The sequence below is a fragment of the Strongylocentrotus purpuratus genome, unplaced genomic scaffold, assembly GCF_000002235.5.
Source record: "Strongylocentrotus purpuratus isolate Spur 01 unplaced genomic scaffold, Spur_5.0 spur5_scaffold_8, whole genome shotgun sequence".
In the NCBI taxonomy this organism is placed as follows: domain Eukaryota; kingdom Metazoa; phylum Echinodermata; class Echinoidea; order Camarodonta; family Strongylocentrotidae; genus Strongylocentrotus; species Strongylocentrotus purpuratus.
In genome coordinates, this window is record NW_022145614.1 from 32,752,732 (window position 1) to 32,896,910 (window position 144,179).

A 144,179-nucleotide genomic window follows, 5' to 3' on the forward strand; every position below is an offset into this window, starting at 1 on the left:
TTCATCTAGATCGATGGCGAACTTCTCCCAGTCAGCTTTACGAAAATTGAAACGGCGTCGTAGGGGAACTCTCTGAGGTACCACAGCAGCAGTAATGTCAACGATTATTGGTCTGTGTTGTGAATGTGGTATTGGCTCCAGGACTCTCTTCTTGGTTTGGCATGATATTCGTTCACTTGTAAAGGATAGGTCTGGATTATAACCTTTCTTCCATCGACAGCTATTGAAGGAATGGGGGAGCTTAGCATCATGGATTAGGTCAAGATGATGTGCCTCTGCCCAGGCCTCAGCAAGGTCACCGTCCTCATTTGTTTCTTCGTATCCCCACGAGGTGCTATGGCTGTTAAAATCTCCAATAATAACATTAACAAGGTCATAGTCGAAAGATTGAGGTTCAGTAAAGGCAAATGTAGATCCCGGAGGTTTATAAACAGAAGTGACTGATAGTTTCCCCATGTTGACAGCAAGGACTTCTATGTTATCCTCTTCAGTCAGTGAGGTCTGATCGATGATCACATCTTTCCTAACAAAGATCGCACTTCCATATTTCTCATGTGGCCTCTCTATAGCCAACTTCATTCCAGGAATCCTCGGTCGAATGTGTTGGTGGCCTCTGTGGGTCTCTTGTAGACATAATGCTACACAGTCGTTCTCTTTGCAGAGCTTTCCAATGAGTTGTTGTTTCGCTGTTGAAAACCCCTCAGTGTTGATGGACATCACTGTTACCTTCCGTCCTGAAGAGGATGCATGCTTCCGGCGACAATCAGTGGGAGCCATTATTAGATAATATTTACTTGCTGGTAAGAGTAGATGAGATGGATGGATGATGGTGGTGGTAGAATTAGCTCAGGACGATGTCCAGTTTCCAGCCCCGCGACGTGGACGCTTAGATAAGTAGACACTCAGCAGAGTCTTCTATTGTGACGTCACACTCAGCTCAGCAGTGGTGAAAGATAAGTAGACAGTCCATGCACAGAGTCTCTTATTATGTCTCTTGGGACATCGATATCAAATGTCCCACAGAAGGAACTACGACAGGAGGAACTACGACAGAAGGAACTTCGGCAAGAGGAACTACGACAGGAGGAAACGCGACAGAAGAAACATCGGCAAAGGGAACAACGACTGGAGGAACTACGGCAGAAGGAACTTCGGCAACAGGAATGACCACAGTAGGTAAAACGACAGTAGGTACATCGGCAAAGGGAGGAACTACGCCAGGAGGAACTACGACAGAAGTGACCACGACAGACGGAACCATTACAGAGGGAAATATGACAAGATCACTGGCAGGGATTTTAAAGGTATACTTACGGATGACTGATAAAGTCGGCAAACACGTCCAATTCACTCTATTTATTGTTCTTATTCAACGGTTACCATAGTTACGGCTCGGTTTTAGATGGTTCTTTATTCAGTTTGCAGAAGGTTCATTGACCCTAAGTTTGTTGATTCAGAAGGTTTATCATCTGAAGGCGATACTCCGAAGGACTTTAATTTCGAATCTGGGTCAGGGTTGGTAATTTCGAAGATGAAACAGTATTGATTTGAGCAGACTAGTTATGCCCCTTTTATCTGTGTAAGATATGAACATTCTAAATAATACCTCAAAAAGCTTGGGAAACGAAGCTGATTTTCTAAACCCCTCACAAAAAGGTTAGGAAAGTCAAGTTTGATTGATTACATCTCTCTTGTTATGGCATAATCATCGCTGTGTTTGGATTCAATTTACTCCTTTTTACAATGATACTCATGTGTTATGATTTTTCTGTCATGGAATGTGCATTGCATTTAGATAATGGGCAAGGTCACAAGTGAAAAGCTACGAATTCTACTGCTTTGGTTCTGCTATGCATTCTTCCTTCTTTGAAGAGTGTAGAGCTGCTGTGTAGTGTACTGCATATTCAACACCAGTGCTTACCAATGTATTTTGCAACTTTTCACCGTTGACCCCGCCCTTTATTATGATGTACTGCTTATTCCATGGCTGCAAAGTCATAACAATATTGTAACATTTTAAAGAACAATAAACAGACTTTGCAGTGATACTAAACAAAGCGATATTTATTCAATGACAGGAGAGAAATAATCGATCAAACTTGAGTTCCTAATATTTTTTTTGAGGGATTGATATTTTCTGAGTAGGTACTCTCGCTCAAAAGAAATTCGTACATGTGTTCGGATTTATGAACGTTTGAATTCATGAAACAACAGAATAACGAACGTTAGAAATAACAATTATGCCTTCATTCAACAACTTTATGTGGACAAAATTATTGGATTTGGGAATAGCGAAAGAAAAAAAACTGGCTGTCAGGTGTTTCAAACAATCCAAAAATCGTAACAATTTTTTTTCTTAGATCGTAGAGCATCACCGACTAGGTTCAAGAGAACGGTGGACAGTCAAGATTTAGTGTAGAATGCATTCCATCAGTGAATATAGAGCTTTTCATTTTGTTTGATTAGAAAATAATGCTTATCGAAATGTGCATGATCATTATCTTTCCAACCAATCTATCTGCATTATGTCCCATAGCTGGAATGCCGTTGGGGCTACAATCATGACAATGAAATGGACGTCGATCCATAACATTCTGTCTTCAGCTATTCTAGTTAGCTGCTCAAATTATATTCCCGTCCAATGCTTGATGTTGTCAATTCATGCCTAGTTGGTCTGCTCCTCATCCCATACCATCATTAAATGTGGACAAATTATTTATAAAAAAAATCGAATCTTGTTAATTTAAAGAAAAGTGTCTTTTGATAAATTTAAAAAATGTAATATTGTTAAGTTTTAAAGCCTATGCAGATTCGTCTTTTTACTTTGTTTCTTTCATAGACTGGAATATCTGGCGATAATCTGAGTAACATTTCCAGAGCAGTGTTTCTTATCACAGAAGAGACTGAATACATCACGGTCACAGATATGGGTTTACTCGTCGATATCCTGCAGCAGATATCTTACCTCAATTCCACCGATGCTAATGTGAGTTTTACAGGTTAACTAGTGGTAGATTATTTACTAGGGTCTCAATCCAAGGGTTGAGGGTTCGAATTCCAGCTCGGCACTTACCTCCTTTGGCAAGACATAAATCCACATTTGCCACTCTCCACCCAGGTGGAAATGGACACCTGACAACTGCTTTGGTAATAATAATGGCAGGGTTCTCAGGAAGAACAGCAATAATGCGGGTATGGCTTCTCTTGGTTAAACAAACAAAAAATCATTATTATTACCTTGTCAATGCAAGCCGATCTTCAACGAAATCAGAAACATGACAACAATAAAATGAAGGGGAAAACAAATCCGAACTTGCTCTATACATTCAATGTATACACAACTTAAGAAATCACAGCGTCTATAAAATGTATCGAAATCAAACCACAACGGAACAAAATACTAGCTGAATAATAGATTTGATTTGAGTTAGTTATCCTTTCGTATCAGCTGGTAGAATTACATAAACTGGTATTAATCAAATTATGATCAAATATTTTGACGGTAAAATATATGCAAAATATTTATAAGGTTATAATAGTCTATTTTGAATTGGACGGTAAAGTATTTTTGAGTATATAACCAAATGTCAAACGTATATGATTTACATAGATTTGCATGTTTGTCATGTTTGTCCATGATGAATTCACAATGTCACCAAGGTTAACATGGTGTATGACTGTATAGCACAGTGAAGGCTCTTGACTCTCATACGGGAGGTCACGGGTTCGATCCTTACTTAGTGCTTACATCCTTAATTGGACAAGATATTTTCCCCGAATTCGTCCTGCTAGGCCCAGATGTTTTTATTTAAGTCAGTACCTGACAATGCTGCAGGGGTTATAGTAATGGTATGGCCCGGAGGAAGGGCAATTTCTATGCTAATACGGCGAATCCGGGTAAGTAAGACCAAATTACCATAATTTGTCAATTATTTTAATTCACGGGAACATTTTTTTCTTTTATTGTATAATAGGTTGTAATTTAGTATCTTATTTCAAACATCGAGACAAGTATCAAATTGTGAAAATGTGTGTTTGATCATTTGGCAGGTTACCGATGATATAGTTGGGATAGTGAATAACTTAATGAATGCCGAGAAAGAGATTCTAACTTCCGCTCAAAGGAAAGGAAACTTCACCACTGCGATTGTCCAAATCATGGAATCACAACTGAACACTGTTGACGTACATACTGGCTCATTCGATACATCTTATACAAATATTGCAGCGAAGGTAACTTTTGTTTGTAGAAGTACAAATCGGGCCCAGACTGACTCCAAAACGACTTAATTTTTGCCAGAAGGGTAATGCACTCTTTAGGGGTTGGTCTAGTGTCGGTCTTGTATGTGAGACTCACATTTCATGTTAGACAATCCATAGTCAAATTCTATGCATACTTGTTAAACAAAATAATGTTGATCTTGACAACAATGAAAGCTTCTTCGAGGATTACCCGACAGAGTACAAGTATGGAGACTGAGTTCCAAGTATTGTTGTTCATTGACTAATACCAGTTTAATGGAATAACTCGTCACTATACAATCATGTATGTCCTCCATAACATCTAATTAGTTTGAAAACATTAGTAAACCGATCTACTGTTGAGATATCTCTGAAGGTTTGCAATGTCTTGTTGATTTTGTGGATAATTATCCTATTGGGATTTAAGATTACCGCATAGCATAACACTTAGTGAATGGAATGATCTTCTTCTCCTTCGGCTACTTATGTCTTGAAGGAATTTTTCATGTAATTATGACATTTAGGCCTACTTCGCTTCAAGTCATTTACTGTGTCTTGAATGAGATCGCACATTCAGACTTGCCAATGTTAGTTATATATCAATGTTAATCTAGTGTGTCTTATAATGCAATTATTATGCACTGTGCTTGTTGTTTTCATACTTTCTTTTGTTATCGGGTGGGTACAGGTACTTGATTTACCTTCAGAGAGTGTTCTCGATGGCCTAGTTGTAACCATGTTTACTGAAAACAAGGAAGACCTGAGCAGCAGCAATGTCAAGGTGGGAACGCACCAGGATACCCCAACCGAAACGATCGCTGAAGACACTTTTGCCAGGGTTGTTGTTCCCATCGAAGCTACCCAGATTGTCACCGTGCCAAAGGCGACTATAGAATCAGAGAGTTTAGCTACCCAACTCCCTGGAAGTAACCCAGGATCAACGACCCGGTCAGGATTGTCAGGGGATCCAGGGAGTGTGATCAGTGACTATCTACGAATTGTCTTCCTCGTATACGTCGATGATGTCATGTTCCCATCACCAACTCTCGCCCAACTCAACCAGGAGTCGGAAGACTTCAACCGTACTGTCAACACACCGGTTGTCTCCTTAGTAATCGGAGGGCGGAAGATTGAACACTTGATGGAACCCATTAATATCACCTTCTCTAGACTGATGGTAAAATAAGTGTTCTGGTGATACCATACGAAATATAATATAATATTGACTGATTTCTTGAAATAATTATCAAGGATTTATGTTATCTTATCATGACTGACAAAAAAGAATGAATGGATTAAACATTCATGTGTCCTTAGTTAAGGCTTTAAATCCTCTCCGATCAATCTTTCAAATGGAGTTTCTGAAATTGTCAAATTAAGCTACATAATTACGTTATTATCACTTACCCCTCTCTCTCTCTCTCTCTCTCTAGTCTTTCTCTCTAGCTATCTCCCCTTTTCAAATTTAATTATATTTGATTCCTCTTGTATCATGATCAGGCTGGCTCCCGTAATCCGACTTGTAACTTCTGGGAGTATAGTCTTGGCAAATGGTCTAGGACTGGATGTGAACTGTTACCTGATGATTCGATGAGAAATTCAATGGAAGTCGACGGCATTGAAGATGAATACTACACATGCTCCTGTGATCACTTGACAAACTTTGCTGTTCTGGTGGTAAGAACATCTTCATACATAGATTTTGGGCTCCTAAAAAGTGCGCATTTCTAGATTTTTCTTAGAAGGATTTTTTTCTTCATCCTTAGGCATAAGGGCCGATTCTGCATAACTATACGCACTTATAATTTAATAATCAAGGTGTCGGTCCATCTCCGGGGAATGGGGGGGGGGGGGGGGGGGGGGGAGGCAAATCTATAAAGAGGAAGCATGCAAGAATTCGGTGAAAATTGAAGAAACAAATAGAAAGGTTGCAAGTAAGCTGAGGTTTTAGGTTAACTATAATCATGATGTATTTCCCATCTGCCACTCTTTAATGTCCAAAGTCTGCAGTAGTGTTCACTTTCCGCCCCTCCGTTCCCACCTCTGCTCAATTTCACGTTATTGTTTTGACCCTAGGACATCTACGCGATGGAGGTACCTCCCAACCCATTACTGCGTGTATCCAGTATCGCTGGTTGCACCATTTCATGTGTGTGTTTGCTCATCACACTGATCTCCTATCTCAGCATCAAGTAAGTGGACTTTCTATGGTGGCATTTTACAGCTGTCTTTGCAGAATATAGTCACTGAAATTGTACCATTCTTTTCGCGATTTTTCTTCTTCTCGCTTACGAATTATTTCGGCCACCAGATAGCACCACTAAAATTTAATTTTCAATTCACCGGTGGCACCTTACAGACAGTTAAAGTATAACTAATGGGCATGTGTAAAATAATATACAGTTGGCTGGTGGAAATAGAGGGATGGACACAGAAGGGATATATTTTATTCAAAATTTCGCGAAATTTTGCCAATAGGCCTGTTTAGCGAAAATGGTTGTCAAATGCCACAACTTATGATTTACTTTTGAACAAAGACAAAATATAATACGAAGGTATTATTGATAAATAAAAACAGTCGTCAATATGCCACCTTGTTGTTTCATCGAAATTTAGATTCTCATTATATAAATGACAAATCTGATTTTGTTTCTTATTAATTAACATAATTTCGTTCATCATGTGGTAAAAAAGTCGATCACGATCAATTACCGATAAATTCTTTTGAATTCTAAATTCTAAAAACTTTCATGAAAAGTTCGTTGCAGCGAAAATCGCCCCCTTCCCCCGAAACCCGCCCCACTCCCTGTGTTAAACCACTGCCTTTCGATATTAACACACATTTCATTCTTTGATGTTAACAGAAGAGTTCGGAGCTCTCAAACACACCGGATCTTTATCTGTCTGTGCGTCACTCTCCTTTGTTTATACTCCACCTTCCTGGTCATCGTGGCTCTCGACACGGAGTTCCAGCATGCTGAGGTCGTGGGGATACCATGTATCGTCCTGGCGGCACTCGTCCACTACTTCGTGCTCTCTTCGATTACGTGGATGGGCATCGAGGGGTTTCATACTTACCTGGTCATCATCAGAGTCTTTGATACTTACATACCGAAGTTTATGATCAAAGCTGCTGTGGTCGGATGGGGTAAAGTTGATCATTTATTTCAATTCAATAAGACTTATCTGCATCATTGATGTACTTTACCAATCGACAAATGCTCCAACTTTTCAATAGACCCAAATATTTAATTGACATTATTGCATCGGTAATGCACTGATTTATAAAAGTTTATCTTCTTTTCCATTTTACCATCTGTGCTTCTGAGTGTTTCCACAAGCATACTATTATTATGACGCAGTAAACCGCTACAAAAAAGGCGGCCGCGGTTTTTTACGCCATGATCGAGGGCACAGTTCTGATTGCGCATATTCACTGAGCTTTATAGACACAGAAAACGTGAAGCGTATTACACTTTACGTCATCATTAGATAACCGATGCGGTTCTGCCGCGTCAAATCTGAACGACCAGACAGGACTTTTTCCGGCAAATTTAACAAAAAATCTTTTGGGCTCACAGGCCGTTGTTTCATAACAAACTGCCAAGAAAAAAAGTAGAAAAAAAAGGGAGAGGTCTTGTTGAGGTGTAGAAAGTGACTTGGAAAATTCCCCACTTGATATGTACAAAAAAGGTTCGACTACACATTGCTCATTCACTTGTCCGAAAATGACGGGATTTATGTCTTTTAATCGGATGTCTTCTTATTAATTGCTGTTAATAAAAGTTGAGAAATAACACAGAAATGGGAGATATTGACATAAAATACGATGGGGAAAAGAGGTGAGAGAAATAGAAAGGTGGACATAGAAATAGAGAGACGAGAGAAATGGTAGAGAAAGCTAGAGGGAAAAATGATAGAATGAGAGAGAGAGAGAGAAAGAGAGATAGAAGGGGGGGGGGGCGTGGGTATGGTATGGAATGAAATTTAGCCTAAATTAATCTCTCTTATTTTCTTTTTTATTAACTGATAGGCATTCCGGCAGTTATTGTTGGTTTGACTGGAGGAATCGCTCGGAACTCGTATGCCGTTGAAGATTAGTAAGTATTAAATGTTGGTTCTGACGGCGTTTCCGTATGTAGGCCCTTCATCTATAATACTATACTATTTCACCATATTGTAAATGTAGCAACGAAATTCAATAAGCATAAAACAGAAATACAAATCATTTTTGTTGTAATGTGGAGCTAAAACAATCAATTATCACACCAAAACATCATTACAAAAAGACTAAAAAAAAAACAACAACAAATATCCCCCGGAAATGTATGATTATGATGATGAGGATGTTTTTTAATGTATATTATTTCCCCTTGTGCAGTTGCTTCATCCATAAGTGGTCGTTGATCGATGGTCTTCTTGTACCAATGGCCATCATCCTCCTTGTCGACACCGTCATCTTCATATTGGCCATACGTCACTTGAAGCAATCTGCCAGAAAGGAAGGTCGTGTGAAGAAGGACTACAGAGACCAACGACAAGAGACCCTAGAACGAATCCAGAATGGTATCGCCATGTTGATCCTGCTTGGCTTCACCTGGATCACTGGATACCTGACCCTGATCAATGTAGACATCGCCAACACCCTCTTCATCATCTCCAACTCCTTACTAGGCTTCTTCATCTTCGCCCTGTATTGTCTTCGTAAGGCAACCATCAGAGAGCGATGGCGTCGAATTCTTTCTTGTGGAGTCTTTAGAGAAGACCAGAACACAAAGCGGAGTTCAGGACCGACACCAATGAATACAAACGGGACTACAGAAACTTGTTCTTCGTCTGAGGACTCGTCTTCTGTGCATTATAGTAACCCATCTTATGCATATTGACGTAGTATGCTAGTAGCTTATACAACCATTAAATAGATTTTTATAAATCTATTAGAAAAGTTCTAGTCTTACAACATGATATTTTTTCACAAAAGAAGCCCATAATTCGCATATTGTCTGTCCTAATATAATGTACATGTGATTTTAAAACATTACGTAGATACAAATAGATCGTCTGTTTCGATGGGCAATTATAGTATGATATATTGGACATTTGTTATAGTAAAGCAAACATGATGCTCGTATGTTAAAAAGTGACATTTAATTTGTGAATATAACAAGAATAAAAATCATATTTTGAAGAGCAAACCAAATTTATAGTGAGGAGTACATTTTTAAATAAAAAGCAATGTAAATAATAGATCAAGTGACCAATGCACGGTTACAAATCTTATAGAAGTCTGGGGTTCCTGTGATCATGACGAAAATAAAAATGATGAGCACTTCAGTTCAATAAAAAAATTCGATTAACTTTATAATGAATATTTAATCACTCGTACCTTTTACGATATTAAAAAATGTATGAAAGTATTTTGAAGATAATAAAGCAAATTTGTTAATTTTAATTTGTCAACATTGTACACAAATAATAAATTTACGCTGCAAGATTTAAAAAAATGATCTTATTATGCTATATGATTAATATAACATATAGACTTATACAGAAAGATAATAACATCATCCATTACACTCGTACAAGGTTTCCTAGGTGGATAACCAACACTGGATCACCCCAGGGATGTGTACTTTCCCAGACTCTTTTCATTCTCTATACCAATGACTGCCTATCTCATTTAAAAAATGTTCACTCTTTCAAGTATTCAGACTAAATTGCCATCGTATAGGGCTGATTAAAGATGATGAAAAGAGATTGTGTACATTATAGTGGGGACCCCACTGAAAATAAGCTCTCAAGCTTTCGTGGGTTATCCTATTAAAGCTGCCTTAATTTTGATCTGTTAATCTGTTGTTATTGTTTATTGTTATATGTTGGAAGCTTGTCGAATAAAAATCAATCAATCAATCAATCATTTCAACTCATTGTGTGTGGAAAATTATCTGGAGCTGAATGTTCAGAAAACCAAAGAGATCCTGTTTGATTTCAGGATCAAAGTAGAAAGCAAACCAGGTTGACCACCCTGTAAGCATTAAAGGGCAAGATATTGAAATTGTTACTTCATACAAATGTTTGGGCACACACATTGACAATGAACTGGTCTGGAATGGGCATACAAAAGCCCTCGCAACAAAAGGGAGCCAGCGGATGCAGTTTCTGAGAAAATTTGCATTCATACCACGCTGATAGGACCATACTGTCACTTTTTTTGTATCGGTCCATAGTTGAAAGTATAATGACATAAATTATAATTGTGTAGTGTGGTACAATAGTGCCAGAAAGAAATACCAAGAAAAATTCAAAACCATCAACAAACAAGCAGCCAAAATAATAGATAAAACAATGTGTACAGCTGTCAAGGTTTCAAGAGATTCAAGTCACCCCCTGAATTAAAATTATGTCAGGCTGAGAAGTGGTATATAAAGGTTGCAGTCGAAGAAAACCCGCACTTCGAGTTACCAGATTTCATTTGCTCCGTACTCTATCCGTTTGTTGAATGAAATATAAAAAGTAAAATGTATGATTTGCATGATATTATTTGCTTGTAGGAAATGATAACAAACTTAATCGTATTTATTATAGGAAAATTATATTAGTTTTCTTATAAAAGCCATCTTTTCCTCAAATGAAATGAAAAAGTCTCCTCTGTATTTCTACTTACATGCCATAACGTAGTAATTAATATACTGCATTCATATTAAGGTTTCATTGATAGGGACAAGAATTGTTGTGGATTTATAAGAATGGGATATTGCATTACCCCAGAAGATAGGAACATTCTTTGTAACTTACTAGAATATATACATGGTTATTTTTCCACCATATAGAAAATTATAATGATAAACTCTACTGATTGTTAAAATGTTTGTGGTTTATTGTTTACCTAACAACAATATTTCATTACAATGATATACTGAGTCAAACTAATAATAATAACAATTACACAAAAAATAATATTGATAATAATGACAATAACAATGTAATATTGCGTTGGTAATTACTCTGAATATTTGAACAAACATTGAATGCATTGTAAAATTAGAGAAAATATCTATATAATGTGAATGTTAAAATATGTTTATTCTCTTTATAATCGTTTTAACGTTGTATGTGTCATGTCACATCTACATCTTATATATTTTTTTCTGTGAATAATGCATGTAAACGCAACAAATTTCCTTTTGGACCAATAAATTTGAATTGAATTGAATTGAATAGCGTATTCTATATACCTCTCTTTAGAAATCTAGCCATCTGATTAGTCGAAATTGGAGTCTTGATTTTAGCCACTCCCGTAGAGAAACGAACAATGCCAGTACCGGTAAATAGTTAAATAGTGAGATTCCCGCAAGATTCCGGGTACCGGGAAATAGTAAAATTGTGCTGGGATCCCCATGGGTTAACGTGTTAAAACTTAGTTTGTGCGAGCGTGTATAAGTGCTTTTTCTCAGCGATTCCCAAATGATTGTAACATTCAGTCATCTGTTCAGCGAAGATTAACAGACAGTGTCCCATGATTTCCGTGATGTTTTAACCAATTACTAAGAGAAGGGAAAACTAAGAATTCTTGTTAGATTTTTGTGTCAATTTGGTATATAAAAGACATATTGATTGCTTTAATATTTGAGGCATGGCTCTCGGGGCGTATCAATCCGAACACGTACCCCTGGACATCCACCCCGGATAACCACCCCAGTCACCTACCCCCTAGGACAACTTCCCCCTAGGGCAACAACCCTCTATAGGACGACTACCCCCCGGGACAACTACCCATCGGACAACTACCCCCAGACAACTACCCCCTAGGACAACTACCCCCAGACACCTAACCCCCGGACAACTACCCCCTAGGATACTTGACCGGAGTTGTCCTAGAGGATGGTTGTCGAAGGGGGTAGTTGTTCGGGGGGTAGTTATCCGGGCGTAGTTGTCTTTTAGGGGGTAGTTGTCCTATAGGGGGTAGTTTACTGGGGGGTAGTTGTCTGGGCGTTAGTTGTCCCAGGGGGTAGTCGACCTAGAGGGTGGTTGCCCTAGGGTGTAGTCGACTGGGGGTGGTTATCCACAGGCACGTAGCCACGGGAGGTTGAACTTTTTTAGACCCCTCCCCAGGACGTCGATCGCTAACAATATAATTTATGTCCCCCCCCCAAAAAAAAAAACATCAAACTCTGGTTACGTCCCTGGTTATTAGTGGTAGGTGTCCTAGAATTCTCTCAGGGATGTTGCATGTCCTCCCCAGGCGCGCCGCCCACCCAGGCGCACATTGGGGTCATGGGAGGATATGCAACGTCCCTTCGAGCTTATGAAACAGCCAGGCCTCTCATAACAGTCAATAATATTATAGAAGCCGCCAAACTCATTTGAAATTTTATGCTCAATGTGCGCAAGTGCAAAAGATGTTAAAAATATACACAAAAGCACCATTTGAGTGACATCCCCCAAACACACCGAGCGTTTTCAAACAGGCATCGCACAGGGCTCAAATTTTTACGGGCTTTTAACATTATACTCTCCATTTTCCGAAACCATATCTCGCCAAATGTCTCTTTCCGTAGCAAAATAGGCCTATCTGTTTCTAGTGAAAATGGACGTATTAGATTTGCTATAGATGCCAAATTTGTCCACTTTGGAGGAATTTCTAATATAATGCAAATTAGATGACATATGGCACTGTCTAATGCAATTTATAGCTATAACACAACGAACATTCTGATATGGACATGACTGGTTTTGGCACATTTTCAGCGGAGTACAAGTCTATTCAGACATAGTTGGTCGAATACAATGATAAAATGCTTTTATATTAATACTGATCTAAAAAAAAGAGGGGAAAAACAGAAATTATAGGAATACAAAGTCTATGAAATAATCCTTCAACAAACATGATAAAACCAAACTTACAGATTCTTCTTGTATGAAGTAAATGTGTCATTTTGTTGGTAGATGATACTCAATGCAGTCAGAAGCTCTTTATGATAATCAATATTTACGGCGGACTGTTCAACATTTTCTATAATCATTTAGTGCTCTCAATATTATTCATCTATGCAATGCATTGACTCTCTGACTTAGCCCTACTTCCAAGCGTCTTTCTAGTATCTTGTTGTTCATAAAGATTAATAAAAAAAAGTTTAACAGCTATCTGTGTGAGGTGTACACTATACAGGTAGGGTTGTTTAATAGACTAAGCATTTGGATCCGACACCGACGGTTAAATGCGAGGGGACAGTGTCTAGTTTTGACACCGCTAAAGCTTTCCAAAGCCAATTATATTTCATGTAGACCTACATAATGTTTTACTCTTTTAAAGCACACAGTTTGCTTGATTTGAACTGAAATTAATTATTCCAACCATTCTCAGGCAAAGCGGATTATAAAGCCTAGAAAAGCGGGCAGCACGCTTCACGGTTCCCGCTCTCATTTTTTTCTTCACCTAACCAGAATCCTGACCCGATTATTGCACAATGCAGGCGAAACCGCCTCGAGACTTTTTGTTCTTGCTTGTCAGAAATGTTATGCCTTGTGCCCCCCCCCCCCCCCCCCCCCCCCCCCTCTCGGCCGCCTCTCCACTACCTCCGCACCTGGAGAATTTGCCTCTGTAACTAATTCTGGCATAGCCTCAAGGCCCAGCTGGCTCATAACGCCTTATGGATCTATCTCTATGATCGATAGATCGATCCGCGATATATTGATCAACTATTTAGATATCGATCACTGATTTCGGTCTTTATGCATGGCCGACGACGCAGCGCAGAGATCTAAAATTGAAAGCGAAAATGACCAAATGCACAGCTGGAATCAATTTTAGTGGTGCAAGGGTATGGGAGAGGCTTCATTTCGTGTATCCAGTTTTGTTTAAGGTCGTCTTGATGGTCCTCTTCTGGCTTGTTTACTTTGCTATCATTATCAACACCGGTGGGGTCGGAGCAGTTCCACTGTGTGAGTGAACTAAAGACAAGTTGACAGTAAGACAGTCAGTAGGCAATCAACAACCAATCAACAATGACAGTCAATGATAATTCAATTGGTAATTTATTATTATAGGTTTAGATATAGGCCTAACAGTTAGTGCGTAACAGGAAACTTGGTTTCGAATAGTACTAGTAATTTAAAGAAGTTTACATGAATAAGACCCTTGTGTTGTGACCATGATTTATATGACCGGAAGTTTCAACAGGATCACCTCACACTTCCGTCTAGGCCTAACAAGTTAGGCCTGATGACGACTGTGATCCATGTATAGTGGCAGCTACGCTACTCCCACTTGATCCTGTTCTGCCCTAGGCCTATTCTAGAACTACTGTCTATTACTAGATCTAGTACTTTACTCTATGTTTATAAAATGCACTTATCGCGATTGACGGCTATCATCAGTATCAGTCCATTGCCTTGATGTTAGCTTTACGCCTTTAGTAGGGTGTCTGATCGCGCACCCGATGTTGTGTGCTAAAATTCTTCCCATAGAGATTACACGCATCCCTATGCAGCCTACGTGCATTGCGCGACCATGCAAAAAAAGTCAATTTTTTTTTTTCAAATCGAGATTCAAACCTTTATCAGTTGTGATCCTGAAGGTGATAATCAATGAATGAGGTGTCATATGAAAGAGCAGGTGAATTCCAATATTTCCAAAGGGGCGTAGCCCCCGAAATTCTAAAAATATCTTGGTCAAAACAGCAATTTAAACATTGTGTCCTGGCTAACTCTGAGGTTTGTCACTTTTGAGATATGACGCCCCGATCGATAAGAAGTCCCAGTCCTAAGGAACAATTCTATGTGATTATATTTTCGCTAGCCCCCAGGGATCACAACTGATAACAGTTTAAAAATACCCTTCTCGCTATTTGGTGGATCAGCTAATTAGGAGGCGTGCGCTCCGCTCAGTCCAAACCATGGTTACATCGCGTAACATCTCCGCGCACGAACGAAACCCCAAATTCAATTACACATTATAGTGACTGAAATTATGGTTGGCAATTCCCTCGATAAACCCGGAAGTGAATACACGTTATAGTCAATGGCAATATCGCGGAGACAACGTGCGTTGTCTCCGCGATATTGCCATTGACTATAACGTGCATTCACTTCCGGGTTTATTGTGCGACGAACGCCAACCATACTAGTCAATCGCACATGTCGCGGAGACAGCGTAGCTCAAGCTGCAAGTCGCGGATTGGCTTAGCAGCATGCGTACGATATGCATACGCTTGCATATCGCGCGATACAGCTGTTTGGCTAAATTTAGCAAAACAGCATCACTCTGCGTGGACGTCTTTTTCGTCGATTTTGACCAAAATGATATGAATATACCAGCGTGTTGGAGGGGCTGTAACTTTTGATAGAAACATCGGTGAGACTTGAAATTTGAAATGTATTATTCTGATAACATTTTTTATTCAAATATCAAACAAAAATGGTGAAAAACGATCCCAAATTGAAAATTGAAAAATCGTTCAGACACCCTACCTTTAGACCTACTCTTGAACAAGAGTCTTGTGCTACTGTGTCCAGTTTAGTTAGACTCTACAGTGCGTCCCAGAAAAAACGAAACCGGGAACTTTCTATCGATGTTTTATCATAACATCACAATGATAATTGATAAATGACACATGTTTGTAAAGCTTAGATTCCCCTCGTTCATTTATATGAATATGAATATGAATATGATGCATATTTTACGCATGAGTGATTAAAATTCATTTGAAGAGAGGAAACCATAAAGTCATTTGGCGGACGGTATCTGAATTTCAAAGGGAAAATCACATTTCTAGAAACTTCAGTTTCTGCCCTTTCATATGACACCTCAACCAGGAAAAATGAGCAAGGAATAACAAAGTTCTGTTTATTTAAAGTAGTGCTTGCATTTCCATAATTGGACTAGGCCTAACCGAATTCGTTTTCACTGGCTGCCTGCCGTAGCAATAAACGGAATCGACAAAAGACCTAACTCCTTTTCGTTGAAGATCAGCCATAGTCAAAGAATTCATGCACGGCTGGTTGAGGTGTCATATGAAAGGGCATCATGTGAGTTGCATCAAATGAAAGAAGAGGATTTAAGCTTTCAAAATATGTGTAATTTATCAATATTATGACTAGGTCTAAGTTATGATAAAACCCGGGGATAAAACATCGAGAATTCTCGGTTTCGTTTTTTCTGGGACGCACTGTATAATAGAGTCGCCCTTAGGATCGCTGATTTCCGAAACAATGGAGGGAGAGTAAGATGATGATGATGATGATGGTAAATTAAAAATATTTCGGAACGGACGCAAATGACTGAAAAAATGTGGCGATCTTTTGTTAATATTTTCATAATTTCACACCCAATTCCAGAGAAAATCTCGTTTTTGTGTTGATTTATGTTCCTCTTTCGATTGGAGATGTCAGATTTCCGAAATCTCACCATTTTTTTGAGATAACGAACTTTAATAGGAGTTATTGTCACACTACCATTGTTTATTTGTAGTAGTAGGCCTAGGATCTAGTACATGGTACTGCCTAGTCCGACTCCGAGTCCTAGTAAAGTAGTTGATTCTAGTAGTACTATAGTACTATAGTAGATAGGCTAGATCTATCGTCTATATCTAGCCTCTAGGCCTATATTTGTATAGATCTAAGCTAACTGATACATCTAGATTATAATCCTTCCTCATCCACCATTTAAGTGCCATTTATAAAAAATGGATGTAAAATAATGCAAAGTCAAAGTCAAAGATTAGATCAAGGTTTAGGATAAAACCTGGGGAGTGTCTTACAATTAATATTAAAGTATGAATGATGTCTAACTGAAGGCCTACTGAGGATACTCTCACTTGTCTAACTGTTACTTTTAATGTTCGTGCTAGGTCTAGGGTAGGGTTTAATCTATGATCTAGTCTTTATATTCTGCTACAGGCTTGTACTACTACTACTAGTCTTTCTGCTTGGAGGAGTTTAAGAAAAACTTCGACCGGGACGTAGACCCCTGATCTAGACTATTCTAATTTCTAAATATATTTAGTATGTTGACGCTCTATACTCCAAAGAGGGGAATTCTGTGAAGCCAGACGTAGTCTCAACGGAACATATCCCCGTTCGAAATAGTCTGATTTTTTCGGTTTTAACCTTTTTAGGTCTTATCAGAAATTAGCTTATAACTGCATGTACATGTACTTTTACTCTAACTAAAAGTTACACCTAAACCTATCTAACCTTGATCTAGATGTAGACTTTTTGTCTACACTATCATTAAAATATATATCAAGATCTAACGTCAAGAAATTTACAAAATGTTTTGTAAAGTGTTTTTTTTATAATTATTTGTGTAGACTATCATATCATAATTCAAAGTCCTTTAACACAACCACTTTATCCATTTAATGCTAGATAACGATGGTGATGTTCGACTTGAAGGCGGGACAACCTCTTTGGAAGGCCGGGTAGAGGTCTACTATCAAGGATCATGGGGAACAGTTTGTGATGATTACTGGGACGATCAAAATGCAATGGTTGTCTGTAATCAAGTGATGCCAGGTTATCACGGAGTCCATTTTGGGAGGGTGAGTTGACTTCATTATTTTGGACTGACTTTATTCATCATGTATTTGATGAAGGTTTATGCTCGAATAATCATTTCACATTTGTATTACCCAAAGGATGTATGTCGAGAACGAATTTCCAGACCATTATGTTGTTTTGTATAGGTAGAAGTTCGATTTGATGGCTTACAAATACAAACACAAACATACCAATGCCAAAATTGATAATCATTTAATAAACTTACAAATAGAAACCGGAAAACATAGATCTCTCATCCTCGAATTTTTTGTCATGATTTTGATACGGGAAAAGTTGGAGATGAATTTCGCCATTACAATGACCGACTAAAAGAAACGGTGCTGAAAAGAATGCATTTCTAATACTAGAATGGTTGAGATATTCGACTCTGTAAATTAATGTAATAATGTCTCGTAGAATAACACCATTAATTTGAGTATATCTAATTTGTCTTGCTATTATGTTATATGATTGCTATTTTTGTATCTGTATATATTTGTATGGATTTCTTACCGATGTCTGTGTGAAGTATATTGCATTCTTGTTCAATAATGATCAAAATACGAAGTGTTAGTAGTACTACAACGACTTCAATGAACTGGGTGTTACTTTCAATTTATTAGGCTTACTTTGGTGAGGGACTTAATATCGACATCCTTCTCGACGACGTACGATGTTTAGGAACAGAGTCAAGCTTACTAAACTGCTCTCATGTCGGGATGTACAGTCATAATTGCATACACATGGAAGACGCTGGCGTGAGATGTTATCCACCATCAAGTGGTGAGGAGAATACATACATATATAGATTCATTCATTTATTTATTTAAAGCATTGTAAAATCCCCATCTAACTTCTACTTTTAGACTAGTTTACCAAGAGGCCGTGTAACAAAACCAACAAAAAACAAGTATATCTAAACAATACTAAGCTTTACAAAAAATGCACCGACGGCGAGTATAACCGAAAGTGCACGCTCAATAACGTAGTCGTTTAATCGATTATTTATTGAATATCATGTGCCCCCCAAAACTCCAATCAAATGACAAGGATCTACTTAGCTGTTCTATAATAAAATATATTTTAAACAATGATAAACAAAAGAGAGAAAAAAAATTGTATGTTCTGTGAGGTATTATGCCATTGAAATCTCCTACACAACCACCCAATTTTCTTCTTTCTTTCTCATAGAAAAGACGATGAAATTGAGAGTACATTTTGTTGTTCAGCAATTTACAGCGAATCTTTCCTTTACAAGTGAAATGTTTTAAATACCCAACTCGAATGCAAATGTTCCATTATCCAAACCTATACAAACTTGAGTGTGATTTTAGTTCAAAGGATATAAACCCGTAAATTGAAAATAGATTTCTCAATCAGCATAGAGTAAATACTGAGGCTAATAGGTTTCCACAGAGAAAAAAGTTAAATGAAAAGAAGTCATACAAAAGTTATACACATTTTCTGGTATGACTTGTTTTGTGAGAGGTAGATGCGTGTTATAATTATTATAGTCATCATTATTATTATTATTATCAACCATAGTGTGAAACAAATTATGACGCAGGCTATGTCTGTTTTAAGCTTTTGTCCTAATCGGACTTTTTTCCCACAAATTTGATCTGCTCAGATCATCCATGGCAGTTATTAAGTTTTTAAATTAATGACAGTCGTTCTGTACAAACCATTATGTACATGTAGATGGAGCTCTACGGCTGGTAGGTGGTGGAGGAATGTCGTACATGGGACGGGTTGAAATCTTCCATGACAGACAATGGGGAACGGTTTGCGATGATTCCTGGGATCTAAACGATGCCACCGTGGTATGCCGACAGCTCGGGTATACAGGAGCTAGAGATGCACCGCATAGGGTAAGTGTTTAAAGGGTTGAGCAGTTGATGGGATTGTCACCAAGGCGGCGCTGCCTGGAATGTTCACTCCAGTGCTAAGTATGTCGCAGTCCTCTTCTTTTCCTCTCTTCTTTTCTCTGTCTCCAAGCTCTCTATCCTTCTCTCCTCTTTGCCTATCCCTTTCTTCCTTTCTTCTATTTATGATGCATATGTATTTGTGTGTATTCGGTCATACCCATTACAAGCTCTGCTTATCGGGTTTCGCGCCTTCTTCCTTGTAATACAAGTTCGTTAAATATATTTATGTTCCTACGTATAAATTGTATTGTTTGAACAGATGTAAAATATAGTATGTTGTCAAATTGAATGGAAGAAAATAAATGTTCATTTGAATTGAATTGAATTAGTGATAATCATGATGGATATTTCATGGCGCACTTATCCACCACGCAAGGTACTCAAGGCGCAAGGCACTCTTATATTAACCCGTCTCTAGTGAGGCTACCGTTTTTGGTACTCACAGCATTGTAAGAATTTCTCCTTACCGCGGCCGGTTAACCCCTAGTTGGAGACAAATGTAAAATGGCAAATTTAGATTAATGTTTTGCCAACGGACGCTATTGACGCGCCGGGGCTCGAACCCACAACCTTCAAATATCCAGTCAAGTATTTAAACTACTCGACTACGACACCTTTATCTTCATAATAATATATTGCGAGTAGTAAATTGTCCAAGCCTTTTGGACGGTCATGTGGGTATATATGGATTGTGATATAAATGTTGATCAGTCCAAGGGCGATTCATTGTTTTAAATTTAGAAAATCTATGTGAAATCCAGATTGATCATCCTTGTATGACCGGGGTTTTCCCGTCTGATATTACCTGTGCGGATTAACAAGTAAATATTTATGCTCTATTAATATGTAAAAAAAATGGCAAGTGTTAAGTACTCAAACCGAGGTCGAATTATGAATACTTTTATTTCGTTTTTGTTTATTAATACATTTTAAACTAAGATCTCCTTTGTCAATTTACATGTTATTGCGATAAAGTATTTTTAAAAAGGGTAAGTTTAATATATGACAGTGTTTATTGTTGGTAACTGCATGTTTCCCTTTTAATTTCTTTACCGCTTTTCTCCTAACCAGGCCTATTTCGGTGCAGGAACTGGTGCTATCTTTCTAGACGACCTGTATTGTAGAGGCGATGAGTCGAGGCTGATCGACTGTCATGGAGCTCATTTTTATCAACATAACTGCGTTCATTATGAGGACGCTAGTGTCATTTGTATTCCGCCGATGGGTACGTTAATAGCTTGAACATGGCAACCTAACATCTATAATAAATTCACATGGAATCACTCATTTCAAAGTGTCCTACTTGATCAAAAACTCCATAACTTTGATTTCAATGAAATATTAACGTTTATGAGTGGTAGTTTCAGTTCAGTTTAGTTCATTTTCAAATTTCAAACGTCATTTTCCAATTTTCAAAATAATAACAATATTGCATAGACGTATTGGTAAACATAAATACATATAATATATCAAATCATTTTGGTTTGCTTGAAGTTACTTGTAATTGGAATTATAGAGAATACAAAGGAGCCTAAGGTAAAAGAAGGCTTCCAGTGATAAAAGCATAGACGGCATCACGGAGACGGGGTAAAGATCGGGAGAGGAGGTGGGAAAAGGAAACGTTGGGCAGATTTCAAATGCAGGTTACACACAAGATGTTATTTCAATTATGTAATTACCTGCGATAATCAAGCCTATGAAGGTTGTTAAAAGCATTATTAGCACTTTTCATTTGCATTCACTTTTTTATGATGTCACACTCAAATGACGCGTCTCGATGAATTCCATTTTGATTTTTAAAGGCCGCACTGTTCACTTACACCAAGACCAATAACGCCTTGATATATTTATGTTACACCATTTGAAACGTATTGAACTGGTATTTTATAAAAATCTACCCACCTGACCTGAATTTGATGCAGTTCTTTAGACACATTTATGTAGTAATAATAAAACAATAACAACATTTCATTTATAAAGTGCCTTTGCATTAAATACAATGCGAATACAACATAAATACTTCCAAACAAAAGTAGAACATTATCGTACGAAGTTTACATTAATTAGAATCAAAGATAAGTAGCAAGAGAAATTTAAAAAGATGTTTCTTTAGACACTTCTTGAAAGCTGCGAGAGTATGGCAATGTTTTAAAACACGGTGATAAGTAGTTATGAGTAAGAATGTATTATGTTGACACCAAATAATTAGAAACGATAAATTCGGAATGAATATATTGTCGATTACTAGTATATCATATTGTGAAGAGTTGCAACCAAACGACCCATATACATTATTTTCAAATAGACTGTGGTCTATGACTTGTAAATTTTTTGTAATTTAAACATCCAATCATAATCCTATTGCCCGATCTAGACGGTGATGTACGACTTGTAAATGGGACATTGCGTGAAGGTGACGTAGAGATCTACAATGACGGAGTATGGTGGTCCCTATGTGCTTCTGATTGGGATTCTGAGGATGCTACCGTTGCTTGCAGACAACTAGGCTTCTCCCATTTTCAATGGCATGGTGCAGTGAGTTATATCAAAACAGGATTTCACACAAAGTTAATTTGGAGAAAAAAATAAATGTCTTCTTCTCGTTCTTCTTCTTTTTGCTTCGCCTCCTTCTACTCCTTTTTTTTTTTAGGAGTTGGATTTGTTGGCGGTAGTCATGAATTACCTTGTACTTGATGCTCAGTGTGCCTCGTTTTGCTTGAAGAGAGCACATATTGCATTGTACAAACGGGACAATTTAACGAAGAGCAAGGAAATTATTTTATAAACAATAGCATTGTGTATCAGTAAAGCTCCTTTTTGTACAGCTACATGTACGTTTATTTGTAATGAAGGATCTTACAAAAGCAAGGATGACAAATTATGACAATGATTAACATGTAGTGAACATTTATAGAACGAAAGGAGGAATAATATTTACTTAGACATGGAAGCTGTAGATCGACCCCATTTCAATAAAGTAAACCTTCCCTAAATATAATAAACATGCATTTACATTTCCCTTTAGTACATGTATGTTTGCTCTATTATATATTTATATGATACCAGAGCAATCATGGAAGTGGTGGAGGTCAAATGATCAGTACCTACTTTGACTGTGAAGGTGACGAGACTTCGTTAACTCAATGTGAAGTGGTGCATGATCACAGCGTATGTGATACTGGACAAGCTACACTTTCTTGCCATGCGCCGGATGGTAAGAAGTTGAAGGAATTATCGATGAAATACATGTATCTTTGTATCTTGAGCAGGGATACCAATTTTCAGGCCTTTCAGTATGTTCAGGCTTAAGTTTCAGGCATTTCGACTTTTTTCAGGAAGTATTGGTATAGTGGTTTATTCACTTGACTTACAATCCGAAGGTTCGAATCCCAGACCGGACTATATAAATTAAAACATCAGTTTACATTTGCCACTCTCCACTTTCCAGCACGTTGTAAAAGGTTACTAAAAAATGGCAATTACTGGGTAATGATGATTGCAGGACCCGCAGGAAAAGCAGTATTAATACTGTTGAGGCTACCCTAGGTATATAACACCAAATATTTATCATTATACTATTGCATGGTACAGAAGATATGGAATCAAACTTGTGTGAGTTCCTTTCCAGTCTCATTGGATGAGACCAACTGGTGTCCTTCCTAAATGCCTAAACAAAATTACTCTAGGGACAAGCAAAGAATAAAATATGAGTTACAGACCCCCCCCCCAAAAAAAACAAAAAAAACAAAACAAAACAAACAAAACAAAAAAACAAACAAAACAAACAAAAAAAAAACAAAAAAAAAGACACATAATGATACAAAAGGAAATTTATTTAGGAAACCCATCTACATTTTTGCCAATAAGCCAGTTTTTAAATAGCTTCGGTACGCATGACCCCAACAAATCAACAGATTTTTTATACGATGGATACGTCCCTCTTGTGCATTTTAGAATAATCACCGCCGAAGTGATGGAGGTTCTTCATGAATACCTTTTGTTTGCTTCTTAAGAAGAATACTTCCACCTGTATATCAGATAAATGTATACTGGCTACATAACTTTCATGAGCACAATACCAGTATTCGTCTCGAAGAGTTTTACAATTTTGGAACAAATGACTTTTATCTGCCTATGCGCAGATAGTATTTACGAAATTGCTTATTGGGGATTAGTTGAACAATGATTGTTCTCCTTTTGTATTTTAAGATGGTGATATAAGACTACAAGGTGGTGCTGTGTTTAATGAAGGGCGAGTTGAAGTTTATTATCGGGGGCAGTGGGGAACAGTTTGTGATGATAGTTGGGATCAACAAGATGCCATTGTAGCTTGCACACAACTAGGATTCCCTGGAGCTGTCCAAGCCTTGAGAATGGTGAGTGCTTTTAAATGAAGGGTATTCTACAGACACCTTTTCAGATAAATACATGTATACTGCCATCTGCACCTCACAATGTCCCGATGTGTCGACAGCCACGTCCAACACTGCCTCAATTACTGGTAACGCGCGCGTGATGATGCTTTGGTACAGGAACTGGGAATCGCTCTATTTACGCCTTCATCAAAAGATGGCGCAATTGAAAATACATAACAGCAGTGGAAGCAAAGTCGGTATTAAAATACCCTGCCTTTAACATCTATCATGAGGAATTAAGCGGTAATTACAAGTATTGGTGCTTTTTTGTATATCAGTGAAGATCGTTTGCAGATCATATACGACCTCAAATGTTGGGAGATACAGGAATATCTATGTATATCCTATTCTCGTATACCGCGTACACTTCGTATCCGGACACCTACTCCCAGGACAACCATCCCCGGATAACCACCCCTAGGATAAGGGTAGTTGTCCTATGGGGTAGTTGTCCTAGAGGGTGGTTATCTTAGGGGTGGTTATCCAGAGGGTGGTTAACCAGGGGGTAGGCGTCCTATAACCCATACACTTATCGCACAGTACAATTATGAACTCTCTCTCTAATCGCACTAATTTTTCACGACGTAATGAGGCCGATAAAGGGAATGTATGAGGGCCTAGTACAATTTAATCTCTGAGTAGTTGAAAGGAGTTTGAATAATCGTTTTTGTCTCATATCAGAATGCCTTTGTTGAATGAGATTTGAGATTTGGCAAGTAACATGTTCTTCCCTAGGTAGGGATTACTTGCTTTTCCACAGATAGATAATACCAAAATTCAAATCTGGTTTATAGTTTCAAAAAATGAAATAGTTTCCTCTCTCAATCTCATTTTGATTACATTGAGCAGGCTTTCTTTGGCCAGGGAGGAGGCAGTATTCATCTGAATGAGTTACAATGTAGTGGATCAGAGACTCGTTTAGCTGATTGTCCACACCAACCATGGACTCGAAATTATTGCTCGCATTATCAAGACGCTAGCGTCATATGCCAAAATCATGACGGTAAGTTTCAATCTTTCCATCCCTATCATACAATCTTGAGTTTAACACCCAGGTACCTTTCCTGCATTCATGGCATACATATTACAGGAAGGATATACTATTTTACTCTGTTTATTCCCTCATATGGTTAAATGGGGCATATATTCTTTTCTATATTGATGAAAAAAGAGAACCGTTTCAAACAAAATAATCATCGTTTAGTATACTTGTATAAAAATATATTGTATAGAGTGATTAGATTATCAATATGCGTTCGCCATAATTATGGATGTTGAAGACAAGACATAAGATTTCATGAAAAGTTGACTCCTATCACAGCCAAAAATCCTTAAAGTTCCGTTGGTAGTTACCCCGGGTAGTTACTCATTATTAATATTTTTTTTTGGTGGGGGGGGGGAACATATCTTTTATTATCTTATATCTTGCTGACATGACATTTTGAACTGATGTGCTGCCATGTTATTTCAAATGTTGCATGGTATTTCATGATTGTTCCAAACTATAAGAGACGAGCGAATTTACTCACTTTGGGCAGTGGAAAACTGAGGTATTTAAAAAAAAATAATAATAATGACGCAAAGTGTAATACGCTTTAAATTGTAAATTGTAATAATAAATGAGCCTCGGAATAGAATTTCTAGATAGATGGCGCTATAGAAATGCCTATTATTATTATTATTGTTATTACATGGAGCTAAGTGAATACCCGTATGACTTGAGTCGTACACAGTTACCATTCGTTATTGTTATTATTATATATTTTTTTCCGGCAGTGTATTGGATCATATCTGACTCTAATTGCATTAACAAATCCCTTTGAAACGCGATTAATTGGTTGCAGATAATTCTCTTTTCTTTCACAGTTGGTAACATTCGATTGGTAGATGGAGGCAATGCCCAAGAAGGCCGTGTAGAGATCTGGATAGATGATGGTCGAGGTTGGATGACATTCTGTGATCAGGGATGGGATGATAACGAAGGTGAAGTGGTGTGCAGACAGATGGGTTATGAAGGACTCGTCCAAGTTACGCATAATGTATGTTTATGTCTTTCTCAATTCACATCTATTTGTCTCTCTTCTGTTCCATTTAAAAAATTTCCAAGATCGGTTGAATTTTTTTAGACCCCTTTTTTTTACTCGATCGATTACATGTATGTGCCCCCCCCCCCCAAACATCAAACTCTGGCTATGTGCCTGACGATGACATCTCACAAATTGATGAAGTGGTCGTGGTAGTGCAATTTAAAATAGCTATTCAGTAATCAAACGCAATTAATGGCCGTAATTATTTGCATAATGTTTCGATTGTTGAGAAAGAAAACGATTTGTAACTTTTCATCTTTATCTTTAGCTTAGTCGTACATGTATTCCTTCTGCATCTCATTGGATTGAGTGCGTCTATCAAGTAGCCCCTCCCCAAATAATGAATACTAAATATAGGCTTATACCTCTGAGAAGCTAAGATAAATAAAATTTAAATGGGAGTTCTTCACTTTTTAGTCCACATGCATTCGATGAGTCTAAAGTATATTCATATGTGCTATGTTCTTTGAAATCATCTTATTTTTTTAGAGATATAACGAAAATTTACTTCAAACAAACTCACTCACAGAATCTTTTCCGGATGCATTTGCTGCATCCCCAGACATCTTAGTGTTTTTTTTTTTTTTTTACTGAATGTCTGAATAAATACAAATACAAATACATCATGATGTTTCCCATACAGAGTTCCTATGGTGGAGGAACAGGTGATGTGTTTGCAAGCAATGTAGGATGTACTGGTCTAGAAGATGCGCTCCTTAGCTGTTCTTATGATGAACATTCGATCTGCACACACTCGGATGATGCAGGGGCTATATGTGCTCCGCCAGGTCGGTATATCACAAAAGACATCGGTGTTATATGAATTATTTTAATAAAATAATCATCACAGGATAATGCAGACAAGAAGATAATAGGAAGAGTGTAAGTGATGGGGAAGACGAAGGTCAGAAAGGAGAAGAAGAAAGATGAGAAGAATGTGATGGTGATGAAGAAGAAGAAGACTGACACTCTTTTCACACTTGTTTTGCTTAAGATGTAGAGAGAGATTTCTAACAAACGGGGAAGGGGATAATAACATAATCACTGTGGTATATAAAAGACAGCGAAAGGGAGGTGGATTAGATATAGAATAAAAAAAAGGAAGTTCGGTTAATAATACTCTCTTGCTTAACTGCAATTTGGCCACGTATTGATAATATATCAAGAAACAAGAATTACGAACTGCTGAGATTTCCCATAGTGTTCAAAATTAAAAAATTAAAGAAAATGCTTTAGATATCACTAAGAATATGATAAAATGAATTTAACATCACAATCGATATCAGCGAGCTACTTTCCCTTTTATAACTATTATATTAAAATCTAAGTTCTATATTTCCTTATTCTTCTCTTACATCGTTCTTTCCTGTGTCTTCATACCCGCTCTCCCAATTTTTCCTTCTCCCTCATCTATTCAAAATTCGTTTCTTTGATATTCATTCTGATTGTATCCTATGTGTTTAGATGGTGAGGTTAGATTAGTAGATGGTGATGATGCATATAGCGGACGTGTTGAGATCTTTCATGAGTACAGTTGGTGGACTGTATGTGGACATTGGACTGATGACGAGGCGAGAGTCTTATGCCATGAGCTAGGCTATACTGGGGTGGCATTGTCTATGGTAAATACATAGTTCATCTTGACAAGTCTGTGGTGATATAAAATAGTAGACAAATCTGTAGGTAACATTACTTTGATTTTGAGTCGGCTTTGAACAGTGAAATCCCTTTTCAAATTTCAATGAAGATAACTGAAATTATTAAGAACCCCTGGCTTGGAATTACTATTTTCTTTATACTTTTCTTACAACAGAATACATGTATTTTCAAAAATATTTCATCCAGCCAGATGTACATATACGTCTTTTATTTGCAATTGAAATAGTGATGATATGTGTTTTCTTTTATATAGAAAAATGAGAATCAGAACTGGTATCATTGATTAATTTATTAAAAGTAATTTTCCTTGCTTCGCTTCAATCATACTGAGATAAATTCACAAACCAAGATGTAATAAGAACCATATACTTTTATGTTTCAGCACTCGTTTGGTCCCGGTTCAGGTGATATAGTAGAGGATATACAATGCCCAGCATTCTCGGCAACGCTGAGAGACTGCAATGTCGGTTCGAACTTTGAAAACACTGTGGGCTGCTCTCATAATGATGACGTGGGCGTTGTGTGTGATGGAACGAAATTCGGTACCTTCTTTCATACTGTATTATGTTGATAGTGTTTGCTGTAGTTTTTATTTTATTGTCAACGTTTATCTTTAAAGCTTGTCTTGAGTTAGCCTTAAAAAAATATCTGACTTTCAAGTTGTCTGAACTTTATCAATGACTATTCTATATCATGTTCGCATTGTCTCCCTCGGTGTTGTTTTAGTAAATATGTACCCAGCTGTAAAGCATTTTTAAATTTTTGTTATAGCTGTGGACTTCGGTTTTTATTAGCTCCCAGCTGAAGGAAAAAACACAAGTTCCCGCGGTAATGGGAAAACCTGGAAAGTCATGAAAAACATTTTTTCTGGAAAGTCATGGAAAGTCATTGAAAATAAAGGAAAAAGATATCCCACTGTCATGGAAATTGTTAGGGGATGTGGAGGCCGACACAAACATGATATAATAGAATATATTATCACTCCATGGTATACATACACTGCTTGGATGCCTCAACCCATCCAAAAAATTAAAAATGGGTCAATTTTCTTGTCAAATTTCTGTTGGTTCTGTTTCGTTATCAATTTTTTTTGTGTGGGGCATTGTTTGATATTTGACATGTTTATCTAAATCCTAATCTTGTCATATCCGTATAATCAGTGAGTGGAGCTGTTCGTCTGGTGAATGGTAATGTCCCGTATGCAGGCAGAGTAGAGATGTTTACAGGAGAGCGCTGGGGATCCGTATGTGATGTAGCCTGGGATATTGAAGATGCTCATGTAGTCTGCAGACAAGTCGGATTTAAACGCGCCACCTACGCTAAGAAAGGGGTAAATTAATGTCACATCCATGTGGTTCCTTACACTTGGTTTACCAGATAATAAAGACACACACACATACGCACACACACTCATATATATATATATATATATATAATTATTATCATACTTGCCTACATGTTAGGCGCAATGAAATCTATCCCGCCTCACTTGAAATGTTTGATTTGTCAACCAATCCCTCTATCTAAACATTTTCCCCAGGCTTATTAAACATGTTAAACGAATAAGAGAGGCAAATTCTCGGATTGAGTGTGCGTGTGTGTGTCTGTGTTGGGGGGGGGGGGGGGGGGGGGCGTCGTCGTCCAAAAAGTGTGGTAGGCCTAGTTAGTTTAAATTTTGGATTACGTCAACTTATTTCTTTGAATCTAATTTCATTTTACAATAATACCGCCATTTTTATTCTTGCAAGTAAATTCAATTTTTACTTTTTGTGAATTTTACTATTTCATGAGATTAGTAGGACTAGTCATTTGTAAGAATTATTTCAAGAATACCTTTATCGTTTAATATAAGATTGATTATAATACAACCCGATTGCAACTACTTGAACAAAAACAATCACCTAATTAAGGCGATTTCAATATCCTTGTGCATCACCTAATTGAAATGTACAAAAATGCATAACAATAATTAATTATGTAATCCGAATATGATTTCTATGAGATAGATGATTGGATTTTGAAATTGCCCTAAAATTAAATTTCTAGAAAGTAGTTGCGATTGTGTTATCTACACTGTCGCTCATAAAGGTGGAATATTTTTTTTATTCCAATTTATGGAATTATTTTAAAAATAATTTAAAAATAATAGATCTAGATAATAGTATACATTCTCAGATTTTATTGAATAATAATTTGCCATGCATTATGGCTCTGACATGGGCACACAGAATTTTTTTTAATGTTAGGCACCGGGTTAAATGCAATAAATTATTGAAAATTTACTTTTTTTTTTTTTTTTAAAATTTATGGAAACTGCCCCCTACCCTAGCCCCCGCTGCGTACAGTCATGGTTCAGTGACAAAACAATGGCCTCGTAACTGTGAGGCCCCAGGATCAAAGCCGTGTCGATGTGCTATATTAGTGCCCTTTTGTGGGGCATTAATCCTCATTACTGTCATCTATGACTTGAGAGCGTAGGTCCCCTAGTTAATAAGCATAGTAGCATACACATGCTTTAGCAGTTCCGCAAAACACACATTGGCAAGTTATTATTCAATAAAATCTGAGAATGTATACTATTATCTATATCTATTATTTTTAAATAATTTTTAAAATAATTCCATAAATTGGGGTAAAACTTAAATATTCCACCTTTATGAGCGACAGTGTAAGTTCGAAGACGATACTTACACCTTTGAACTGCCATGTCTTTAGGCTTTCTTTGGAAGGAATTCCGACCGTGTGGTATCTACAGGATATAACTGCCGTGGGACTGAGTTGACGCATCATGACTGTCCATTATCACACGGAACTCTACTATCAGACTGCACACATGATAATGACAGCAGTGTTATATGTGAGCAAGATTCTTATGCTGGTAAGTTTGTCGTTGAAGGATGGTTAGATGCATTGCCTAAATGCTGAAGACGTATTCTGAAAATTTTCATTTATGTTATGGAAAAAAGATGTGAACTGTTCTAACAAACTCGAATTGTGCAGAATTAACACTGCTTGCGCAGTCGTGTCTTTTCACATTATGCCAACGCAGCCATCTTTCCACAGACATATACAAGTCTTACTTTCGATTCGTTATGATAATTAACATTGTTTTAATAACATAAAAATGACATCAATTTCCGAATACCACCTCGATACTATTTTGACATTGTTAACAGATGTATTTTATTAGTGCAATAGTTTAACATGTAACCCAGATATATGAAGGTTTCAGCAATGCACAAGTTTAATTGGACCATATGGATATAGGCAATGCTCTACTTATTACATTTAGCGTCTCATTACCAGTAGTTTGCCATGCAACCCGGACACGTCTTAGCAATGTACTAGTTTAAAATCTAACCCAGATAGGCCTTAGCACTGTACTAGTTTAATATCTAACCGGGGTAGGTGTTTAGCAATGTCCTAGTTTATCATTTAACCCAAATAAATCCCAGCTATGAACTAGTTTATCATCAAACCCGGATAGGTCTTAGCACTCTACTAGTTTATCATCTAACCTGGATAGTTCTTGGCACTCTACTAGTTCATCATCTAACCCGGATAAGTCTTAGCAATGTTCTAGTTTTTCATCTAACCCGGATAGGCCTTAGCACTGCACTAGTTTACCACCTAACCCGGATAGGTCTAAACACTGTACTAGTTTAACATCTAACCCGGATAGGTCTTAGAACTCTACTAGTTTAACATCTAACCCGGATAGGTCTTAGAACTCTACTAGTTTATCATCTAAACCGTATAGGTATTGGCACTGCACTATTTTAACATCTAACCAGGATTGGTCATGAGCAATGTACAACTAAATAGTTTATCATCTAACCCTTATAGGTCTTTGCACTGTAGTGTACTAGTTTAACATCTAATCCGGATAGGTCTTGGCACTCTACTAGTTTAAAAAATCACCCGGATAGGTCTCATTATATATTACTCTACTAGTTTATCATCTAAACCGTATAGGTCCTAGCACTGTAGTGTACTAGTTTAACATCTAACCCAGATAGGTCTTGGTACTGCACTAGTTTAACATCTAACCCGGATAGCTCATGAATAATGTACTACTAAATAGTTAACATCTAACCCGGATAACTCTACTAGTTTAAAAAATCACCCGGATAGGTCTCATTATATATTACTCTACTAGTTTATCATCTAAACCGTATAGGTCCTAGCACTGTAGTGTACTAGTAAAACATCTAACTCGGTTAGGTCTTGGAAATGTCCAAGTTCTAACCCGTATAAGTGTTAGCAATGTTTTAGTTAAACATCGCATCTAAATAAGTCTTAGCAATGTACTGCATATAAAGATACATGCGATGGTGTTGCAGTGTTTTTAAAGTCTCCCTAATGTAACCCTAGGAGAACAGGAGTGTCTTAGATGAGATAAAAACTTGCTCATTGATTCTCAGAATACCACTATATATAAATTAAAAGTTTATCTGAGATAAAATATATCTTAGAATGCTACCCCATGTCTTTATCTTCTCCTATTCTCCCGTTACAGGAGGTAGTTCAATATGAATTGCTGTCCCGGCTGATTTTCGTGAAACTCAAATATGGATATTTTGTTGATTCTGTTTGTCTTGGAAGCAAGCGTTTAAAGATAAAGTTGAGATCAGGGGGGAGGGGGGTGTTTCACAAAGATCATAAGTCGAACTTAACTCTAAGTTGAAATTATGGAGAGCCATTTGTAGCCTTAAAAAAAAACTATATTCAAAGCGAAAATTAGAGTATTTTAGACTTTTAAGTAAATTCCACATCAAGAACACGAAATCTCCTTGATAATAGAAAATATGAATGATTTGAATCAACATTTTATGTCTTTTAAAATAACTTGTACAAAATATTTTCATGGATGCTAACGGCTTTCCATAATTGTTAAGTACAACTTAAAGATAAGTTCAACTTAGTATCTTTGTGAAACACCCCTGGTCATGCGATTGCATTGTAAAAGAAACGATGTGGAATCAATCAGAATAGGTTGATCATCTAGCATATAAGTATTGGTGTAGACTGCAATGTTCGGGAATCATCAACATGATAAGAAGTTAGGCCCAGTTTTGGTAAAGGTTACAAGCACTTCACACAGAAATATGTATATGGGACTTCACGAACATGAGGCATAAAAATCCGTCCCATTTTTTAAGCTGTTACATTTTTAGAATATAAAGGCATTTGAATAGCCAATCTCTTCAGGGAACATTGTTTATCTAATGTTCTTCCACACTTGCATAATAACAATAATAACGCTCACAAATTATGTTTCACCTTTTCACAGTACTCAACCTTCTCTTTAAGTATCCAAACATACTATGACTGTTTTTATTATAGAATACAGCGTGGAGTTGACTGGCAATGCAACCTATCAGAGTAGCCGAGTGTCTGTATTCCATGATGGTCAATGGAAGTCAGTATGCAGTGATAACTGGGACTGGAGAGCTGCACAGGTTACATGTAGGCAAGCAGGCTACGTGGGAACATCTCATACCGTAGATGAAGTAGGTCCATCATATTTTGGGAGCGAGGGGGTCTCCTTGCAGATTTACTGAGTAAATTTAGTAAAACTATATTGCTGCCCCCCTAAACAAATTAATATAATATTAATTACATAAATAAAATGTTTAAAAACTGACAAAATTTAACAGTTCTTGCTCACTCATAACATTTCATAACTGGAAAATTTGGTCTCCTTGTAGATTTATTTAGAAAATTTATTGAAACTATGTAGTTGCCAACCCCCTCCAAAAAAAAAAAAAAATATATGATAAAATATAATATTTATAAACATGACAAAGTTTTTGCTCACAACATTTTATAACTGAAAAATTTAGTCAACCCCTAGCTCAAAATCATTCCCGTAAGCTGATGACTCCTCTCCCCCTTTGTTTACTTTTAAGATCCAATTATAAGGACAAAATATTTAGTGACTTGTAATATCCCGGAGGCTATAGCAATGTAGTCAGATATGTGGAGCATTACAGCTTGCACCAAATATTTGTCTTATTATTGTTATAATTTCAATTAAATAATTGTTTTGGACGTTTCCCATATATTTGGCTGCCCATCTAAAGCCAGGACAAATTCAGTGCTTCAAGCGTACCAATCACCGGCAAAAAAATCTGTTTATAAGTCGAACGTATAAAATCAACCTAAAAAAACTTTATCTGGCATTTTATAGGTAAGGAGTTCCGGGTTCCGGGAGAGCCCTATCATATGTGAGTGCATACGCGTGCATTAAATTGTCTACTCAACAAGACGTTTTATTTTTCAATGGGTGTATATTCAAACGCGTATATTTTTTGTATAAGAAATATTTGACGCTTAAAAGTTGCACCTTCAAAAGCAAAACATGATTCGTTGATTGATAAACTTTGAATACTTGATAGTTCAAATAGGTGGAAATTGTTAGATTTAAATTTGATTGTCCTATACATGTAATTTTATACACGATCATATTTTTAAACCAACCTGTATCTACTTTTGTGTTTTCAAATCTATCACTCCTCTAGATCAAAACGTTTGTTAAATGTTATATTTGTATTCTGCAAGACTGATTGTCACTGATTGTACCTACAGAATGCATTCATCGACTATCATCCAATGGTTTTCACTGCTCATGATATTGTATGCGATGGATCGGAATATCATTTGTATTACTGCTCACTTAATTGGGACAGTCGTACATGCGTGTCTAACATGGTAGCTTCCGTTTCATGCGCTACATCCTATGAGGATATCCTACAAGGTTAGATATCATACTGTATTTAAAGGGCAAGTCCACTCCAAATAATTTCATTTGCTCTGTTTCTCTTGTTTTTTCTGCAACTATTAAAAGCAAATTATTTTTGGAGTGGACTTGGCCTTTGATTCAATTCATTTATAAATTGATCAATCATAATCGATCAGTAATATTCTGAGAAGATGTATAATAGATCATATTGTCACAATCATTTTCATGAAAGGACTTAAATTTGTTCTAACTTTATGGGTAACAGTGTACTTTAAGCTTCAAAGAAAAAAGTAATGACAATGCATTTTTGTGATAGGTTTTGTAATGACGTCGACTAGTTTCATATCTGTATACATGTATATGCTGGGTAAACATTTGGTTCATAAACATATCCTTTTCAGGAGTCAAAACATCCTGGTAAAGAGCTTCCGTTCAAAAAACAAAAAAGTTTACAAGAATCCATGTGGGTGTATATATGATTAAACAATATATAATAAAAGAAGTGAAACTATGTTGTATCCTCTAACGAGAAGCCACTCCCAAATCAGTTTCATTTACCTACTATTAATAAAATTTGTTAAATGAAAGTAAGAATCTACGAGAGACTAATTGGCGGTCTAATGTCTTACAGAAAGTGATGGTATATGCTGGGTAAAAATTAATGAGAAAATAATGAGCTATCGTATAGCTATCAAGCTATCAAAAAGAAGTTTAACAGGGCTCTAAACGTGATAATAGGAGAATAAAAATGTAGTTAATAATAATGGGAAACAAATTATGAAAATGGATGGGGATGAAGAAGAATACTTGAACAAATACCTCTGTCACATGGTCGAGTTTAACAGGGTTCTAAACGTGATAATAGGAGAATAAAAATGTAGTTAATAATAATGGGAAACAAATTATGAAAATGGATGGGGATGAAGAAGAATACTTGAACAAATACCTCTGTCACATGGCCGAACCGACTCCAAACCGAACTATTAAGGGCCCTAGGGGGGGGGGGGGGGAGGGGGTAATATAATCTTCTGTTTGGTCTCTAATCGGTCTAATTTCGGTCTCGTTGGCGTGACAAGGCATTAATTTCTATGTTAATTAAGAACATGAATTTTCCCACAAGGTACTGTATTCTGCCGACCGAAGAACTGCCGACTCATGCTGACATTTAGTATTTCAATCTGGAATTTTAGTAGAACACTGAAGAGTAGATTCATTATTCCATATTCATAGTAGGAGCACGATTTAAAGAGGAATATTTACTTGAAATAGATGATAGATGAATAGGGCGAGGAAAGAATTCTATCAGACCATATTATTGATAGTTAACCTGAAGAGAAAGAGAGAGAGAGAGAGAGAGAGAGGGGGGGGGGGAGGGTGTACACATCCATCACACGTAGACTGCTTCAAACTGTTTCTCTGTTAAGATGATTGGTCTTTTTACCTTCGTAACGGAAATGTAACAACATTGACATATTATTATATTTACCGTTCTTCTCCTTATTATCATTATTATTAATATTATTATTATTATTATTATTATTATTATTATTATCATTAACGGAAATGTAATAACATTGACATATTATTATTTTTTTCGTTCTTCTCCTTATCATCATTATTATTATTATTATTATTATTATTATTATTATTATTATTATTATTATTATTATTATTATTATTATTATTATTATTATTATCATTATCTTTATTATTATTGTTATCAGTATTAGTAGCAGTAGTAATAATAGAAGTAGTAGTAGAAGAAGTAGTAGTAATATATGGAACCTGCATAATCCATAGTCGATTTTCACATGCATATAATGAGGTGAGGGGGGAGGGGAGACAATATAAAGAATGTGAAAATCATGAAGTTTATTTTTATTCTGAATATTTTTTTCTCTTCGAAGAATCGATTCTCGGCGTAACAGTATTGATTATTTACTAAATAGCATTATTATATTGATTTCGTTGTGGAGAAATACTTGTATTATTGGTTTACATATATTTCTTATTTGTGTTATTACAGATGGGGATATAAGACTTTCGAACGGTAGTTCATCTAAGGATGGTCAAGTAGAGATGTTTGATGAAAGCTATTGGACACCTATCTGTGGAGATGACTGGGGCTGGGAAGAAGCTACCGTGTCCTGTCGTCAATTGGGATATCTTGGAGCTATTACTAGCTATACGACGGTAAAAATGATTTTACTTTCTTCATTTCTAGGTCCTAAATTTTAAATCCTTTCTATAAAGACGAACATATATTTTTAAAGATTTATTTAACCGAATATACTTTTAAAAGTCTTAACTAAATTGACTTCTGGAAATAGTCCTCCAATCAGATTGTTCGTAGATGATATAGTTTATGTGTGGCCTGCCAAAAGTAAATCGTATCGGGCTTAGGGGCGTCGCTAATGAGGGGGGGGGGGGCTGTGGAATGTGACACCCTCCCCCCGCCCCCCCCCATCTATCAGGATATTGTCAGTAAAGTTGCGACGCCATTGGGAAAATGAGATGGAAAAGGACAGAAAAGAGTAAAAAGAAAAGGAAGAGAAGAATGTAAGAGAAGAAAGAAAGAGTAAAAAGAAAAAGAGGAAGGAGAGGAAAAAAGGAAAATGAAATAAAAAGAAAGAAAGGAAAAGAAAAAAAGGAAAAGAAAAAAAAAGGAAAAGAAAAAAAAGGAAAAAAGGGAAGAAAAAAAAGAGAAAGAAAGCAAATGAAACAAAAGAAACGGGGGATGAAAGAGAGAAAGGGGGGGGGGGTGAGAGCTTGAGAGAGGAGAAGTAGGAGTAAGAGAGAGAGAGAGAGAGAGAGAGGGGGGGGGGGGGGGTTGGATTTGTCTCGTCGAGAGAGCAAGAAAGGTATGCATAAATATGTTGGCTGTGTAGGGTCAGCTGTGTCGGTATTCTCGATCGATCCTCGTGTACATCAATGCAGAAGTTTGAACTCGTGAGATGTATAATGTCGGTCGGCCGTGCGCGCTTTCTATCTGGAGATGACCAGGTCCCTGGATGTCGGGGCCACCGTGCTGTACCGTCAGGCACCAGAACCAACACTTTTTTGTTTTGTTTGGAGTCCAAAAAAAATCGCAACGACTCAGCCAGCCGCTGAATAAGCGGGGGGGGGGGGGGGGGGGGGGGGGGGGGTAAGAGGACACTTTTTTCCCCTTTTTTTTTGGTCTCGAAATTTGAAAATTTGACATTTTGTTCTTGACGATTTCTTAATTCTAACCCGAATGTCTTCGTGAAAGCCGGACCATTTGAAAGCCGGGCCATTTAATAATTAATCGGACTATCAAACAAGACACAAAAGGGTGTAATTTGGGTTTTACGAATGCTACAATATCGATTGTATGTTCCATTGACACCAACACTTGCTCGTATTATATTTGAACAAATAAATGCATGATTATAAACATATGATTATAAACATAGTATCATTTCAATATCACAATAATACTTTACAATTTTGCGAGACGCAAAGCATGCATGTTAGTATCCTGTTCAGCAATAATATGTTCCTTTCTTCATGTTTATTTATCATTAGCTTGAAATAAATGAAAGGTTAAATACAGCATACACGGAATATAGTCGCTCTTTCTCTCGCTGTCTGTTTGTCTGTTTATCTCTCTCTCTCTCTCTCTATTTATCTCTTTCTTTCTTTCAATTTCACTAAATGCAATACGAAATCATTCAAAATTACGATGCCTACGTGCATTGCGTAGTTTGAGCTTTATTGTGTATCTTACAGTTGATGTTCACAAAGTGTGGTTTGCAGTTGTCTCATCAATAAACAAGTACTTTATAAGTGCAACATATGTCTATATTTTTTAAATTATTTTACCGATAAGTATTTAAAAAAAATACCCGACACAATGTACAGTACATAATATTTACATGACATCATTTCTTTAAATTTCTTTTTTTTTAAAGTTGGTGTTAAAATGCTGGGCAGGGTGAGGGTTCATGTACTGATTTAGTCGTGTTAACAGTATTTATATACAACACGATGTCATTTTTATTTTACCAATACGTATTTTAAAAAAATTTACAAAATACCCTACTCAGTGTAGTGAGTAGATAATACTCTAGTATCTACATTACATAATTGTTTTTGATCCCTTTTTAAAAAGTTTGGTGTTAAAATGCGGGGCAGGGTGAGGGTACATGAACTGATTTAGTCATTTTAACAGTATTTATGGGTTCTAAGACAGTTACATGTACCCCCTTGAGATCCAACCCCGGATAACCACCCCTAGGACAACTACCCCCTAGGACAACTCCCCTAGGGCAACCAGTCTCTAGGACGACTACCTCCTGGGATAACTACCCCCGGACACCTCCCTTCAGTAAACTAGCCCCTAGGACAACTACCCCCTCCCAGACAACTACCCAGTATGACAACTATCCTAGGGGTAGTTGTCCGAGGGTAGTTGTCCTAGGGGGTAGTTGTCTGGGGGTAGTTGTCCCGGGGGGTAGTCCTCCTAGAGGGTGGTTGCCCTAGTTGTTAGATTGTCCTAGGGGGTAGTTGACTGGTGGTGGTTATCAGGGGGGGGGGGGAGGGGTAGATATCCAGCAGGAGGTAGGTGTCTGGATACGGTAATTATGTACAACACGTTGTAATTTTGGTTCTAGGACACCTACTCCCTGGACATAGTTGTCTGGGGGTAGTTATCCTAGGGGATAGTTGTCTTTGGGTTGTTGTCTGGGTGGCAGTTGTCCGGGGGTAGTTGTCTGGGGGTAGTTGTCCTAGGGGGTAGTTATTCGGGGGTAGCTGTCCCAGGGGGTAGTCTTCCTAGAGGCTTATTGCCCAAGGGGGTAGTTGTCCTAGTTGCCCGGACAAGTACACCGAGACAACTAACCCCTAGGACAACTACCCCCGGACAACTACCCCCATGGACAACTACCCCCAGACAACTACCCCTAGGACAACAACCCCACGACAACTACCCCCTGCGACAACCAACCTCTAGGACAACTACCCCGGACAACTATCCTAGGGGGTAGTTGTCTGAAGGGTAGTTGTCCAGGGGTAGTTTTCCCGGGGTAGTCGTCGTAGAGGGTGCTTGCCCCTAAGGGGTAGTTGTCTTAGGGGGTAGTTGACTGGGAATGGTTATCCGGGGGTGGATGTCCATGGGGTAGGTGTCCGGATACGGACCAGGATACTTTCTTTGCAAGAGTGCAAAAATCACCTTGTGCCAAACGGCTTATTTGATGTTGAAATAAAGCAGTTGGGATTTCGGTATTAATTCGGTCTTTGCAGATCCAAATAACATCCCCAATGAAATTAATCATGCTACACATATCAAATATAACATAATATCAAAGAACATTTGTGCGCGCGTGTGTGTGTGTGTGTGTATGTGAATTTGCTTCTGCAGAAAGCATATGCAATGTATCTCATTTGATACATTCAATTCATTCTCTCAATTTAATACTGTTGCGCAAGTCGAATTTTTCACTCTCGCAAACAATGCCTCCTGTTCATCCAAGCGTGAACATATACCACACAAAAATGATACCAAACGAGTTGGGATATAACACTCTATCAAAACATATATGATAACCAATCGGTTATAGCTGACTTTTCAAATAAATGACAATTTTCTGAGTGTAAACTTTTTTTTGACTCACACGGTATACACGCATGTTATATGAGTGTATATAATGGTCATAAACTGACTGACTTGCCTAAATTAAACAACAACAAAAACAACAAAAATAATCGCAACTTATTTTCGATCGATATCAGTCGCAACTATTTACATAAGATTTAGGAGACTGATTGGATTGATTGGAAAACTGGCGATTTATTTGGATCAATCGCAACTTTTTATAAGACGGGGCCAACATGGACATACAGTAAGCACTTAACATTTCATATGTCTTGTTTTGTAGTTGTGTTGTTGTTCAGCGATTAAATCTAAAGAACACAGTCTTCTCATATGTATACCATGGCATTTGATTTGATGATTATTATTTCAATCTGCAGCCTCTTGGTATGTTCATCATACGGCTCAGCAAGTAAAACAATTCCTGCGTGGCTTAACAAATCCTCCTTCATAACTTAGAAATAAAAATTCTCATCTTTGATCAATATCAATGACCTTCCTTCATTCTGGATCAAGCTTCCCCTTCGGGAAGAAATTATAGTCGATTCTAAAAGAGTTTTTCTAACTTGGTCTAAGTCCATGATAGCCATACAAGCTTAAATGATATAAGTGTTATAAGCATATACATTAAGATTTAAAAAGAATGTTCCACACACAGTGTTCATATATACAAACTGTGTGTACATGTAATCATTTCAATTTATTATCTTACATATCCTTTTTGAATGTCTTGATATGCTCCATAAGCTATCATAGCTGCGTGCAACCCATATAGTGATATGATAGGTTCTACAGATCCACCAATCACCTTTCCGATAGAACCATAGTATAGTTCAAGCTCGATCCATGAGTTAACATTAAATAAACCTATCAGCCAGTTACATGCATTTGCAACAAAAGTATAGATGAGGCAAATTAAAACCCATTTGACTTCTGCATCACTTGTGAATTTCCTGCGTTGGATTATGAGTAAGAAAGACGTCATTGTCCAAACAATGTAAAATTGGAAAACAGCGTATACTATAGAGAAAGCAGCAAGAGCTATCTCATCTTGAGCCTTAGTAGCAAAGCGCATTAAGATGCCCAAAGCTCCCACCAAACGAAAAATATTGAGCATATATATTCCACCACCGCTCAACAATAGAACAATGTCATGACTCTGTACGAGACCACTTGACACTGTGATTGGATTTTTAAGGAGAATTGTTTTAGAACGACCCGAGAGGAAGATTTGAAAGTGATAGAGACCTATGAACGGGATGTAAAAAGCCATCATAAGGACCCATCCTATGTATGTCCTTGTGCTTTCAGAGTTTAGCCAGTCACCAGACGATACATACATATAAAATGTAAAATATATCACATTCAAAATAATGGCCAGAATAAGAATCGTACGTAGATAAGGGAAACGTTGGTGACTTGTGGTAGTATGTTGTAACAAGTACCGCTCATTGTCCCAACCTGTTCTCCAAAATTTAAGTTTTATTTTCAAGTAAATATTTGTCAAAGCATTTAAGATTCTTTTGCTGAATGGTTTTCTGTTGATTGTGTCAAAGTAATCGAACTCAGGAGGACTACTCGCGGTATCCAAGAAACATTGAGGAACCATAGACAACCATATATTCCACAATATACCAACTGCAATTATGGTTATCTCAGTATATACTGTTACCATCATGTCATCTAGATCAATGAGAAATTGTTTCAAAGACTTGTTCATATCACATGAATCTTTTAAAGGATCGTAAACTGTTGCTATGTCAGCGCTGATGGGATATCCTGTTTTTAGGGCTGCGATAGCAATCGAGAGAGCGAGGTATATGCTAATACTTATTGAAAACTTTGCCTTGACAATTATGACAGCATCGTAGTAGATATTGAAGAAGAACAAAGACATTATAAAAGCGGTTATAATTGATAAATCAAATACAGCTTGAGCTACCTGGGTAACCGTTGTTGATACTGATTGACCAGAGTTTGTAAGACATATAAAGATACCGATGATTTGCAGGGGTATTACAATAAGTACTACACTTCCAAAAATAGTGAAAATTAGTAAAAGAGATTTATGAGGTGGCTTATAAAAAATTTGCTTCCGAGCCCTCGAAATCGTTGTGTTGTTCTGTTCATGAGAGGCTGGTGCAGTCATGGGTGTATTTTTGAGGCGTTCAGCTGACGTTGCTGGTGAGTTATTCACATGATTCACTGTCACAGACCTTTTCAAGCTTTCGAGATTGGTGGGGAATGACCATCGACGGAAAATAGATCGCTGCTGAAACTGTGCCCTTTCATCGTCTTTTAACACAGAAGATGGAGTATCAGCACTTTCTAGGCCCACGACTTGAGCACAATGTCGACACTGCATCGGCCAAAATACTTCCTGGCGTCGATGAAAGTTGGCTCTGTTCTTAATCAACCATCCAACAAAAACAGTGATTAAGAGATTAGCTGTGCTTAGAGCCATCCTGATGAATGCATATGTTAGGTCTCCTCCATGCTTACTGCAGTCATCATTATGACAGGATGATGGCAGAGCCTGTAGTACAGCACAACAAAACCCAGCACAAGCGAGGAAACAAAGTAAAACCATACTATTGTAATATGTCTTTGGAATAACACCTGGTTCTATTGTATCCATTGTTTTGTAATTGTAAATAACGGATTTCTAGAGAAGAGAAATGACTTTCAACTCTATCTAGGTGGCAGAGCGATGCACAGTTCCACGTTGAGCATGTATTAATGAAATGCAAAGTATGACCTCTTCCTCAGATGAAACAGAATATGTATGCACGATTCAAGAGTTTTGTTTCAGTTTCTCAATCAATTCCGCAGTAAAAAACACAGCTGGGTTTATAATGTCTGATGTCCCAGGTACCGGTTTAGATATTCTTCTTCTCTGTGAGATCGATGAACACCTGGTGCGTTTTCTCAGGCATCTTTGAAGATGAATTACATCAATAATCCAAATAAGAAAAACATTTTTCAACATCTTGACTAATTATCCCCTCGCCGACGAAGCAACAAAATGTCCATTTTGTCATGTATATTTATCATGTAGTAGCTTGAATGAAATGAAAGGTTAAATCTGGCATACACGGAAATATACAAATACAGTCTCTTTGTCCTTCTCTCTGTCTACCTCTCTCTGTCTGCCTCTCTCTGTCTGTCTCTCTCTGGCTATCTCTTTCTTTCTGTTGATTTCACTAAATGCAATACGAAATCAATCCTAAGTACCATATATAAATAGAAGTATTCATTGCGTAGGTTGAGCTTTATTGTGTATCTTACATTTGATATTAAAAAAGTATGACTTGCAGTTGTCTCATCACTATACATATATTGATCATCTTTATTCAGTCATACTTTGTTTTCAAGATGTACATGAAAATAAAATTAAATTACAATAAATTACACAAAACCCCAGGTCCTCTGCGTGGTTATGTAAATTACTGCTTGTGTGTGTTATGAAAGATATAACATTTTACGAATATAACATAAGCTCAACAAAGACAAAAGAAACATGAATGTTTTAGTGATTAACTATGGCATTTCTCCTACTTATAACCGATAATATCATACCATTATGAGATATTGCTACCAATCTTCCATATCGAATCATTACAAAAGCAATATCATAATTCCAAATAAGTTTCCTATAACATACATATATAATAGCATAATAATAGTATTAGAGGGAACACAATATATATATATATTGAGTGTAAAATTCAAAAAAAGATATATGTATTTATTGCTAAGTATATCAATATCCAGGAACCAAACGTTTGTCTGTAACTTTATATTAATAGAACACAGGGAATGCATAATACTTAGGTGAGTGAAATTCATACATTCCATTATATTCAACGAATTTACTATACAAGTGCAATTAATGCGGTTTTTTTTTGGTACCAATATGTATTAACAAAAAAATTTAAAATACCTTAGACAATGTACAGTACATAATACTATTATATTTACATTACTTCCTTGTGTGGGTGTAACGAAAGAAATAACATTTTACAAATGTAACATAAGCTCAACAAAGAAAAAAGAAACATGAATGTTTTAGTGATTAACTGCATTTCTCCTACTTATAACCGATAATGACATACCATTATGCGATATTGCTACCAATCTTCCTTATCAAATCATTACACAGCAATATCACCATTCCAAATAAGTTTCATACAATGTTGGCCATAATGGTGGAATAATTATTTTTACCCCAATTTATTGAATGATTTTGACAATGATTTATTCCTAATAGATCTAGATAATAGTATACATTCTCAGATTTTATTGAATGATAATTGGGGAGTGTTTTTTTGCTTGACTGCTAAAACATGTGTGTGCTACAATGCTTATCAAATAGGAGACCTACGTCCTTAAGTCATAACTGACAGTAATGGGGATTAATACCTAATAAAAGGGCACTAATATAGCATATCGACACGATATTGATCCTGGGGGCTCACAGTAACGAGGCCATTGCTTAGCCAATGAATCATGACTGTATGCAGCGGGCGCTAGGGTACATCGACGCCCCCACAAAAACAAAAAACAAAGAAAATGCAATATATTTTCAATAATTCATTGCATGTTGCCACGACCCCCCAACATAAAAAAAAAATCTATGTGGGCATGCCTTGAACCACAATGCATGGCCCTACAAAGGAACTTTTCCTGTTGGGGACTGTTTCAATCAATCAGATATGATTATTTGCGTCTGGGAACCGACCTTTAAACGTCACCATCCGAAAGACGTGACTCAGATTCGAACTTGCGTCCTCGGCTGAATCAGTTTGTAACTTCCATTGTTAACTGGGTTACAGGCGCACGCCACAACGCCCATCTCTCTTAAATGCTCATAGTAGGTGTAAATTGACTTTCTATAGGAGTAACTGCTTGTCCCTTAAGTGACACCCCCCAGGGAGTAAATTTACTCCCCAATGTAGGGAGTAAATTATTTTTTTCATAAGAAGGTGTAAATTTGCACCCCAAGGTTACGATTGTACTCCCTTTAAGGAGTGAAATTTGCACCCAATGGTGCTCATTTAACACCTTTTGGTTCCATTTTCATGAAAAATGGGTTCAAATTTACACGCGTGGGGTTGAATTTTATACCCTTTATGATCGATTCCACACCCTGTGGGGAGTAAACCTACACCCTTTTTATGCACAGCATCAACCAATTGATCATCCCTCGAGCAATTAATCATCCATGCTTCGTAAATACCTAACAGTCACTGATTCTCACCCTTTTGTCTACGTTTGCTCTAAAGAAATCAGACCGGAATGTCGAGTTATATGTTGAAAGGCATTATTGCTCACCTAAACAACAATTAGTGTGAACTCAACACAAGTGCAGACTGTAAGAACTAACTTATGGCTGGAGTTATCGGTTCAAATGTAATGGAATTTCCTAAACACACAATCCTGCCTTACCGAATTTCTTCCCTTTACTTACACGTATAAGAAGACAATTATGTACAAGTTAGTAAAACAACACTTCTGCTAATTTCATTAAATTATCAAATATAACCCTCGGTACAACCCCTTATTCTTGATCGTATAACTTTCACACAAATAATATGCCCGAATGAAACATGATAATTCCCCTAACATGACTAAAATATGTGAATTATGCTTTAAAAAAAAAAAATCATTTGGCAGTACCTATATTGACACGATGCGCCATTGCTGTAGCGCATGCGCATATGCATTGACCAATCAGAGCTCGTCCATCTAAAATAGGGTGTAAAATTACATCCCTCAAATATACACCCTTGTGTATTTCCGTGTTTTACTCCCTAAAAGGTGTAAAAGCGGCGCCCTATTTTTCCAATTTCGTTTTACTCCCCAAGAACACCTTTTATTTCTCTGTGTATAGGGCCTGTGGTCCTGAAAAGCGCTATATAAGAAACAGTTAATATTATTATAATGAACGCAGTACCTGTAGGGACTGATTTAAAGTATATAGGCTAGATTCATTGTTCGTACGAAAGCCCCTTCTATTTTCATTGATATCTCTGTAAGTTTCGTAGGCCAGTAGAGCTGTATGAAGGTAATACAGATATACCAAGGGCTGCATGAATCGCCCTATCATTGTCCCCACCACTGGTCCGTAGTAAAGTGTCAAATCTTTCCAAAGCCAAACATAAACTACGGATGTCAGCCAGTCTCCTGCGTTAAAAAAAATTGTATACATCAAGCAAATCCGTACGAATTTTAACTCGGCTTCGCTGATTATTTTCTTACGTTGGATGATAAGCAGAAATGAAGTCGTAGAACTGACTACGTATATCTGTAAAAGGTAGTAAATAAGGCCAAAGCATTCGAGAGATAGTAAGTCTGTGGGTAGAGGACCATCATGGCCAAACAGGATTCCAGCACTGGCAACCAATCGAAACACATTGGCCATAAGCATTCCACTGCAACCAATAATGAGTATGACATCATGGCTTCCTACTAGCCCATGCTGGAACGAGATGTAATTCTTTAACCGAAAGGTTTCTAAATTACCGCTTACAAATAGTTGATAGCGGTAAAGAGCGATGAATGGTAGGAGACCTATCATATTACCAAACCATAATACGTATGTTCTCGTAATTTCAGACAAATTAAAACTCTTACGGGATACTACAAATCTATCGAACAAAAAAAAGGTGGCGACTGAAATGAGCGATAAAAGAAGAATATGACAGACACCAAAGTATTTCCTCCTCCTTGTAATTAGTTTCTTAAAGCTCTGTAACAGAGTCTTGATGTATGCACGGATGGATATTCTGAATGGTCGGTGGAAATGTTCGAAGTCTGTTTCATCGCTTCTGGTAACTTTTAGGCATGATTGTGGAAGTATGGATACCCATATTTTCCATAGGATGCTTACTCCAATCAGACCAATGTCTGTGTATAGGGGTGTTACCAGTAATGCATTGTTATACATAAATTCGATAAATGTTTTAGGCAGTTCACATGAAAATAAAAGAGGATCGTGAGAAGGTTCTACCACAACACCTAGAGGATACACTAAATTGAGAGCCAACAAGCCCAGACCTGAGGCTAAGTATGCACCAATAAATATAGGGAAGATACCAGTTTGAAGGAACACTGCATCGTAGAATATATTAAAGAAGGCCAGATTGCAAGCTAAACCAATGGACACCAGGAGATCAAACACTCCCTCACATACCAAATTAAAATTGAGTTTCATCGATGCTTCTGAAGCATGACTTTCTGTAAGGCAGATGATGACACCAAATGTTTTTAAAGGAACAGTTAGTAATGCGATAGTTCCAAATACGTTATATAGTACCAGAAGTGATTTATGAGGTCTTTTGTATGCGAAGGACTTCAGCAAACTTGTATTCTCCACCTCGATATCTGATGTCGGGGAACGAAAGGACTCCATCTGGGCCAGCGCTTCAAAATTTCCACTGACTGATTGGGTAATACTGGAAATATCATTTACATTTTGTGCAATTTGTTCATCATTAGACATAACTGATTCAGTTGATTCGAGAGATTTGTTACCTATGGAACATGTTGAATGGAGTGTTGGTAGTGACCGTCGACGAGTCATATACCTTAGGGATATCTCTCTTGGATCATCAGTACTTTGACCACGAGATTGCTGGGATATGAGGCCAACAGCCCTAGCACAATGTCGACATCGCATCGGCCAGAAAACTAGTTGACGACGATGAAGTGTCTGTCGGTTCTTGATAGTCCACACGGCACAAACAATGAGATAGAAGAAGACGCAACTAAGACACAATTGCATGATTGCATAGGTAAAGTTTCGGCCATCATCATCCCACCCTGTATTAGGGCTAACAGGTAATACCTTCACGATAGCAAAACAGAAGCCAATACTTGCCAGTATAGTCACTAGCAGCATGCTGCTGTATTGCACATTGGGAATGATTTGTGCTTTATTTGAAGCTCGATCCATTTTGAAGCATCTACGAAGAGTGGCTATTGCAATCCCCTGGAAATCAGATTTGTGACAAAGAAAACTCCACATGAACATCAGATTGAAATTGCTTTTAACACTGTAACGGATGTTTATACATCAGGCAATCTCAATATTTACTGGTTGCATATTTGTAATTGAAGGTAAGATGTCTTTCGCTATCATTCCTATTACTGGATAAAGTTAATGACTTGCACTAATCAGAGATTACTTACAGTATCGAATTGGTCTCTTCTTAACTCTCTCTCTCTCTTGATCTATGTTACTTAATATATATATATGTTGTTTGTACAATGTTAAATTGATTCTTGTATTTTTGTAACGAATATAGTTGTATGAATGATGTATGAAATATGGGAATCTGTTCGTAATTTAGTAAATGGGAAAAATGTACTTGCAATATTGTTTAGGCAAAAATTCATGTAATCTTATTTTCAATTTTGTTTATGAGAGAACAGATTAAAACTTATAGAGGTGTCGTGGTCTAGTGGATATGTCGTCAGACCAGGCGCGTACGCAGGGGGCGGGGGATGGGGGAGGGGGGGGGGTTAACCTCCCCCCTTTAGTTTTTTTTCAATGTGTGTATTATGTGTGTATTTTTTAGCAACCCCCCCCCTTTGTTATTTTTGTTATTTTTTAATTTTTAATAAAAAAGAAAAAAAGAAGAAATAAAATAGTATCATTTTATAAGACCTTTTATACTGACGCCATCGGTCGTGTAATGAATAATAGATGGATTTCAGAAAAGTTAATTATTGGAAGAGGAGTTCGCCAGGGTTGCCCATTATCGGCATTACTTTTCAACAAAGTAGTGGAAATATTAGCATGCAAAATAAGACAAAATAAAAACATTAAAGGGATTAATATATTCAGTGTTGATTTAGGTATTGATAGTTAAAAGATTTCCCAATATGCAGATGACACAACATTATTTGTGGAATAAATGATATACAATATATTATGAATGAAATTAACGACTTTGGAGACTATGCAGGTCCGAAATTAAATTGGAATAAGACAGAAGTTATGAAACTGAATTATGTAGATAATTTTGTACATGATAATTATATACTGATCAACCTGTAAAATATCTAGGAGTATATGTAGGCGAAAATAAGAAATTGTTACAAGATTTAAACTGGAATGTAAAAATAGATAAAATTCTAAATGTATTAAATATGTGGAAAATGAGAGATCTTACTTTTTATGGCAGAATAATTGTTTTGAAAATGTTAGCGGCGTCACAAATTGTATATACCGCAACTGTTGTACCAGTACCAAAACATGTTTCACAGATATTGAACAGACTATTATTTCGTTTCTTATGGAACGCCAATAAAAATATAAATTAAACGTAATGTAATTATAAGTGATATTGAAAATGGTGGATTGAATATGATTGATATTGCTAGTAAAATATCTTCACTTCGTTGGAGTTGGAGACTATGCAGGTCCGAAATTAAATTGGAATAAGACAGAAGTTATGAAACTGAATTATGTAGATAATTTTGTACATGATAATGCCATTATATATACTGATCAACCTGTAAAATATCTAGGAGTATATGTAGGCGAAAATAAGAAATTGTTACAAGATTTAAACTGGAATTTAAAAATAGATAAAATTCGAAATGTATTAAATATGTGGAAAATGAGAGATCTTACTTTTTATGGCAGAATAATTGTTTTGAAAATGTTAGCGGCATCACAAATTGTATATACCGCAACTGATGTACCAGTACCAAAACATGTTTCACAGATATTGAACAGACTATTATTTCGTTTCTTATGGAACGCCAATAAAAATATAAATTAAACGTAATGTAATTATAAGTGATATTGAAAATGGTGGATTGAATATGATTGATATTGCTAGTAAAATATCTTCACTTCGTTTGGCATGAATATCTTTGTTTTTTTTTAATGATAATGGCTCTTATTGGAAAAATATGTTTAAATACTGGTCCGACAAAATAGGGGGTTTGCCACTATGTTTACATTTCAATTGTAACATAAAGGATATGAATTTATCATGCTTTTTATGTTATATTGCAAGGATGTGACTATGTTTTGGAAAATGATATGTAATTTTATATTTAATTTATTCCAAATAGAAATACAAATAGACCAGAAGATAATAGTTATAGGAAAGGATATTGGAAACAAGAAATATTCACTTCTGAATATTATTTTAAATTATGCGCAATATGCAATTTATAAATGTTACGTTAAGAAGATTGTTAATGGTTCTGTTTACTACCCACATACTTTGTTTTTTGAATTCAAGTCGTTGCTAAGATTATTTTTAAGATATGAATGTGTTAGCAAAGAAAATAATACTAAGCTGGAAGAATTGTTGAATGTACTTTAATCTTTAACCTATGTTATGTTTCACTTAATTATTGAGTTATTAATGTACAAATGTATTATTATTATGGAAATAAAAACCTCGCTTGAGGATAACAGAAAAAAAATCATTTTATAATCACATTAATACTTTGCGATTTTGCAAGACGCAAAGCATCCGTGTTATTGTCCTGTTCAGCAATAAAATGTCCATTTTGTCATGTTTATTTATCATATAGTAGCTTGAATGAAATGAAAGGTTAAATCTGGCATACACGGAAATATACAAATACAGTCACTTTGTCCTTCTCTCTGTCTACCTCTCTCTGTCTGTCTCTCTCTGGCTATCTCTTCCTTTCTGTCGATTTCACTAAATGCAATACGAAATCAATCCTAAGTACGATATATAAATTGAAGTATCCATTGCGTAGGTTGAGCTTTATTGTATATCTTACAATATATATTAAAAAAGTGTGGCTTGCAGTTGTCTCATCACTATACATATATTGATCATCTTTATTCAGTCATACTTTGTTTTCAAGATGAACATGAAAATCAAATTGAATTACAATATAGATGTGACACAAAACCCGAAATAAATAACATTTTACGAATGTAACATAAGCTAAACAAAGACGGAAAAAAACATGAATGTTTTAGTGATTAACTACTGCATTTCTTCTATGTATAAAAGATAATAACATACCATTATGAGATATTGCTACCAATGTTCCATATCAAATCATTACAAAAGCAATATCATCATTCCAAATAAGTTTCCTATAAAATACATATATAATAGCATAATAGCAATATTAGAGGGAACACAATATATATATATTGAGTGTAAAATTCGAAAAAAAGATATATGTATATATTGCTAAGTATATTAATATCCAGGAACCAAACGTTTGTCTGTAGTATATATAAATAGAACAAAGGAAATACATAATACTTAGGTGAGTGAAATTCATACATCCCATTGTATTCAACGAATTTACTATACAAGTGCAATAAAATGCCCTTTTTTTGTTTTGTTAACAATATGTATTAACAAAAAACAAAAACAAAAAAAACCCTAGATAATGTACAGTACATAATACTTTGATATTTACATTACTTCCTTGTTTTAAATTCCCTTTTTTACTGGCTGTTGTTGAAATGCAGGGCAGGCTGAGGATACAAGACTGATTCAGTCGTTTTAACAGTAGGAATATGTATGTACAACATGCTGTCATTTTCAAAAGGTAGTGCATGTATATTATGTCCCCCTTCATCTCTGTGTGTAATTGATAAATTTTTTTCCTTCATTTCACTAATATTTTTTCTCTTTATAATTATACGAGACTATAAGGTAATAATTACATGTTGTGGTAAGCCGGTCAAATGTTAATGAAATAAAAAAATCTTGGTGACGCTCCTACCCGTAGGCCCTCTCTGCGTTCTCCGAATTTAACCAACACTGGTACGTCAACATACGACGTTATAGACGTAATACAGTGACTAGGACCCCGTCTTATAAAGAATCGATATAAATAGCAAATTATTTGCGCTTGATATCAGTCGCAACTTTGTACGTAAGAGATAAAAGACTGCAAACTTACGATTGATTGGAGGACTTGTGATTAGTCGATTCATTAAATTTCATATCCTTTTTTTCAGTCCCTTTTTTTTTAGTCCCACATTTAGTATCATTCAAACACATCGCTTTAATTTCAACTTCTCTCTTAAAATAATGATCATGCTTTTATCACTAATTATTGCAAGTTACAAATATGGGTTTAAGAATGTAGCCAATGAGAAGCATCGAAATGGATCACGTGTGCATGCGGTAATTTTTACCATATGCACGGGGATTGCATTTCGGGAATAACAACCGTGAAAAAAACGTGCAACGACCCATGACGTTATGGCTACGCGGCGCTATTCGGGTATTCGCAATGGCAAAAAATGCACCAAGCACCGCATCTCCAAAACCCACTCACACCTGTGTATTATTTGTTCAATATCATGTCATGTACAACTTAAACTAGTAAATAATATGAACTTGTAAGGATATAATACCATTCGGGTGTATTATATCTTGCTGTCTGAATAAGATCATTTCTTCTCACTAAACACACGCCCCTGTCCCCCGAATCTTCTTTGTTCAGCATATTCATATCGTATTCCAAATGTTAATCATTGCGGCATATATCGCATGCGTTGTAATGATTGACTTACATTCCTTTCCAACTTTTGCCTATAATTAGGACAACCTTATTCTAGTATCGAGTTTCAATGTTGTTACGAACCTGAATATTGTGAATATACATGGCACTATGGACCGACTAATCTTAAAATCAATTCAATGCAACAATCACCTTTCAACGATATTACCTTCATATCCATTTAACTTTCATATTATTCGTCTAATGTTGTCATGCATATCTACACCTAACTTACCTCTATTACATTTTAAATCAACATTGTGTCCTGAGATCTATCAATACTATCTATAGGAAAAGTGTATTTTTGAATAATAATTTTATTTGCTAAGCTATAACGACATTTAAAATCCTAGAGAGTTATAGCGATATACGTGTAAGTTAACATGGTAAAATGGTATCAATGTGATTTAAGTATAAATTTCAAATAAGTTGATATAGACTTGAAGATAAAGTTGAGTTCTGATCATGCGATTGCATTGTGAAAGAAACGGTTTGGAATCGATCAGGAAAAGTTGATCATGTAGCATATAAAGTATTAGTGTGTACTGCAAGGTTCTGGAATCACCTAAATGATAAGAATTTGGCCCGGTCTTTCTAATAGTAATAAGCACTGTACACGGAAATATGTATATGGGACTACACAACCATCTGGCATTAAAAGTTGGTTCTCATTTTTAAGCTGTAACATGTCATATTTAGAAAATGAAGGCATTTGAAGAGCCATGCTTTTCAGGGAACCACTTGCATAATAACAATAAAAACGCTCAACACATTATTTTTCACCTTTTCTATAAACTTGGCCTTCTCTTGCTATATGCTATGAATGCTATGAATCATATGCAATTATCCAAATCCTACAAAATAATGTTTCGCATACCTGACTGCTAAGAAAGCATAACTGCTTGTAAGTAAGCAACCAGACGACCGACGGCTTTAGAAGATAAGGGAAGCAATACCTGTAGGAACTGATTTAAGGTAGACTAGGCTCACTTTTCGTACGAAAGCCCCTTCTATTTTCATTGATATCTCTGAAAGTTTCGTAGGCCAGTAGAGTTGTATGTAGGTAATACAGCCATACCACGGGCTGCATGACTCGCCCTAGCATTGTCCCCACCACAGGTCCGTAGTACAGTGTCAATTCCTTCCAATCACTAACATAAACTACGGATGTCAGCCAGTCTGTTGCGTTCAAAAATATTGTATACATCAAGCAAATCCGTACGAATTTCAACTCGGCTTCGCTGATTATTTTCCTACGTTGGATGATAAGCAGAAATGAAGTCGTAGAACTGACTACGTATATCTCTGAAAGGTTGTAGATAAGGTCAAAGCATGCGAAGGATAGTACGTCTGTGGGTAGAGGATTATGGCCAAACAGGATTCCAGCAGTGGCAACTAATCGAAACACATTGGTCATAAACATTCCACTGCAACCAATCATGAGTATGACATCATGAGTTTCTACTAGCCCATGCTGGAACGAGATGTAATGCTTTAACCGAAAGGTTTCTAAATTACCGCTTAGAAATAGTTGATAGCGGTAAAGAGCGATGAATGGTAAGAAACCTATCATGTTAAAGCACCATATTATGTATGTCCTCGTTATTTTGGACAAATTAAAACTCTTACGGGATACTACAAACTTATGGAATGAAAACAAGATTGCGACTGTAATGAGCGATAAAAGAACAATATGACAGACGCCAAAGTATCTCCTCCTCCTCCTTGTAATTAGTTTCTTAAAGCTTTGTAACAGATTCCGGACGTATGTGCTGATGGATATTCTGCATGGTCGCTGAAAATGTTCAAAGTCTGCTTCATCGCTGCTGGTAACTTTTAGGCATGCTTGTGGAAGTATGGATACCCATATTTTCCATAGGATGCCTACTCCAAGCAGACCAATGTCTGTGTACAGGGGTGATATTCTTAACGTATGGTTATACATAACTTGGGCAAATTTTCTCGGCAGTTCACAGGAATATAGAATAGGATCGTAAGAAGGTTCTTCAACAACTCCTAGAGGATACACTGAGTTAAGAACCACCAGGCCCAGACCTGAAGCTAAGGTTGCACCAATAAATGTAGGGAAGATACCGGTTTGAAGGAACACTGCATCGTAGAATATATTGAAGAAGGCCAGACTGCAAGCTATACCAATAACCAGCAGGATATTAAACACTCCCTCGCATACCAAATTAAACTTGAGTTCCATTGGTGCATCTGAAGCATTACTATCTGTAAGACAGATGATACCAGCAATTATTTCTAATGGAAGAGTAAGTAGTGCGATAGTTCCAGACACGTTAAAAAGTATCAAAAGTGATTTATGAGGTCTTTTGTATACGGAGGACTTCAGCAAACATGTCTTCTCGACCTGCATATCTAATGTGGCGGAATATATGGACTCCATCTGTGCCAGCGGCGCTTCCAAATTTCTACTGACTGATTGCATATCACTGGATATCTCATTTACAGTTTGTGCAATTTGTTCATGATTAGACACAATTGATTCAGTTGATTCGAGAGATGTGTTACCTTTGGAACATGTTGAAGGGAGTATTGGTAGTGACCGTCGACGAGTCAAATACATTTGGGATGTCTCTTTTGGACCATCAGTACTTTGACCACGAGACTGCTGAGATATGAGGCCAATAGCCCTAGCACAATGTCGACATCGCATCGGCCAGAAAACTTGTTGACGACGATGAAGTGTCTCGCGATTCTTGATAGTCCACACGACACAAACAATGACATAGAAGGAGAGGCAACTAAAACACAATTGCATGATTGCATAGGTAAAGTTTCGGCCATCATCATCCCACCCTGTGTCAGGGATAACAGGTAATACCTTAAAGATAGAAAAACAAAAGTCAATACTTGCCAGTATAGTCACTAGCAGCATGCTGCTGTATTGCACAGTGGGAATGATTTCTGCTTTATTTGAAGCTCGATCCATTTTGAAGCATCTACGAAGAGTGGCTATTGCAATCCCCTGGAAATCAGATTTGTGACAAAGAAAACTCCACATGAACATGAAATTGCTTTTAACACTGTTACGGATGTTTATACATCAGGCAATCTCAATATTTACTGGTTGCATATATTTGTAATTTAAGGTAAGATGTCTTTCGCTATCATTCATATTACTGGATAAATGACTTGCACTCATCAGAGATTACTTACAGTATCGACTTGGCCTCTTATTAACTCTCTCTCTCTCTCTCTCTCTCTTGATCTATGTTACTTAATATATATGTTGTTTGTACAATGTTAAAGACTTGATTCTTGTATTTTTTGTCACGAATAGTATGAATGATGTATGAAATATGGGAATCTGTTCGTAATTTAGTAAATGGGAAAAATGTACTTGCAATATTGCTTAGGCAAAAGTTCATGTGATTTTACTTTCAATTTGTTTATGAGAGAACAGATTAAACTTATAGAGGTGTCGTGGTCTAGTGTATATGTCGTCAGACTGTGAAACACAGGGTTCACGGTTCGATTTCTGCCGCAGATCTTATGTTCTTTGGCAAGAAATTAATCTACATTTGCCACTCTCCATCAGGTTTTAAGTGGGTACCGGTTGGAAGGAATTCTTTGAGTTTTGTTAGCACCGAACACGATAGCCTAGAAGAGCAGGGGTAATATCAAATATTATCATTAATGTTAGTTTTATTATCAAAAAGATAATGAGGTACCGTGAAATCGAAGTACAGTATAGAATCACAGGCACGTCATGTACATGTATTTTAATCAAGTACATGTTATTTACATGACGTGCCTGCGATATAATAACTAAATGTTCATATTTTGAAGAAACTGAATAAAGATAGGCTCACCATTCTAGTTTTAGACAATTTGTTTTTTAATTAACAACATCAATGAAAGAACTTGTTTGCCCTCTGACTGAGTCTATCTTTCTTCAGTATGTACTACTAATGTTGCTGCTGCTACAACAACAACAACAACTACAACTAATACTACTACCACTTCTATTACTATTGCTGCTGCTGCTGCTGCTACTACTACTACTACTACTACCACTACTACTATTACTATATAACTACTACTACTACTAATTATAATATTACTACTACTACTACTACTACTACTACTACTACTACTACCACCACTACTACCATTACTTCTACTACTACTACTACTACCACCACCGTTCTACTACCATTACTGCTACTACTATTATTACTGCTGCTGCTACTACTACTTCTACCACTACCACTGCTGCTACTACTATTACTACTACTAAAGTGTGTTTGATTAATGTATAATCAATATTTCCCCCTCTTGAATGATATTAACAGATTGAAATACATGATGGGACTGAATTCATCTGGTCAGGGCTAGACTGTCATGGTAATGAGTACAGACTACAGGAGTGCTATGTACCCAACACTGGATGGGAATTGACCAGTCATTGTCAACGTATCGGTGGTGCTGAGTGTGCTCTCTCTCAAGCTCTCCTCCGTGAAAGTATATACAGAGTCTTCATTTCCTTTAATTATCTATCGAATTCTCACTATTAAACTAAACGATAACTAAATAGTACTAAACTGTTTATTGATTCGATTTGGCGTATTTTAACTGAATTGAAGTAATATTTTTCGCCATTAACATGATACGACGAAATATACTTAGAATTTACAGTTTTTCAATGTGGAAATCATCGACGCTTTTGCAGTCTCTAAAAAGTATAATTTGCCCAAACATGTATATTGTCACACTCCCCCTCCCTTTCTATCTCTCTCTCTCTCTCTCTCTCTCTGTCTTTGCCTTGCTCTTCCTATCAGTCTTGCTATCTCACTCTCATTTCCTCTTCCCATTGGTAACCATCACTTTCTGTTTCAGTATGTTTGTCCGTCTGTCTACCATAGATAGGTCCAGGCGCGAATCCAGGATTTCTTAGGGGGGGGGGGGGGCCAAATTTGAAATTATGCCAGCCAAATATTGGTACGTAATGGTGACCAGCAGTGACGTAATTAGGGGTGGGTGGGTGCAGGGAGGGGCGAGTTTTCCCCCTCCGCGAAGCGCGGAAGCTTTGACATTTCAATAAATTATTAGAGAAAGAAGACGGTTCGTTGTACCATTCCCCAAAATAATCCTCGTCTGAATTATGTTTCCCCCCTATCCCGCGAGAAGCGCGAAAGCTTTTACGGTCAGATTAGCATTCAGGGGTCCGCCTTAGGACACTAGGCGGGGTCCATGGGGCAGAGCCCCGGAAGTTCAGGAGTTTTATCCATTTTATTACGGTCAGATAAGCATTATTTTGATACCTTATTGTTACAGTGAAAGGTCACTAATTGGCTTGGGAATTAGGGGGCGGAGCCCCGGAATCTCAAGGGTTTTAGGCACTCAATTACGATCAGATGAGTATCAAGTGGCCCGCCTTAGGGCTCTTGGTTGGGTCCAGGGGGCAGAGCCCCCGGAAGCTCAGGGTTTTTAGGCGTTTAATTACGGTCAGATTTCTTGATTTTTGATTTCTTATTATTTGTGACACTGGCAGGACACTATTTGGCGTGGGGTCCAGGGGACAGAGCCCCCAGAAATCAAGGGTTTTGGTCATTAAATGAGCGTCAGATGAGGATCTAAGGACCCGCCTTAGGGCCCTAGGTGGAAACCAGGGGGCAGAGCCCTTGGGTTTTAGGCATTTAATCATGGTCAGATGAGCATATTTTGATACCCCATTATAATGTGACACTGGCAGTTAACTATTTTTTCTTTCTCGCTCTCTTTCTTTTTATTTCTCTTTCTCTTTAATATACTTTTTCAAAGAAAGTGTGGGGGGCTCGAGGATCCCGATCCCCGCCGTTCAGCGGGCCCTGATATGTAGGCATCTCAAGAAGCATTTTCTTGCCTGGCTGTAATTTTAGGAATTTGTCATTTTCCATCAAACGCATAAAGTGAGGAAAAATCTCGGAAAATTATCTCATTTCAGCATTATTTGTAAACCACCGTTATGGAATTAGAAATAAACCACGTTTGAATTCTATTTCTCTAAAGCCCCCCCCCCTCTCCCTATCAGTACGCCAGTGCCCCCCCCCCCCCTCCGATCTACACCTTGTTGGCGGGAAAATTGCAACTGATATCCCTTACCTTTCTTCATTCTCTTTTTTTCCCCTTCCCTTCTTTATCTCTCTTTTAGGTTTGCTGGGGGGGGGGGGGGGAGGGGCAAGGTCATTTTGGTCCCCACCCCGCGCCACACATTGTTGGCGGGATTAACCGCAACAGATCTCCGCTTCTTTTTTCCCTTTTCTTTTTTTTTCTTCCTCTTTTTTGTTCCCTTTTAGCTTTCCTCTTTTCCTTTTGCTTCCTTCTCTCCTTTTTTAGCGGGGACGGGGGGGGGGGGGGGGGGGAGGGGGAGGCTAATTGCAACTGATATCCCCCTTCTTTTCTTTTCTTCTTCCTCTTTTGTCCTCCCCTTTATCTCCTTTTTTTCCTTTTTCTTTTTCTTTCCTTCTTTCTCTTTTAATTTTTGATTGGGGAGGGGGGAGGCAACAGCCTGGGAGGCAAGTTCTTCCCCCCCCCGGATCTCCTTCTTCCCTCTTTTCTTCTTCCTCTTCTTTTTTTCCCTTTCTCTCCTCTTTCCCTTTCCCTTCTTTTCCTTCTCTCTCTCTCCTTTTTTTTTTTTTGCGGGGGGGGGGGGGGGCAAGACCCGCTCGGCCCCCCTGGATCAGCGCCTGGATAGGTCAAACAGTAGCTCTATATTACACATACACACGCCACACACACACACGCACACGCACACACACACACACACACGCCCGCGCACACACACACTCTCTCTCTTACACACACTCTTTTGATTTTTTTCTCTCTCTCTCTTTCTCTCTCTATCTCTCTCTCTAACTCACTTGGTCTATATCTGTTTTGGAATGGTTCCCTCAGTGTCTATATATTATGTTTCCATCTCTGTTATTTATTTAGATGGCGACGTTAAACTCGTTCCCGATGGAGACTCCTACAGTGGAACTGTAGCCGTCTTTTACCGAGGAGTTTGGGGCAAAGTTTGTCCTGATGACTGGTCATGGTCCCTGGCAAACACAGTTTGTATTCAGCTGGGATATTATGGCGCCATCGAAGCTACTCAAAACGTAAGCTGAGCATTTATTTATATTTTAAAGAAAGGCTGTTTTGTTTAATATCTATTTAGTACAGCATGTAATAGCATGCATGGTTCGGATATGTCTGTCAGTTGTCCTTTCTTGTCTGTTCTACCCATCATTTTTACATGTCACATATTTGGATTTCTTTCACCCTCTTGCTCTGTTTGCATAGATTTGTTTTTACCACTTTATGACTATTTTCATTTCGTAAATTCACTATCATTTGTATTCATACATGAAAGTGAAGAAAATTCAATTAAACAATGCTTAATTTCGTGCAATTTCAGTGCAGTAGCCGTGCAGTCTCCACAGCCTCCGCATGGAAATCGTACGGAGCCCGTTTGCTGCACGATCAGCGCCAGGCCTCCGCGCGATGGCCGAGCGGGGATTGTGAAATGCCACCTACGACATGTCTACAGGCTACGGGCTTACGATTTTTCAAATTTGTATAACTTCCCGCGAAACAAAATTGTTGAGGTCGCGAAGCCCGTTAATCCCTACGAAAATCTCACGGCCGCCTCCTGCCTCTGCACAGAGGCCGCAAGGAAAAGGGGATACGGGCCCGTAGACTAATCGCAGGCCAAATGTAATCCAGGCAGACACACCTAGCTACAACCAGACTGCGGCTGGATTTGTTTTGTTGTTTCTGAAGACTGCGGTGCGTTGTGAGCCTTTTGGCCGCGAACCGTAGTGACATCCGACTGCTCACACACCTGCCTGCCGGTCCTGGGGCCCGTTTCATAATTTTTTTAAAATCTATAACAAATGCTAAATTCTTATGACAAATTAGCTCTCAGCCATGCAGCCACATGCCATGATATCAGTAGCTTATAATAATAGCTTGTACCCCCCCCCTTTTTTTTTTTTTTTTTTTTATTGATATCAAGTTTTATGAAACAGGGCCCAGTAGCTTTTTTAATTCGTATTTTATAGATGACATAGTAGTATACAAAGTATTGCAGACCCACTATGTAGCAACATATATCTTGTCATTAATATTAATATGATATGATATGAAGCAAACTTAAACTCAAGCTTCCAGCTTTTTTGTTGAAGTATATTTCCATGATGGTCGCTATTCTACCTGTTACATCAGGGCCCCTTCTTATCGTCAAATAGTTGCGATTTATTACAATTATTATTCGCGATTGATGTCAATCGTAACTCTATACCATTGTTTACAGCTTCCTGATACGGACGATGCACTGGACTATCATATACATTCACTACAATGCAATGAGTTTGAAAGTCATCTAAAATACTGTAATCTAGACTATGCCTGGGAAGATGAAGTAGAGTGTGACTTGGACAGCCATCTAGCAGCGGGTGTAGTCTGTACTCATCAATACCAAGACGTACCCTCATGTAATTACTTCTATTCTATTGTATTGAAAATACTGTTGCCCATGAAGTTTGAACGATGTTTTTTTTATTTATATCGTTTTACTAAATAATTCATTGTTACCATATTGTTAATTCGTGATATAATTTTTTTTAATCTTCTCTGAACTTCAATATCTATAACTCTTCAGATTGGTAGAGAAAGTTCTAAGAAGCTATCAACTTTATCTAAATGTATGAAGATTTAATCCTATTGTGACAATCAATGATTCATGAAAAGAGGAAAAAATTATCGATCAAACGAAATGGGCAACAGTGTATAATAATTAAAGAAACGTAATGTGCAATACAAACTGTGTTATTAGCAGAGCATCACACATGAACACATAGTAAGATGTTAAAAGACCAGTGATGATGAAGCTAAAACAGAGCTAGAATGAAGAAAAAAAAGATATATAAAAGCAGTTAATCAGGTGGACTTGTCATTGGGAGTGGCGCCCATATCCTTTGGTGCATGACATTTTAATGTTGCAGTAGAAATTCCGGTGGAAGCACGATTAAAAAATTGGTTGAATTTAACGGGTATTGCAGGGATTTGCTCGGTGAAATATATCAAAACGTTTAAAATGGCCAAAATGTTGTAAATAGTCATAGTTGATAACTTATAGTGGTAAATCGTTAATTATTAGCAAAATTACAGTCATATTTCTTTTAAAATATGAATTTTGCAACTGGCAGTTTTTTTTTTCTCTACACATTCGTAATGTACAAAACGAGGGCTGCAATTTTCACTCGTAGAGACAAAGTCAGAGTTCTTTGATACAAAATCTTGCACATCATGATATTATTACAATTTATGGTTTATAAGTTTTTCGTTGATATATAATTCATGATTTTCATTTTTCAGTTTCGACAAGGTCTTTAAAAAAACCTAGTTCTAAATTTATAACACTAATGTTAATCGATTTTGAAATGTAATTGTTCATGTGTGTGGCATACAGATGGAAAGCCGAGGTTAGTTGATGGTCCAGACGCTGGTCATGTTGAAGTGTTCCTGACTGAGTCTTGGGGATTGGTCTGTGGTGATTCTTGGTCCTATGACAATGCTAGAGTAATTTGCATTCATCTTGGATATCGTGCGGTCCTCACCACCTCTTCAATACCGGTAACACAGGATTTCCCTCCAGTATTACTTTATGTAGCATAAGGAGGATCGAGTATATTATATAAAACAAAGCCTTGTTTCCATAATACAAGGTCAATGGATATAGCCTTTTTTGTTACACCCACTAGCATCTCAAATTCACTTCAATATGCTAATTATCTTGATCTTTATAAATATTTTTCAGGCAGTCATTGTTTTTGTATAAATACCGTGGAGCTCTCATTACGTGGGGGCACGTGTCCTCTGTGTCCCATCCCCTCACAAAAAATGGGATCCACCGAGAATGCAAAAAAAAATAGAACAGCTCCAAACGAACACAAAAGAGGGAAGAAAAAGTCATATTGTAATATCCTTACTTCATTTCTCTCTCTCGCTCTGTTCATCTCTCTCTCTCTCCACTCATTCTTTATCGTTTTTTTTTTCCTGAAAAGTTGAACGAGTCCCTATCACGTGATATAGTGATGAGTAGTGTTCATTGTGACGGCATGGAGTCCTATCTAATAGACTGCCCTGCATCCTATGTGGATAATACAAACTGCCAATCAATGGCTTATGTGGAGTGTACTACAGAGTCTGATGAGCTTGCAATGCAGGAGGATATTATTAGTAAGTTTATATCTCTGTGTTTTTCTCTTTTATTTTGACTTTCCATACTTACATATATTGTTGGGTTTATAATTCAAATCTATTTTATAGTATCTTATTGTTGTATTGACTAATTATACCAGTAAAAAATATCTGCATCAACATCTAGGTTATTGGATTCATAAAGTAAATCGGCTTTAATTTGTAAAGCTCACATAGGTGAAAGCAAGTACCGGTAACATACTATTGCAATATATTTCCAAATAATCAAAATTTCTAACTTCTAACTAGTTTACTAACTTCAAGGCCAGTACCTATGGTGTTTTGTAAATTGACCCCCCCCCCTTTTTTTGGAAGTAATTCTAGTCTTTGTCTAGTTGTGCATAATTGCATTGTTAAAATGTTAGGAATACTTCTCTGTTTGAATTGTTTGATAAGCTTCAGATGGATACATTTTTGTGTGACACTCAGCAATTGCAAAATGGCCAATCAAGATCGTTGTTGCTTCACATATTGTTAGCAAGGCGGAATATTAACCAACCAAAATCGATATTTCAAATTCTCAATTGAGTGCAACCATTTGTATTACAATGCCCATGCAGGTGGGTAACCCAGTTGAAACTAGTAGTAGTTGATGTCAATTTAAAAGAAAAATACGAACAAAATGCAGATGAATCGTGATTTATCGCGTCTTCTATCTATCTTCATTTCATATTTTATTTGAAGTCTTTCGCCATCGTTTTTGGTTGTTGTTTTAAATGCATATTTCATACCAACTTTATAGTTCGACTCTCTGATGGTGGATCTCCTCGAGAGGGTCGAGTTGAGGTATTCATCTTTGGACGATGGGGTTCATTATGTGATGATTTCTGGACTGATGAAGATGCAGCCGTTGTCTGTAGACATCTTGGACATACAGTAAGTATAGATGCAAGATTTGAACAGTGTAATATTGTAATCATTCAAGTCTGTCGTCCATCTATTGCTGTTCCACCCCCACCTCTCCCCCTTATAAAAATGTACCATGTAATTACCTTTGGACAAAGAATCATGATAACCCTGGTATTGAAAAACATGGTAACACCGAACTATGATAACCACCATGGTTACCATGGTTCTTTGTCCAAAATAATCTTCCTTTCTCTTGCTCTCTTTTATTTCTGCTTCCCCCCTTCTCTCTCTCTCTCACACTCGCTCTATCTCTCTCATGCATCTCTAGACTTGACAATCTCTTCCTCCTTTTCTCAAAGTCTTTTTCTCAAATCCATTTGTCAACAAGTTTGTATAATTAATTCGACCCAACTTAGCCCTATCTCTCTCTCTCTCTTTGTCTTTTTTTCTCCCTTCTCCCCCCTCTCTCTCTCTCTCTCTCTTTTGTCGTCGTCTCTCTCTCTTCCCCTCTCCCTATCTCTCTGTCCTGCCCTTTACACTCCCGGAAGTATCCTATTAACACATCTAGTTCAACTTAAAATAGTTCTGTGTCTACTCTTGTCAATTTCCTTGGTCAGGATGGGATACATAGAGCTGTTTGGGGAGGATCGTACGGTTCTTCGTCTGCTGGGATGGTACCCGGTCATCCTATTTGTGGAGGGTGGGAGTCGACGCTAGATGAATGTTATATTCAAACCTCCTTCCAGCAATGCTACAACTCTGATGTTGGTGTCAACTGTGATTCAGGTTAGTATCCTCATCTTGGTCTGCACCTCTCTTTGCCTAATTGCATTTCTTTCGTTACCAAAATAAGATAATGAAAGGGGGATAGCAACTTTTAAAAGAAGAAATATGTGTTTAATAATTCAAATAATTTGACCCACCATGCTTCTTTATAAAAGTTCATGTATTTGTAGGTTTCTCAAGTATAGGGAAACAAAAGTGCTCATTTGTATCTTCAGTATTTGGCGTGTTAATTGTTTAGACGTGCTATAAATTCTAAATGCATTTATTTCTCATCAATACAACTATCAATACCAAATGTCAGATCACTTCCAAATCACCACATGGTTGGTTTTCTAGTAAATTGATGGGGAGACACAGTCGGAAATAAAGTTGGGACAATCTGTTAAGTCAATGAAAATCTATGCAAATATCGCATTGTTTCAATTTCCCCTTCTTTCTCTGCAGGGAGGGTGTTCACAATCATCATCCTCGTGGTGGGGGTTGTTGCAGTATTACTAGCTATTCTCATCATATCATGTCTTTGCTACTGTTGTATCTGCAAAAAGACGGTAGTACCTCCTGTAACATCTGGAGCGGCGGTGGTACCCGGTGTTGCTATGTCAGAGAATGCTCCACTTCCCCTCCCTCCGGTGATGGCAGACATGGTTCCTATACCAAACCTAGAGTATGGTACATTACCATCCATGGACGATCTTACATTACCCCGGGTAAAGCCCCTAAACCACCCCAGGTCGTATACGTGCCCTCACCCAACTATTAATGACTAAAAACAATTAATTCGGCAACTTTTCCCACGGTTATTGAAGACATGGATAGTCATGGAAAAAAATAATCCTTCTAATAGTATGGTTCTGTAAAGTCATAGAAAAAGATTAAAAAAAGAAGAAAAACCTCCCAAAGTACATGGGAATTGGTTTTTGAGCCGTGTTTGGCTATGGCAGGCTTCCATTTTAAACTGACAATGTGTGTGGTATTCGTACCGCCGCTTGAAATGCTGAAACCCGTACCAAAATGGTACTTATCTGGTCACAGAACAAGAACGTCTTGGAATTATGTTCTCAAATTCCTATGGGAATTAACCCTCTAATAGTATGGTTTGAAATATTTGTTCAACTTTACAGGTGCAGCTGCATAGCTAGCGTAGGCCAATTGAGGCACTATTCTCCAGTGGACTTTACAATAACTGAATATAGATGTATTCTAACCGATATCATGATGTCATCTTCTCCATCTTTTACTCCCCTTTTCATGTGCCATTGATCGCGGGGGGGGGGGGGGGGAGGGGGGAGGGGGGGTGGACGAGGATTCTCCTCTAGAGCTACGCTATTGTAGCTTCATTGAACCATGTAACAATTAAAATGTAAACGTTTTAATCAGGGATGACTATAGATAATAAAGTAAATATAATGCCTTGTATATTAATCTGACATTTAATATTTAATTCATAACAAAAAAAAAATTGCCTTCTGTTTGAGATTTCTCTTGATAACGAAATAAGCGAATTTTTATTAACATTAATTTCTGACTGAGTGTAGGTAATAGGCCTGAATTTTTATTTCCTCGATTTTTTGTGATTCTATTCGACAGTTTTAATTAAAAGTTTATCGTGTTAAAGGAGATTTGTTTTCTTTGATTTCTATGCTCATTCATCAAATCTATTATTGAGAGCCCTCTTGAGCAACCTCTCCTCTCAAAAATGATAAACATAATTGATTAGAGGAGGCGCGATAGGTCAGTCGGTAGAGCATTGGTCTCGTAATCCGGTCTGGAAACCAAGTCGATGCGCTAGTGCCCTTTGGTATTAAAGGCATTAATCCTCATTATCAGGTCCCTCGGCCGTCTGGTTGCTTACTACTAAGCATTTATATGCTGTCTTAGCAGTCGGGTAAAATAACCACCACCACCACCACACATTATGTCTGTGAATGCTTGACAGTCAAGTTTCATTTCATGGGGGAGGGGTTTGCAATTTTAAAGCACGCTTTTCCTGCCAACATATTTTGCTTGTATCTTAGAATATACCTGTGTAAATTTTTATGTGCATTTGATTTCAAAGTTTGCTAATTTTTTTCATCGACATAAATACTTTTATGATTAAACATGACGTAAGGAGTGCATCGTTGTCCATTTCATTTAGGTAGTGATGGGTGTCATGATCTCGATAGTTGGTTTAGATTGAAATTCAAGTGTTATGATAGATGTGATGTGTAAATGTGTTGTGGTCTTATGTCAACGGACTGTGGATCACATGGTTCGCGGTTTAATTGCTACCCTACACCCAGGGGAGTATTTCACAAAGACTACGATCGACTTTAAGTTGGACTTAACTATGGCAGGCTATTCATGCCATTGTTTCCTCTCACCATTTACTGGCGTTGGTTTCTCACGGGACGTACACATCATGGTCACAAATCTACAGAATTTACTTTTTTTAATAATTCATTATTGAAGGGGAAAATAATATCTAAACATCATAAATGAAAGACCAATAGTGAAAGCAACCAGTGGCATGAATGGCCTGCCATAGTTACGTCCAACTCAAAGTCGATCTTAGCCTTTGTGAAAAACCCCAGGCCCCCCAGGTATTTAAAAAATAGTCACCTAGTAAGATACGATTTTTAATGTGTTTGAATTGGCATTTTATTGGCCTGTTCATCAATAATATATTCCTTTTGTCATGTATATTTATCATTAGCTTTTGTGAAATGAAAGTTCAAATTTAGCATACAAGTAAATATACAAATACAGTCTCTCTGTCTGTCTCTCGTCTGTATACCTCTTTCTTTCTTTCTTTCTTTCTTTCTTCTTTCTTTCTTTCTTTCTTTTGATTTCACTAAATGCACAACGAAATCAATCCTAAGTACGATGCCTACATGCATTGCGTTGGTTGAGCTTTATTGTGTATCTTACATTTGATATTCAAACAGTATGGTTTGTAGTAGTCTCATCACTATACATATATTGATCATCTTTATACAGTCATACTGTACTTCATTCTACTTCGGATTCAAATTAATTACAATAAAGATGTGACACAAAATCCGGAGTCCTCTGTGTGGTTATGAACATTACCGCTTAACCACACATTAGGAAAGGTGTAACAGAAGAAGTAACATTTTACAATCGTAACATAAGCTCACCAAAGATAAAAGAAACATGCATATTATAATAACTAGCTACTGCATTTTTCCTACTTAAAACCAATAATATTATACCATTATACGATATTATTACCAATTTTCCTTATCAAATCATTGCAAAATCAATATCTTCATTCAAAAAAAGTTTCCTACGACATACATAGTATAATAGCATGATAGCAATATTACAGGGAACAAAATAATATATATATATATATATTGAGTGTAAAATGACTAATTTTACACTCAATATAAGAAAGATATATGTATATATTATATTAATATCCAGGAACCAAACGTTTGTCTCTTTATTTTATATGAAGAGAGCACAGTGAATATAAAATACTTAGGTGAGTGCTATACAAGTGCAATTAGGCTATGTGTATTTTTGTAGGTACCAATATGTATTAACAACACAAAAATACCATAGACAATGAAAAGTACATAATACTTAAGTATTTACGTGACATCCTCTTTTTAAAATTCCCTTTTTAAAGGTTGTTGTTGAAATGCAGGGCAGGGTGAAGGTATGTATTGATTTAGTCGTTTCCTCATTATTTATGTACAATACGCTGACATTGTTAAAAGGAAATGCATGTTTTTCATGTCCCCCTTCATCTGCAATGACAGTGTAATTGATAATTCTTATTTTTGTAATTGTATCATTATCATTTTCTTCTTTAAAGTTATGCAAGTCAAACTGAAAATATCTCGTTCAAAGTTATTCAAACCCAATTTCGACCATACTTTTATTTACTACACACATCTTAAAGCCAGCTTTTGAGTATTTGCAGTTAAGCTGCATGCAGAGAAACATATTTTTAAAACTACAATAAGAATATGACTTCTGATCGGCATACGTTTAAGAGCCCCATATAAAAAATTATAATCTTCATGAAATACTTTTGATAAGTGTATACTATTGGGGACAAAATATGACATACAGTCGAAATGTAATTGTGAGGATAGCACACAAACACATAACCGTAAATATTGATATACATGACTGTATTATCCGCCATGCTAGTAATAATACTTATACATGAATCATAACTAGACAAACATGATTGCATCTCCATAAAAATATTGTTATTATGTAATATTTACATGATCTGGTAAGCCGGTGATATGTTAACGAAATAGCAAAATCTTGGTGACTCTCCTACCCCTCCCCGAGTTCCCCTAATTTAACCAGCACTGGTACGTCAACATAAGACGTACAGGTAGACGTTTTTTATATTTGGTTTGTAAAGGATCGATATTAATCGCATTTTTCTACATAAGAGATAGGAGACTGCAAACTTACGATTCATTGGAGGACTTGGAATGACTTGGATCAATCGCAACCCTGTATAAGACGGGGCCCTGGACATACAGTATATGCACGTGATGATAACATTTCATATGTCTTGTTTGTTGTTGTTGTTATTATTCAGAAATTAAATCTAAAGAACACTTCTTATGTGTATACCATGGCATTTGATTTGATGATTTCCATCTCAATCTGCAGCCATCTTGGTATATTCACCATACAACTCAGCAATTAAAACAATTTATGCGTGGCCTTAACATTTAAGCAGAGAAGATGTGCTTAACAATCCTCCTTCATACCTCTAAAAAAAAATCTCATCTTTGATTCATATCAAAGACTTTTCCTTCAATCTGGATGAATTCTCCCTACGGGAAGAAATTATAGTCGATTCATGAAGAGTTTTTCTAACTTACTCTAAATCCATGATAGCCATACAAACTCCTATGATATAAATGAATATAAGCAAATACATTTAGATTTTGAAAGAATATGCAACAAAAACTGTGTCTTAATGTTACAATTTATTATCTTACAATTCCTTTTTAATATCTTGATATGTTCCATAAGCTATCATAGCTGCGTGCAACCCATACAGTGATATGATAGGTTCTACAGATCCACCAATCACCTTCCCAATAGAACCATAGTATAGTTCCAGCTCGATCCATGAGCTAACATTAAATAAACCTATCAGCCAGTTACATGCATTTGCAACAAAGGTATACATGAGGCAAATTAAAACCCATTTGACTTCTGCATCACTTGTCAATTTCCTGCGTTGGATTATGAGTAGGAAAGACGTCATTGTCCAAACAATGTAAAATTGGAAAACAGCGTATACCATAGAGAAAGCAGCAAGAGCTATCTCATCTTGAGCCTTAGTAGCAAAGCGCATTAAGATACCCATAGCCGCCACCAAACGAAAAATATTGAGCATAAATATTCCACCACCGCTCAACAATAGAACAATGTCATGACTCTGTATGAGACCACTTGACACTGTGATTGGATATTTAAGGAGAATTGTTTTAGAACGACCCGATAGGAAGATTTGAAAGTGATAGAGACCTATGAACGGGATGTAAAAAGCCATCCTAAGAACCCATCCAATGTATGTCCTTGTGCTTTTAGAGTTTAGCCAGTCACCATACGATACAGACACATAAAATGTAAAATATATCACATTCAAAATAATGGCCAGAATAAGAATAGTACGTAGATAAGGGAAACGTGGGTGACTTGTGGTAGTATGTTGTAACAAGTACCGCTCATTGTCCGAATCTGTTCTCCACAATTTAAGTTTTATTTTCAAGTAACTATTTCTCAAAGCATTTAAGATTCTTTTGCCGAGTGGTTTTCTGTTGATTGTGTCAAAGTAATCGAACTCAGGAGGACTACTCGCGGTATCCAAGAAACATTGAGGAACCATAGACAACCATATATTCCACAATATACCAACTGCAATTATGGTTATCTCGGTATATACTGTTACCATCATGTCATCTAGATCAATGAGAAATTGTTTCAAAGAATTGTTCATATCACATGAATCTTTTAAAGGATTGTAAATTGTTGCTATGTCAGCGGTGATGGGATATTCTGTTTTTAGGGCTGCGATAGCAATCGAGAGAGCGAGGTATATGCTAATACTTATTGAAAACTTTGCCTTGACAATTATGACAGCATCGTAGTAGATATTGAAGAAGAACAAAGACATTATAAAAGCGGTTATAATTGATAAATCAAATACAGCTTGAGCTACCTGGGTAACCGTTGTTGATACTGATTGACCAGAGTTTGTAAGACACATAAAGATACCGATGATTTGCAGGGGTATTACAATAAGTACTACACTTCCAAAAATAGTGAAAATTAGTAAAAGAGATTTATGAGGTGGCTTAAAGAAAATTTGCTTCCGAGCCCTTGAAATCGTTGTGTTGTTCTGTTCATGAGAAGTTGGTGCAGTCATGGTTGTATTTTGGTGGCGTTCAGCTGACGTTGCTGAGGAGTTATTCACATGATTCACTGTCACAGACCTTTTCAAGCTTTCGAGATTGGTGGGGAATGACCATCGACGGAAAATAGATCGCTGCTGAAACTGCGCCCTTTCATTGTCTTTTAACACAGAAGATGGGGTATCAGCACTTTCTAGGCCCACGACTTGAGCACAATATCGACACTGCATCGGCCAAAATACTTCCTGGCGTCGATGAAAGTTGGCCCTGTTCTTAATCAACCATCCAACAAAAACAGTGATTAAGATATTAGCTGTACTTAGAGCCATTCTAATGAATGCATATGTTAGGTCTCCTCCGTGCTTACTGCAGTCCTCATTATGACAGGATGATGGCAGAGCCTGTAGTACAGCACAACACAACCCAGCACAAGCGAGGAAACAAAGTAAAACCATACTATTGTAATATGTCTTTGGAATCACACCTGGTTCTATTGTATCCATTGTTTTGTAATTGTAAATAACGGATTTCTAGAGAAGAGAAATGAGTTTAAACTCTATCTAGGTGGCAGAGCGATGCACAGTTCCATGTTGAGCATGTATTAATGAAATGCAAAATATGAACTCTTCCTCAGATGAAACAGAATATGTATGCACGATTCAAGGGTTTTGTTTCAGTTCCTCAATCCATTCCGCATTACAAAACACAGCTTCGTTTATAATGTCTGATGTCCCAGGTACCGGTTTAGATATTATTCTTCTCTGTGAGATCGATGAACACTTGGTGCGTTTTCTCAAGCATCTTTGAAGGTGAATTACATCAATTATCCAAATAATAAAACATTTTCCAATATCTTGACTAATTAATTGTTCATAACAATAATTGATCAAAATTATTGCATTTCCTTTGTAACTATACAAAATTAAGGTTATAAAAGCATTATGAGATCGAATGCGATTGAAACGTTTGTAACATTTTTTTTATTAGCGCTAATAAATAAATTGGAAAAGTGACTTTATTTATTGCTTTGAAATTTTCATTGTTTTCTTTTGCTTTTTGAAGAAATATCTCATCAGCATTAAATCAATGTTTCTTATGGACTTAGAAGTTAAATCTATGAGGGACTTGAATTATCAGTTTTTTGGGGAGATTTAAAATTCTTATGACAGTCTTGTGTAGTCTTGTTTTAAATCCCAAAGTTTTGTCCCCGGTTTAAAACTCTCTTGACTTCAAAACAGTCTAAGAAATTAAGAGAGATATCTTTAAAGTTGATATCGAATTGATCATAGCTCTTTTGTAAATTTCAAACCTGATTCGTTGCTTGAAAAGTGAAAGAGCATCGTTGAAAAACAAACAAGTAATCTGCTTTAATAAACATGACAGCACCCGACGATTTTTTAATTCTAGCCCGAACGGTGTGATTAGAATTGTACGAACGCTACATTTTAGATTGTATGTTCTATTGACATCAAAATATATATTAAACAAATGCATAATTATGAAAATAGTATCATTTTATAATCATATTAATACTTTGCAAGACGCAAAGCATGTTCAGCAATAAAATGTCCATTTTGTCATGTTTATTTATCATATAGTAGCTTGAATGAAATGAAAGGTTAAATCTGGCATACACGGAAATATACAAATACAGTCTCTTTGTCCTTCTCTCTGTCTACCTCTCTCTGCCTACCTCTCTCTGTCTGTCTCTCTCTGGCTATCTCTTTCTTTCGATTGACTAATTATCCCCTCGCCGACGAAGCAATAAAATGTCCATTTTGTCATGTTTATTTATCATATAGTAGCTTGAATGAAATGAAAGGTTAAATCTGGCATACACGGAAATATACAAATACAGTCTCTTTGTCCTTCTCTCTGTCTGCCTCTCTCTATCTGCATCTCTCTGTCTGTCTCTCTCTTCCTTTCTTTCGATTTCACTAAATGCTAAATCAATCCTAGGTACGATATTTAAATTGAAGTATCCATTGCGTAGGTTGAGCTTTATTGTGTATCTTACAATATATATTAAGCAAGTGTGGCTTGCAGTTGTCTCATCACTATACATAGGCTATATTGATCATCTTTATTCAGTCATACTTTGTTTTCAAGATGAACATGAAAATCAAATTGAATTACAATATAGATGTGACACAAAACCCGAAATAAATAAAATTTTACGAATGTAACATAAGCTAAACGAAGACGAAAAAAACATGAATGTTTTAGTGATTAACTACTGCATTTCTTCTACTCATAACCGATAATATCATACCATTATGCGATATTGCTACCAATCTTCCTTATCAAATCATTATAAAAGCAATATCATAATTCCAAATAAGTTTCCTATTACATACATATATAATAGCATAATAGTACTATTAGAGGGAACACAATATATATATATATTGAGTGTAAAATTCGAAAAAAGATATATGTATATATTGCTAAGTATATTAATATCCAGGAACCAAACGTGTGTCTGTAGTATATATATAAATAGAACGCAGGGAATGCATAATACTTAGGTGAGTGAAATTCAACCATTCCATTATATTCAACGAATTTACTATACAAGTGCAATATAATGCGTTTTTTTCCCTCGTGACCATATTTTTCCTCAGCGCTGCGCGCTTTGGGAAAATATAACCACTTGGGAAATAAAAATCCCTTCAGCAGTCCAAATAATGTTATATAACACCCACTGCCAGTCAATAACTGTATACTATTCAACGAATTTACTATACAAGTGCAATATAATGCGTATTTTTTTTTGTACCAATATGTATTAACAAAAAAATACGTTAGACAATGTACAGTACATATTACTTTGATATTTACATTACTTCCTTGTGTGGGTGTAACGAAAGAAATAACATTTTACGAATGTAACATAAGCTCAACAAAGACAAAAGAAACATGAATGTTTTAGTGATTAACTACTGCATTTTTCCTACTTATGACCGATAATAACATACCATTATGCGATATTGCTACCAATCTTCCATATCAAATCATTACAAAAGCAATATCATAATTCCAAATAAGTTTCCTATTACATACATATATAATAGCATAATAATATTATTAGAGGGAACACAATATATATATTGAGTGTAAAATTCGAAAAAAGATATATGTATATATTGCTAAGTATATTAATATCCAGGAACCAAACGTTTGTCTGTAGTATATATAAATAGAACACAGGGAATGCATAATACTTAGGTGAGTGAAATTTATACATTCCATTTAATATTAGATAGCTTAGACAGATACCGAAATGTGATTGGTCCAGAGCTCGTCACGTGATATCAATTGTGAGGATCCAAATTGTTATATTTTCCTGGCCGGTCACTTTTAAGTGTTATACTAAGCAGCTGGTGAAATGAATATATTTTTTAATCAAAGCATGTCGCCCTTTTGAGGACTGTATGTCACTAATAACACACATTACACCATTACCGAGGGGGATTTTTTTTCCATGAATTTTTTTTTTCTCCCCTAAAAATGTTTTTTTAGGGGTAAGAAATCTTTTTTTCGAATTTTCTCCTCCAAAAATTCATTAAGAAAAGCTCTCGTTAAAACTATACCCCGCCACTATAAAACATGAACCAATGTAAATCAGGTGGAGTATCACGACCCCACTTTCGTTTCTCTTGTTAAAACTTTGACAGAGCCTTGCAGCTCTGCGTGAGAGATGGCAGCTGTACTTATTTTACGTAAAACTGTAAACAAACTCTTACTGGGGCTCTGCCTGAAAGGAAATGATAAGTAGTAAATACATATTTTACTTGTTTAAAGATATTTTATGTCCAAAAGTCACTTATAATTTAGATGAAGACCATGATGAAAATTCGAACAAAGCAAGATGACCCAGAATTGGCGATATAACAACAATTTTAATAATGAAAATTAGCACTCTTTCTCCATTCCTCTTTCCTTCTATCATGCTTATATCTCTCTCTCTCCCTCTCTATCAACCTGCCAAGGTCTCGGCAGTTGTTATTACATCGTATAGCACTAGTGTTTACTTTAGGCTTAGCTCTAGCTATAGGAGTAGTGAAAGTCAAATGGGGGGTTTATTTTTAAACGACGAGTTTTCGTCATAGGCAAGATTTTTTTTTTTTTTCACTCTTGAAATTATTTTTCCATTTTTTTTTTTAAAGGTTTCTTTTCTTGAATGATCTCGAAATGTAATTTTTCAGTCAATATTTTGTTTACACTTCTTTTTCTAAAATTTTGATTGTCCCCGAAAAAAAAATGAAAACAATTTTGGGCAAAAAAAGATGTGGACCCTCCCCCCCCCCCCCGCAACAAAAAAGAAATCAAACCAAGGCTATCTAATATAACGGCTATTGACTGGCAGGGGTATATAACACTCTTTGGACCTGAAGGGAGTTATATTTTCCCTCGTGACCATATTTTTCCTCAGCGCTGCGCGCTTTGGGAAAATATAACCACTTGGGAAATATAACTCTCTTCAGCAGTCCAAATAATGTTATATTACACCCCCTGCCAGTCAATAACTGTATACTATTCAACGAATTTACTATACAAGTGCAATATAATGCGTTTTTTTTTGGTACTAATATGTATTAACAAAAAAATACGTTAGACAATGTACAGTACATATTACTTTGATATTTACATTACTTCCTTGTGTGGGTGTAACGAAAGAAATAACATTTTACGAATGTAACATAAGCTCAACAAAGACAAAAGAAACATGAATGTTTTAGTGATTAACTACTGCATTTTTCCTACTTATGACCGATAATAACATACCATTATGCGATATTGCTACCAATCTTCCATATCAAATCATTACAAAAGCAATATCATAATTCCAAATAAGTTTCCTATTACATACATATATAATAGCATAATAATAATATTAGAGGGAACACAATATATATATATTGAGTGTAAAATTCGAAAAAAAAAAGATATATGTATATATTGCTAAGTATATTAATATCCAGGAACCAAACGTTTGTCTGTAGTATATATATAAATAGAACACAGGGAATGCATAATACTTAGGTAAGTGAAATTCATACATTCCATTATATTCAACGAATTTACTATACAAGTGCAATATAATGCGTTTTTTTTTTTGGTACCAATATGTATTAACAAACAAATAACAAAATACCTAGATAATGTACTGTACATAATACTATGATATTTACATTACTTCCTTGTTTTAAATTCCCTTTTTTACTGGCTGTTGTTGAAATTCAGGGCAGGCTGAGGATACAAGACTGATTCAGTCGTTTTAACAGTAGGAATATGTATGTACAACATGCTGTCATTTTCAAAAGGTAGTGCATGTATATCATGTCCCTCTTCATCTGCGTGTGTAATTTATAATTTCCATTTTTGTTCATTTCATTAATATTTTTTCTCTTTAAAGTTATACGAGACAATAATGCAATAATTACATGTTGTGGTAAACCGGTCAAATGTTATTGAAAAAACAAAATCTTGGTGACGCTCCCCCCCCCCCCCTCTCTTTGCGTTCTCCGAATTTAACTAGCACTGGTACGCTTGATATCAGTCGCAACTTTGTGCATAAGAGATAGAAGACTGCAAACTTACGATTGATTGGAGGACTTGCGATTAGTCGATTCATTAAATTTCATATCCCTTTTTTCAGTCCCTTTTTTGTATAGTCCCTCATTTAGTATCATTCAAACACATCGCTTTAATTTCAACTTCTCTCTTAAATGATCATGCTTTTATCACTAATTATTGCAAGTTACAAATATGGGTTTAAGAATGTAGCCAACGAGAAGCATCGAAATGGATCACGTGTGCATGCGGAAATTTTTACCATATGCACGGGGATTGCATTTCGGGAATAACAACCGTGAAAAAAACGTGCAACGACCCATGACGTTATGGCGACGCGGCGCTATTCGGGTATTCGCAATGGCAAAAAATGCACCAAGCACCGCATCTCCATAACCCTCTCACACCTGTGTATTATTTGTTTAATATCATGTCATGTACAACTTAAACTAGTTAATAATATGAACTTGTAAGGATATATTACCATTCGGTTGCAGTATATCTTGCTGTCTGAATAAGATCATTTCTTCTCACTAAACACACGCCCCTCTCCCCCGAATCTTGTTGTTTAGCATATTCATATCTTATTCCAGATGTTAATAATCGCGGCATATTAATAATAATTACAGTGCTTATATAGCGTCTAACACTTACTTTGTCAGAAGGCTCTAAGCGCTCTACAATAATGCAGCATAATTACCCTGGCTTTAGCAGTGCAGCTGTTACGCGCGCTGCGTTTCAAGAAATAAATTCCTACCAGGTACCCATTAACTTCACCTGGGTGGAGTGTGGCAAAATTAATGTAGATCAATGTCTTACCAAAGGACATTAGTGCAGCGGCGGGACTCGAACCGCAGACCTTGTGTTGTAATGATTGACTTACATTCCTTTCCAACTTTTGCCTATAATTAGGACAACCTTATTCTAGTATCGAGTTTTAATGTTGTTACGAACCTGAATATTGTGAATATACATGGCATTATGGACTGACTAATCTTAAAATCAATTCAATGCAACAATCACCTTTCAACGTTATTAACTTAATATCCATTTCTCTTTCAATTGTTTGTCTAATGTTGTAATGCATGTCTACATCTTACTTAATACATATATTTCACTTTTAATCAACAAGTTGCCTAAGGTCTATCAATACTTTTAAAAGGAAAAGTTTATTTTGAATAGTAATTTTAAATGCTAAGCTATACCGACATCTAAAATCCTGGTTAGTATAGCGATATACATGTAAGCTAACATGGTAAAATCAGTGTGATTTAAATATAAATTCCAAACAAGTTGATATAGAATTAAAGATATAGTTGAGTTCTGGTCATGTGATTGTATTGTGAAAGAAACGGTGTGGAATCGAACGGATTTTTAAAAAATTTTAAATCATAAAGCATATCATTTTGTGCACTGCAATATTCTGAAATCACCAAAATGATAAGAATTCTGCCAGGTCTTTCTAAAAGTAATAAACACTGTACACGGAAATATGTAGGCCTTCATGGGACTACACAAACATGTGGTATACAAATATGGTCTTCATTTTTAAGCTGTTACATATCATATTTAGAATATGAAGGCATTTGAAGAGCCATGCTTTGCAGGGAACACTTTTTCTCTGATGCCCTTTCCCTCTTGCATAATTACAATGAAAACGCTCACAACTTTTTTGTTTTCACCTCTCCTCTGAACTCAGCCTTTCTCTTGCTATGCTATGAATGCTATGCATTATATGTCATGATCAAAATCCTACAAAATAATGTTTCGCATACGTAGCTAATAGATTATTTAAGATTCCAAAGTTAGTATAAGGCTCTTCGATCATCCAAATGAATTTAGAAAATGCTGCCTTTGTCAAATTTATGATAAAAGTCAAGTACCTGCAGGAACTGATTTAAGGTAGACTAAGTTCACTGTTCGTACGAAAGCCCCTTCTATTTTCATTGATATCTTTGTAAGTTTCGTAGGCTAGTAGAGCTGTATGTAGGTAATACAGCCATATCACGGGCTGCATGAATCGCCCTATCATTGTCCCCACCACAGGTCCGTAGTACAGTGTCAATTCCTTCCAATCACTAACATAAACTACGGATGACAGCCAGTCTGTTGCGTTCCAACATATGATATACATCAAACAAATCCGTACGAATTTCAACTCTGCTTTGCTGATTATTTTCTTACGTTGGATGATAAGCAGAAATGAAGTCGTAGAACTGACTACGTATATCTGTGAAACGTAGTAGATAAGGCCAAAGCATGCGAGAGATAGTACGTCTGTGGGTAGAGGATCATGGCCTAAGAGGATTCCAGCACTGGCAACCAATCGAAACACATTTGTCATAAATATTCCACTGCAACCAATCATGAGTATGACATCATGGCTTTCTACTAGCCCATGCTGGGAAGAGATGTAATCCTTTAACCGAAAGGTGCCTAAATTACCGCTTAGAAATAGTTGATAGCGGTAAAGAGCGATGAATGGTAGGTAACCTATCATGTTACAACACCATAATATGTATGTCCTCGTTATTTTGGACAATTTAAAACTTTCACGGGATACAACAAAAAAATCGAATGAAAAAAAGATTGCGATTAATATGAGTGATAAAAGAACAATATGACAGACACTAAAGTATCTCCTCCTCCTTGTAATCAGTTTCTTAAAGCTCTGTAACGGACTCCTGATGTATGTGCTGATGGATATTCTGCATGGTCGCTGAAAATGTTCGAAGTCTGCTTCATCGCTGCTCGTAACTTTTAAGCTTGGTTGTGGAAGTATAGATACCCATATTTTCCACAGGATGCTTACTGCAATCAGACCAATCTCTGTGTACAGGGGTGTTGTTCTTAACGCCTGGTTATATATAACTTGGGCAAACTTTCTCGGCAGTTCACAGGAATATAGAATAGGATCGTGAGGAGGTTCTACAACAACACCTAGAGGATAACTTGCCTTGAGAGCCAATAAACCCAGAACTGAGGCTACGTATGCACCAATAAAAGTAGGAAAGATACCAGTTTGAAGGAACACTGCATCGTAGAATATATTGAAGAAGGCCAGACTGCAAGCTATACTAATGGACACAAGGAGATTAAACACTCCCTCGCATATCAAATTGAAATTGAGTTTCATTGGTACTTCTGAAGCATGAATTTCTGTGAGGCACATGATGACACCAATTAATTTTAATGGAAGAGTAAGTAGTGCGATAGTTCCAAACACGTTATAAAGTATCAGAAGTGATTTATGAGGTCTTTTGCTTCCGACGGACTTTTCTCCACTCCTATTGTCCACCTCGATATCTGATGTTGCGAAATGAAACGACTCCATCTGTGCCAGCGCTTCCAAATTTCTGCTGACTGTTTGTGTATCACTGGATATATCATTTACAGTTTGTGCTGTTTGTTCATGATTAGACACACTTGATTCAGTTGGTTCGAGAGATATGTTACCTATGGAACATGTTGAAGGGAGTAAGGGTAGTGACCGTCGACGAGTCATATACCTCTGGGATGTCTCTTTTGGACCATCAGTACTTTGACCACGAGACTGCTCGGATATGACGCCAACAGCCCTAGCACAATGTCGACATCGCATCGGCCAGAAAACTAGTTGACGACGATGAAGCATCTCTCGGTTCTTGATAGTCCACACGACACAAACATTGATATAGAAGAAGAGGCAACTAAGACACAATCGCATGATTGCATTGGTAAAGTTTCGGCCCTCATCATCCCACCCTGTGTTAGGGTTAAGTGGTAGTGCCTTCAAAATAGCACAACAGAATCCAATACTTGCCAGGATAGTCACTAGCAGCATACTGCTGTATTGCATATTGGGAATGATTTCTGGTTTATTTGAAGCTCGCTCCATTTTGTATTATTTACGAAGAATGGCTATTGCAATGCCCTGGAAATCAGATGTGTGAGAAAGAAATACCCGCATAAACATCAGATTGAAACGGCTGTTAAGACTGTAAAAGATGGATATACATTTATACTGCAGGCGATCCCAATGAATACTGGTTACATATTTGTAATTGAAGGTAAAATGCCTTTCGAAACCACTCCTTTTTATACTTGATTAATGACTTTCACAAATCAATTAACCAGGAAACAAAGATCAATTACAGTGTCGACTTTGCATCAAATCAACTCTCTCTCTCTTGATCTATGTTACTTATACAATATGTACAAATTTAAAGATATGATTCTTTTATTTTTTGTCACGAATATAGTTGTGTGAATCATATTTGAAATATGGACAATTATTTGTAATTCTCTGAATGTGAAAAATTTACTTGTAATATCTTGTATGCAAAAATTCATTTGTAAATTTGTATGGGATATGATCTTATTTTCAATTTTGTTTATGAGAGAACATATTAAAACCTTTGAGTGAGTGAGTCAGAAAAAATGTCCTACTTTACAAAGTTTTATTGTTTGAAGTATGAATATTTAATCATGGTTTCATGATATGTGTTGATAGAGTTATCCTCCCAGTACATGTAGGTACAATCATTTGAATCTCTGCATGCATGACTGAACATCAGACAATCTTCACAAGACTGCCAGATCTCACTTGCGGCAAGTTACTGGGTGAGGAATAAAACAGTGCATTGAACAAAACAGTCAGACAGACACAGACACACACGCACAAACACACACACACACATGCACACACACGTACACACACATAAGCACTGATTGGGGATTTAGATGAAACAGAATCTGTATTAAAGATTAAAGAGCTTTATTGTCAGTTTCCTATTCAATTCCCAAGACAGCTGCTTTTGTAATGGCTAATGTCCAAGGTACCAACTTAGCTATTCTTCTTCTCTGTGATGTTGATGACCATTTTCCCCAGGCATTCTTTTACATGAATCACATTAAGAATCAAATTAATGAACACTTTCGAACATCTTGACGACTTAATTACACATAACAATAATTGATCAAAATTGATGTCATATACTTTGGTAACTATACAAGAGTAAGGTAATAAAAACATTATACGATCGAATGCGTTTGTAAGTTTTTAAACTTTTTGAAGTGCTAATGAAATAAATTGGAAATATGACCTAATTCATTGCTATTAACTTTTGTTAGTTTCATTTGCTTTTTGATGAAATATCTTAATATTATTGTCAATGCATTACAAAAAAGTTTATTGGACTTAAAAAGTAAAATCTATTAGACTTAAATTATAAGTATTTTTAGGGACTTAAAATTCTCATGATAGTCTTGTTTTAAATCTAAAAGTTTTGTCCCGGGTTCAAAACTCTCTCAGACCTCAAAATAAGTCTTAGAAATTAGGAGAGATATGTTTAAAGTTTATATCAAATTAACCATAGTTCTTTTGATAGTTTTAAACCTGATTCCATGCTTGAAAAGTGAAATAGCAACGTTTGAAAACAAACAAGTAATGTACTTAAAGATGACAGCTTTCGACAATTCCTTTATTCTGACCCGAATGTCTTCGTGGAAGATCTTTCTATAGTTAATCGGATTAGCAATCAAGACATTAAATGTTGTGTTTAGCATTGTACGAATGCTAAATGTTAGATTGTTTGTTCCATTGACACCAATATATGCTCATATTATATTTGAACAAATAAATGCGTAATTATGGAAATAGTATCATTTAAAAAATCACATTAATACTTTGCAATTTTGCAGGACGCAAAGCATGCATGTTATTATTCTGTTTAGCAATAAAATGCTCCTTTTGTCATGTTCAGGTATGTTAATCATTAGTAGCTTGAATAAAAAGTGTTGGTTAAATGTGGCATACACGGAAATATACAAATACAGTCTATCCGCTTCTCTCTGTCTGTCTGTCTCTCTTTGTCTATCTTTTTCTTTCTGTTTATCTCTTTCTTTCGATTTCACTAAATGCACAACGAAATCAATCCTAAGTACGATGCCTACATGCATTGCGTTGGTTGAGCTTTATTGTGTATCTTACATTTGATATTCAAACAGTATGGTTTGTAGTAGTCTCATCACTATACATATATTGATCATCTTTATACAGTCAAACTGTACTTCATTCTACTTCGGATTCAAATTAATTACAATAAAGATGTGACACAAAATCCGGAGTCCTCCGTGTGTTTATGAACATTACCGCTTAACCACACATTAGGAAAGGTGTAACAGAAGAAATAACATTTTACAATCGTAACATAAGCTCACCAAAGATAAAAGAAACATGCATATTATAATAACTAGCTACTGCATTTTTCCTACTTAAAACCAATAATATTATACCATTATACGATATTATTACCAATTTTCCTTATCAAATCATTGCAAAATCAATATCTTCATTCAAAAAAAGTTTCCTACGACATACATAGTATAATAGCATGATAGCAATATTACAGGGAACAAAATAAATATATATATATATATATTGAGTGTAAAATGACTAATTTTACACTCAATATAAGAAAGATATATGTATATATTATATTAATATCCAGGAACCAAACGTTTGTCTCTTTATTTTATATGAAGAGAGCACAGTGAATATAAAATACTTAGGTGAGTGCTATACAAGTGCAATTAGGCTATGTGTATTTTTTGTAGGTACCAATATGTATTAACAACACAAAAATACCATAGACAATGAAAAGTACATAATACTTAAGTATTTACGTGACATCCTCTTTTTAAAATTCCCTTTTTAAAGGTTGTTGTTGAAATGCAGGGCAGGGTGAAGGTATGTATTGATTTAGTCGTTTCCTCATTATTTATGTACAATACGCTGACATTGTTAAAAGGAAATGCATGTTTTTCATGTCCCCCTTCATCTGCAGTGACAGTGTAATTGATAATTCTTATTTTTGTAATTGTATCATTATCATTTTCTTCTTTAAAGTTATGCAAGTCAAACTGAAAATATCTCGTTCAAAGTTATTCAAACCCAATTTCGACCATACTTTTATTTACTACACACATCTTAAAGCCAGCTTTTGAGTATTTGCAGTTAAGCTGCATGCAGAGAAACATATTTTTAAAACTACAATAAGAATATGACTTCTGATCGGCATACGTTTAAGAGCCCCATATAAAAAATTATAATCTTCATGAAATACTTTTGATAAGTGTATACTATTGGGGACAAAATATGACATACAGTCGAAATGTAATTGGGAGGATAGCACACAAACACATAACCGTAAATATTGATATACATGACTGTATTATCCGCCATGCTAGTAATAATACTTATACATGAATCATAACTAGACAAACATGATTGCATCTCCATAAAAATATTGTTATTATGTAATATTTACATGATGTGGTAAGCCGGTGATATGTTAACGAAATAGCAAAATCTTGGTGACTCTCCTACCCCTCCCCGTGTTCCCCTAATTTAACCAGCACTGGTACGTCAACATAAGACGTACAGGTAGACGTTTTTTATATTTGGTTTTTAAAGGATCGATATTAATCGTATTTTTTTACATAAGAGATAGGAGACTGAAAACTTACGATTCATTGGAGGACTTGGAATGACTTAGATCAATCGCAACCCTGTATAAGACGGGGCCCTGGACATACAGTATATGCACGTGATCATAACATTTCATATGTCTTGTTTGTTGTTGTTGTTATTATTCAGAAATTAAATCTAAAGAAAACTTCTCATGTGTATACCATGGCATTTGATTTGATGATTTCCATCTCAATCTGCAGCCATCTTGGTATATTCACCATACAACTCAGCAATTAAAACAATTTATGCGTGGCCTTAACATGCAGAGAAGATGTGCTTAACAATCCTCCTTCATACCTCTAAAAAAAATCTCATCTTTGATTCATATCAAAGACTTTTCCTTCAATCTGGATGAATTCTCCCTACGGGAAGAAATTATAGTCGATTCATGAAGAGTTTTTCTAACTTACTCTAAATCCATGATAGCCATACAAACTCCTATGATACAAATGAATATAAGCAAATACATTTAGATTTTGAAAGAATATGCTACAAAAACTATGTCCTAATGTTACAATTTATTATCTTACAATTCCTTTTTAATATCTTGATATGTTCCATAAGCTATCATAGCTGCGTGCAACCCATACAGTGATATGATAGGTTCTACAGATCCACCAATCACCTTCCCAATAGAACCATAGTATAGTTCCAGCTCGATCCATGAGCTCACATTAAATAAACCTATCAGCCAGTTACATGCATTTGCAACAAAGGTATACATGAGACCACCGCTCAACAATAGAACAATGTCATGACTCTGTATGAGACCACTTGACACTGTGATTGGATATTTAAGGAGAATTGTTTTAGAACGACCCGATAGGAAGATTTGAAAGTGATAGAGACCTATGAACGGGATGTAAAAAGCCATCCTAAGAACCCATCCAATGTATGTCCTTGTGCTTTTAGAGTTTAGCCAGTCACCATACGATACAGACACATAAAATGTAAAATATATCACATTCAAAATAATGGCCAGAATAAGAATAGTACGTAGATAAGGGAAACGTGGGTGACTTGTGGTAGTATGTTGTAACAAGTACCGCTCATTGTCCGAATCTGTTCTCCACAATTTAAGTTTTATTTTCAAGTAACTATTTCTAAAAGCATTTAAGATTCTTTTGCCGAGTGGTTTTCTGTTGATTGTGTCAAAGTAATCGAACTCAGGAGGACTACTCGCGGTATCCAAGAAACATTGAGGAACCATAGACAACCATATATTCCACAATATACCAACTGCAATTATGGTTATCTCGGTATATACTGTTACCATCATGTCATCTAGATCAATGAGAAATTGTTTCAAAGAATTGTTCTTATCACATGAATCTTTTAAAGGATTGTAAATTGTTGCTATGTCAGCGGTGATGGGATATCCTGTTTTTAGGGCTGCGATAGCAATCGAGAGAGCGAGGTATATGCTAATACTTATTGAAAACTTTGCCTTGACAATTATGACAGCATCGTAGTAGATATTGAAGAAGAACAAAGACATTATAAAAGCGGTTATAATTGATAAATCAAATACAGCTTGAGCTACCTGGGTAACCGTTGTTGATACTGATTGACCAGAGTTTGTAAGACACATAAAGATACCGATGATTTGCAGGGGTATTACAATAAGTACTACACTTCCAAAAATAGTGAAAATTAGTAAAAGAGATTTATGAGGTGGCTTAAAGAAAATTTGCTTCCGAGCCCTTGAAATCGTTGTGTTGTTCTGTTCATGAGAAGTTGGTGCAGTCATGGTTGTATTTTGGTGGCGTTCAGCTGACGTTGCTGGTGAGTTATTCACATGATTCACTGTCACAGACCTTTTCAAGCTTTCGAGATTGGTGGGGAATGACCATCGACGGAAAATAGATCGCTGCTGAAACTGCGCCCTTTTATCGTCTTTTAACACAGAAGATGGGGTATCAGCACTTTCTAGGCCCACGACTTGAGCACAATATCGACACTGCATCGGCCAAAATACTTCCTGGCGTCGATGAAAGTTGGCCCTGTTCTTAATCAACCATCCAACAAAAACAGTGATTAAGATATTAGCTGTGCTTAGAGCCATTCTAATGAATGCATATGTTAGGTCTCCTCCGTGCTTATTGCAGTCATCATTATGACAGGATGATGGCAGAGCCTGTAGTACAGCACAACACAACCCAGCACAAGCGAGGAAACAAAGTAAAACCATACTATTGTAATATGCCTTTGGAATAACACCTGGTTCTATTGTATCCATTGTTTTGTAATTGTAAATAACGGATTTCTAGAGAAGAGAAATGAGTTTAAACTCTATCTAGGTGGCAGAGCGATGCACAGTTCCATGTTGAGCATGTATTAATGAAATGCAAAGTATGAACTCTTCCTCAGATGAAACAGAATATGTATGCACGATTCAAGAGTTTTGTTTCAGTTCCTCAATCAATTCCGCATTACAAAACACAGCTTCGTTTATAATGTCTGATGTCCCAGGTACCGGTTTAGATATTCTTCTTCTCTGTGAGATCGATGAACACTTGGTGCGTTTTCTCAAGCATCTTTGAAGGTGAATTACATCAATTATCCAAATAATAAAACATTTTCCAATATCTTGACTAATTAATTGTTCATAACAATAATTGATCAAAATTATTGCATTTTCTTTGTAACTATACAAAATTAAGGTAATAAAAGCATTATGAGATCGAATGCGATTGAAACGTTTGTAACATTTTTTTTATTAGCGCTAATAAATAAATTGGAAAAGTGACTTTATTTATTGCTTTGAAATTTTCATTGTTTTCTTTTGCTTTTTGAAGAAATATCTCATCAGCATTAAATCAATGTTTCTTATGGACTTAGAAGTTAAATCTATGAGGGACTTGAATTATCAGTTTTTTGGGGAGATTTAAAATTCTTATGACAGTTTTGTGTAGTCTTGTTTTAAATCCCAAAGTTTTGTCCCCGGTTTAAAACTCTCTTGGACTTCAAAACAGTCTAAGAAATTAAGAGAGATATCTTTAAAGTTGATATCGAATTGATCATAGCTCTTTTGTAAATTTCAAACCTGATTCGTTGCTTGAAAAGTGAAAGAGCATCGTTGAAAAACAAACAAGTAATCTGCTTTAATAAACATGACAGCACCCGACGATTTCTTAATTCTAGCCCGAACGGTGTGATTAGAATTGTACGAACGCTACATTTTAAATTGTATGTTCTATTGACATCAAAATATATATTAAACAAATGCATAATTATGAAAATAGTATCATTTTATAATCATATTAATACTTTGCAAGACGCAAAGCATGTTCAGCAATAAAATGTCCATTTTGTCATGTTTATTTATCATATAGTAGCTTGAATGAAATGAAAGGTTAAATCTGGCATACACGGAAATATACAAATACAGTCTCTTTGTCCTTCTCTCTGTCTACCTCTCTCTGCCTACCTCTCTCTGTCTCTCTCTGGCTATCTCTTTCTTTCGATTGACTAATTATCCCCTCGCCGACGAAGCAATAAAATGTCCATTTTGTCATGTTTATTTATCATATAGTAGCTTGAATGAAATGAAAGGTTAAATCTGGCATACACGGAAATATACAAATACAGTCTCTTTGTCCTTCTCTCTGTCTGCCTCTCTCTATCTGCATATCTCTGTCTGTCTCTCTCTTCCTTTCTTTCGATTTCACTAAATGTTAATTCAATCCTAGGTACGATATTTAAATTGAAGTATCCATTGCGTAGGTTGAGCTTTATTGTGTATCTTACAATTAAACAAGTGTGGCTTGCAGTTGTCTCATCACTATACATAGGCTATATTGATCATCTTTATTCAGTCATACTTTGTTTTCAAGATGAACATGAAAATCAAATTGAATTACAATATAGATGTGACACAAAACCCGAAATAAATAACATTTTACGAATGTAACATAAGCTAAACAAAGACGAAAAAAACATGAATGTTTTAGTGATTAACTACTGCATTTCTTCTACTTATAACCGATAATATCATACCATTATGCGATATTGCTACCAATCTTCCTTATCAAATCATTATAAAAGCAATATCATAATTCCAAATAAGTTTCCTATTACATACATATATAATAGCATAATAGTAATATTACAGGGAACACAATATATATATATATTGAGTGTAAAATTCGAAAAAAAGATATATGTATATATTGCTAAGTATATTAATATCCAGGAACCAAACGTTTGTCTGTAGTATATATATAAATAGAACGCAGGGAATGCATAATACTTAGGTGAGTGAAATTCATACATTCCATTATATTCAACGAATTTACTATACAAGTGCAATATAATGCGTTTTTTTCCCTCGTGACCATATTTTTCCTCAGCGCTGCGCGCTTTGGGAAAATATAACCACTTGGGAAATATAACTCCCTTCAGCAGTCCAAATAATGTTATATAACACCCCCTGCCAGTCAATAACTGTATACTATTCAACGAATTTACTATACAAGTGCAATATAATGCGTATTTTTTTTTGTACCAATATGTATTAACAAAAAAATACGTTTGACACACTGTACAGTACATATTACTTTGATATTTACATTACTTCCTTGTGTGGGTGTAACGAAAGAAATAACATTTTACGAATGTAACATAAGCTCAACAAAGACAAAAGAAACATGAATGTTTTAGTGATTAACTACTGCATTTGTCCTACTTATAACCGATAATAACATACCATTATGCGATATTGCTACCAATCTTCCATATCAAATCATTACAAAAGCAATATCATAATTCCAAATAAGTTTCCTATTACATACATATATAATAGCATAATAATATTATTAGAGGGAACACAATATATATATTGAGTGTAAAATTCGAAAAAAGATATATGTATATATTGCTAAGTATATTAATATCCAGGAACCAAACGTTTGTCTGTAGTATATATAAATAGAACACAGGGAATGCATAATACTTAGGTGAGTGAAATTTATACATTCCATTTAATATTAGATAGCTTAGACAGATACCGAAATGTGATTGGTCCAGAGCTCGTCACGTGATATCAATTGTGAGGATCCAAATTGTTATATTTTCCTGGCCGGTCACTTTTAAGTGTTATACTAAGCAGCTGGTGAAATGAATATATTTTTTAATCAAAGCATGTCGCCCTTTTGAGGACTGTATGTCACTAATAACACACATTACACCATTACCGAGGGGGATTTTTTTTCCATGAATTTTTTTTTTCTCTCCTAAAAATGTTTTTTTTAGGGGTAAGAATTCTTTTTTTCGAATTTTCTCCTCCAAAAATTCATTAAGAAAACCTCTCGTTAAAACTATACCCCGCCACTATAAAATATGAACCAATGTAAATCAGGTGGAGTATCACGACCCCACTTTCGTTTCTCTTGTTAAAACTTTGACAGAGCCTTGCAGCTCTGCGTGAGAGATGGCAGCTGTACTTATTTTACGTAATACTGTAAACAAACTCTTACTGGGGCTCTGCCTGAAAGGAAATGATAAGTAGGAAATATATATTTTACTTGTTTTAAGATATTTTATGTCCACAAGTCACTTATAATTTAGATGAAGACCATGATGAAAGTTCGAACAATTGCAAAGCAAGATGACCCAGAATTGGCGATATAACAACAATTTTAATAGTGAAAATTAGCACTCCTTCTCCATTCCTCTTTCCTTCTATCATGCTTATATCTCTCTCTTCCTCTCTGTCAACCTGCCAAGGTCTCGGCAGTTGTTATTACATCGCATAGCACTAGTGTTTACTTTAGGCTTAGCTCTAGCTATAGGAGTAGTGAAAGTCAAATGGGGGTTTTATTTTTAAACGACGAGTTTTCGTCATAGGCAAGATTTTTTTTTTTCACTCTTGAAATTATTTTTCCATTTTTTTTTTTAAAGGTTTCTTTTCTTGAATTTTTTGTTTACACTTCTTTTTCTAAAATTTTGATTGTCCCCGAAACAAAAAATGAAAACAATTTTGGGCAAAAAAAGATGTGGACCCTCCCCCCCCCCCAACAAAAAAAAATCAAACCAAGGCTATCTAATATAACGGTTATTGACTGGCAGGGGTATATAACACTCTTTGGACCTGAAGGGAGTTATATTTTCCCTCGTGACCATATTTTTCCTCAGCGCTGCGCGCTTTGGGAAAATATAACCACTTGGGAAATATAACTCCCTTCAGCAGTCCAAATAATGTTATATTACACCCCCTGCCAGTCAATAACTGTATACTATTCAACGAATTTACCATACAAGTGCAATATAATGCGTATTTTTTTTGGTACTAATATGTATTAACAAAAAAATACGTTAGACAATGTACAGTACATATTACTTTGATATTTACATTACTTCCTTGTGTGGGTGTAACGAAAGAAATAACATTTTACGAATGTAACATAAGCTCAACAAAGACAAAAGAAACATGAATGTTTTAGTGATTAACTACTGCATTTGTCCTACTTATAACCGATAATAACATACCATTATGCGATATTGCTACCAATCTTCCATATCAAATCATTACAAAAGCAATGTAATTCCAAATAAGTTTCCTATTACATACATATATAATAGCATAATAATAATATTAGAGGGAACACAATATATATATATATTGAGTGTAAAATTCGAAAAAAGATATATGTATATATTGCTAAGTATATTAATATCCAGGAACCAAACGTTTGTCTGTAGTATATATAAACATAACACAGGGAATGCATAATACTTAGGTAAGTGAAATTCATACATTCCATTATATTCAACGAATTTACTATACAAGTGCAATATAATGCGTTTTTTTTGTTGGTACCAATATGTATTAACAAACTAATAAAAAAATACCTAGATAATGTACAGTACATAATACTTTGATATTTACATTACTTCCTTGTTTTAAATTCCCTTTTTTACTGGCTGTTGTTGAAATTCAGGGCAGGCTGAGGATACAAGACTGATTCAGTCGTTTTAACAGTAGGAATATGTATGTACAACATGCTGTCATTTTCAAAAGGTAGTGCATGTATATCATGTCCCTCTTCATCTGCATGTGTAATTTATAATTTCCATTTTTGTTCATTTCATTAATATTTTTTCTCTTTAAAGTTATACGAGACAATAATGCAATAATTACATGTTGTGGTAAGCCGGTCAAATGTTATTGAAAAAACAAAATCTTGGTGACGCTCCCCCCCCCCCCCCTCTCTCTCTCTGCGTTCTCCGAATTTAACTAGCACTGGTACGTCAATACAAGACGTTATAGGTAGACGTAATACAGTGACCAGGACCCCGTCTTATAAAGAATCGATATAAATAGCAAATTATTTGCGCTTGATATCAGTCGCAACTTTGTACATAAGAGATAGAAGACTGCAAACTTACGATTGATTGGAGGACTTGCGATTAGTCGATTCATTAAATTTCATATCCTTTTTTTCAGTCCCTTTTTTTTAGTCCCTCACTTAGTATCATTCAAACACATCGCTTTAATTTCAACTTCTCTCTTAAATGATCATGCTTTTATCACTAATTATTGCAAGTTACAAATATGGGTTTAAGAATGTAGCCAACGAGAAGCATCGAAATGGATCACGTGTGCATGCGGACATTTTTACCATATGCACGGGGATTGCATTTCGGGAATAACAACCGTGAAAAAAACGTGCAACGACCCATGACGTTATGGCGACGCGGCGCTGTTGGGGGTATTCGCAATGGCAAAAAATGCACCATTATGATTGTTAATATCCTCCTCAAGCGCCACATCGCCATAACGCACTCACACCTGTGTATTATTTGTTTAATATCATGCATGTACAATTGAAACCAGTAAATAATATGAACTTGTAAGGATATATTACCATTCGGGTGTATTTTATCTTGCTGTCTAAATAAGATCATTTCTTCTCACTAAACACACGCCCCTCTCCCCCGAATCTTCTTTGTTCAGCATATTCATATCTTATTCCAAATGTTATTCATCGCGGCATATATCGCATGAGTTGTAATGATTGACTTACATTCCTTTCCAACTTTTGCCTATAATTAGGACAACCTTATTCTAGTATCGAGTTTCAATATTGTTACGAACCTGAATATTGTGAATATACATGGCACTATGGACTGACTAATCTCAAAATCAATTCAATGCAACAATCACCTTACAACGTTATTACCTTCATATCCATTTAACTTTCATATTATTCGTCTAATGTTATAATGCATGTCTACATCCAACTTAATACATATATTTCACTTTTAATCAACAAGTTGCCTAAGGTCTATCAATACTTTTAAAAGGACAAATTTATTTTGAATAGTAATTTTAAATGCTAAGCTATAACGACATCTAAAATCCTGGTTAGTATAGCGATATACATGTAAGCTAACATGGTAAAGTGCTATCAGTGTGATTTAATTATAAATTCCAAATAAGTTGATATAGAATTAAAGATAAAGTTGAGTTCTGGTCATGCGATTGTATTGTGAAAGAAACGGTGTGGAATCGAATGGATTTTTTAATTTTTAAATCATAAAGCATATAATTTTGTGCACTGCAATATTCTGAAATAACCAAAATGATAAGAATTCGGCCAGGTCTTTCTAAAAGTAATAAACACTGTACACGGAAATATGTAGGCCTTCATGGGACTACACAAACATGTGGTATACAAATATGGTCCTCATTTTTAAGCTGTTACATATCATATTTAGAATATGAAGGCATTTGAAGAGCCATGCTTTGCAGGGAAGGATGTTCTTTCCCGCTTGCATAATTACAATGAAAACGCTCATAACTTTATTTTTCACCTCTGAGAGGTGGCTCTCCTCAGAACTCAGCCTTTCTCTTGCTATGCTATGAATGCTATGCATATGTCATGATCAAAATCCTACAAAATAATGTTTCGCAGACGTAGCTAATAGATTATTTAAGATTACAAAGTTAGTATAAGGCTCCTCGATCATCCAAATGAATTTAGAAAATGCTGCCTTTGTCAAATTTATGATAAAAGTCAAGTACCTGCAGGAACTGATTTAAGGTAGACTAAGTTCACTGTTCGTACGAAAGCCCCTTCTATTTTCATTGATATCTTTGTAAGTTTCGTAGGCCAGTAGAGCTGTATGTAGGTAATACAGATATACTATGGGCTGCATGAATCGCCCTATCATTGTCCCCACCACAGGTCCGTAGTATAGTGTCAATTCCTTCCAATCAATAACAAAAACTACGGATGACAGCCAGTATGTTGCGTTCAAATATATCATATACATCAAGCATATCCGTACGAATTTCAACTCTGCTTTGCTGATTATTTTCTTACGTTGGATGATAAGCAGAAATGAAGTCGTAGAACTGACTACGTATATCTGTGAAAGATAGTAGATAATACCAAAGCATGCGAGAGATAGTACGTCTGTGGGTAGAGGATCATGGCCTAAGAGGATTCCAGCAGTGGCAACCAATCGAAACACATTGGTCATAAACATTCCACTGCAACCAATCATGAGTATGACATCATGGCTTCCTACTAGTACTAGCCCATGCTGGAACGAGATGTAATCCTTTAACCGAAAGGTTTCCAAATTACCGCTTCGAAATAGTTGATAGCGGTAAAGAGCGATGAATGGTAGGAAACCTATCGTTCTAAAGCACCATATTATGTATTTCGTCGTTATTTTGGACAAGTTAAAAATATTTCGGGATACTACAAACTTATGGTATGAAACTAAGATTGCGACTGTAATGAGCGATAAAAGAACAATATGACAGACGCCAAAGTATCTCCTCCTTGTAATTAGTTTCTTAAAGCTCTGTAACAGAGTCCTGATGTATGCGCTGATGGATATTCTGCATGGTCGCTGAAAATGTTCAAAGTCTGCTTCATCGCTGCTGGTAACTTTTAGGCATGCTTGTGGAAGTATGGATACCCATATTTTCCACAGGATGCCTACTCCAATCAGACCAATGTCTGTGTACAGGGGTGTTACCAGTAATGCATTGTTAAACATAAATTCGATAAATGTTTTAGGCAGTTCACATAAAAATAAAAGAAGATCGTGAGAAGGTTCTACAACAACACCTAGAGGATATATTGCGTTGAGAGCCAACATGCCTAGACCTGAGGCTAAGTATGCACCAATAAATGTAGGGAAGATACCAGTTTGAAGGAACACTGCATCGTAGAATATGTTGAAGAAGGCCAGATTGCAAGCTAAACCAATGGACACCAGGAGATCAAACACTCCCTTGCAAACCAAATTAAAATTGAGTTTCATTGGTGCTTCTGAAGCATGAATTTTTGTAAGGCAGATGATGTCAAAAATTATTTTTAAAGGAACAGGTAGTAGTGCGATAGTTCCAAACACGTTATATAGTACCAGAAGTGATTTATGAGGTCTTTTGTATGCGAAGGACTTCAGCAAACTTGTATTCTCCACCTGGATATCTGATGTTGGGGAACGAAAGGACTCCATCTGTTCCAGCGCTTCCAAATTTCCACTGACTGATTGGGTATTACTGGAAATATCATCTAAATTTTGTGTAATTTGTTCATCATTAGACACAATTGATTCGAGAGATGTGTTTCCTATGGAACATGTTGAAGGGAGTATTGGTAGTGACCGTCGACGAGTCATATTCCTTTTGGATGTCTCTCTTGGACCATCAGTACTTCGACCACGAGACTGCTGAGATATGAGGCCAACAGCACTAGCACAATGTCGACATCGCATCGGCCAGAAAACTAGTTGACGACGATGAAGTGTCTCGCGATTCTTGATAGTCCACACGACACAAACAATGATATAGAAGTAGAGGCAACTAAGACACAATTGCATGATTGCGTTGGTAAAGTTTCGGCCATCATCATCCCACCCTGTATTAGGGCTAACAGGGAATAACTTCATGATAGCAAAACAGAATCCAATACTTGTCAGTATAGTCACTAGCAGCATGCTGCTGTATTGCACATTGGGAATGATTTGTGCTTTATTTGAAGCTCGCTCCATTTTGAAGCATCTACGAAGAGTGGCTATTGCAATCCCCTGGAAATCAGATTTGTGAGAAAGAAAACTCCACATGAACATGAAATTGCTTTTAACAATGTAAGGGATGTTTATACATCAGGCAATCTCAATATTTACTGGTTGCATATTTGTAATTGAAGGTAAGATGTCTTTCGCTATCACTCCTATTACTGGATAAATGACTTGCACTAATCAGAGATTACTTACAGTATCGACTTGGCCTCTTATTAAGTCTCTTTCTCTCTCTCTCTCTCTCTTGATCTATGTTACTTAATATATATGTTATTTGTAAAATGTTAAAGACTTGATTCCTGTATTTTTTGTCACGAATATAGTTGTATGAATGATGTATGAAATATGGGAATCTGTTCGTAATTTAGTAAATGGGAAAAATGTACTTGCAATATTGTTTAGGAAAAACTTCATGTGATCTTACTTTCAATTTTGTTTACGAGAGAACAGATTAAAACTTATAGAGGTGTCGTGGTCTAGTGGATATGTCGTCAGACCAGGCGCGTACGCAGGGGGGGAAGGGGGGAATTAACCTCCCATTTTTAGTTTTTTTAATGTGTGTATTTTTTTAGCAACCCCCCCCCCCTTTTGTGATTTTTTTTTTTTAAATTTTTAATTACAAAAAAAAAAAAAAAAAAAAAAAATAGTATCATTTTATAAGACCTTTTATACCGACGCCATCGGTCGTGTAATGAATAATGGATGGATTTCAGAAAAGTTAATTATTGGAAGAGGAGTTCGCCAGGGTTGCCCATTATCGGCATTACTTTTTAGCATAGTAGTGGAAATATTAGCATGCAAAATAAGACAAAATAAAAACATTAAAGGGATTAATATATTCAGTGTTGATTTAGGTATTGACAGTTTAAAAATTTCCCAATATGCAGATGACACAACATTATTTGTGGAATCTGTTAATGATATACAATATATTATGAATATAATTAACGACTTTGGAGACTATGCAGGTCCGAAATTAAATTGGAATAAGACAGAAGTTATGAAACTGAATAGTGTAGATAATTTTGTTCATGATAATGCCATTATATATACTGATCAACCTGTAAAATATCTAGGAGTATATGTAGGCGAAAACAAGAAATTGTTACAAGATTTAAACTGGAACGTAAAAATAGATAAAATTCTAAATGTATTAAATATGTGGAAAATGAGAGATCTTACTTTTTATGGCAGAATAATTGTTTTGAAAATGTTAGCGGCGTCACAAATTGTTTATACCGCAACTGTTGTACCAGTACCAAAATATGTTTCACAGTAATATTGAACAGACTATTATTTCGTTTCTTATGGAACGCCAAAAAATATAAATTAAACGTAATGTAATTTTAAGTGATATTGAAAATGGTGGATTGAATATGATTGATATTGCTAGTAAAATATCTTCACTTCGTTTGGCATGAATATCTATGTGTTTTATAATGATAATGGCTCTTATTGGAAAAATATGTTTAAATACTGGTCCGACAAAGTAGGGGGTTTGCCACTATGTTTACATTTCAATTGTAACATAAAGGATATGGATTTATCATGCTCTAAACATAATTTGCCAGAATTCTAGGTAGATCTTTTTTGTACTTGGTCAGAACTAAAATTCATTGATATGTTTAAAGTAAGAAATATTCCAAATGAAATTATTTGGAAAAATAGTAACATTACCTTTCAGAACAAAATACTGTTTTATCGAGAATGGCAAGAGGCCGGTTTTTATTGAAAATTCATAATTTGATTACAAATGGTATTTGGAATGATTCTACAATACTAAATACAAAAGTGAATGCACAACAGCTCTTATTTGATTTTAAATATACAAAATTAAAGAAAGCATTTCCACAGTGTTGGTTGGATAGATTAAGCTATGAATTTGATCAAGTATGTGATATTTCGAATATGATAGAAATAGAAACAGGGGATAAAATGAATGTTTTTGTTATAAAAGTGAAAGATTACTATCGTTTGTTATTACGTAATAAGTCAAAAGAACCAAATATCATTTACTTTTGGAATTTCTTTTTAGATTTGGATAATGACTTTGTTTGGAAGGATGCATTTTTATTTAAATTAAAGCAAATTCGTAATAATAGAGTTAAACAATTTAATTTCAAGATGATTCATAGGTTTATTGCCTCAAAAGAAAATTTATATAAATGGCAAATTGTTAATAATAATTTATGCAACTCTTGTGGACAAGTTGACTCAACTTTTCATTTTATGCTATATTGCAAGGATGTGACTATGTTTTGGAAAATGATATGTAATTTTATATTTAATCTATTCCAAATAGAAATACAAATAGACCAGAAGATAATAGTTGTAGGAAAAGATATTGGAAACAAGAAATATTCACTTCTGAATATTATTTTAAATTATGCGCAATATGCTATTTATAAATGTTACGTTAAAAAGATTGTTAATGGTTCTGTTTTCTACCCACATACTTTGTTTTTTTAATTCAAGTCGTTGCTAAGATTATTTTTAAGATATGAATGTGTTAGCAAAGAAAATAATACTAAGCTGGAAGAATTGTTGAATGTACTTTAATCTTTAACCTATGTTATGTTTCACTCAATTATTGAGTTATTAATGTACAAATGTATTATTATTATGGAAATAAAAACCTCGCTTGAGGATAACAGAAAAATAATCATTTTATAATCACATTAATACTTTGCGATTTTGCAAGACGCAAAGCATCCGTGTTATTGTCCTGTTCAGCAATAAAATGTCCATTTTGTCATGTTTATTTATCATATAGTAGCTTGAATGTAATGAAAGGTTAAATCTGGCATACACGGAAATATACAAATACAGTCTCTTTGTCCTTCTCTCTGTCTACCTCTCTCTGTCTGCCTCTCTCTGTCTATCTCTCTCTCTGGCTATCTCTTTCTTTCGATTTCACTAAATGCAATACGAAATCAATCCTAAGTACGCTATATAAATTGAAGTATCCATTGCGTAGGTTGAGCTTTATTGTGTATCTTACATTTGATATTAAACAAGTGTGGCTTGCAGTTGTCTCATCACTATACATATATTGATCATCTTTATTCAGTCATACTTTGTTTTCAAGATGTACATGAAAACCAAATTAAATTACAATAAAGATGTGACACAAAACCCCAGGTCCTTTGCGTGGTTATGAACATTACTGCTTGTGTGGGTGTAACGAAAGAAATAACATTTTACGAATATAACATAAGCTCAACAAAGACAAAAGAAACATGAATGTTTTAGTGATTAACTACGGCATTTCTCCTACTTATAACCGATAATAACATACCATTATGCGATATTGCTACCAATCTTCCTCATCAAATTCTTACAAAACCAATATCATCATTCTAAATAAGTTTCCTATTACATACATATATAATAGCATAATAATAATATTAGAGGGAACACAATATATATATATTGAGTGTAAAATTCGAAAAAAGATATATGTATTCCTGTATATTGCTAAGTAAATATCCAGGAACCAACCGTTTGTGTGTGGTATATAAATAGAACACAGGGAATACATAATACTTAGGTGAGTGAAATTCATACTTTCCATTATATTCAACGAATTTACTATACAAGTGCAATATAATGCGTATATTTGTTTGGTACCAATAATGTATTAACAAAAAAAAATACCTAGACAATGTACAGTTCATAATACTTTCATATTTACATGACTTCCTTGTTTTAAATTCCTTTGTTTAAATGCAGGGCAGGCTGAGGATACAAGACTGATTTAGTCGTTTTAACAGTAGGAATATGTATGTACAACACGCTGTCATTTTCAAAAGGTAGTGCATGCATATTATGTCCCCCTTCATCTACGTGTTTAATTGATAATTTCCATTTTTCTCATTTCATTAATATTTTTTTCTTTAAAGTTATACGAGACAATAATGCAATAATTACATGTTGTGGTAAGCCGGTCAAATGTTAATGAAATAACAAAATCTTGGTTACTCTCCTACCCCTCCCTGCGTTATATAAGACGTTATAGGTAGACGAAATACAGTGACCAGGACCCCGTCCTATAAAGAATCGATTTAAATAGCAATTATTTGCGCTTGATATCAGTCGCAACTTTGTACATATTAAGAGATAGAAGACGGCAAACTGACGATTGATTGGAGGACTTAAATTTCATTAAATTTCATATCCTTTTTTTAAGTCCCTTATTTTTTAGTTCCTCATTTAGTGTCATTCAAAGACATCGCTTTAATTTCAAATTCAAATTCCGCATCGCCATAACGCACTCACACCTGTGTATTTTTTTTTATAATATCATGTCATGTACAACTTAAAGTAGTAAATAATATGAGCTTGTTAGGATATAATACCATTCGGGTGTTTTATACGTATCTTGCTGTTTAAATAAGATCATTTCTTCTCACTAAACACACGCCCCTCTTCCCCGAATCTTCTTTGCTTAGCATATTCATATCTTATTCCAAATGTTAATCATCGCGGCATATTGTATGTGTTGTAATGATACATTCCTTTTCAACTTTTGCCTATAATTAGGACAACCTTATTCTAGTATCGAGTTTCAATGTTGTTACAAACCTGAATATTGTGAATAAACATGGCACTATGGACTGACTAATCTTAAAATCAATTCAATGCACCAATCACCTTTCAAAGTTATTACCTTTATATCCATTTCACTTTAATAATAATAATAATAATGTTCAATTCTTATATAGCGCATATTACAAAATTGTCTCTATGCGCTTAGATACGAGAGAGAGAGAGAGAGAGAAGAGAGAAAAGACATGAAGAATATTGAGCTTTCACCGTTTAGCAATTACAATTATCAAATCAATTACAAAATTCACATGTTTACTATATTAATTTAAATTTAAGACTGGCATGATCGAAACAGATATGTTTTTGAGTCGGATTTAAACTGATGCAGTGAAGGACAACGTTTTAGAGACTCTGGAAGATTGTTCCATAGTTCTGGTATGGCATACTGGAAAACACGGTGCCCATATGTTTTTGGGGGATGTGACTAAAGGTGTGAATGTATGTTTTGAAGATGAACGGAGATTGCGAGTTGGTAGATGACGTGAAATAATATTTTGCAAATACATGGGAGTATCATTGTGTTTACATTTATATGCAATTGTTAAGAGTTTAAAGGAGTTTCAATTGTTCGTCTATTGTTGTAGTGCATGTCTAAACCTAACTTAATACATATATTTCATTTTAAATCAACAAGTTCCCTAAGATGCTGCTTGTAAGTGATGCTTGCAGGGTGATGTAGATATACAGTAGGCTTGCGGGTGCACCATGTGAGAGAGAGGAAGGTTTGAGGAGTCACTCCTGACGACGGATAGTCAACCTGTTCGAAACGTCGAGCCACTCCCGCCACCCATCCTCTCCAAGCGCTATAGTTCTCCTTAGAACTATAAGCTAAGAAAGATAACCAACAGTCTTTTTCAAGACTACACCAACAGTCCTTTTCAGGACTACACACCCTCAAGACAGATTACTGAGAGTCCTTTTCAGGACTCCTCAATCCTCCCTCTCTCTCACATGGTGCACCCGCAAGCCTACTGTATACGTTCCCTTAGGTCTATCATATCAATACTATCAAAAGGAAAAAATTATTTTGAATAGTAATTTTAAATAATAAGGCTATAACGACATTCAAAATCCTGGAGAGTTATAGCGATTTACGTGTATTAAATTAAAATGGTAAAATGCTATCAATGTGATTTAAGTATAAATTCAAATAAGTTGATATAAACTTGAAGTTTAAGTTGATTTCTGATCATACGATTACATTGTGAATGAAACGGTTAGGAATCGATCGGAAAAAGTTGATCAAGTAGCATATATAGTATTAGTGAGTACTGCAAGGTTCTGGAATCACCAAAATGATAAGAATTTGGCCTGGTCTTTCTAAAAGTATTTGGGGGACGTGCCCCAACTTTTTTCAGGATAGCTCCAGGAATATGTCTAGAATAACATACTAAAAGTCCTCGTATATCCTCCTTGAGCGTTTTCCGTAATCCAAGATGGCGTCCAAAATGGCCGCCATTTCCTGATTTTCTTAAAACTTTGCAACTAGATAACCCAAATACAAAATTTAAATGTCTAAATATATGTTTTTTAGCATTAGGAACTCAATAAAACACTTGTTGATCAATTTTGAAACACACAAGTAGCTATAAACCACTTTAGCCCTTCCCGAAATCCAAAATGGCGCCCAAAATTGCTGCCATTTCCTGAATTTCTTATAACTGTGCAACTAGATAACCGAAATACCAAATTTAAATGTCTAAATATACGTTTTTCAGCATAAGCAACTCAACCAAATACTTATCAATAAATTTTGAAACACACAACTGGCAGTAAAACTACTTGAGCCCTTTCCGAAATCCAAAATGGCATTCAAAATGGTCATTATTTCGAATTTATCTCACTGTATTAAAGTAGGTGCGTTATGAATACAATCAAATGTCTATACTAGAAAAGCACTATTGTAATACATATCAGTACAAATAAACCTTTCATTAAATAATTAAATATTTCTTATAAATAACGTATACACACCCACCCACACATGCACACATATGGCTGCTTCCATCAGACTGACAGTGTGCAAACCGTGAAGAGTACTCAATGTTAGATGGAACTGAAAATGGAGACACATTAGTACCAATAACTGTCGCAAGGGCAAAAGTCACAAGGTTTCAAACAGGAAATGCACCTCAATAGCACATGCCATGTCATCTCTGCTAGTAGACCATTTCTGTCGCCAATATTGTTGGAATGGCTTCGTATAAACACCGGAAGTGTGGCTCACGTGAACAGATAGACATCTTGAGGTGAGCAACGTGAGCTTTGTCCTTCATGGATTGGTTTCATGAAAGTGGCCATGCAGAGTGACCAGTGCGAGAATTGAAACTCTGCCCACCATAGATTTAGACCCCTCCAATCCGAGTACCATCTACACGGCACTATACTTTGCACAGTCACAATGTGAAAAACATATAACTTAAGAATATGTGCAGTAACATTTAACCAGCCCTCGTACATCAAGGCAGCAGAGATTGTAGCTTCTTCTCAAGACCTAGGAAAAGTAATCGTCCGTTTTGGTGGATTTCACCTCCTCATGTCATATCTCGGCAGCATATAGTCCACGTCATGGGCAGAAGTATGCTTGTAGAGCTATGGGAGACAGTGTACGCCAAAGAGTCTGTCATACATATGCAATCTGGTCATGCATTTCCCCCTTCCCTTCGTGCTCACATTCTTACTGCAGCTGCCCTCATTGGCGTGTTGATGGGTAAACCTGGCGTCTTAGACAGCATAGATAAGGACCACTTAGCAAATCTGTACGGTGCACTCCTCAACCAGGACAAGAAGGTGACTGCTGTACCTGAGAAGAGTGTGTCAAACGGTTAAAGTCAGATAATTTCACAACTCATTGAACGGGCAGCAGGACACAGTAGGACAGGGAAACTTTGGTTGCAGTAAATCCGACATTTATGTGTCTCTTCTGCAATGTTTCATTCCAGCTGAAAGGACAGGGGACTGGAAGCTCCATCTCAGCTGTGTGCGGGAAATGATACAACATTTCCATGCTGCAGGACATCTTCCCTAGTTCAATTATGCCAGGTTGTTTTTACAACAGATGGAAGCTCTAGAGCAAACCATGCCAGGAAATGAATATACACAATTCGCAGAAATGGGATACTTCACCATCCGCCGTGTGGATTCATTCTGGGGTGGAAACTTCTCTGATCAGACCATTGAAAAGTTACTGATGCGGCAGTTGAAAACATCTAGAGAAATGACTCGTGGACGTGGAATCACAGACAGTACATTGGCTATTAAAGTGGGTTCGTGCACTTCCTCACTGTGTCCCTACCTGTTATGAACTGGAACAGTTCACCGGAGTACACACTGGTACACCAGAGCAGCATAAAGACATACAGCAAAGTACCAGGTCAAGAGACAATAAAGAAAGATGTATCTTTGTTGGATGGCTGCAGGCACATCACCATTTGCTTGATACGAAACTAATTGCCTGGTCTCCTTGTCAACTGGCATCGTCGCTGGCTTATCTGTTAATTGTGATTAACCTGTACAAATTGGCCTAGTAGCGGCATCCAAAACGAATGCATGGTAGGAAGTTTACAGAATTCAAGCTACGTACATCGTAAGGACAAGGTGAAGACCATTGGTGCCAAGAGTAAGAGAGTGAAAATCCGGGGACAAAGCACATAAGTCAACCCAACACTACTGTTCAACTGAATAACATGTGTCCTGAATAACAACACTGAGATGGAATCGGTCTTTGCTTATGAACATATTCCCACGCACTTTCCCTTTCAAAGGTGGGGTGATCGATACGGAAGCCAACAAAGAGTTCTCTGGGTCTCCTGCTGAATTCGTTCCCCAAGCAATCCAACGCGCGAGAAATGGTCTCTTTGTTTAAGATGGTGGTCGCCTACTGCACCCTTAAGCATTATGGAGCTCATTTGACGGTGGTGTTCGATAGATATGGAAGTGCAACTTCGACAAAGGTAGCTGAGCAGAGACGAATAGCCCAAAGATGTACCTCTTTGTTTGATGATAATATATTATGCCAACAAGCACAACCCAAAACAGCTTTCCTTGCCAACAGCAACAATAAGATGAGACTTATACAAACTCTACGTGACAAAATACGTACCGGTATCAAGCAGACAGAAGCGGATGCCACTAACCTGATTGTCTCTACAGCACAAGCAGTAGCAGAGTCAGAACAGGTGCCCGTTGTTGTCGTTGGTAAGGACACAGATTTACTGGTCATGCTAGTTGCTCCGGCAACCACTTCCACAGATATGTAGATGCTATGCCGCAGAATCCTGTCACGGTCTTCAACATTCATGAAATTCAGCATGCCATAGGGGACACTATAAACTGCCTGATGTTTCTTTAAGCTGTGACAGGGTGTGATACGGTCTCTGCAATCTACCGTCAGGGCAGTCGTAAAACTCTCAATATGGTCCACAAAAAAACTTGACTATGGCTTGCTTGATACATTCGCAGTGAAAGCACCCATGACGAGGTAAAAAAAGAGCCGGGAAAGCCTTTGCGGGGCCAGCAGTTCTTGATGACTACCGTCACACTGCATACAATTAAACGGGCAATTGGTCGCAGTTCTCTGAGTTCATCCTTTCAGTTAAAAAGTCTACTTCCAACTAGTGCTGCAGCAAAGCAACATCCATACCGCACCTCTTACAGTCATTATGTATAAAAAGCTTTAGCGACCTTGGTACTAATGTGTCTACATTTTCAGTTCCATCTAATGTTGAGTACTCTTCACGGTTGCACACTGTCAGTCTGATATCGTTGAGGATGATGAAAGCAGCCATATGTGTATGTGGGTTAGTGTGTACTTTATGCATAAGAAGTATTTTTTAATTAAAAGATTGTTGTACTGATAGGTATTTCAATGGTGCTTGTCTAGTCTAGACATTTGATTATATTAATTACGTATCTACTTACAATGAGATAAATTTGGAAATAATGGCCATTTTGGGTGCCATTTTGGATTTCGGGAAGGGCTCAAGTGGTTTTACTGCTACTTGTGTGTTTCAAAATTTGTTAATAACTATTTGGTTGAGTTCCTTATGCTGAAAAACATATATTTAGACATTTAAATTTGGTATTTGGGTTATCTAGTTGCAAAGTTAGAAGAAATACAGGAAATGGCGGCAATTTTGGGCACCATTTTGGATTTTGAAAAGGGCTAAAAGTGGTTTATAGCTAATTGTGTGTTTCAAAATTTATCAACAAGTATTTTATTGAGTTCCTTATGCTAAAAAACATATATTTAGACATTTAAATTTTGTATTTGGGTTATCTAGTTGCGAAGCTATAAGAAATTCAGGACATGGCGGCCATTTTGGACGCCATCTTGGATTGCGGAAAACGCTCAAGGAGGATTTATGAGGACTTTTAGTATGTTAATCTAGACATATTCCTGGACCTATCCTGAAAAAATCAGCTTGTTACCAAAAATGTCCATGTTAAAACTAATGCTCTTGGCCTATTAGTATATGGCTCCTCGATCATCCAAATGAACTTATCAAATGCTTCCTTTGGCAAATTCATGATAAAAGTCAAGATAAGGGAAGCAATACCTGTAGGAACTGATTTAGGGTAGACTAGGTTCACTGTTCGTACGAAAGCCCCTTCTATTTTCATTGATATCTTTGTAAGTTTCATACGCCAGTAGAGCAGTATGTAGGTAATACAGCCATATCACGGGCTGCATGAATCGCCCCATCATTGTCCCTACCACAGTTCCGTAGTACAGTGTCAATGCCTTCCATTCACTAACATAAACTACGGATGTCAGCCAGTCTGTTGCGTTAAAAAATATCGTATACATCAAGCAAATCCGTACGAATTTCCACTCGGCTTCGCTGATTATTGTCTTACGTTGGATGATAAGCAGAAATGAAGTCGTAGAACTGACTACGTATATCTGTGAAACGTAGTAGATAAGGCCAAAGCATGCGAGAGATAGTACGTCTGTGGGTAGAGGATCATGGCCTAAGAGGATTCCAACACTGGCAACCAATCGAAACACATCGGCCATAAACATTCCACTGCAACCAATAATGAGTATGACATCATGGCTTCCTATTAGCCCATGCTGGAACGAGATGTAATCCTTTAACCGAAAGGTTTCTAAATTACCGCTTAGAAATAGTTGATAGCGGTAAAGAGCGATGAATGGTAGGAAACCTATCATGTTAAAACACATTAATATGTATGTCCTCGTTATTTCGGACAAATTGAAACTCTTACGGGATACTACAAAGTTATCGAATGAAATAAAGGTGGCGACTGTAATAAGCGATAAAAGAACAATGTGACAGACACCAAAGTATCTCCTCCTTGTAATTAGTTTCTTAAAGCTTTGTAACGGATTCCTGATGTATGCGCTGATGGATATTCTACATGGTCGCTGAAAATGTTCAAAGTCTGCTTCATCGCTGCTGGTAACTTTTAGGCATGCTTGTGGAAGAATAGATACCCATATTTTCCATAGGATGCCTACTGCAATCAGACCAATGTCTGTGTACAGGGGTGTAATACCAGTAATGCATTGTTATACATAAATTCGATAAATGTTTTAGGCAGTTCACATAAAAATAAAAGAAGATCGTGAGAAGGTTCTACAACAACACCTAGAGGATATATTGCGTTGAGAGCCAACATGCCTAGACCTGAGGCTAAGTATGCACCAATAAATATAGGGAAAATACCAATTTGAACGAACACTGCATCGTAGAATATATTAAAGAAGGCCAGATTTCAAGCTAAACCAATGGACACCAGGAGATCAAACACCCCCTCACATACCAAATTAAAATTGAGTTTCATCGGTGCTTCTGAAGCATGACTTTCTGTAAGGCAGATGATGACACTAACTATTTTTAAAGGAACAGTTAGTAATGCGATAGTTCCAAATACGTTATATAGTACCAGAAGTGATTTATGAGGTCTTTTGTATGCGAAGGACTTCAGCAAACTTGTATTCTCCACCTCGATATCTGATGTTGGGGAACGATAGGACTCCATCTGTGCCAGCGCTTCCAAATTTCCGCTGACCATTTTGGTATTACTGGAAATATCATTTAAATTGTGTGCAATTTGTTCATCATTAGACACGATTGATTCAGTTGATTCGAGAGATGTGTTACCTATGGAACATGTTGAAGGGAGTATTGGTAGTGACCGTCGACGAGTCATGTACCTTAGGGATGTCTCTCTTGGATCATCAGTACTTTGACCACGAGACTGCTCGGATATGAGGCCAACAGCCCTAGCACAATGTCGACATCGCATCGGCCAGAAAACTAGTTGACGACGATGAAGTGTCTCTCGGTTCTTGATAGTCCACACAGCACAAACAATGAGATAGAAGAAGACAGAACTAAGACACAATTGCATGATTGCATAGGTAAAGTTTCGGCCATCATCATCCCACCCTGTATTAGGGCTAACAGGTAATACCTTCACGATAGCAAAACAGAATCCAATACTTGTCAGTATAGTCACTAGCAGCATGCTGCTGTATTGTACATTGGGAATGATTTGTGCTTTATTTGAAGCTCGCTCCATTTTGAAGCATCTACGAAGATTGGCTATTGCAAACCTCTGGAAATCAGATTTGTGAGAAAGAAAACTCCACATGAACATCAGATTGAAATTGCTTTTAACACTGTACTGGATGTTTATACATCAGGCAATCTCAATATTTACTGGTTGCATATTTGTAATTGAAGGTAAGATGTCTTTCGCTATCATTCCTATTACTGGATAAAGTTAATGACTTGCACTAATCAGAGATTACTTACAGTATCGAATTGGTCTCTTCTTAACTCTCTCTCTCTCTCTTGATCTATGTTACTTAATATATATATGTTGTTTGTACAATGTTAAAGACTTGATTCTTGTATTTTTGTAACGAATATAGTTGTATGAATGATGTATGAAATATGGGAATCTGTTCGTAATTTAGTAAATGGGAAAAATGTACTTGCGATATTGTTTAGGCAAAAATTCATGTAATCTTATTTTCAATTTTGTTTATGAGAGAACAGATTAAAACTTATAGAGGTGTCGTGGTCTAGTGGATATGTCGTCAGACCAGGCGCGTACGCAAGGGGGGGGGGGAGGGGGGGGGGGGTTAACCTCACCCCTTTATTTTTTTTCAATGTGTGTATTATGTGTGTATTTTTTTAGCAACCCCCCCCCCCTTTGTTATTTTTGTTATTTTTTAATTTTTAATAAAAAAGAAAAAAACAAGAAATAAAATAGTATCATTTTATAAGACCTTTTATACTGACGCCATCGGTCGTGTAATGAATAATGGATGGATTTCAGAAAAGTTAATTATTGGAAGAGGAGTTCGCCAGGGTTGCCCATTATCGGCATTACTTTTTAACATAGTAGTGGAAATATTAGCATGCAAAATAAGACAAAATAAAAACATTAAAGGGATTAATATATTCAGTGTTGATTTAGGTATTGATAGTTAAAAAAAATTCCCAATATGCAGATGACACAACATTATTTGTGGAATAAATGATATACAATATATTATGAATGAAATTAACGACTTTGGAGACTATGCAGGTCCGAAATTAAATTGGAATAAGACAGAAGTTATGAAACTGAATTCTGTAGATAATTTTGTACATGATAATGCCATTATATATACTGATCAACCTGTAAAATATCTAGGAGTATATGTAGGCGAAAATAAGAAATTGTTACAAGATTTAAACTGGAATGTAAAAATAGATAAAATTCGAAATGTATTAAATATGTGGAAAATGAGAGATCTTACTTTTTATGGCAGAATAATTGTTTTGAAAATGTTAGCGGCGTCACAAATTGTATATACCGCAACTGTTGTACCAGTACCAAAACATGTTTCACAGATATTGAACAGACTATTATTTCGTTTCTTATGGAACGCCAATAACAATATAAATTAAACGTAATGTAATTATAAGTGATATTGAAAATGGTGGATTGAATATGATTGATATTGCTAGTAAAATATCTTCACTTCGTTTGGCATGAATATCTATGTTTTTTTTTAATGATAATGGCTCTTATTGGAAAAATGTGTTTAAATACTGGTCCGACAAAATAGGGGGTTTGTCACTATGTTTACATTTCAATTGTAACATAAATGATATGAATTTACCATGCTCTAAACATAATTTGCCAGAATTCTAGGTAGATCTTTTTTGTACTTGGTCAGAACTAAAATTCATTGATATGTTTAAAGTAAGAAATATTCCAAATGAAATTATTTGGAAAAATAGTAACATTACCTTTCAGAACAAAATACTGTTTGATCGAGAATGGCAAGAGGCCAGTTTTATTGAAAATTCATAATTTGATTACAAATGGTATTTGGAATGATTGTACAATACTAAATACAAAAGTGAAACCACAACAGCTCTTATTTGATTTTAAATATATAAAATTAAAGAAAGCATTTCCACAGTGTTGGTTGGATAGATTAAGCTATGAATTTGATCAAGTATGTGATATTTCGAATATGATAGAAATAGAAACAGGGGATAAAATGAATGTTTTTGTTTTAAAAGTGAAAGATTACTATCGTTTGTTATTACGTAATAAGTCAAAAGAGCCAAGTATCATTTACTTTTGGAATTTCTTTTTAGATTTGGATAATGACTTTGTTTGGAAGGATGCATTTTTATTTAAATTAAAGCAAATTCGTAATAATAAAGTTAAACAATTTAATTTCAAGATGATACATAGGTTTATTGCCTCAAAAGAAAATTTATATAAATGGCAAATTGTTAATAATAATTTATGCAACTCTTGTGGACAAGTTGACTCAACTTTTCATTTTATGTTATATTGCAAGGATGTGACTATTTTTTGGAAAAAGATATGTAATTTTATATTTAATTTATTCCAAATAGAAATACAAATAGACCAGAAGATAATAGTTATAGGTAAGGATATTGGAAACAAGAAATATTCACTTCTGAATATTATTTTAAATTATGCGCAACATGCAATTTATAAATGTTACGTTAAGAAGATTGTTAATGGTTCTGTTTACTACCCACATACTTTGTTTTTTAATTCAAGTCGTTGCTAAGATTATTTTTAAGATATGAATGTGTTAGCAAAGAAAATAATACTAAGCTGGAAGAATTGTTGAATGTACTTTAATCTTTAACCTATGTTATTTTTCACTTAATTATTGAGTTATTAATGTACAAATGTATTATTATTATGGAAATAAAAACCTCGCTTGAGGATAACAGAAAAAAAAAAATTTAAATTCAGATTAATACTTTGCAATTTTGCAAGACGCAAAGCATCCGTGTTATTGTCCTTTTCAGCAAATAAAATGTCCATTTTCTCATGTATATTTATTATATAGTAGCTTGAATGAAATGAAAGGTTAAATCTGGCATACACGGAAATATACAAATACAGTCTCTTTGTCCTTCTCTCTGTCTGCCTCTCTCTGGCTATCTCTTTCTTTCGATTTCACTAAATGCAATACGAAATCAATCCTAAGTACGATATATAAATTAAAGTATCCATTGCGTAGGTTGAGCTTTATTGTGTATCTTACAATATATATTAAAAAAGTGTGGCTTGCAGTTGTCTCATCACTATACATATATTGATCATCTTTATTCAGTCATACTTTGTTTTCAAGATGAACATGAAAATCAAATTGAATTACAATATAGATGTGACACAAAACCCGAAATAAATAAAATTTTACGAATGTAACATAAGCTAAACAAAGACGAAAAAAACATGAATGTTTAAGTGATTAACTACTGCATTTCTTCTACGTATAAAAGATAATAACATACCATTATGCGATATTGCTACCAATCTTCCTTATCAAATCATTATAAAAGCAATATCATAATTTCAAATAAGTTTCCTATAACATACATATATAATAGCATAATAGTAATATTAGAGGGAACACAATATATATATTGAGTGTAAAATTCGAAAAAAGATATATGTATATATTGCTAAGTATATTAATATCCAGGAACCAAAAGTTTGTATATATAAATAGAACACAGGGAATGCATAATACTTAGGTAAGTGAAATTCATACATTCCATTATATTCAACGAATTTACTATACAAGTGCAATATAATGCGTTTTTTTTGTTGGTACCAATATGTATTAACAAACAAATAACAAAATACCTAGATAATGTACAGTACATAATACTATGATATTTACATTACTTCCTTGTTTTAAATTCCCTTTTTTTACTGGCTGTTGTTGAAATTCAGGGCAGGCTGAGGATACAAGACTGATTCAGTCGTTTTAACAGTAGGAATATGTATGTACAACATGCTGTCATTTTCAAAAGGTAGTGCATGTATATCATGTCCCTCTTCATCTGCGTGTGTAATTTATAATTTCCATTTTTGTTCATTTCATTAATATTTTTTCTCTTTAAAGTTATACGAGACAATAATGCAATAATTACATGTTGTGGTAAACCGGTCAAATGTTATTGAAAAAACAAAATCTTGTTGACGCTCCCCCCCTCTCTCTGCGTTCTCCGAATTTAACTAGCACTGGTACGCTTGATATCAGTCGCAACTTTGTGCATAAGAGATAGAAGACTGCAAACTTACGATTGATTGGAGGACTTGCGATTAGTCGATTCATTAAATTTCATATCCCTTTTTTCAGTCCCTTTTTTGTATAGTCCCTCATTTAGTATCATTCAAACACATCGCTTTAATTTTAACTTCTCTCTTAAATGATCATGCTTTTATCACTTATTATTGCAAGTTACAAATATGGGTTTAAGAATGTAGCCAACGAGAAGCATCGAAATGGATCACGTGTGCATGCGGAAATTTTTACCATATGCACGGGGATTGCATTTCGGGAATAACAACCGTGAAAAAAACGTGCAACGACCCATGACGTTATGGCGACGCGGCGCTATTCGGGTATTCGCAATGGCAAAAAATGCACCAAGCACCGCATCTCCATAACCCACTCACACCTGTGTATTATTTGTTTAATATCATGTCATGTACAACTTAAACTAGTTAATAATATGAACTTGTAAGGATATATTACCATTCGGTTGCAGTATATCTTGCTGTCTGAATAAGATCATTTCTTCTCACTAAACACACGCCCCTCTCCCCCGAATCTTGTTGTTTAGCATATTCATATCTTATTCCAGATGTTAATAATCGCGGCATATTAATAATAATTACAGTGCTTATATAGCGCCTAACACTTACTTTGCCAGAAGGCTCTAAGCGCTCTACAATAATGCAGCATAATTACCCTGGCTTTAGCAGTGCAGCTGTTACGCGCGCTGCGTTTCAAGAAATAAATTCCTACCAGGTACCCATTAACTTCACCTGGGTTACCAAAGGACATTAGTGCAGCGGCGGGACTCGAGCCGCAGACCTTGTGTTGTAATGATTGACTTACATTCCTTTCCAACTTTTGCCTATAATTAGGACAACCTTATTCTAGTATCGAGTTTTAATGTTGTTACGAACCTGAATATTGTGAATATACATGGCACTATGGACTGACTAATCTTAAAATCAATTCAATGCACCAATCACCTTTCAACGTTATTAACTTAATATCCATTTCACTTTCAATTGTTTGTCTAATGTTGTAATGCATGTCTACATCTTAGTTAATACATATATTTCACTTTTAATCAACAAGTTGCCTAAGGTCTATCAATACTTTTAAAAGGAAAAGTTTATTTTGAATAGTAATTTTAAATGCTAAGCTATACCGACATCTAAAATCCTGGTTAGTATAGCGATATACATGTAAGCTAACATGGTAAAATCAGTGTGATTTAAATATAAATTCCAAACAAGTTGATATAGAATTAAAGATATAGTTGAGTTCTGGTCATGTGATTGTATTGTGAAAGAAACGGTGTGGAATCGAACGGATTTAAAAAAAATTTAAATCATAAAGCATATCATTTTGTGCACTGCAATATTCTGAAATCACCAAAATGATAAGAATTCTGCCAGGTCTTTCTAAAAGTAATAAACACTGTACATGGAAATATGTAGGCCTTCATGGGACTACACAAACATGTGGTATACAAATATGGTCTTCATTTTTAAGCTGTTACATATCATATTTAGAATATGAAGGCATTTGAAGAGCCATGTTTTGCAGGGAACACTTTTTCTCTGATGTCCTTTCCCTCTTGCATAATTACAATGAAAACGCTCACAACTTTTTTGTTTTCACCTCTCCTCTGAACTCAGCCTTTCTCTTGCTATGCTATGAATGCTATGCATTATATGTCATGATCAAAATCCTACAAAATAATGTTTCGCATACGTAGCTAATAGATTATTTAAGATTCCAAAGTTAGTATAAGGCTCCTCGATCATCCAAATGAATTTAGAAAATGCTGCCTTTGTCAAATTTATGATAAAAGTCAAGTACCTGCAGGAACTGATTTAAGGTAGACTAAGTTCACTGTTCGTACGAAAGCCCCTTCAATTTTCATTGATATCTTTGTAAGTTTCGTAGGCTAGTAGAGCTGTATGTAGGTAATACAGCCATATCACGGGCTGCATGAATCGCCCTATCATTGTCCCCACCACAGGTCCGTAGTACAGTGTCAATTCCTTCCAATCACTAACATAAACTACGGATGACAGCCAGTCTGTTGCGTTCCAACATATGATATACATCAAACAAATCCGTACGAATTTCAACTCTGCTTTGCTGATTATTTTCTTACGTTGGATGATAAGCAGAAATGAAGTCGTAGAGCTGACTACGTATATCTGTGAAACGTAGTAGATAAGGCCAAAGCATGCGAGAGATAGTACGTCTGTGGGTAGAGGATCATGGCCTAAGAGGATTCCAGCACTGGCAACCAATCGAAACACATTTGTCATAAATATTCCACTGCAACCAATCATGAGTATGACATCATGGCTTTCTACTAGCCCATGCTGGGAAGAGATGTAATCCTTTAACCGAAAGGTGCCTAAATTACCGCTTAGAAATAGTTGATAGCGGTAAAGAGCGATGAATGGTAGGTAACCTATCATGTTACAACACCATAATATGTATGTCCTCGTTATTTTGGACAATTTAAAACTTTCACGGGATACAACAAAAAAATCGAATGAAAAAAAGATTGCGATAAATATGAGTGATAAAAGAACAATATGACAGACACTAAAGTATCTCCTCCTCCTTGTAATCAGTTTCTTAAAGCTCTGTAACGGACTCCTGATGTATGTGCTGATGGATATTCTGCATGGTCGCTGAAAATGTTCGAAGTCTGCTTCATCGCTGCTCGTAACTTTTAAGCTTGGTTGTGGAAGTATAGATACCCATATTTTCCACAGGATGCTTACTGCAATCAGACCAATCTCTGTGTACAGGGATGTTGTTCTTAACGCCTGGTTATATATAACTTGGACAAACTTTCTCGGCAGTTCACAGGAATATAGAATAGGATCGTGAGGAGGTTCTACAACAACACCTAGAGGATAACTTGCCTTGAGAGCCAATAAACCCAGAACTGAGGCTACGTATGCACCAATAAAAGTAGGAAAGATACCAGTTTGAAGGAACACTGCATCGTAGAATATATTGAAGAAGGCCAGACTGCAAGCTATAGTAATGGACACAAGGAGATTAAACACTCCCTCGCATATCAAATTGAAATTTAGTTTCATTGGTACTTCTGAAGCATGAATTTCTGTGAGGCACATGATGACACCAATTAATTTTAATGGAAGAGTAAGTAGTGCGATAGTTCCAAACACGTTATAAAGTATCAGAAGTGATTTATGAGGTCTTTTGCTTCCGACGGACTTTTCTCCACTCCTATTGTCCACCTCGATATCTGATGTTGCGAAATGAAACGACTCCATCTGTGCCAGCGCTTCCAAATTTCTGCTGACTGTTTGTGTATCACTGGATATATCATTTACAGTTTGTGCTGTTTGTTCATGATCAGACACAATTGATTCAGTTGGTTCGAGAGATATGTTACCTATGGAACATGTTGAAGGGAGTAAGGGTAGTGACCGTCGACGAGTCATATACCTCTGGGATGTCTCTTTTGGACCATCAGTACTTTGACCACGAGACTGCTCGGATATGACGCCAACAGCCCTAGCACAATGTCGACATCGCATCGGCCAGAAAACTAGTTGACGACGATGAAGCGTCTCTCGGTTCTTGATAGTCCACACGACACATACATTGATATAGAAGAAGAGGCAACTAAGACACAATCGCATGATTGCATTGGTAAAGTTTCGGTCCTCATCATCCCACCCTGTGTTAGGGTTAAGTGGTAGTGCCTTCAAAATAGCAAAACAGAATCCAATACTTGCCAGGATAGTCACTAGCAGCATACTGCTGTATTGCATATTGGGAATGATTTCTGGTTTATTTGAAGCTTGCTCCATTTTGTTTTATTTACGAAGAATGGCTATTGCAATGCCCTGGAAATCAGATGTGTGAGAAAGAAATATCCGCATGAACATCAGATTGAAACGGCTGTTAAGACTGTAACAGATGGATATACATGTATACTGCAGGCGATCTCAATGAATACTGGTAGCATATTTGTAATTGAAGGTAAGATGCCTTTCGAAACCACTCCTTTTTATACTTGATTAATGACTTTCACAAATCAATTAACCAGGAAACAAAGATTAATTATAGTGTTGACTTTGCATCAAATCAACTCTCTCTCTCTTGATCTATGTTACTTATACAATATGTTGTATGTACAAATTTAAAGATATGATTCTTTTATTTTTTGTCACGAATATAGTTGTGTGAATCATATTTGAAATATGGACATTTATTTGTAATTCTCTGAATGTGAAAAATTTACTTGTAATATCTTTTGTGCAAAAATTCATTTGTAAATTTGTATGGGATATGATCTTATTTTCAATTTTGTTTATGAGAGAACATATTAAAACCTTTATACAGAGTGAGTAAGCGGACAGGGGTAAGCGGACACCTTTTTTTTTTTTTTGGTTTCGAAATTTGAAAATTTGACATTTTTCTTCGTTGGGGGGGGGGGGGGGGGGGGGTAAGGTCACCTTTTTTAGGTTAGCCGTGGGCATATATATATATATATATATATATATATATGTATATATATATATATATATATTTTTTTTTTTTTTTTTTTTTTTTAACTAATAAAAAAAAATAAAAAAAAAAACCCAAAGGGGGGGGGGGGGGGGGGTTCACACACATAAAAATACCAAAGGGGGGTTTGAAACCCAACCCCCCCCCCCTGCGTACGCCCCTGTGTGCAGTTGATACGCCGTGCATAAACACTGTATACATTGGCGTGTTTTCTTCAATGCTTGTGCGATGACTGCGCTCGTGGAAGCTTGTTATTTACCGGACTTCCTCAGATTTATTTTGGATTACTACTACTATATACATTTGCAAAATAGGGCTCCTAACTGAGGTGGGTAGTGAAACATGTAGTTTTGTGAGTGTTCACATTTCAAAAATTGTTTATGTGTGGGGCGAAAAGGTTGAAGGAAAAGGCCCATTTGCACCATTAAAATGGAGAGAAAAAAAAATAGACCCTAAAGTGCTGTGTACCCCCCCCCCCCCCAATCTACGGGCTACTACCCCAATCCTTCGGTGGTTCGCGACCTCGTAGTCCATCCAGAAAAATTTACTCCTAATTTCTCTTGTCTCAGGTTGGCAGGAATGGAGTTATCCTCCCAGTACATGTAGGTACAATCATTTGAATCTCTGCATGCATGACTGAACATCAGACAATCTTTACAAGACTGCCAGATCTCACTTGCGGCAAGTTACTGGGTGAGGAATAAAACAGTGCATTGAACAAAACAGTCAGACAGACACAGACACACACGCACACACACGCACACACACGCGTACACACACGTACACGTACTGATTGGAGCTTTAGATGAAACAGAATCTGTATGAACGATTAAAGAGTTTATTTTCAGTTTCCTATTTAATTACCAAGACAGCTGCTTTTGTAATGGCTAATTTCCAAGGTACCAATTTAGATATTCTTCTTCTCTGTGAGGTTGATGACCACTTGTTTTCCCCAGGCATTCTGTTAAGATGAATCACATTAAGAATCAAATTAATGAACACTTTCGAACATCTTGACGACTTAATTACACATAACAATAATTGATCAAAATTAATGTCGTATACTTTGGTAACTATACAAGATTAAGGTAATAAAAGCATTATAAGATCGAATGCGTTTGTAAGTTTTTAAACTTTTTGAATGAAATAAATTGGAAATATGACCTAATTCATTGCTATTAACTTTTGTTAGTTTCATTTGCTTTTTAATGAAATATCTTAATATTATTGTCAATGCATTACAAAAAAAGTTTATTGGACTTAAAAAGTTAAATCTATTAGACTTAAATTATAAGTATTTTTAGGGACTTAAAATTCTCATGATAGTCTTGTTTTAAATCTAAAAGTTTTGTCCCAAGTTCAAAACTCTCTCAGACCTCAAAATAAGTCTTAGAAATTAGGAGAGATATGTTTAAAGTTTATATCAAATTAATCATAGTTCTTTTGATAGTTTTAAACCTGATTCCATGCTTGAAAAGTGAAATAGCAACGTTTGAAAACAAACAAGTAATGTACTTAAACATGACAGCTTTCAACAATTCCTTTATTCTGACCCGAATGTCTTCGTGGAAGATCTTTCTATAGTTAATCGGATTAGCAATCAAGACATTAAATGTTGTGCTGAGCATTGTACGAATGCTAAATTTTAGATTGTATGTTCCATTGACACCAATATATGCTCATAATATATTTGAACAAATAAATGCGTAATTATGGAAATAGTATCATTTAAAAAATCACATTAATACTTTGCAATTTTGCAGGACGCAAAGCATGCATGTTATTATTCTGTTCAGCAATAAAATGCTCCTTTTGTCATGTTCATGTATATTAATCATTAGTAGCTTGAATAAAAAGTGTTGGTTAAATGTGGCATACACGGAAATATACAAATACAGTCTATCCGCTTCTCTCTGTCAGTCTGTCTCTCTTTGTCTATCTCTTTCTTTCGATTTCACTAAATGCACAACGAAATCAATCCTAAGTACGATGCCTACATGCATTGCGTTGGTTGAGCTTTATTGTGTATCTTACATTTGATATTCAAACAGTATGGTTTGTAGTAGTCTCATCACTATACATATATTGATCATCTTTATACAGTCATACTGTACTTCATTCTACTTCGGATTCAAATTAATTACAATAAAGATGTGACACAAAATCCGGAGTCCTCCGTGTGGTTATGAACATTACCGCTTAACCACACATTAGGAAAGGTGTAACAGAAGAAATAACATTTTACAATCGTAACATAAGCTCACCAAAGATAAAAGAAACATGCATATTATAATAACTAGCTACTGCATTTTTCCTACTTAAAACCAATAATATTATACCATTATACGATATTATTACCAATTCTCCTTATCAAATCATTGCCAGATCAATATCTTCATTCAAAAAAAGTTTCCTACGACATACATAGTATAATAGCATGATAGCAATATTACAGGGAACAAAAAAAATATATATATATATATATATATATTGAGTGTAAAATTACTAATTTTACACTCAACATAAGAAAGATATATGTATATATTATATTAATATCCAGGAACCAAAGGTTTGTCTCTTTATTTTATATGAAGAGAGCACAGTGAATATAAAATACTAAGGTGAGTGCTATACAAGTGCAATTAGGCTATGTGTATTTTTTGTAGGTACCAATATGTATTAACAACAAAAAAATACCATAGACAATGAACAGTACATAATACTTAAGTATTTACGTGACATCCTCTTTTTAAAATTCCCTTTTTAAAGGTTGTTGTTGAAATGCAGGGCAGAGTGAAGGTATGTATTGATTTAGTCGTTTTTACATTATTTATTTCATTCATTCATTTCATTTATTTCATTCTCCATAAAAACATCAAAACATACAAACATGGCATACAGATAAAAGATCGATTACAATAAAAAAAAAATACAAAGAGAAGGAGCAAACAAAATTTTATGTGAATGTGGGGTTAACAAAAAGGGCAATTAGCCTTATCAACGTCAACCCCTTAAAAAGTATACATTGTATTGTTGAGAAAAGAAAAAAGGAAAAGGAAAGCCCAAGGAATCTAAACACCAATACAAAAGAAGAAAACAAAAAAAAAGGAAGAAGGGAAGGGGAGAGGGGGGGGGGGGGATACATTAAAAAGTGCATTAACTGAAACGTAACGTCATTTATTTTGAGATTGAATACAATAATGAAAGATGGGATTTATACATTCGTTTAAAAATATTCAGTGAAGTAGAGTTTTTTATATTAAATGGGATATTTTTCCACAAAACTGGCCCTTTGAAAAAAACTGTATTTGTTGAAACATTTGTACGGATTTTAGGAAAATGAAAATTACCAGCATTACGGGTTTCATGAGAATGAATTTCATAATTGAAAGTAAATTTACATGACATGGACCTTGGCAATAATCCCTTAGAACACATAAACATAAATATAGCAATATTAACATTATTTATATCATAAACATTTAGAAGCTTTAATTGTTGAAAAAGTGGCAAAGTGTGGGCATTGAACGGGGCATCGTAAAGTAATCGAACAGCCTTCTTTTGTAATTTAAATAATTTCGTCATAAAATAATCAGAGCCATCTGACCATGTAATATTACAATAATTAATGTGTGGAATTATCAAAGCATAATATAACATAATCAAAATATATCGTGGGAAGTGTCTTAATCGATAAATAATACCAACTCCTTTAGCAACTCTATTACATATGACACTAATGTGCTCATGCCATGTCAATTTATCATCGATGTAAACACCGAGAAATTTAGTGAAAAAACATGATTTATAGCTTGTCCATTAAAATGAATAATCAAATTATCATCTTCAACTTTTCTCTTTGTAAATAACATAAATTGAGTTTTATCAATATTTATAACTAATTTATTATTTAACAACCAATCATTCAATTTATGTAATTCGACAGTAAATGTATCTAATAACATGTTCAGATTACTTCCAGACGTAAACACACTGGTGTCATCTGCAAAAAGAATAAATTGTAAGAGTTTAGAACAAGTAATGATATCGTTTATATAGACCAAGAAAAGTAAAGGACCCAAAATGGACCCTTGGGGCACTCCGTATCGAATTTGCTTATTTGAAGATTTATGTTTATTGATAACTACAAACTGAGACCGGTCTAACAAATAACTCTTAAATAATAATAATACATTTCCACAAATTCCATAATCTTCCAATTTGCTCAACAAAATATAATGATCTAATGTATCGAAGGCTTTGCTCAATTCGAGAAACAATCCAACCATGTATTCTTTAGAATCGATAGCTTTACAAGCTTTGTGAATAAATTCAAGAAGCGCCATCGATGCGGAGTGTCCCGAGCGGAAACCATATTGATTATCAGACAGAATATTACATGAAAATAGAAAATCATTCAAACGTTTGTATAAGCACTTCTCAAAAATCTTTGAAAATAAAGGTAAAACAGATATTGGGCGGTAATTTTTGGCATAACTAACATCACCTGCTTTAAAAACTGGAATTACTTTTGCTAGTTTTAATTGAGTAGGGAATACACAATATGAAATACAAGAATTAAATATAGAACATTGTGGTGCAAATAGATGAATGACTATTTTAATGACACCCACATTGATTTCATCATAACCGGGACTAGTTCCATTTTTTAAAGAACAAACAATATCAATAATCTCTTTACAAGTTACAGGAGAAAAAAATGCAGTCTTATCATTTCTTTTAAGTTTCTTATGATCAAATGATTTAGAACATTGAACATTATTTGTTAAATTGTAACCAATATTTACAAAATACTCATTGAATATTTCTGATACTTCATCTTGTCTGTAATTTTTCTACCATCAACATTAATTTCATCAATACATTATTTAGAACATGATTTTTAACCAAGAGCTTCATTTATAGTTTTCCATGTTGCTTTCATATTACCCTTATCGTTATTAAATTTATTTTTGTAATATTGATACTTAGATTTTTTAATTTCATTTGTAATTTTATTTCTAAATTGTTTGTACACATTTTTCCTGTATTCAGTGGGTGACTTAAGGTACTTTTTGTATAAACGCCATTTTTTCCTTATATTTTTTAATAAATCTCTATTCATCCACGGTTTATTCATACAATTACTTTTAATTAATATTTCTTGCATGGGAAAGCATTCATCATATAAACGTAGAAATTTTGCCAAGAAGAAGCTGTAACTAGCATTAGGATCACTTATTTTGAAATTCCAATATACATCTTTTAAACGTTCATTAAATGTAATAATATTTCTTTCATTCATTATTCGTTTAAGTATATGCTTTTTCTTTTCATTAATTCTATTGGAATGAGATGAAAACAGGAAAATGATCACTTATGTCAACCAAAATCACACCACTAAATTTATTCTTCATATCATTTGTAAAAATATCCAATAATGTTGCGGAATGATCAGTAATGCGAGTAGGGTTGTGAATAAGTGGGTACATAAAAAAAGAAGTAAACAAATTCAAGAAGGAATTTGCATTTCGGGAAGAGACAGTTGATAACAAATTGATGTTAAAATCTCCCATTAAATAAATTTATTTATTTTCATTATTAACAATAGCAAGAACAGAAGACAATTGATCAAAAATGATTCAATAGACTGATCAGGAGGTCTATAGACTACACCCAATATTACATTTTTATCAGATACATTTTCAATTTCAACAAATAAACTTTCAAATAAATCATTATTAATATTCAAATCATCTCTTTGTTTATAAACTAAAGAGTCTCTCAAATAGATACCAATACCTCCACCTCTCCTGTTTTGCCTATTGATATTAATGAAATTATAACCTTATGTACAATACGCTGACATTGTTAAAAGGAAATGCATGTTTTTCATGTCCCCCTTCATCTGCAGTGACAGAAATACTATTCTATTCTATTCATGAAATACTTTTGATAAGTGTATACTATTGGGGACAAAATATGATATACAGTCGAAATGTAATTGAGAGGATAGCACACAAACACATAACCGTAAATATTGATATACATGACTGTATTATCCGCCATGCTAGTAATAATACTTATACATGAATCATAACTTAACAAACATGATTGCATCTCCATAAAAATATTGTTATTATGTAATATTTACATGATGTGGTAAGCCGGTGATATGTTAACGAAATAGCAAAATCTTGGTGACTCTCCTACCCCTTCCCGTGTTCCCCTAATTTAACCAGCACTGGTACGTCAACATAAGACGTACAGGTAGAAGTTTTTTATATTTGGTTTATAAAGGATCGATATTAATCGCATTTTTTTACATAAGAGATAGGAGACTGCAAACTTACGATTCATTGGAGGACTTGGAATGACTTGGATCAATCGCAACCCTGTATAAGACGGGGCCCTGGACATACAGTATATGCACGTGATCATAACATTTCATATGTCTTGTTTGTTGTTGTTGTTATTATTCAGAAATTAAATCTAAAGAACACTTCTCATGTGTATACCATGGCATTTGATTCGATGATTTCCATCTTAATCTGCAGCCATCTTGGTATATTCACCATACAACTCAGCAATTAAAACAATTTATGCGTGGCCTTAACATTTAAGCAGAGAAGATGTGCTTAACAATCCTCCTTCATACCTCTAAAAAAAAAATCTCATCTTTGATTCATATCAAAGACTTTTCCTTCAATCTGGATGAATTCTCCCTACGGGAAGAAATTATAGTCGATTCATGAAGAGTTTTTCTAACTTACTCTAAATCCATGATAGCCATACAAACTCCTATGATATAAGTGAATATAAGCAAATACATTTAGATTTTGAAAGAATATGCTACAAAAACTGTGTCTTAATGTTACAATTTATTATCTTACACTTCCTTTTTAATATCTTGATATGTTCCATAAGCTATCATAGCTGCGTGCAACCCATACAATGATATGATAGGTTCTACAGATCCACCAATCACCTTCCCAATAGAACCATAGTATAGTTCCAGCTCGATCCATGAGCTAACATTAAATAAACCTATCAGCCAGTTACATGCATTTGCAACAAAGGTATACATGAGACAAATTAAAACCCATTTGACTTCTGCATCACTTGTGAATTTCCTGCGTTGGATTATGAGTAGGAAAGACGTCATTGTCCAAACAATGTAAAATTGGAAAACAGCGTATACCATAGAGAAAGCAGCAAGAGCTATCTCATCTTGAGCCTTAGTAGCAAAGCGCATTAAGATACCCATAGCCGCCACCAAACGAAAAATATTGAGCATAAATATTCCACCACCGCTCAACAATAGAACAATGTCATGACTCTGTATGAGACCACTTGACACTGTGATTGGATATTTAAGGAGAATTGTTTTAGAACGACCCGATAGGAAGATTTGAAAGTGATAGAGACCTATGAAAGGGACGTAAAAAGCCATCCTAAGAACCCATCCAATGTATGTCCTTGTGCTTTTAGAGTTTGGCCAGTCACCATAAGATACATACACATTAAATGTAAAATATATCACACTAAAAAAAGTGGCCGGGATAAGAATAGTACGTAGATAAGAGAAACGTTGATGACTTGTGGTAGTATGTTGTAACAAGTACCACTCATTGTCCGAACTCGTTCTCCAAAGTCTAAGTTTGATTTTCAAGTAACTATTTCTCAAACTATTTAAGATTCTCTTGCTGAGTGGTCTTCTGTTGATCGTGTCAAAGTAATCGAACTCTGGGGGACTACTCGTGATATCCAAGAAGCATTGAGGAACCATAGTCAACCATATATTCCACAATATACCAACTGCAGTTACGGCTAACTTAGTATATACTGATTCCATCGTGTCATCTAGATCAATGAGAAATTGTTTTAAAGACCTTTTCATGTCACAAGAATCTTTTAAAGGATCGTAAACTGTTGCTATGTCAGCGCTGATGGGATATCCTATTTTTAGAGCTGCGATAGCAATCGATAGAGCGAGATATATGCTAATACTTATCGAAAACTTTACCTTGACCATAATGACAGCATCGTAGTAGAGATTAAAGAAGAATAAAGACATTAGAAAAGCGGTTATAGTTGATAAATCAAAAACAGCTTGGGATACCAGGGTAATCTTTGTTGATACTGATTGTCCAGAGTTTGTAAGACACATAAAGATGCCAAAGATTTGCAAGGGTGTTTCAATAAGTACTACACTTCCAAAAATAATGAAAATTAGTAAAAGAGATTTATGAGGTGGCTTATAGAAAATTTGCTTCCGAGCCCTCGAAATCGTTTCGTTGTTCTGTTCATGAGAAGTTGGTGCAGTCATGGGTGTATTTTTGAGGCGTTTAGCTGACGTTGCTGGGGAGTTTTTCACATGATTCACTGTCACAGACCTTTTCAAGCTTTCGAGATTGATGGGGAATGACCATCGACGCAAGATAGACCGCTGCTGAAACTGCACCCTTTCATCGTCTTTTAACACAGAAGATGAAGTATCAACACTTTCTATGCCCACGACTTGAGCACAATGTCGACACTGCATCGGCCAAAATACTTCCTGGCGTCGGTGAAAGTTGGCCGTGTTCTTAACCATCCATCCAACAAAAACAGTGAGTGAGAGAAGAACTGTGCTTAGAGCCATCCTGATGAATGCATATGTTAGGTCTCCGTGCCTACCGCAGTCATCATTATGACAGGATGATGGCAGAGCCTGTAGTACAGCACAACACAACCCAGCACAAGCGAGGAAACAAAGTAAAACCATACTATTGTAATATGTCTTTGGAATCACATCTGGTTCTCTTCTATCCATTGTTATGTAATTGTAAAAAACGGATTCTAAAGTAGAGAAATGAGTTTAAACTATATATAGGTGGCAGAGCGATGCACAGTTCCACGTTGAGAATGTATTAAATGGCGTGCACTAAAACGATGGACTTATCTGTATGAACGATTCAAGAGTTTTCTTTTCAGTTCCTCATTCAATTTTAAAGTGCAAGACACTGCAGACAACTGCGTTTCTAATGGATAACGCCCAATGTTCCAGTTTAGATATTCTTTTTCTTTCTGAGATTGATGGCCACTTGGCATATTTTCCCCAGGCGTCTTTTAAGACTAATCACGTTAAGTATCAAATTAATAAAACACTTTCGAACATCTCGACGAATTAATTGCTCATGACAATAATTGATCAAAATTTATGTCATTCCTTTTAGTAACTGAAAATAAATAAAAATAATTAAAGCATCATGAGATCAAAAGCGTTTGTAACTTTGTTTCAGTGCATGGTTTTATTAATTGGTTTGAATTTTCATTGGTTTTATTTGATTTTTGAGAAAATATCTCATTATTATATTCAATGCATTTAGTCTATATTTCTTTTCTGCAGTCCCTTTTGTTTACTACCTCATTTAGTGTCATTAAAACACATCGCTTCATCGTGTCATTGATCGTTTTCGTTCTACCTCATTTAGTGTCATTAAAACACATCGCTTTAATTTAAATGACGAATATCGTCATTGCCTTGTTTTCGTTCACATTCTGCCCGATTAATTGCAATGACGAATATCTTCATTGCCTCGTTTTCGTTCACATTCTGCCCGATTAATTGCAATGACGAATATCGTCATTGCCTCGTTTTCGTTCACAATTTGCCCGATTAATTGCAATGACGAATATCGTCATTGCCTCGTTTTCGTTCACATTCTGCCCCATTAATATTCTTCTTCATCGTATTCCCCGTGTTTTCCGTGTTGTGTTCGTAAGGAAATCGCTCGTTATCACTAGTTATGCTCTTTCCTCATGTTCATTACCTTTAAAATTTCATAGGTATAGTCTTTAGCATCTCATCAAGGTCACTACATCGTCCAGGCGCCATTTTGTCCGTTTCTGGTCCGTTTTAAGGCCTTTCTTTATCCCTTCCTATCTCCACTATCCTAGATCCTACAGAGTTCTTACGAATTCCTCCAAATAGTCCAAGATATTTTCTTTCATCTGCGACACATAACCTGACCTTCAAAATACAATCTTTGCACTGCAAATTCAAATCCGAAACCGACTCCGTCAAAAATCTCTAAAATATTTGAAAAATGGACCCCTAAAAAGCTGAAAATGCCATGACTTTCTCATACCATTTCCGTTTCGTCTCAATTTTTTGCAGTATCTTTATCTCATAATTACACAAAGTATATATTTCAAATTAGATGATATATAGGCTTAAAGATGAAGTTGAGTTCTGGTCATGCGATTGCATTGTGGAAAAATGGTGTAGAATCGATCGAGAAAAGTTTATCATGTAGCATATAAGTATTGATGTGTATTGCAAGGCTATGCATATATGTATATGGGACTACATTAACATGTGGCATAAACATGTGATCCTTAGTCTTACATGCAATCTGCTACATGCAATTATTAGAATATGAAGGCATTTGAAGAGCCATGCTTTTCAGGAAACACTTTTTCTCCGATGTTCTTCCACACTTGCATAATTAACAATGCAAACGCTCACAACTTGTTTGTCACCTCTCCCCAGAGCTCAGCCTTCACTTTAGATTCAAATTATGTGACATGTATTAGTACCTAGTGAGTATTCCATGCAATTGGTTATACTTTATGAATTAAATACCATAATCCAAATCCTACCAAATAATGTTTCGCATACGCAGCTAATATATTATTTGATATTCAGATGTTAGCGTATGGCTCCTCGATCATCCGAACGAATTTATAAAATGCTTCCTTTGACAAGATTACGATAAAAGTCAAAATAAGGGAAGCAATACCTGTAGGAACTGATTTAAGGAAGACTACAGGTTCACTGTTCGTACGAAAGCCCCTTCAAGTTTCAATGATATCTTTGTAAGTTTCGTAGGCTAGTAGAGCTGTATGTAGGTAATACAGCCATACCACGGGCTGCATGAATCGCCCTATCATTGTCCCCACCACAGGTCCGTAGTACAGTGTCAATTCCTTCCAATCACTAACATAAACTACGGATGACAGCCAGTCTGTTGCGTTCCAACATATGATATACATCAAACAAATCCGTACAAATTTCAACTCTGCTTTGCTGATTATTTTCTTACGTTGGATGATAAGCAGAAATGAAGTCGTAGAACTGACTACGTATATCTGTGAAACGTAGTAGATAAGGCCAAAGCATGCGAGAGATAGTACGTCTGTGGGTAGAGGATCATGGCCTAAGAGGATTCCAGCACTGGCAACCAATCGAAACACATTGGTCATAAACATTCCACTGCAACCAATCATGAGTATGACATCATGGCTTTCTACTAGCCCATGCTGGGAAGAGATGTAATTCTTTAACCGAAAGGTGCCTAAATTACCGCTTAGAAATAGTTGATAGCGGTAAAGAGCGATGAATGGTAGGTAACCTATCATGTTACAACACCATAATATGTATGTCCTTGTTATTTTGGACAAATTAAAACTCTTACGGGATACTACAAATAAATCGAATGAAACTAAGATTGCGACCATAATGAGCGATAAAAGAACAATGTGACAGACACCAAAGTATCTCCTCCTCCTTGTAATTAGTTTCTTAAAGCTTTGTAACGGACTCCTGATGTATGTGCTGATGGATGTTCTGCATGGTCGCTGAAAATGTTCGAAGTCTGCTTCATCGCTGCTCGTAACTTTTAAGCTTGGTTGTGGAAGTATAGATACCCATATTTTCCACAGGATGCTTACTGCAATCAAACCAATCTCTGTGTACAGGGGTGTTGTTCTTAACGCATGGTTATATATAACTTGGGCAAACTTTCTCGGCAGTTCACAGGAATATAGAATAGGATCGTGAGGAGGTTCTACAACAACACCCAGAGGATAAATTGCCTTGAGAGCCAATAAACCCAGACCTGAGGCTACGTATGCACCAATAAAAGTAGGAAAGATACCAGTTTGAAGGAACACTGCATCGTAAAATATATTGAAGAAGGCCAGACTGCAAGCTATACCAATGGACACAAGGAGATCAAACACTCCCTCGCATATCAAATTGAAATTGATTTTTATTGGTACTTCTGAAGCATGAATTTCTGTGAGGCACATGATGACACCAATTAATTCTAATGGAAGAGTAAGTAGTGCGATAGTTCCAAACACGTTATAAAGTATCAGAAGTGATTTATGAGGTCTTTTGCTTCTGACTGACTTCAGTAAACTCCTATTCTCCACCTTGATATCTGATGATGCGAAATGAAAAGACTCCATCTGTGCCAGCGCTTCCAAATTTCTGCTGACTGTTTGGGTATCACTGGATATATCATTTACAGTTTGTGCTGTTTGTTCATGATCAGACACAATTGATTCAGTTGGTTCGAGAGATATGTTACCTATGGAACATGTTGAAGGGAGCAAGAGTAGTGACCGTCGACGAGTCATATACCTCTGGGATGTCTCTTTTGGACCATCAGTACTTTGACCACGAGACTGCTGGGATATGAGGCCAACAGCCCTAGCACAATGTCGACATCGCATCGGCCAGAAAACTAGTTGACGACGATGAAGCATCTCTCGGTTCTTGATAGTCCACACGACACAAACATTGATATAGAAGAAGAGGCAACTAAGACACAATCGCATGATTGCATTGGTAAAGTTTCGGCCCTCATCATCCCACCCTGTGTTAGGGTTAAGTGGTAGTGCCTTCAAAATAGCACAACAGAATCCAATACTTGCCAGGATAGTCACTAGCAGCATACTGCTGTATTGCATATTGGGAATGATTTCTGGTTTATTTGAAGCTCGCTCCATTTTGTATTATTTACGAAGAATGGCTATTGCAATGCCCTGGAAATCAGATGTGTGAGAAAGAAATACCCGCATAAACATCAGATTGAAACGGCTGTTAAGACTGTAAAAGATGGATATACATTTATACTGCAATCGATCCCAATGAATACTGGTTGCATATTTGTAATTGAAGGTAAAATGCCTTTCGAAACCACTCCTTTTTATACTTGATTAATGACTTTCACAAATCAATTAACCAGGAAACAAAGATCAATTACAGTGTCGACTTTGCATCAAATCAACTCTCTCTCTCTTGATCTATGTTACTTATACAATATGTACAAATTTAAAGATATGATTCTTTTATTTTTTGTCACGAATATAGTTGTGTGAATCATATTTGAAATATGGACAATTATTTGTAATTCTCTGAATGTTAAAAATTTACTTGTAATATTTTGTATGCAAAAATTCATTTGTAAATTTGTATGGGATATGATCTTATTTTCAATTTTGTTTATGAGAGAACATATTAAAACCTTTGAGTGAGTGAGTCAGAAAAAATGTCCTACTTTATAAAGTTTTATTGTTTGAAGTATGAATATTTAATCATGGTTTCATGATATGTGTTGATAGAGTTATCCTCCCAGTACATGTAGGTACAATCATTTGAATCTCTGCATGCATGACTGAACATCAGACAATCTTCACAAGACTGCCAGATCTCACTTGCGGCAAGTTACTGGGTGAGGAATAAAACAGTGCATTAAACAAAACAGTCAGACAGACACAGACACACACGCACAAACACGCACACACACATGCACACACACGTACACACACATAAGCACTGATTGGGGCTTTAGATGAAACAGAATCTGTATTAAAGATTAAAGAGCTTTATTGTCAGTTTCCTATTCAATTCCCAAGACAGCTGCTTTTGTAATGGCTAATGTCCAAGGTACCAACTTAGCTATTCTTCTTCTCTGTGAGGTTGATGACCATTTTCCCCAGGCATTCTTTTACATGAATCACATTAAGAATCAAATTAATGAACACTTTCGAACATCTTGACGACTTAATTACACATAACAATAATTGATCAAAATTGATGTCATATACTTTGGTAACTATACAAGAGTAAGGTAATAAAAACATTATACGATCGAATGCGTTTGTAAGTTTTTAAACTTTTTGAAGTGCTAATGAAATAAATTGGAAATATGACCTAATTCATTGCTATTAACTTTTGTTAGTTTCATTTGCTTTTTGATGAAATATCTTAATATTATTGTCAATGCTCAATAAAGATGACAGCTTTCGACAATTCCTTTATTCTGACCCGAATGTCTTCGTGGAAGATCTTTCTATAGTTAATCGGATTAGCAATCAAGACATTAAATGTTGTGTTTAGCATTGTACGAATGCTAAATTTTAGATTGTTTGTTCCATTGACACCAATATATGCTCATATTATATTTGAACAAATAAATGCGTAATTATGGAAATAGTATCATTTAAAAAATCACATTAATACTTTGCAATTTTGCAGGACGCAAAGCATGCATGTTATTATTCTGTTTAGCAATAAAAATGCTCCTTTTGTCATGTTCAGGTATGTTAATCATTAGTAGCTTGAATAAAAAGTGTTGGTTAAATGTGGCATACACGGAAATATACAAATACAGTCTATCCGCTTCTCTCTGTCTGTCTGTCTCTCTTTGTCTATCTTTTTCTTTCTGTTTATCTCTTTCTTTCGATTTCACTAAATGCACAACGAAATCAATCCTAAGTACGATGCCTACATGCATTGCGTTGGTTGAGCTTTATTGTGTATCTTACATTTGATATTCAAACAGTATGGTTTGTAGTAGTCTCATCACTATACATATATTGATCATCTTTATACAGTCATACTGTACTTCATTCTACTTCGGATTCAAATTAATTACAATAAAGATGTGACACAAAATCCGGAGTCCTCTGTGTGGTTATGAACATTGCCTTGAATTGGTTTAAAACCTACTTTATGAATCGTTCACAATCTATTGTCATTAATGACTCATTATCCAAACCTCATGTTCCACTTGAAGGTGTTCCTCAGGGATCCGTCATCGGCCCTTTATCATTTACTCTGTACACTGCACCACTTGAAGATATTATTGAAGCGCATGGTTTAGGCCGAATGATATATGCAGATGACACCCAAGTTTATGTTGTTTTGAAACGTGATTCCGACCATTCTGTTATTACTAAACTTGAAAGATGTATATATGATATCAAAGCTTGGTCCACTGCTAATGATTTGAAGTTAAATGAGGATAAAACCGAGGTTATACATGTAACATCTCGATTCAGAAAGTCCTCCCATTTACCATCTGTCGAAATTGCTAATGTTCCGATACAACCTGTCAAAAGTGCACGTAACCTTGGTGTCATCTTTGAAAATGATCTTAGGATGGATGATTATATAAAAAATATTTGTCGCTCAGCTTCATATGCCTTGTACAAGATAGGTGGTATTAGAAATTTTCTTGATAAAAAATCTACCGAAACGCTTATACATGCATTTATTACATGCCGTCTTGATCAATGCAACAGCCTTCTTTATGGCCTTCCGGAGTCGCACATTGCAAAACTCCAGAGAATCCAAAACTCTGCTGCCAGGCTTGTAACACGCACACGTTCTTGTGAACACATCACCCCAGTACTTCGCGAATTGCATTGGTTGCCGGTGACGTACCGCATCATGTACAAAATCTTAGTTTTAACTTATAAATGCATTCATGAATTGGCACCAATTTATCTGCAAGAATTAATCGAGGAATACAAACCCTCACGCAATTTACGGTCATCTTCACAATTGAACCTCGTATCTACTTCTGTGTCAACTCTCTCTTATGGTAATCGCTCCTTTCGCAAAGCTTCTGCTGAACTTTGGAACAAATTACCTTTAAATGTAAAAAACTGTCAAACCGTTAACCTATTCAAAACTAGTCTCAAGACACATTTATTCAAAATTGCGTTCGATGATTAATTATCTCTGTTCACTTTGATGTGTATTCCATATGTATTGTTATTTGTAGGTTTATTTGCATTTTTAGTTTTGTATAAGATGTAATTGTATATCAGTCTATTTTGTGTGTATAGCGCTTAGAGACTTCGGTGGTAAGCGCTTTATAAGTAACGTTTTTATTATTATTATTATTATTTATTACCGCTTAACCACACATTAGGAAAGGTGTAACAGAAGAAGTAACATTTTACAATCGTAACATAAGCTCACCAAAGATAAAAGAAACATGCATATTATAATAACTAGCTACTGCATTTTTCCTACTTAAAACCAATAATATTATACCATTATACGATATTATTACCAATTTTCCTTATCAAATCATTGCAAAATCAATATCTTCATTCAAAAAAAGTTTCCTACGACATACATAGTATAATAGCATGATAGCAATATTACAGGGAACAAAATAAATATATATATATATATTGAGTGTAAAATGACTAATTTTACACTCAATATAAGAAAGATTATGTATATATTATATTAATACCCAGGAACCAAACGTTTGTCTCTTTATTTTATATGAAGAGAGCACAGTGAATATAAAATACTTAGGTGAGTGCTATACAAGTGCAATTAGGCTATGTGTATTTTTTGTAGGTACCAATATGTATTAACAACACAAAAATACCATAGACAATGAAAAGTACATAATACTTAAGTATTTACGTGACATCCTCTTTTTAAAATTCCCTTTTTAAAGGTTGTTGTTGAAATGCAGGGCAGGGTGAAGGTATGTATTGATTTAGTCGTTTTCTCATTATTTATGTACAATACGCTGACATTGTTAAAAGGAAATGCATGTTTTTCATGTCCCCCTTCATCTGCAGTGACAGTGTAATTGATAATTCTTATTTTTGTAATTGTATCATTATCATTTTCTTCTTTAAAGTTATGCAAGTCAAACTGAAAATATCTCGTTCAAAGTTATTCAAACCCAATTTCGACCATACTTTTATTTACTACACACATCTTAAAGCCAGCTTTTGAGTATTTGCAGTTAAGCTGCATGCAGAGAAACATATTTTTAAAACTACAATAAGAATATGACTTCTGATCGGCATACGTTTAAGAGCCCCATATAAAAAATTATTATCTTCATGAAATACTTTTGATAAGTGTATACTATTGGGGACAAAATATGACATACAGTCGAAATGTAATTGGGAGGATAGCACACAAACACATAACCGTAAATATTGATATACATGACTGTATTATCCGCCATGCTAGTAATAATACTTATACATGAATCATAACTAGACAAACATGATTGCATCTCCATAAAAATATTGTTATTATGTAATATTTACATGATGTGGTAAGCCGGTGATATGTTAACGAAATAGCAAAATCTTGGTGACTCTCCTACCCCTCCCCGAGTTCCCCTAATTTAACCAGCACTGGTACGTCAACATAAGACGTACAGGTAGACGTTTTTTATATTTGGTTTGTAAAGGATCGATATTAATCGCATTTTTTTACATAAGAGATAGGAGACTGCAAACTTACGATTCATTGGAGGACTTGGAATGACTTGGATCAATCGCAACCCTGTATAAGACGGGGCCCTGGACATACAGTATATGCACGTGATGATAACATTTCATATGTCTTGTTTGTTGTTGTTGTTATTATTCAGAAATTAAATCTAAAGAACACTTCTTATGTGTATACCATGGCATTTGATTTGATGATTTCCATCTCAATCTGCAGCCATCTTGGTATATTCACCATACAACTCAGCAATTAAAACAATTTATGCGTGGCCTTAACATTTAAGCAGAGAAGATGTGCTTAACAATCCTCCTTCATACCTCTAAAAAAAAATCTCATCTTTGATTCATATCAAAGACTTTTCCTTCAATCTGGATGAATTCTCCCTACGGGAAGAAATTATAGTCGATTCATGAAGAGTTTTTCTAACTTACTCTAAATCCATGATAGCCATACAAACTCCTATGATATAAATGAATATAAGCAAATACATTTAGATTTTGAAAGAATATGCAACAAAAACTGTGTCTTAATGTTACAATTTATTATCTTACAATTCCTTTTTAATATCTTGATATGTTCCATAAGCTATCATAGCTGCGTGCAACCCATACAGTGATATGATAGGTTCTACAGATCCACCAATCACCTTCCCAATAGAACCATAGTATAGTTCCAGCTCGATCCATGAGCTAACATTAAATAAACCTATCAGCCAGTTACATGCATTTGCAACAAAGGTATACATGAGGCAAATTAAAACCCATTTGACTTCTGCATCACTTGTCAATTTCCTGCGTTGGATTATGAGTAGGAAAGACGTCATTGTCCAAACAATGTAAAATTGGAAAACAGCGTATACCATAGAGAAAGCAGCAAGAGCTATCTCATCTTGAGCCTTAGTAGCAAAGCGCATTAAGATACCCATAGCCGCCACCAAACGAAAAATATTGAGCATAAATATTCCACCACCGCTCAACAATAGAACAATGTCATGACTCTGTATGAGACCACTTGACACTGTGATTGGATATTTAAGGAGAATTGTTTTAGAACGACCCGATAGGAAGATTTGAAAGTGATAGAGACCTATGAACGGGATGTAAAAAGCCATCCTAAGAACCCATCCAATGTATGTCCTTGTGCTTTTAGAGTTTAGCCAGTCACCATACGATACAGACACATAAAATGTAAAATATATCACATTCAAAATAATGGCCAGAATAAGAATAGTACGTAGATAAGGGAAACGTGGGTGACTTGTGGTAGTATGTTGTAACAAGTACCGCTCATTGTCCGAATCTGTTCTCCACAATTTAAGTTTTATTTTCAAGTAACTATTTCTCAAAGCATTTAAGATTCTTTTGCCGAGTGGTTTTCTGTTGATTGTGTCAAAGTAATCGAACTCAGGAGGACTACTCGCGGTATCCAAGAAACATTGAGGAACCATAGACAACCATATATTCCACAATATACCAACTGCAATTATGGTTATCTCGGTATATACTGTTACCATCATGTCATCTAGATCAATGAGAAATTGTTTCAAAGAATTGTTCATATCACATGAATCTTTTAAAGGATTGTAAATTGTTGCTATGTCAGCGGTGATGGGATATTCTGTTTTTAGGGCTGCGATAGCAATCGAGAGAGCGAGGTATATGCTAATACTTATTGAAAACTTTGCCTTGACAATTATGACAGCATCGTAGTAGATATTGAAGAAGAACAAAGACATTATAAAAGCGGTTATAATTGATAAATCAAATACAGCTTGAGCTACCTGGGTAACCGTTGTTGATACTGATTGACCAGAGTTTGTAAGACACATAAAGATACCGATGATTTGCAGGGGTATTACAATAAGTACTACACTTCCAAAAATAGTGAAAATTAGTAAAAGAGATTTATGAGGTGGCTTAAAGAAAATTTGCTTCCGAGCCCTTGAAATCGTTGTGTTGTTCTGTTCATGAGAAGTTGGTGCAGTCATGGTTGTATTTTGGTGGCGTTCAGCTGACGTTGCTGAGGAGTTATTCACATGATTCACTGTCACAGACCTTTTCAAGCTTTCGAGATTGGTGGGGAATGACCATCGACGGAAAATAGATCGCTGCTGAAACTGCGCCCTTTCATTGTCTTTTAACACAGAAGATGGGGTATCAGCACTTTCTAGGCCCACGACTTGAGCACAATATCGACACTGCATCGGCCAAAATACTTCCTGGCGTCGATGAAAGTTGGCCCTGTTCTTAATCAACCATCCAACAAAAACAGTGATTAAGATATTAGCTGTACTTAGAGCCATTCTAATGAATGCATATGTTAGGTCTCCTCCGTGCTTATTGCAGTCATCATTATGACAGGATGATGGCAGAGCCTGTAGTACAGCACAACACAACCCAGCACAAGCGAGGAAACAAAGTAAAACCATACTATTGTAATATGTCTTTGGAATCACACCTGGTTCTATTGTATCCATTGTTTTGTAATTGTAAATAACGGATTTCTAGAGAAGAGAAATGAGTTTAAACTCTATCTAGGTGGCAGAGCGATGCACAGTTCCATGTTGAGCATGTATTAATGAAATGCAAAGTATGAACTCTTCCTCAGATGAAACAGAATATGTATGCACGATTCAAGGGTTTTGTTTCAGTTCCTCAATCAATTCCGCATTACAAAACACAGCTTCGTTTATAATGTCTGATGTCCCAGGTACCGGTTTAGATATTATTCTTCTCTGTGAGATCGATGAACACTTGGTGCGTTTTCTCAAGCATCTTTGAAGGTGAATTACATCAATTATCCAAATAATAAAACATTTTCCAATATCTTGACTAATTAATTGTTCATAACAATAATTGATCAAAATTATTGCATTTCCTTTGTAACTATACAAAATTAAGGTTATAAAAGCATTATGAGATCGAATGCGATTGAAACGTTTGTAACATTTTTTTTATTAGCGCTAATAAATAAATTGGAAAAGTGACTTTATTTATTGCTTTGAAATTTTCATTGTTTTCTTTTGCTTTTTGAAGAAATATCTCATCAGCATTAAATCAATGTTTCTTATGGACTTAGAAGTTAAATCTATGAGGGACTTGAATTATCAGTTTTTTGGGGAGATTTAAAATTCTTATGACAGTCTTGTGTAGTCTTGTTTTAAATCCCAAAGTTTTGTCCCCGGTTTAAAACTCTCTTGACTTCAAAACAGTCTAAGAAATTAAGAGAGATATCTTTAAAGTTGATATCGAATTGATCATAGCTCTTTTGTAAATTTCAAACCTGATTCGTTGCTTGAAAAGTGAAAGAGCATCGTTGAAAAACAAACAAGTAATCTGCTTTAATAAACATGACAGCACCCGACGATTTCTTAATTCTAGCCCGAACGGTGTGATTAGAATTGTACGAACGCTACATTTTAGATTGTATGTTCTATTGACATCAAAATATATATTAAACAAATGCATAATTATGAAAATAGTATCATTTTATAATCATATTAATACTTTGCAAGACGCAAAGCATGTTCAGCAATAAAATGTCCATTTTGTCATGTTTATTTATCATATAGTAGCTTGAATGAAATGAAAGGTTAAATCTGGCATACACGGAAATATACAAATACAGTCTCTTTGTCCTTCTCTCTGTCTACCTCTCTCTGCCTACCTCTCTCTGTCTGTCTCTCTCTGGCTATCTCTTTCTTTCGATTGACTAATTATCCCCTCGCCGACGAAGCAATAAAATGTCCATTTTGTCATGTTTATTTATCATATAGTAGCTTGAATGAAATGAAAGGTTAAATCTGGCATACACGGAAATATACAAATACAGTCTCTTTGTCCTTCTCTCTGTCTGCCTCTCTCTATCTGCATCTCTCTGTCTGTCTCTCTCTTCCTTTCTTTCGATTTCACTAAATGCTAAATCAATCCTAGGTACGATATTTAAATTGAAGTATCCATTGCGTAGGTTGAGCTTTATTGTGTATCTTACAATATATATTAAGCAAGTGTGGCTTGCAGTTGTCTCATCACTATACATAGGCTATATTGATCATCTTTATTCAGTCATACTTTGTTTTCAAGATGAACATGAAAATCAAATTGAATTACAATATAGATGTGACACAAAACCCGAAATAAATAAAATTTTACGAATGTAACATAAGCTAAACAAAGACGAAAAAAAAATGAATGTTTTAGTGATTAACTACTGCATTTCTTCTACTTATAACCGATAATATCATACCATTATGCGATATTGCTACCAATCTTCCTTATCAAATCATTATAAAAGCAATATCATAATTCCAAATAAGTTTCCTATTACATACATATATAATAGCATAATAGTACTATTAGAGGGAACACAATATATATATATATTGAGTGTAAAATTCGAAAAAAGATATATGTATATATTGCTAAGTATATTAATATCCAGGAACCAAACGTGTGTCTGTAGTATATATATAAATAGAACGCAGGGAATGCATAATACTTAGGTGAGTGAAATTCAACCATTCCATTATATTCAACGAATTTACTATACAAGTGCAATAATTATAATGCGTTTTTTTCCCTCGTGACCATATTTTTCCTCAGCGCTGCGCGCTTTGGGAAAATATAACCACTTGGGAAATAAAAATCCCTTCAGCAGTCCAAATAATGTTATATAACACCCCCTGCCAGTCAATAACTGTATACTATTCAACGAATTTACTATACAAGTGCAATATAATGCGTATTTTTTTTTGTACCAATATGTATTAACAAAAAAATACGTTTGACACACTGTACAGTACATATTACTTTGATATTTACATTACTTCCTTGTGTGGGTGTAACGAAAGAAATAACATTTTACGAATGTAACATAAGCTCAACAAAGACAAAAGAAACATGAATGTTTTAGTGATTAACTACTGCATTTGTCCTACTTATAACCGATAATAACATACCATTATGCGATATTGCTACCAATCTTCCATATCAAATCATTACAAAAGCAATATCATAATTCCAAATAAGTTTCCTATTACATACATATATAATAGCATAATAATATTATTAGAGGGAACACAATATATATATTGAGTGTAAAATTCGAAAAAAGATATATGTATATATTGCTAAGTATATTAATATCCAGGAACCAAACGTTTGTCTGTAGTATATATAAATAGAACACAGGGAATGCATAATACTTAGGTGAGTGAAATTTATACATTCCATTTAATATTAGATAGCTTAGACAGATACCGAAATGTGATTGGTCCAGAGCTCGTCACGTGATATCAATTGTGAGGATCCAAATTGTTATATTTTCCTGGCCGGTCACTTTTAAGTGTTATACTAAGCAGCTGGTGAAATGAATATATTTTTTAATCAAAGCATGTCGCCCTTTTGAGGACTGTATGTCACTAATAACACACATTACACCATTACCGAGGGGGATTTTTTTTCCATGAATTTTTTTTTTCCCCTAAAAATGTTTTTTTAGGGGTAAGAAATCTTTTTTTCGAATTTTCTCCTCCAAAAATTCATTAAGAAAAGCTCTCGTTAAAACTATACCCCGCCACTATAAAACATGAACCAATGTAAATCAGGTGGAGTATCACGACCCCACTTTCGTTTCTCTTGTTAAAACTTTGACAGAGCCTTGCAGCTCTGCGTGAGAGATGGCAGCTGTACTTATTTTACGTAAAACTGTAAACAAACTCTTACTGGGGCTCTGCCTGAAAGGAAATGATAAGTAGTAAATACATATTTTACTTGTTTAAAGATATTTTATGTCCAAAAGTCACTTATAATTTAGATGAAGACCATGATGAAAATTCGAACAAAGCAAGATGACCCAGAATTGGCGATATAACAACAATTTTAATAATGAAAATTAGCACTCTTTCTCCATTCCTCTTTCCTTCTATCATGCTTATATCTCTCTCTCTCCCTCTCTATCAACCTGCCAAGGTCTCGGCAGTTGTTATTACATCGTATAGCACTAGTGTTTACTTTAGGCTTAGCTCTAGCTATAGGAGTAGTGAAAGTCAAATGGGGGTTTTATTTTTAAACGACGAGTTTTCGTCATAGGCAAGATTTTTTTTTTTTTCACTCTTGAAATTATTTTTCCATTTTTTTTTTTAAAGGTTTCTTTTCTTGAATGATCTCGAAATGTAATTTTTCAGTCAATATTTTGTTTACACTTCTTTTTCTAAAATTTTGATTGTCCCCGAAAAAAAAATGAAAACAATTTTGGGCAAAAAAAGATGTGGACCCTCCCCCCCCCCCCCCGCAACAAAAAAGAAATCAAACCAAGGCTATCTAATATAACGGCTATTGACTGGCAGGGGTATATAACACTCTTTGGACCTGAAGGGAGTTATATTTTCCCTCGTGACCATATTTTTCCTCAGCGCTGCGCGCTTTGGGAAAATATAACCACTTGGGAAATATAACTCTCTTCAGCAGTCCAAATAATGTTATATTACACCCCCTGCCAGTCAATAACTGTATACTATTCAACGAATTTACTATACAAGTGCAATATAATGCGTTTTTTTTTGGTACTAATATGTATTAACAAAAAAATACGTTAGACAATGTACAGTACATATTACTTTGATATTTACATTACTTCCTTGTGTGGGTGTAACGAAAGAAATAACATTTTACGAATGTAACATAAGCTCAACAAAGACAAAAGAAACATGAATGTTTTAGTGATTAACTACTGCATTTTTCCTACTTATGACCGATAATAACATACCATTATGCGATATTGCTACCAATCTTCCATATCAAATCATTACAAAAGCAATATCATAATTCCAAATAAGTTTCCTATTACATACATATATAATAGCATAATAATAATATTAGAGGGAACACAATATATATATATTGAGTGTAAAATTCGAAAAAAAAAGATATATGTATATATTGCTAAGTATATTAATATCCAGGAACCAAACGTTTGTCTGTAGTATATATAAATAGAACACAGGGAATGCATAATACTTAGGTAAGTGAAATTCATACATTCCATTATATTCAACGAATTTACTATACAAGTGCAATATAATGCGGTTTTTTTTTTGGTACCAATATGTATTAACAAACAAATAACAAAATACCTAGATAATGTACTGTACATAATACTATGATATTTACATTACTTCCTTGTTTTAAATTCCCTTTTTTACTGGCTGTTGTTGAAATTCAGGGCAGGCTGAGGATACAAGACTGATTCAGTCGTTTTAACAGTAGGAATATGTATGTACAACATGCTGTCATTTTCAAAAGGTAGTGCATGTATATCATGTTCCTCTTCATCTGCGTGTGTAATTTATAATTTCCATTTTTGTTCATTTCATTAATATTTTTTCTCTTTAAAGTTATACGAGACAATAATGCAATAATTACATGTTGTGGTAAACCGGTCAAATGTTATTGAAAAAACAAAATCTTGGTGACGCTCCCCCCCCCCCCCCCCTCTCTTTGCGTTCTCCGAATTTAACTAGCACTGGTACGCTTGATATCAGTCGCAACTTTGTGCATAAGAGATAGAAGACTGCAAACTTACGATTGATTGGAGGACTTGCGATTAGTCGATTCATTAAATTTCATATCCCTTTTTTCAGTCCCTTTTTTGTATAGTCCCTCATTTAGTATCATTCAAACACATCGCTTTAATTTCAACTTCTCTCTTAAATGATCATGCTTTTATCACTAATTATTGCAAGTTACAAATATGGGTTTAAGAATGTAGCCAACGAGAAGCATCGAAATGGATCACGTGTGCATGCGGAAAATTTTACCATATGCACGGGGATTGCATTTCGGGAATAACAACCGTGAAAAAAACGTGCAACGACCCATGACGTTATGGCGACGCGGCGCTATTCGGGTATTCGCAATGGCAAAAAATGCACCAAGCACCGCATCTCCATAACCCACTCACACCTGTGTATTATTTGTTTAATATCATGTCATGTACAACTTAAACTAGTTAATAATATGAACTTGTAAGGATATATTACCATTCGGTTGCAGTATATCTTGCTGTCTGAATAAGATCATTTCTTCTCACTAAACACACGCCCCTCTCCCCCGAATCTTGTTGTTTAGCATATTCATATCTTATTCCAGATGTTAATAATCGCGGCATATTAATAATAATTACAGTGCTTATATAGCGCCTAACACTTACTTTGTCAGAAGGCTCTAAGCGCTCTACAATAATGCAGCATAATTACCCTGGCTTTAGCAGTGCAGCTGTTACGCGCGCTGCGTTTCAAGAAATAAATTCCTACCAGGTACCCATTAACTTCACCTGGGTGGAGTGTGGCAAAATTAATGTAGATCAATGTCTTACCAAAGGACATTAGTGCAGCGGCGGGACTCGAACCGCAGACCTTGTGTTGTAATGATTGACTTACATTCCTTTCCAACTTTTGCCTATAATTAGGACAACCTTATTCTAGTATCGAGTTTTAATGTTGTTACGAACCTGAATATTGTGAATATACATGGCACTATGGACTGACTAATCTTAAAATCAATTCAATGCAACAATCACCTTTCAACGTTATTAACTTAATATCCATTTCTCTTTCAATTGTTTGTCTAATGTTGTAATGCATGTCTACATCTTACTTAATACATATATTTCACTTTTAATCAACAAGTTGCCTAAGGTCTATCAATACTTTTAAAAGGAAAAGTTTATTTTGAATAGTAATTTTAAATGCTAAGCTATACCGACATCTAAAATCCTGGTTAGTATAGCGATATACATGTAAGCTAACATGGTAAAATCAGTGTGATTTAAATATAAATTCCAAACAAGTTGATATAGAATTAAAGATATAGTTGAGTTCTGGTCATGTGATTGTATTGTGAAAGAAACGGTGTGGAATCGAACGGATTTTTTAAAATTTTTAAATCATAAAGCATATCATTTTGTGCACTGCAATATTCTGAAATCACCAAAATGATAAGAATTCTGCCAGGTCTTTCTAAAAGTAATAAACACTGTACACGGAAATATGTAGGCCTTCATGGGACTACACAAACATGTGGTATACAAATATGGTCTTCATTTTTAAGCTGTTACATATCATATTTAGAATATGAAGGCATTTGAAGAGCCATGCTTTGCAGGGAACACTTTTTCTCTGATGCCCTTTCCCTCTTGCATAATTACAATGAAAACGCTCACAACTTTTTTGTTTTCACCTCTCCTCTGAACTCAGCCTTTCTCTTGCTATGCTATGAATGCTATGCATTATATGTCATGATCAAAATCCTACAAAATAATGTTTCGCATACGTAGCTAATAGATTATTTAAGATTCCAAAGTTAGTATAAGGCTCCTCGATCATCCAAATGAATTTAGAAAATGCTGCCTTTGTCAAATTTATGATAAAAGTCAAGTACCTGCAGGAACTGATTTAAGGTAGACTAAGTTCACTGTTCGTACGAAAGCCCCTTCTATTTTCATTGATATCTTTGTAAGTTTCGTAGGCTAGTAGAGCTGTATGTAGGTAATACAGCCATATCACGGGCTGCATGAATCGCCCTATCATTGTCCCCACCACAGGTCCGTAGTACAGTGTCAATTCCTTCCAATCACTAACATAAACTACGGATGACAGCCAGTCTGTTGCGTTCCAACATATGATATACATCAAACAAATCCGTACGAATTTCAACTCTGCTTTGCTGATTATTTTCTTACGTTGGATGATAAGCAGAAATGAAGTCGTAGAACTGACTACGTATATCTGTGAAACGTAGTAGATAAGGCCAAAGCATGCGAGAGATAGTACGTCTGTGGGTAGAGGATCATGGCCTAAGAGGATTCCAGCACTGGCAACCAATCGAAACACATTTGTCATAAATATTCCACTGCAACCAATCATGAGTATGACATCATGGCTTTCTACTAGCCCATGCTGGGAAGAGATGTAATCCTTTAACCGAAAGGTGCCTAAATTACCGCTTAGAAATAGTTGATAGCGGTAAAGAGCGATGAATGGTAGGTAACCTATCATGTTACAACACCATAATATGTATGTCCTCGTTATTTTGGACAATTTAAAACTTTCACGGGATACAACAAAAAAATCGAATGAAAAAAAGATGGCGATTAATATGAGTGATAAAAGAACAATATGACAGACACTAAAGTATCTCCTCCTCCTTGTAATCAGTTTCTTAAAGCTCTGTAACGGACTCCTGATGTATGTGCTGATGGATATTCTGCATGGTCGCTGAAAATGTTCGAAGTCTGCTTCATCGCTGCTCGTAACTTTTAAGCTTGGTTGTGGAAGTATAGATACCCATATTTTCCACAGGATGCTTACTGCAATCAGACCAATCTCTGTGTACAGGGGTGTTGTTCTTAACGCCTGGTTATATATAACTTGGGCAAACTTTCTCGGCAGTTCACAGGAATATAGAATAGGATCGTGAGGAGGTTCTACAACAACACCTAGAGGATAACTTGCCTTGAGAGCCAATAAACCCAGAACTGAGGCTACGTATGCACCAATAAAAGTAGGAAAGATACCAGTTTGAAGGAACACTGCATCGTAGAATATATTGAAGAAGGCCAGACTGCAAGCTATACTAATGGACACAAGGAGATTAAACACTCCCTCGCATATCAAATTGAAATTGAGTTTCATTGGTACTTCTGAAGCATGAATTTCTGTGAGGCACATGATGACACCAATTAATTTTAATGGAAGAGTAAGTAGTGCGATAGTTCCAAACACGTTATAAAGTATCAGAAGTGATTTATGAGGTCTTTTGCTTCCGACGGACTTTTCTCCACTCCTATTGTCCACCTCGATATCTGATGTTGCGAAATGAAACGACTCCATCTGTGCCAGCGCTTCCAA

The 144,179-nt window shown here is 35.7% G+C and overlaps 5 protein-coding genes across 5 annotated transcripts; all 5 read left to right on the forward strand.

Moving 5' to 3' along the window:
* The first annotated feature begins 129 nt into the window (after positions 1 to 129).
* LOC115920415 (probable serine/threonine-protein kinase sky1) lies at positions 130 to 3,004 on the forward strand. Its single transcript, XM_030976179.1, has 2 exons — positions 130 to 1,304; positions 2,840 to 3,004. The coding sequence occupies exons 1-2, from the start codon at positions 969 to 971 to the stop codon at positions 3,002 to 3,004; spliced, it is 501 nt and encodes a 166-aa protein (XP_030832039.1). The 5' UTR covers positions 130 to 968.
* Positions 3,005 to 4,924: 1,920 nt separating this feature from the next.
* On the forward strand, positions 4,925 to 9,729 carry LOC115920153 (adhesion G-protein coupled receptor G2-like). Its single transcript, XM_030975118.1, has 6 exons — positions 4,925 to 5,419; positions 5,743 to 5,919; positions 6,319 to 6,434; positions 7,107 to 7,390; positions 8,276 to 8,342; positions 8,624 to 9,729. The coding sequence occupies exons 1-6, from the start codon at positions 4,979 to 4,981 to the stop codon at positions 9,126 to 9,128; spliced, it is 1,590 nt and encodes a 529-aa protein (XP_030830978.1). The 5' UTR covers positions 4,925 to 4,978; the 3' UTR covers positions 9,129 to 9,729.
* A 4,292-nt stretch (positions 9,730 to 14,021) lies between these two features.
* LOC115920416 (scavenger receptor cysteine-rich domain superfamily protein-like) lies at positions 14,022 to 24,823 on the forward strand. Its single transcript, XM_030976180.1, has 9 exons — positions 14,022 to 14,184; positions 17,611 to 17,783; positions 18,405 to 18,564; positions 19,483 to 19,652; positions 20,781 to 20,934; positions 22,084 to 22,244; positions 22,776 to 22,923; positions 23,919 to 24,085; positions 24,806 to 24,823. The coding sequence occupies exons 1-9, from the start codon at positions 14,022 to 14,024 to the stop codon at positions 24,821 to 24,823; spliced, it is 1,314 nt and encodes a 437-aa protein (XP_030832040.1).
* Positions 24,824 to 27,100: 2,277 nt separating this feature from the next.
* Positions 27,101 to 62,580, forward strand: LOC115920417 (deleted in malignant brain tumors 1 protein-like). Its single transcript, XM_030976181.1, has 11 exons — positions 27,101 to 27,115; positions 28,253 to 28,412; positions 29,031 to 29,200; positions 30,586 to 30,748; positions 33,217 to 33,383; positions 34,462 to 34,630; positions 36,642 to 36,808; positions 57,083 to 57,251; positions 59,703 to 59,869; positions 61,066 to 61,246; positions 62,224 to 62,580. Exons 1-11 carry the CDS (start codon positions 27,101 to 27,103, stop codon positions 62,427 to 62,429), a joined length of 1,734 nt encoding a protein of 577 aa, XP_030832041.1. The 3' UTR covers positions 62,430 to 62,580.
* Positions 62,581 to 62,817: 237 nt separating this feature from the next.
* LOC115920419 (scavenger receptor cysteine-rich type 1 protein M160-like) lies at positions 62,818 to 102,629 on the forward strand. Its single transcript, XM_030976182.1, has 5 exons — positions 62,818 to 62,993; positions 63,757 to 63,890; positions 64,481 to 64,649; positions 65,094 to 65,356; positions 102,354 to 102,629. Exons 1-5 carry the CDS (start codon positions 62,849 to 62,851, stop codon positions 102,627 to 102,629), a joined length of 987 nt encoding a protein of 328 aa, XP_030832042.1. The 5' UTR covers positions 62,818 to 62,848.
* Positions 102,630 to 144,179: the final 41,550 nt, after the last annotated feature.

What these genes read in the sequence shown, in the direction of transcription:
- LOC115920153 (XM_030975118.1), top strand. Translation starts at nt 4,979, where the DNA reads ATGTTTACTGAAAACAAGGAAGACCTGAGCAGCAGCAATGTCAAGGTG. An exon ending in ATCTCCTATCTCAGCATCAA is followed by an intron (nt 6,435 to 7,106) that starts GTAAGTGGACTT and finishes TGATGTTAACAG; the next exon opens with AAGAGTTCGGAGCTCTCAAA. An exon ending in TCGTATGCCGTTGAAGATTA is followed by an intron (nt 8,343 to 8,623) that starts GTAAGTATTAAA and finishes CCCCTTGTGCAG; the next exon opens with TTGCTTCATCCATAAGTGGT.
- LOC115920417 (XM_030976181.1), top strand. An exon ending in CTATGAGGATATCCTACAAG is followed by an intron (nt 34,631 to 36,641) that starts GTTAGATATCAT and finishes GTGTTATTACAG; the next exon opens with ATGGGGATATAAGACTTTCG. An exon ending in TCAAGCTCTCCTCCGTGAAA is followed by an intron (nt 57,252 to 59,702) that starts GTATATACAGAG and finishes TTATTTATTTAG; the next exon opens with ATGGCGACGTTAAACTCGTT.
- LOC115920416 (XM_030976180.1), top strand. Translation starts at nt 14,022, where the DNA reads ATGACCAAATGCACAGCTGGAATCAATTTTAGTGGTGCAAGGGTATGG. An exon ending in ACGGAGTCCATTTTGGGAGG is followed by an intron (nt 17,784 to 18,404) that starts GTGAGTTGACTT and finishes TCAATTTATTAG; the next exon opens with GCTTACTTTGGTGAGGGACT. An exon ending in ATGTTATCCACCATCAAGTG is followed by an intron (nt 18,565 to 19,482) that starts GTGAGGAGAATA and finishes ATGTACATGTAG; the next exon opens with ATGGAGCTCTACGGCTGGTA.
- LOC115920415 (XM_030976179.1), top strand. Translation starts at nt 969, where the DNA reads ATGCACAGAGTCTCTTATTATGTCTCTTGGGACATCGATATCAAATGT. An exon ending in CACTGGCAGGGATTTTAAAG is followed by an intron (nt 1,305 to 2,839) that starts GTATACTTACGG and finishes TTTCTTTCATAG; the next exon opens with ACTGGAATATCTGGCGATAA.
- LOC115920419 (XM_030976182.1), top strand. Translation starts at nt 62,849, where the DNA reads ATGAGTAGTGTTCATTGTGACGGCATGGAGTCCTATCTAATAGACTGC. An exon ending in TGGTGTCAACTGTGATTCAG is followed by an intron (nt 64,650 to 65,093) that starts GTTAGTATCCTC and finishes CTTTCTCTGCAG; the next exon opens with GGAGGGTGTTCACAATCATC. An exon ending in ACGATCTTACATTACCCCGG is followed by an intron (nt 65,357 to 102,353) that starts GTAAAGCCCCTA and finishes ATATCTCGGCAG; the next exon opens with CATATAGTCCACGTCATGGG.